Genomic DNA, 144,179 nt, shown 5'->3' with positions numbered 1-144,179 from the left:
TCCCCACCTCTAACACCGGGAGGATCTGCAGAGCCGCAGACAACTCTGCCGAAGGCATTCTCCTTTTTTGTTGATTCAGAATTGTTATTTGGCTCTTTTTGATTCTGTAATAAATACGCCCTAGTGTTTGGCTAACTCTGAACTACCTGTCTGTGCCGTGCTGTTGAGGTCGGTTTCAAACCCTAACAATGTAACACATCTCCAGTCTCTCTTCTCCCGGCTGTTACAGACTTATGCTACCTGGCTGCGTGAATATTAAAGGCAACCAACTTGTGTTCAGCTTTTCGTTCAGCGTTTCTCTGATTGGCCACACGGCCACGTGACCGCCCTAGCACACGCCCTTTTCCGCTGAGAGACGCGGCAGAAGCGCTGGTCGAACCAACGCGCTGGTCGAACCAGTTCAGACAGAGGTGTTTATTTATATTAATAAACATATCTACTAGAAACACTGGTGTTCTGTTGTGTGACTGTACTAAACTCTTCCACCACATGACCGACATTTGACATACAGTACACCTCCTATCTATGTTGGGATTATGTTTGGTCATGACAAAACAATAAAAATCGCTACTGTTAGTGCCACCACCCACTTCAATGACAGAGCTCTCATATTTGCGAATGCATAAACTATATCTTAAATTATGGCGATGTGTCTAATATGGCTGTCGCGAAGTCATTGATAAGCGACAGCCATATTAGACACATAGCCATAATTTAAGATATAGTTTATGCATTCGCAAAATATGAGAGCGCTGTTAGTGCCACCACCCACTTCAATGACAGAGCTCTCATATTTGCGAATGCATAAACTATATCTTAAATTATGGCGATGTGTCTAATATGGCTGTCGCGAAGTCATTGATAAGCGACAGCCATATTAGACACATAGCCATAATTTAAGATATAGTTTATGCATTCGCAAAATATGAGAGCGCTGTCATTGAAGGGCTTCCTACAACGGTGCTGCTGCTGGAGCTGAAGTGATGTACAGTTTATGCATTCGCAAAATATGAGAGCGCTGTAATTGAAGGGCTTCCTACAACGGAGCCCGCTGCTGCTGCTGCTGGAGCTGAAGTGATGTACAGTGACGAGTGAATCTGGTAGTTGGTTGTTAAAAACGCGAAACATAATAACGTTACGCTTTCTAGTTCAGCGCATTTCATAACTGTATGGGCTTTGTTTATACTTCAGAGGTGATGTACAGTGACGAGTGAATCTGGTAGTTGGTTGTTAAAAACGCGAAACATAATAACGTTACGCTTTCTAGTTCAGCGCATTTCATAACTGTATGGGCTTTGTTTATACACGAGTGAATCTGGTACGAGTGAATCTGGTAGTTGGTTGTTAAAAACGCGAAACATAATAACGTTACGCTTTCTAGTTCAGCGCATTTCATAGCGCTCCACTGCTACCGCAGCTGAACACAAGTTGGTTGGAACAGCAGCTCAACACAAGTTGGTTGGTACACAAGTTGGTTGCCCGCGCTGCCGCTCGCTTGCTCCTTGGATTTCATTTGGGTCGGGACGTGGGACGACTGCCGCTTTGCTTGCGCGTGGGGGTGGGGGGTCGCGGCCAATCAGAGAAAAGCCGAACACAAGTTGGTTGCCTTTAATATTCACGCTACCTGCGTGCCTGAATACTTTCGACAACAAATGTTTGTTTCCGCGTCTCTGATTGGCCACTCACGTTTCTGGTCATGTGACATGTGCGCCAATCGTGGGACCGCAAGTTTCTACACCGGTTAAGCTTAGGCGCTCTTTCGAAGTTGGTTAAGGTTAGAGTTTGTCTTAGAGCATGGCGATAGAACGCCAGGTATAGGCTGTTAGACCCGGAAAATAGGCGCAGAACTTGCTGTCCCACGATTGGCGCACATGTCCCATGACCTGGCCAATCAGAGCACAAAACTCGAATGCGGAAACAAACATTTGTTGTCGAAAGTATACACGCTACCTGCCTAGTTAGAGAGCTGCATGTTGTTCAGTGGTGTAACAGTTAATAGGGTCCCCTCTCAATACACTACACAGTGTATGTCCAGGTAAAAACAAGGGAAGATATATATTTTTTTAGACAAAGCGATATTCACATAAACTATTCAATATCTTATCATTTAACGAATATTCAAAAATCTATGCCCATCCCTAGTACTGAGGGATGTAAAATATATGGTAAATGGCTGCTTTTTTATATAGCGCTTTTATCCAAAGCTCTTTACAATTTGTGACTCACATTTTACCCATTCACTCACACACCGACGGCGGAGGAAACCATGCAAGGTGCCAACCTGCGCATCGGGAGCAATTAGGGGTTAAGTGTCTTGCTCAAGGACACATAGACACGCTGTGCGGGAGGAGCGGGAATCAAACCGGGAACCTCCGGATTGCCAGACGACTGCTCTACCTCCTGAGCCACTATCGCCCCACAATATAAGCAGAAGGAATAGAACAGGCCTACATACCTTTGGGAGTGTTTTCTCTTATATTTTCCCATGGCGGGTCATTGGTTATTACAGGGCTTGTATTAGCTGAGGAAAAAAACAAAACAGAGCTGAAATAATATAATCAATCAATGATACTATTATACTGCATATACTGTGTACATGTATCTACAACTGTTCTGTTCACATACCTGTATATATTATATATATCTGTATATATCCCATACCTTACTAGTTATACCACTGGCCAGTATGGCTTACTTTATTACTTTATTTATACCTGTATCGGTGTACATAATTATACTGTTTGATTGATTGATTGATCGATTGATTGAAAACTTTATTAACAGATTGCAGAATGGGTACAATACAGTACGGCTCAATACACACAATTGTTAAGGGGTTGCAGACCAGAGAAAGACTTTCATCTTGTTTACATCAGGGTCCCCCATTTTCAATTCATAATGACATACACGACATACAGATATATATCATGACATTTATGACATACATGACATACAGATATACAGTACTGTTACATTTGTGACATACAAGATATGCAAATATACAGTACTGTTAAACAGAGATCCTAACAGAAAATATATACATACGGGAGGAAACTGTAGGAGGGGGTGGGAGTTGGGGTTTGGACATTTACGGGGGCCAGTTTCGAATTGCAGCCTCCCGTAGGTGCTCTTTGAGAGCGGTTTTGAAGGTGGGTAGGGATAAACTGTACATACATCAGTTTAGTATATATTACTCAGTAGCTTGTATATATATATATATATATATATATATATATATATATATATATATATATATATATATATATATATATATATATATATATATATATATATATATATATATATATATATCACATTTAATCACTTGTACATTGTATATTGTTAATGCTGTTATACTTTGGTTAGTCAACTTATTTTTGCTGTACTGTACTGTAGTGCTGTATGATGACAATCCATTTTAATCGAATCTAATGTAATCTAATGTAAATGTTAAAGCTGTAGTGAAGGCATATAATAATTTTACATATCTGTAGATACTATATCTGTACATATCCCTTACCTACTCTTATTAGTTATGCTGCTGGCCAGTATGACTACTAGCATTGTGTCTTTACCTGTATAGTGTATATAATAATACTATAACACTGTACATACATCTGATTTACACTATTACTCAGTAGTACTCTTTATATGTTTTATATCCAGTTTAATCACCTGTACATTGTATATTACTATTGCACTTTACTGATACATTTGCACTCTGGTTGAATACCGAACTTCTTTTCATTTTGACTGTACTTATGCTGTATAATGACAATACATTTTAATCTAATCTAATCTAATATGCAATGACACACTGTGGAATATAATTAGGCAATGAGAATAAGATTTGAATTAGAATCTGATCTAATGTAATATAATAATAATTGAGGCAGAGTGACAGTCAGTCAGTGTAATAACTCACCGTGAGCTAAGCTCACAAGGCACAGCAGCAGTACGATGTCTGCTATTGTCCCCATGTCTGCCGTTGAGACTAAAACACAGCAAAGAAAAAAGAAAAGAAAATCCATTAATCATAAAATCCATAATTCTTCTTAATTTTGATAGGGTTCCTCGAGTTTGCTCTGAACTAGGAAAAACTGCTTTGATCTTCTCTTGCTGCATTTAAAAGTATGATCTCCGACCATGTGTGTCAAGTTGTAACAGTCTTAGCTGATTTTGTATTATTTATTGTTATTTATTGTGCCTACGTATATGTATGAAATTGCTGATAAACTGTGTCTTGTTTTGTAAGTCACTGTAAATGAGGGTAAACTCAGTGTCTCACGAGTTGAAATAAAGGTTTGAAATTCAATGAAATAATAATAATAATAATTATTATTATAATAATAATAATAATAATAATAATAATAATAATAATAATAATAATAATAATAATAATAATAATAATAATAATAATAATAATAATAATAATAATACTAATACATCAGACTTAAATAGCACTAAGACGCTTTATATGGTGGGAGTATATAAACAACAAACAACACTCTTTAATTAATAATGACTTCAATTAAATACAACTCTTTACTAAAATAGATACTTAAAATAGATTTGTGTCAACAAGGGAGAAAAACATAGGAGGGGTGACAGCAGTTTAGGTGGGAAAGCCTGTGTGAAGAGGTAGGTTTTGATTCCCATGAAAACTCTTGAGTTTCAAGCGAGGAATAATCCAACGAAATAAAACATCATCATCGTTGTTGTTTAACTCATCCAGGGATGTAGTGGAGAATATGGGCCGAACGGAATTCTTTTAACCCATGTTTTTTTTTATTTATTTGTGTGAGTAGAGTTTATACCACCTCTTTAGGCCAATATAAATATTTACCAATGAAATGTCATAGTGTACATTTTCAACCAAAGTTTCAATATTCGTTCATTATCCTTATTTTAACCGGGTTAGACCCATTGAGATTAAAATCTGTAGTTTCATTATCAAATTATAATTCAATGGGTGGTGGATAACCTGTTCAGAGGAGATGGAGAGGCAGGAAGAGAAGGGGACATATTTATAGTAACAGTCATAAGTATAGTGTCCTGAGACCGTGACGCATATTTGCCCTGTTTTCTGTTTAGCGAGACAGATACATAACAGGGGAGTCATACCCAGAATGGCTTTATGGATAAAAACAAAGGTCAACCAAACGTAAATGTAAATGACATGAAATAGGGTGTTTTTTATGGACAAAATTAAACTATTTTGGGGTAAAATGTTGATTATTGGTGTATGTGATCCTTGACTGGAGGCGACAGTATCACTGAACTCATCAATGACCTAAATATGTTTTATTAGTCTTACAGCAGCTATGCAAACTAAAATGACGCAGGGTTGACAACTAAGGCCAGAGTTATATCATAACACCTGCATGATGTGAGTCCATAGTTAACCCTTTCAGTGAGATTAGACCGTTGAGAGCCAAACATTCTAATGATGATGTCACAAGGGCTACTGGTCATCAGCAGCGAAGGACTTTCCAAGAATTCTAAAATGAATGGAGAATTTGAGACTAGTGGGATTGAGATTTTTTTTTATGTTTGCAGTGAGGAGGTTAACCAATGGTTTAACGTGTAGTTCCTCTTTCACATTAGTTATCTTGGTTGCTTTAAAGGAATAGACCAACATTATGGGAAATGCGCTCACGTCTTCTCTAGAGTCAGACAAGAAGATAGATACCAATTTCCTCTCTGCATGTTCAGTAGAAAGCTATCCGGCTGCAATCTAGCGTCGCTTAGCACAAATTAATGGAAGTGGATACGGACCACTAGCCCAGCTAAAAACGAGGTGTTTTTGTCCAACAGCTTGGCTAGCGGTCCTTATCCGTTTCCCGTAATGTTGGCCTGTTCTTTTAATCATTATTATTGTGCCCACTAAAGTAGCATGTTACTGCTTTAATAATGTATTTGCTACTTTTTCCAACCATAACATTTGACTGTTGACACACATTTGTATAGCCTAGATTTTTACTGAACATGTATTATACATTTATACTGAACATGAATGCTAGCTATAGTGAGATTATAAATATATATATATGATATATGATATGTATACATTTTGTCACACTATTTCATCTACAACAAAACCAGCTTGTTCACACTATCATCCACAAGAAAGTACAGCAAAATGCTGCACGTGTGTGTGTGTGTGGCACCCGTATGGACATTCTTATGTTCAACGTAGAGGCTATAACACACAGACTTACCAGACAATGTCCTCGTTTCCTTCCAGACAAACGATCCTCTGTGAGGGATGGATGCAAGGGATATGGAGGATCAGGAAAAGACCTTTGCCAGTTGCCGTTGCACCATGATCACCGCCTCCCCTGTTGTAAACGTGAATGATTAACACACATAAAAGTGAGACACACAGCCAGCAACACGTATAGCTGAACCTCTTCACTGTGACTGAGAGTTACTGCTGGAACAGCCAACGTCAAAGCTGATTACCGATGATGAGCATGAGATCTCTGCTCCTTGCATGCAGCCGGATGGGTGAGGAGGACTATTTACGGCTGTCTCGGCAAGTGTTCAATTGCTATGGTAACCTACATGTAACATAACACAAGTCAAGAATATCAATCAAACAGATCCCCAATAGTTATCTGATCGTTTCAATGTGTTCTCCCAGACTACAAGTATGCCATGGTTATGTCTGCCTGAGTGGTCGTGTGAGAGCCAGGCCACAAACAAGCCCAGCCCCTTCCCCCAGGGACACTGGATGGCAATGTGCCATGTTGGGACACCAATGTCCAACCAGAGGGGGGGACACATACCAGCACCAACAGGAGCGTCTGAACTGCTCTTTTTGTCCTCCTCTGTATTAATTCAACCTTGAGATAAAGAACCATATAAGTCCATATGAAGGGTCTTCAAAATATATATTTTCTAGGAGATTTCTTGTTATTTTTCGATTTTTTTCAATAACAATAATTTATATAGCCTATATATATTTCTAATTGTATTTGTTTATATATTTATGTTGTCTTTAGGGTGGGAGGGAGGGCATCTCTGGTTTTATCTGGGTGTCTATTTTATTTCTTTGTCTATTTTAATATTGTTATTGTTTGTATTGTTATAAATGTATGTTTTGTGGTGGTCTTCAAACTGAACTCAAGACAGTAAGAGCAGGGGCGGATCTAGGATTGTAGGAGATCCGGGGCTTAGCCCAGATGGGCCCCCCCCCCTTTTTTTTTTTTACATTTTTTTTTTTTTTTTTTTTTTGTGCAGGCAAGGGGTGGTTTGGAGGGGGTCAGGCACGACCCCCTTCATGACAGATTTTTTTTGAATTTAATTAACCTGTACGTGCAATTTCCTGCAATATAGAGCCTTCAATCTTGACCAATAAAGCTGCTCTTTTCACTATAAAACTCAGTTAACCATAACGTAGTTATGGTTAGATTTATATATGGGGGGGGGATATATCATATTTTTCATATGATCAAAAAGTGGTGGAGCAAGACCATACCTTTGCTCCCCCAAGTTCAATAGTGGGAGAGCAGAGATGCTCCGAATGCTCTTATGGCCAGGCGTCTATGATTTACTGATACAAAGTAAAATAGTGCAGTGCAATAAAATAGTTAGTAAAATAGAATAAAATAATGCAATAGTGCATTGCAATAAAATAGTTATCATCGTATTTTTTCGGGAGGCCGGTAAGGAGTGCATTACAGTAGTCAAGTTGGCTTGAGATAAAGGCATGGATCTGGTTTTCAGCGTCCTTTTGATTTATAAATGGCCGTACTTTAGCTATGTTTCTAAGGTGGAAGAATTACGTTTTTGTCAACTTGTTGATTGTGATTTAAAGCTTAGATCTGAGTCTACCATAACACCAAGACTTAACTCACTTAAATACAGTTAGCAGCTGGATAGACCACAGATGGAAATTAGCTTCTGCTAAATCTGGTGCAAACATATTTTCATGTAACAATGATGAATTAAAAAAAAAAAAAAAAAAAAAAAATCATTTTTTTTTTTTTTTTTTTTAAATAGATTCGGGGCTTTTCAGAATACATCCGGGGCTTGAGCCCAGGTAGCCACCCCCTAGCTCCGCCCCTGAGTAAGAGTCTTGATGTATTATGTATAGTTATCGACAGGGTGATATGTCACGTTTGACGCTCCAAAAGTGACTGCAAAATCATGAGCTGTCAGAAAAATTTAAGAATTCCAAATACATCTTTGTGTGTGAAGTGTTCCATTGGCAGCTAGGCGCCTCTCTTCCCCTGAGTGAAGTTGATATGACTGGGGCTATTCCAGGATATTACTGAGGGATATTCTCATGAGTGGACTAAGCCGCGGACCAGGGCTCTTCTCAGCGAGCGACAGACCACCTCGCTAACGAGCTCTTCCCAGTAAGCCCTCTCCCCTTCTTTGGCCTCTGCTCGTCATTACCGGGGAGCCACACAAAGGATTGTCATCTCGTCTGTAGTATCCACCAGCTAAATCCGCGGCTCAAAACAAAAGCGATTTTCCACGCTTCTTTGCTGCCACAGAAGACATACAATAAATGTGTTTTCCATACTAATGGTCCTGGAACTGGGGTCATAATAGGGGGACGATAACAACACCATTGACCCACATCCTCTGATCTGAGATGAAGATACATGACTTGATTAATCGCCAAGGGGAAATGCGGTTTAAAAAAATTATTAAATAAAGACGAAGAATGTATGACATTTCTTGAGAGTGACAGGTAAGATGGGAGAGAGGGTGTGTGTGTATTATATTACTTATGGCTATAACATAACATACAATATGTACCCTTTTCCTGTGGTCGATAAGTACTTTATTTACATATTTTAAGTGAGATCGGGGTGGTGTGTGTGTGGGGGGGGGGGGGTGCTGGACCAGAACCATATAAAACATAAGATGTTGCAAACACATGACAAGCAGCTTGGCCCTACAGCCCTACAACCTCACCTCCAGCTCCAGGACAGCCCTGCAGGGCGTGCTGAGCTGTGAAGACCACTACAGCTACACCATCAGTGTGTAACCCAAGAGAGGGTTTTTTGGAGCTATAGATCTGCAGAATAAAAAAGAGAACAGTTTTATAGGTTGTCAAACTTTAATTGTTATAGACAGAAATATTGTCAATATCCATTAGGACCATAACAAACCTCTCAAAATATCTTCCCAGCGTTAGTGAAGATCTTCAGCCAGATCTAAATCCTGACATTTCTATTCTTTATTATTATTATTATTATTATTATTATTATTATTATTATTATTATTATTATTATTATTATTATTATTATTATTATTATTATTATTATTATTATTATTATTATTATTATTATTATTATTATTATTATTATTATTATTATTATTATTATTGTTATTATTTTTTTTTTTTTTTTTTTTTTTTTTTTTTTTTTTTTTAAACATAACATACATTTAGACACACAAGCATTAACAGTAAATATCCTAAGTAAATCACAGGATTATACATTTCAAATCAATATAAATGTAGTTTACGGGATATATATACCTAATACTTGCAGTCCAATACAATACATAATGCTCCTGCTCGCTCTACCCCCCCCCCGGACCCCCACTTGGATAATCCATCCATTTTCATTCATTTCTAACCAGGAACTACAATTCATATGCTAGCTTTTATTCTCTCCACCACTTCTAACCAAATTGCAATGTTAGTTTCACTGATACCTAAAATTCTTGCTGTATAGTATCTTTTTTGTATTTTATTTTTTTATTATTTTTTAAACAAACATATAAACAAACATGACAACACACGATAAGATATACAAGCATTAATTGTCAGGGCACATCCAATGAGATTACATTTTAGTTAGTTGTCTTATATAAGATATACCCCTAATACCTGTTATCTAAAAAACCTACACACATATGCTCAGCTCGAACCCCCCCCTCCCGGACCCCACCTTGAGAAGTACCTCCACTATCCCTCGCACCTAACCAGACACTACCATTATAAGCTAGCTTTTATTCTCTCCACCACTTCTAACCACATTGACATTTTGGATTCATTGAGACCCAGAATTCTTGCTGTAGATATTTCATGGTAAATTACATCGAGATATGTAAGAAACCAAACTTTACGGCAAATTTTTTCCGGTTGAAACCAGCGTGATGCGATCAGCTTTTTGGCTACTGTGATACCCGATAAAACCAATCTCTTTAGCTGTGGATTCACTGCAAACTCAAAAACATCATTCAATAATAATACCGAGGGGTGTACAGGTATATTCCAAGATACGAGTTTTGATATTTGTTGGGTCACATCTTTCCAGAATGCCTTAACTGGTGAGCAGTCCCAATACATGTGCATAAATGTCCCTTCGTCCCCATTTGCACATTGGGTGCATTTGGAATCTTGTTTAAGCCCCATTCGGCACAGTCTTATAGGAGTCAAGTATGTCCTGTGAATATAGTTAAGATTGATTTGTTGATGATCCGGGTTCCTTGATGTAAGTCGGACATTTGCCCAGGCTCCTTGCCAATCAAAGTCATTTTCCAGGTCTGGTATATCCCTCCTCCAGACAGAGTCAAGTTGGAGGGTTTCATACGAGGACGTTAGTAATTGATGATAAAATTCTGAAACAAAACCTCTCGATGTCTCTCTTGCGTAGAAGAATTTGTGGTATCTGTGGTGTTCAATTGGTCTGTCTAATGGAACACTGTGAGACTTCAAACTTAGCTCTAACTGTTTGTGAAAAAGCCATGTGGACTTGGTGAGATTAAATTTTTTGCGTATTTCTTTATCACTACAAAAACCTTGTTTGTTAAAAACATCCCCTAATGAGTGTATGCCTTGCTCTTCCCATATAGGGAATCTTATAGGTCGTTTTCCAATTAAGAGTGCATTGTTATTGAATAAGGGAGTATGATTGTGCCATTTTTGTGGGTTAGGATTTTTTTTTTGTGATTCACGCCATATCCGGATCGCATGAGATAAATCACATCGAGATAGGTAAGAATCCATACCTTCCGGCACATTTTTTCCGGTTGAATCCATCGTGAAGCTATCAGCTTTTTAGCAGCTGTAAGACCGGATAAAACTCGTCTCTTTAGCTGTATAGGGGCTGCATACTGAAAGACATCATTCAACAGCAATACAGAGGGATGTACAGGTATATTCAGAAGTAAGAATTCTGATAATTTCAGGGTCACTTCTCCCCAGAATCTCTTAACAGGTGGGCAATCCCAATACATATGCATAAATGTACCCTCATCACCATTCTTTATTATTTGTATACTTTTCTAACTTTCTTTAAAAAATATCTTCCCTTTTCTCTTTAGACTAATTGTTTTCCTGTTGTAATCATTCTAGGGTCTACCCCTCAATATGTGTCAGAGGCTTAAATGAATAAATACATAATAATAATAATAATAATAATAATAATAATAATAATAATAATAATAATAATAATAATAATAATAATAATAATAATAATAATAATAATAATAATAATAATAATAATAATAATAATAATAATAATAATAATAATAATAATAATAATAATAATAATAATAATAATAATAATAATAATAATAATAATAATAATAATAATAATAATAATAATAATAATAATAATAATAATAATAATATTATTATTATTATTATTATTATTATTATTATTATTATTATTATTATTATTATTATTATTATTATTATTATTATTATTATTATTATTATTATTATTATTATTATTATTATTATTATTATTATTATTATTATTATTATTATTATTATTATTATTATTATTATTATTATTATTATTATCCGACTCCACTGAGGAGCAGTGTAGCAACTTTGCCACCTTCTTCAGGACCAAAGTTGACACCATCCGCTCCCTCCTCTCTAGCCCCTCTGCCCCTCCAGTCCCAACAGTTGGCCCACAGCCGTCGACTACTCAACCTCTCTGCTGCTTTTCTAACATCACACAGCGAGAGGTTGAGGGAATCGTTAGGAAAATTAACCTCTTCTTGGTACCTTCTTGAGATCACGTGTACAAGAAATCTAAGGAAATGAATAAAGGGAAGATGATTAAACAGAAGGTTTTGTAGATACAGTACTGAATTCTCCCATCCGGACCAATGCTATTTGAAATATTATTATAGAATATAGAATAGCAGGCTTATAAATTACCTTATTATAGCCAAATCTTATCTTTCAAATGGCCGAGTTCAATTTGGATTTCACCAGGCGTGCATAAGGAACAGAGAATGAAATCTACTGTATGTACAGTAGGTTTTCTATTTTTGCGACACGTCCGCCATTTTGAATCCGTTTGCAATGCGGATTGTTGCTAAATGCTCAAAATAGGGGAGACAAACTAACTGCGCTCCAATATATGCCATTATTACATGGCATTTTAACATTCGCCGAAATGCTTGATTGTGATTGGTCAATAGCGCTCGGCAGAGGTCCGTTATTACTCGATAATGGACCTCTGCTGAGCAATAATGACCGCTGTTCGCAGCTGCAGCAATCAAGCCCACTGACACACACTGCATCAGTGCAATCAGACACACCTGCCGGCTGCCGGCGATAATAATAATGACAGCGGAGCCACACAACAACTGCGTCTGCATTTGATCTCGTCTTGTCGATGGTGTAAAATGAATTAGGTATATTGTTAGTAAGTTAGCCATGTAATAAGCGGGATAATGTATAGCCTATACTCGGTCATTGTCGCAAAATAATTGACCTTCACTACGTTTAGAACACCTCGGCGAGGCGCCTCGGTATTCTAAACTCCGTGTTGGTCAATTATTTTGCGACAATGACCTCGTTACATTATCCCTTACATAACGTTCAGTTTTGTGGTATATTATCCAGAGTAATAAGATAATTAAAAATATTCATAACAGGGCGGTTAGGTGGCGTAGCGGAGATTGCGTTCGTCACCAACCCCGGAGCTGTGAATCCAGCTCACAGCTCCGGGGTTGTCACCAGCTTGGCTGGCCGTTCACACTAATACAATTGGCAGTATTAGAGGGTGGGAGAAGCTGGCGGGGTGGGTCCGGGTCGTTGTAAACAGCGACTCCTACAGTTCGGTCGGGGCGCCTGCTAAGCGCGGATGGGACCTGAGTGGGATAGTGTGATCCTTCCACACGCTACGCCCTCTCGGAGAATATCCGCGATGCCAGGTGAAAAGAAGCGGTTGATTGGCTGGACGTGTGTCGGAGGAAGCACGTGATAGCCTCCACTCTCCCAGATGATCTGACTGTGGGGGGTAAGTGCGCAGCGACCAGGAAGGGGATTGGGAATTGGCATAACGACTAACATTGGGATGGGAGAAAATCGGAGGAAAATGGAGGGGGAAAAAGATCAATAAAAAAAAAATATATATATATTCATAACAAGTCATTTGCTTGCCGGGACCTAGAGGCCTTTGGGAGGTGTATTCTTAAAAAATTCCAACGCTCATTGAAAGCTCTGGATGTCCTCTTCAAAATGGCCTCAAAATGACAACATTTCCCAAACGGCCAGTAATTCAAAATGGCCGATCCCCGCGACAAAACAACACAAAAACTAAAACTAAAATCTCACTAATAACACTTAACCTATTGGTAAACAAACATATTGATGAAAATTTACATTATAACTGCTGTTGTGACATGGTTATGATGTTTATTCTTGAATACGTTTGAAAAATAAAATGATAATTTTGTCAGACAGTCTGGAGAGCTTGATTCATGACGTGATGTCATTTGCGGTCCGCCCCCGGACGGCACGGGTGGAAGAGGTTAAGCCTTCCACCTGTATCCTGGACCCCCTTCCCTCAGGCCTGGTGAAATACAACATTGTCGCCATGAGCCCTCTGATCACCAAGGTCATAAACCACTCTCTCCAGGCTGGCCATGTCCCCTCTGCCCTTAAAACTGTGGTCAAAAAACCCTCCCTAGACCCGGATGTCTTGGCCAACTACAGACCCATCTCCAACCTCCCATTCCTGTCCAAGGTGCTGGAGAAGGTAGTTGCTGCTCAGCTTCAGGACCACCTAAACTCTAACAAACTACTCGAGAAGTTCCAGTCTGGCTTCCGCTCTGGCCACAGCACCGAAACTGCCCCGGTCACGGTCACCAACGACCTGCTGATGACGACTAATGCCAGCTCTCCTTCCCTCTTCATCCTCCTTGACCTCACTGCAGCTTTTGACACTGTCGACCATGACATCCTCCTCCACCGTCTTCACTCCACCATTGGACATTCAGACTCTGCCCTTGACTGGTTCAGATCTTACCTCACCGGGAGAACGGAGTATGTCTCCTTGGGAGAGGCAAGGTCTGATACCCACCATGTCACCTGTAGTGTCCCTCAAGGATCAGTCCTCGGCCCCACCCTGTTCACTCTCTACATGCCGGCATGGAATATCATTCTACTGCTACGCTGATGACACCCAACTCTACCTCAAAATAAACCCTACCCCATCTACAGTCCTGCCATCATCCACTCTGACCACCTGCCTGGAGGAGACAAAGGTGTGACAACTTCCTACAGTTAAATAGCTCCAAAACTGAAGCCATTCTCTTTGGCACCCCACAGCAGGTCCGCTCATCCACCATCCCCACCATCCCCACCATCACCTTTTCCGGCCAGGACATCACCCTGTCACCAACAGTCACCAACCTAGGGGTTAATATGGACCCTCACCTGACCTTTGAGGCTCAGATACAATTTCTATACAAAAGCTCCTTTTACCACCTGAGGAACATTGCCAAACTTCGCCCCACACTCACTCTGTCCGAAGCCGAAAAGCTCATCCACGCCTTTGTCTCCTCCAGGCTGGACCTAGCAACGCACTCCTCATCGGGATCCCTAGCAAGAACATCCTAAAGCTACAATGCATCCGGAATAGTGCTGCTAGAATCCTTATGGGAGTGCGGAAATACCACCACATCACACCCGTCCTCAAGTCCCTTCACTGGCTCCCTGTCTCACTCAGGATCGAGTACAAAGTCTCCCTGCTCACTCACCGTGGAATGCTCTCCCTGACCACCAGACTGTGGATGCTTTTAAAAAGGGCCTCAAAACACATCTTTTAATAGAGCATTTTGTTGATTTTTACCTAGTTTTAGCTCCACACATTTGATCTTCTTTTACTAGTTTTAGCCCTTCTTATTTTATGTTCTTTACTATTTTACTAGTTTTAGCCCTTCACATTCCATGTTCTTTTTACTCCTTACTAGTTTTAGTCTTGCTTATTTTATTTATTTATTTTTTACTCTCTTGCTCTCTCTCTTGTTCTTTTACACTGTAGTGCTTTGGGATTTGTTCCACAATTATAAAGCGCTTCTACAAATATATTATTATTATTACATACATGCATACATACATACATTATAGATACATACATACATACATACATACATACATACATACATACATACATACATACATACATACATACATACATACATACATACATACATACATACATACATACATACATACATACATACATACATACATACTGTACATACAAACATACATACTGTACATACATACATACATACATACATGCATACATGCATACATACATACATACATACATACATACATACATACATACATACATACATACATACATACATACATACATACATACATACATACATACATACATACATACATACATGCATCACACACATTCATACATACATACATGCATGCATACATACACACATTCATACATACATACATACATACATACATACATACATACATACATACATACATACATACATACATACATACATACATACATACATACATACATACATACATACATACATACATACATACATACATACATACATACATACATACATACATACATACATACAAACTTTTGTAGATAGTGTGATATTGCATTTTCTTTTCTAATACATACAGTAGGGCAGTGATTGCTGATTCTCAGCTCAATTACTCCACGGTAAACCCTATGTTAGCATATTATAATGGTAAGCCCTATGTTAGCATATTATAATGGTAATCCCTATGTTAACATATTAAAATGGTAAGCCCTACCGTTACTTACTTACTTATCCTCTTCGTCCCGGTTGGGGCATAAGGCAGCAATCATACACTGCCACTGAATCCTGTCTCGTGCTTTGGCCTGCGCTTCGTCCCAGGAAAGACCCATCTCCTTCAGCTCCATCATCACTGTCCTTCGCCAGGTGTTCTTTGGTCTACCCCTCTTTCTCTTCCCAACTAGGGTCCATCTCAAGGCAACTTTGGGTAACCTTTCATTGGGCATCCTCAATACATGACCGAGCCATCTTAACCTCCGTCTCCTTATCTCTCTACCGTTAGCATATTATAATGGTAAGCCCTATGTTATCATATTATAATGGTAAGCCCTATGTTCACATGTTATAAAGGTAAACCCTATGTTAACATATTAAAATGGTAATCAATCCCTATGTTAGCATGTTAAAATGGTAATCCCTATGTTCACAAGTTATAAAGGTAAGCCCTATGTTCACATGTTATAATGGTAAGACCTATGTTAACATATTATAATGGTAAGCCCTATGTTCACATGTTATTTACATTTAGTCATTTAGCTGACGCTTTTATCCAAAGCGACTTACAAGTTCTGTACGACAAGCCATCAGGAAGAGCACAACTCTATCAGCTGAGTAACAATGTTCATCAAAGTGTTGAGTGCTACAGTGTAGGTTAGTTTATTAGGACAAGTGCATGACAGTATGGTTAGTTAGGGTTAGATTTTTTTTTTTTTTTTTTTTTTTTTTATTCAGATAATGGTTGAAGAAGTGCGTCTTTAGTCGACGGCGAAAGATTGGACGTGTTTCGGCTGTCCTAACTGGGGTGGGTAGTTGAATGAATGAATGAATGAAAACTTTATTTAACAGATTGCAGAATGGGTACAATACAGTACGGCTCAATACATACAATTGTTAAGGGGATGCAGACCTGAGAAAGACGTTTGTCTTGTTTCCATCAGGGTCCCCCATTTTCAATTCATATAGACATATATGACATACATGACATACAGATAGTCAGTACTGCTACATCTATACATTTATGACATACCAGATTTGCAAATACAGTACTGTTTGTGATACAGAAGGAGTCAAGAAAAGGGAGTATATACATTTGACGTAGAAACTGTACATTGGAGGAGGTTGGGTGGGGGGGGTTGGGTACATTGGGTTGGGTACACAGTTCATTCCACCATTGTGGGGCAAGGACTGAGAATAGGCGACTTCTCTTTGATGACCCTCCCGGAGCTTGGATAGGAGTAGGTCTGAGGCGGCCAGAAGATGCAGAGCGTAGGGGTCTTGAGGGTGTGTAGTTAGAGACCATTGACCGGAGGTAGGCGGGAGCAGTTCCCTTTGCCGCACGGTATGCTAGGTCGAGGGCCTTGAAGCGGATTCGTGCAGCAATGGGGAGCCAGTGCAGGTCCCTAAGAAGTGGGGTGACATGGGCCGACTTCGGTAGGTTTGAGATCAGGCGGGCCGCTGCGTTCTGAATGAGTTGAAGAGGCTTAGTGGCAGTGGCCGGGAGGCCAGCGAGCAGTGCGTTGCAGTAGTCGAGGCGGGAGATGAATGTTGATTGGACGAGGAGTTGGGTGGCTTCTTTTGTCAGGAAGGGGCGTATCCTTCTGACGTTGCTCAGGAGGAATCGGCAGGTTCTGGTTGTCGCTGCGATGTGAGCAGAGAAGTTCAACTGGTCGTCGAGGACAACACCAAGGTTCTTGGCGGTCGGGGACGCGGTCACAGCTGCATTCTCGACTGTGATGGAAAGGTCGGTCAGGGGGGAGGATTTGGCCGGCAGGTGGAGCAATTCTGTTTTGCTTAGGTTCAGTTTGAGGTGGTTGGTCGTCATCCAGGCGGAGATGTCGGACAGACAGGCCGAGATCCGCTCAGAGACGTGGATATCTGAGGGAGGGAAGGAGAGGAAGAGTTGAGTATCGTCGGCATAACAGTGGTAGGAGAAGCCATGAGACGTGATAATGTTACCCAGTGATTTAGTGTAGAGGGAGAAGAGAAGGGGTCCTAAAACCGAGCCCTGGGGGACACCCGTCCGCAGGGGGCGGGTGGCCGACAGGGTCCCTCTCCATGACACTTGGTAGGAGCGGTCATTGAGGTATGATGACAACCATGTCAGCGCAGAGCCAGCCACTCCCATTCCTGCGAGGGCCGCGAGGAGGATCTGGTGGTTGACTGTGTCGAAGGCTGCAGATAGATCTAGGAGAATCAGGACAGAGGAGAGGCCTTTCGCTTTTGCTAAGTGAAGTGCCTCTGTGACCGCAATGAGGGCTGTCTCTGTGGAGTGACCAGTCCTGAAGCCTGACTGATTAGGGTCTAGGAGGTCATTCTGTAAGAGATAAGCAGTAAGTTGGTTGGATACAGCACGTTCAAGTGTTTTAGAAAGGAAGGAGAGAAGAGAGACAGGACGGTAGTTGCCTATGACGGTAGGGTTCAGGGATGGTTTTTTTATGAGGGGCGTGACTCTGGCTTGTTTTAGGGAGGTGGGGACCACCCCCGAGTTGAGTGAGGAGTTGATGGTTGCAGTTAGGAATGGGAGGATGTCTGGTGCTATGGACTGGAGGAGTGGGGAAGGTAGCCGGTCCAGCTGGCATGTAGTCGGACGGTTCGACGTTACCAGTGTCAGGGTCTCGGCTTCTGTAACGGGAGAGAAAGATGACAGAGTGAAGGATGAGGTTCTCGATTCAGCATTTGGAATGGGTGGGGGTTGGAAGAAGGAGCTGCGGATGTTCTACACTTTTTCCTCAAAGAATATCGCAAAGTCTTCGGCAGAGAAAGATGAGGGAGGGGGGGGTGGGGGGGGAGTGAGGAGGGAGGACATGGTAGCATGCAGTTTGCGAAGATTCTTGGCAGAGGCCTCGATCCTATGGTGAAAGAAAGAAGCTTTGGCATTAGTAATGGTTTTGGAGAATGTTAACAAGAGGTTGTGATATGTGTCGATGTCAGCAGTGAGGCGTGACTTTCTATACTTCCTTTCAGCTGCTCTCAGGACCTGTCTTTGTTCTCTCACTGGATCTGTCAGCCATGGACTGGGTGGGGAACGGCGGGCAGGTTTCTCAACGAGGGGACAGAGCTTGTCGAAGGAGGTTGCAAGGGCTGAGAGGAGGGTGGAGGTTGCCATCTCTGTGGAGAGAGCAGAGAAGGTGTCACTCAAAGGTAGAGTGGATAGTATGTCAGAGGAGAGGGTGGAGGGGGATAGGGAGGGCAGGTTGCGTCTGAGTGAGACGGTTTGAGTTGGGGTGAAGACCTTTCGGTTAAGCATGAGAGTTAGTGAGAAGGATATGAAGGAATGGTCAGATACATGTAGGGGAGTTACCGTGGTGTTAATGATGCTGGAGTTACGGGAAAATATGAGATCCAAGGAGTTGCCTGCTTTGTGGGTGGGAGGCATGGCAGTGGGAGTCAGGTCAAATGATTGTAGGAGGGAGACTACTATGACTGACTGAGATGAGTCAGGCAGGTTGAAGTCGCCCAATAGAAGGAGAGGGGTACCATCTTCCGGTAAGGAGCTTAGAAGCATGTCCAGCTCATCTGTGAAGTGATCGAGCGGACCTGGAGGGCGGTAGAGTGTAACAATGGTGAGATTGAAAGGATTTGAGACAGATACTGCATGATATTCAAAAGAGGAGAGTGACAGTGCTGGGAGGGGTGTTAAGTAAGCCCTATGTTCACATATTATAAAGGTAAGCCGCCCTATGTTAACATATTATAATGGTAAGCCCTATGTTCACATGTTATAATGGTAAGACCTATGTTAACATATTATAATGGTAAGCCCTATGTTCACATGTTATAAAGTTAAGCCCTAAGTTCACATATTATAAAGGTAAGCCGCCCTATGTTAACATATTATAATGGTAAGCCCTATGTTCACATGTTATAATTATTTGGTAAACCCTATGTTAACATATTAAAATCGTAAGCCCTGTGTTCACATGTTATAATGGTAATCCCTATGTTAACATATTATAATCGTAAACCCTATGTTAGCATGCTATAATGGTAATCCCTATGTTAACATATTATAATCATAAACCCTATGTTAACATATTAAAATGGTAAGCCCTATGTTAACATATTATAATGGTAAGCCCTATGTTCACTGGTTATAATGGTAAGCCCTGTGTTCACATGTTATAATGGTAAGCCCTATGTTCACATGTTATAACGGTAAGCCCTATGTTAACATATTAAAATCGTAAGCCCTGTGTTCACATGTTATAATGGTAAGCCCTATGTTCACATGTTATAACGGTAAGCCCTATGTTAGCATTATAATCGTAAGCCCTATGTTCACAAGTTATAATGGTAAGCCCTATGTTCACATGTTATAATGGTAAGCCCTATGTTCACATGTTATAATGGTAAGCCCTATGTTCACATGTTATAATTATTTGGTAAGCCCTATGTTAACATATTAAAATCGTAAGCCCTGTGTTCACATGTTATAATGGTAAGCCCTGTGTTCACATGTTATAATGGTAAGCCCTATGTTCACATGTTATAATGGTAAACCCTATGTTAACATATTAAAATCGTAAGCCCTGTGTTCACATGTTATAATGGTAAGCCCTATGTTAGCATGTTATAATGGTAAGCCCTGTGTTCACATGTTATAATGGTAAGCCCTATGTTCACATGTTATAATGGTAAGCCCTGTGTTAACATATTATAATCGTAAGCCCTATGTTCACATGTTATAATGGTAAGCCCTATGTTAACATATTATAATCGTAAGCCCTATGTTCACATGGTATAATGGTAAGCCCTATGTTAACATATTATGATCGTAAGCCCTATGTTAACACACCAAAGGGAATTTGCTTGTATTTCCACTGCACAGCAATGACTGATACAAAGTCAAGTCAAGTCAAGTCAAGAGTTTTAATTGTCACGGCATACAGGTATACAATGAAATGCGACGATGTGCAATACAGTGGTACAACATATAATAGAATCCAATAAAAATACAGTGGTACAACATATTAAAGAATCCAATAACAACAACAGTGCAATAAACAGGTACATGGTGTGCCATCTCGGTATCTATGACGAGGCAGGGCAGGCAGTATAGTTCCTCTAATCTTATCCTTTTAGACTTTGGTTTATGACATATACCAGTTCGTCACCCAAGGAAGAATGTGGAGAAATGGGTGTGAGACCTGTGATTAAAATAATATAATATTTTTTAGTGTATACTGTTTACTGTCTTGTATGCATGGTTTCTATTCAGATTCTTTTTTTTTATTGCCTATATTTATTGTAACATATATTATGACAGATGGGCATACAGACCCTCATCTGCACCATTGTGTTTACTGTGTAATTTTCTCATTTTATATTCAGATTCAACTTTAATTGCCTGTATTGTCTTCTTTTATTACCCTGCTAATACCTTTACCTCCCCCCTCCCCCATCTGAGTTCCGTCTGAATTTCCCACTGAAGGGATCAATAAAGGAATAAAATCTTTATCGTATCTCTACTGTTACCCCCTCCAGATGGTTACTGGAAAAGATTACACTCTTCCGCATACAGATTTATTTGGAATAACAAACCACCACGTATAAAAAGATCCACCGCACAGAGAAACAAAGCCGACGGAGGTATGGCATTTCCAGATTTTTTCCACTATTTTAAGCCATACACTTTAAGACCACTGACAACCTGGTTTGATCCCCAAGCATCAGTATCCTGGAGAAATTTAGAAGTAAATATAGTAGCACCACATAGACTGCAGGACATAGTATACACCAAATTATCAATTAAGCAATGCAAACTGAAATTTGGCCCCATTATTACTCATGCGATCCGGATATGGCGTGAAACACAAAAAAAATATTCTAACCCACATAAATGGCATAATCATACTCCCTTATTCAATAACAATGCACTCCTGATTGGAAAACGACCTATAAGATTCCCTAGATGGGAAAAGCAGGGCATACACACATTAGGAGATGTTTTCAACAAACAGGGTTTTTGTAGTTATGAGGAAATACACAAAAAATGTAATCTCACCAGTTCCACATATTATTTTTACGCACAGTTATTGTTATGTTTGAAGGCTCATGGTGTCCCATTAAGGATACCAATTGTACACCACAGATACCACAAATTCTTCTATGAAAGAGAGACATCGAGAGGTTTTGTATCAGATTTTTATCATCAATTACTAACGTCCTCGTATGAAATCCTCCACCTAGACTCAGTCTGGAGGAGGGATATACCAGACCTGGAAATTAATTTTGATTGGCAAGAAGCCTGGGCAAATGTTCGACTTGCGTCACGTAACCCGGACCATCAACAAATCAATCTTAACTATATTCATAGGACATACCTGACTCCTATAAGACTGAACAGAATGGGTCTTAAACAAGACTCCAGATGCACCTTATGTACAAATGGGGATGAGGGTACATTTATGCACATGTATTGGGACTGCCCACCAGTTAAGATATTCTGGAAAGAAGTGACCCAGCAATTATCAAATCTCTTAACTCTGAATATACCTGTACACCCCTCTGTATTACTGTTGAATGATGTTTTTGAGTTTGCAGTCCCTATACAGCTAAAGAGATTGGTTGTATCTGGTATCACAGCGGCTAAATAGCTGATAGCATCACGATGGTTTCAACCGGAAAAAATTTGCCGAAAGGTCTGGATTCTTACATATCTCGATGTGATTTATCTAGAAATATCCACAGCAAGAATTTTGGGTCTCAGTGAATCCAAAATTACAAAGTGTTTAGAAGTGGTGGAGAGAATAAAAGCTAGCATATGAATTGTAGTGCCTGGTTAGGAGCGAATAATAATGGATGGATTATCCAAGGGGGGGCCCGGGGGGGGGGGGAGCGAGCGAGCGAGAGCATAATGTGTATAGGGTATTAGATAGCAAGTATTAGGTGTATATCTTGTATAATACATTTATTTAAATGGTGATTGCATTGGATGTGCACTGTTAATTAATGCTTGTATATCTAATTTTATGTTGTTATGTTTATGTTTATGTGTTTGTTTAAAAAATAATAAAAAGAAAATATATTAAAAAAAAAATCTTTATCGTAAAAACATATCCAGGAAATGAAACTAAACAAAGCTTCATGTTTTGAGCTTAAACAAGTGACTAACTGAAGTCTGGATAATGAGTGTGAACTCATCTGTGTTATTCTAGTCCTGGATGCACTCAGGAGGATAACTGAGCTGTCAAATCAAAATATCTAAATTGTTGAACTGATGGGTAAACAAACCGTCTTCACATCAGAGTCGGTTGTTATGGTTACATGACAAGCTGTTAACAACAGCGAAGCCATACTTCCGAGGTCAAAGGTTTTAACAAACCAAAGAACACTATCAATGGATTTTCCCAATGACAAAATTAAAGTGGTTCTTACAGTGATTTTTACATATCTGTAGATACTATATCTATATCTGTACATATCACTTACCTATACTCTTACTAGTTACTTGCCAGTATGACTTCATCTGATTAGCGCTATTACTCAGTAGTATGCAATAACATATGCAATGACACACTGTGGAATATAATTACGCAATAGGAATAAGAATGTGATTCAAAACTGAATAAATCACCTTATAGTTAGGCATAATTATCACCTTTCTGCCTTGAGTGTTTTTCAGTAACAGTGGTGGCCATTACCTTGAGAGGAGTGTAGTTTTAATATGTTAAATAAATGTACCGTGGTTGTTTTGTGGCCTGGCTGTAGGCACAACTCGGGAGCACCTACGGGAGACTGCAATTCGAAACTGGCCCCTGTAAATGTCCAAACCCAACCCCCTCCAATGTACAATTCCCCCCCCCCCCTACCCAACCTTCTCCAATGTACAGTTTCTTCCCCCTTATATACTCTCTTTTTAGACTATTTTTGTAATCATAAACAGTACTGTATATTTGTAGATCTGGTGTGTCATAAATGTCTAGATGTAACAGTACTGTCTATCTGTATGTCATGTATGTCATATATGATGAATTGAAAATGGGGGATGTAAACAAGAGGAAAGTATTTCTCTGGTCTGCATCCCCTTAACAATTGTGTGTATTGAGCTGTACTGTATTGTACCCATTCTGCAATCTGTTAATAAAATGTTCAATCAATCAATCAATCTTCACTTGCATGAACTGCTGTTGTTCCACTAGAGGGTGACAAAGGCACAAGAATAAAGTAGCCAGGTTTCAGGTTTCAGGTTTTTATTTAGACTCCACAACATATACAGATCATTAATCCAGCATACATTGCTGTCAAGGATAGTAACGTAAAAGCCTCTTGACTTATTTCCAACGTTGTCCTTGGGTGTCAAGGATGCTAGAAACACACAACTCATTACAGAATTAATCACAATTATTATCTTTGCATAATAATAATGGCACAACCCTAAATTAAATACAAACAAAGCACATTTGTTGATACAATGTTCATTTATGTCGAAAGTCAGTGAGCTTCAGGAAGCACCCTCGGGGGAGGGAATTTGGGGGATGGGAGGGAGGGCGGAGAGTGGGGGGTGGGAGTTAAGGATAGGGTAGTGGCTTAGGGTTTGGGCTGTGAGGCAGTCGAGGGATCCACCCCTCCTTCCGTGCACGTCGCCAGTCGTGCTCGTGGGGGGGAGGTTTGCGTGAGGATGGGGAGGGGGGGGGGGGGGGGGGCCATCCATCTTATCTTCAGACAGTCAGAAACTGTCCCGTCCTTGGTTGCGATGGGTACGGACGTCATAAACCAGGTCTTATCTTGACTTCTTCTCCTCGGCCTCTTGCATTGACCTCGAACATGATGACTGTGGCACTGCTGCTGACGCCTCAGCCCTACCAAATCCTGGGGGGAAGTTTTGGCCCCACTGGGCAGCCTCGTCAGGGTCCATCTCCTCCCAGCCCTCGGCGTCGGGGAACACGTCCTCCTTCACAGACTGCTGCCAATGACGATACAAACTGAAAGTATACTGTGCCACTGTGTGTGTGTGTGTGTGTGTGTGTGTGTGTGTGTGTGTGTGTGTGTGTGTGTGTGTGTGTGTGTGTGTGTGTGTGTGTGTGTGTGCGTGCGTACGTGCGTGCGTGCGTGTGCGCGCGCGCGCGTGTGTGCACGCGTGTGCGTGTGCGTGTGCGTGTGTGTGTGCGTGCGTGTGTGTATATGTATATGTATATCGTTTTTTTACAGGACACACACAATCAATGTAAAACAATATATAAATAATCAATACATAGTCTGAAAAAAAATGTATACAAATAATAATAATAATAATAATAATAATAATAATAATAATAATAATAATAATAATAATAATAATAATAATAATAATAATAATAATAATAATAATAATAATAATAATAATACAATTCATAAGCAAGCGCAATTTGCAGAAATAAATTACATTGTGATGGTGGACAACGTCCAAAAGAAACAAGAGTGCTTTGTTCTAGGTCACAATGTAATAGATTCCATCATTCCGCTGCACTAATACAGAAAGCATGCATATATACATGTATGTATATTGTTTACTTATTTATTTATTCGTTTTTTCTTCTGAGTGTGCTCTTGGTCCCAGGGCTGGTAGGGACCAAGAGCCCCCTCCCCTTCCCTACTTTCTCTCCGTCTCCCGGTCTCCCCCCCCCTCCCCTCGGTGTCCTTACTTCCCTGACTGTTCCCCTACTGGACTACACTGGATCTGTTACTTGTTACCTGTGGTTTTATGTCCTGCGTTTTCATACTGTTGCTTATTCCCTGTGGTTCTTTGTTTCTTTGTTCATTTGTTTTGCTCATTGTCAGCGCCTTTGGGTTCCTGAAAAGCGCTTCATAAATAAAATGTATTATTATTATTATTATTATTATTATTATTAATGAGTGGTAGGGAGGGACAACAAGGAGTGGTAGGGAGGGAGTGATAATGAGTGGTAGGGAGGGATACAGGCTGGTAGGGAGGGAATCGAGGGATAATGGGTTCATATTTGTGTGTCTTTAATCTGTATATACATGTATGTTTGTTTATATAATTGCAAAATTCCTTAAATAAAGGTATTAAAGAATAGGCTCTGTCCAATTCAGAGCCAGTCCGACATGTGGGTAACAGTTCTTCTATAATTCCAAGCACTGTAGAGAGTAGTGCGAACGGCTGAAAAGATCTGCGGATGAAAACTACCCACCATAGAAAGTATATTTCCACGGGGCGACAGTGGCTCGGGAGTTAGAGCAGTCGTCTGGCAATCCGGAGGTTACCTGTTCGATTCCCACTCCTCCCAGGCAGCGTATCGAAGTGTCCTTGAGCAAGACACTTAACCCCTAACTGCTCCCGATGAGCAGGTTGGCTCCTTGCACGGTCGCCTCCGCCGTCGGTGTGTGCAGTGAATGGGTGAAAGTGAGGAACAAATTGTAAAGCGCTATATAAATGCAGCCATTTACAATTACCATTTATATTCACTGAGCAGTGCGTCAGCAAGGCACACAGGATCCGGAAAGACCCCAGCCACCCAAACCACAAACTGTCGTCTGGCAGGTGGTACCACATCCTCAGGTCCACATCCAAAAGAACACTGAACAGCTACTTCCAACAGGCAAACACTGCCTGCCTACTGACAGATAGACTCAGATAGACATGAATTATCTCATGAGCAGACACACAAAGCACCTTAAGTGACGAACACACACCCCACATAAGCACACTTATTACACGCACACACTGCTGCTAACATATACCTTGCATTGTATAGTTTGTATAGATAGAATATACATTGTGTATTATGTCTAGTTTCTAGTTTAGCTTTTATATAGTTATTTATAGCTTATTCAGTAAATAGTTATATTTATATAGTTTAAGTTATAGTTTGTATAGATCGTATAGATATTGTATACATAGAATTGTATGAATAGTATAGTATAGTGTAGTATAGTGATAGAATATATATATGTTGTGTATTGTGTTTACAAATCGATTATATTATGTTTACAAATCTACTACGGTTGAGGAGCCAGGAAAAACAAGCGTCTCACGTTTTTCTGAATGTAGGCCAGGGCCTACTGTACAAAAGCTGTGCAATACAATTATCTGAATCTGAATCTGAATGTGAATATATACCTGAATGTTCTTGATAACCGACACTTGACTTTGGGGGGGGGGGTCACACTTTATCCTGCCATTACGGTAAAGCTGGCGGACTTTAAGTGCGCTTCATGACGCGCATAAAGTAAACGGGGGGTATGACGTGGACTGCAGAAACCCTAAACAACTGCGAGGCGGCGTTGCCATTATGAAACGCCATGTGTGGTTTTTTTTGCTGGGAATAACCCATTATGACATAATGTGTATTGTAGTAGGATAATAAAAATATCATGTTATGTACCTTTTTTTTTTTGTAGTGGTGAAATCCACGGAATGTGCCGTTCATTCACAGCTGATAGGATGCCGCACTTAGCCTAATAACGAGATGTGAGGATTACAAGGGGAATATCAGTGATCCGATGCGTGCATATTAACAATCAGGTAACGATCCGTCCTCTTGTTTGTCTTCTGTGTTTTAGGAGGATGACAGGGAGGTGCGGTTTGTGCTTTGCAGGTCGGTGGTTCGGGGTGTGAGTTTTTCGGGTTTGCTCCTGTCATCCAGCTCAGCTTCCAGCCCCTCCTTGTTTTGTTGCTACAGACAGTGCGATGATGTTGTGATGTTTACATTCGGCTATATGGGTGCAAACCGCCGCTCCTCTTCCTCATACTTTGCCATTAGGTCCACACAGTGTTGGGTGTGTGTGTGTATGCGGTATACTGCTGCTCTGTAGTGAGGTGGACGAAGAAGATACTATGATTGTTTTGACTCATTTATACAGGACAAAGTGGGCCTATACAACATGTAAGGCCCTGTTTCTGACAGCCATGGTATTCTAAATGGTTATGTCTGTATGCCCAAGGCTAACCGACACACACACACACACACACACACACACACTCACACACACACACACACACACACACACACACACACACACACACACACACACACACACACACACACACACACACACACACACTATCTCTCTCTCGCACACTCTCTCTCGCACACACACACACACACTCTATCTCTCTCTCTCTCTCTCTCGCACACACACACACACACACACACACACACACACACACACACACACACACACACACACACACACACACACACACACACACACACACACATATTTGAATGGTTTATTTATGTCCACATAAATACAAGTATGTCCAGGAAACACTAATAATGCAAAAGTACCTGACTGGCTAAAGCACATTGTTGCACACAAACAGGAATAACACATGATGAGAATAACAGTGGCAGGTGAAGCGTTGTGGATACCAATAGCAGTGTCTCCTCATACTGAGCAGCTACTAATGACAGCAGATACTGAACAATGCCTTGCTAGCTGCTTGGCCCTTGTCTTAGAGAGACCAGCCACCTGGAGGCCCCTCACAACCAGCTTGTGTACATGACCTATAGGCTACCAAATATAAAAACTAGGAGTTTACACATGTAGCCCATGCAGCTGTGAAATGGTCTGCACCAGTTGTTGATATGTCATCATCTTACACGCACAGACATGAATACTTAACCAAATGTTTGTATAATAACTATGATGAAAGATATTCCAACCTTCCCAGCTGGAGACTTGATCATGCACAGGACACATTCTGCCCCCTGTACAGTAGGTTAAAGAGACTGTATAGGCTAGAGATCCACAGCCACAATGATTGTGTGTTTATTTAGGTAATTTTCAACTTATACAACTCAAGACAGTCTCTAGTTCTAGTATGGATTTAATAATAGGCTTTGTTATGACAGCCGTTGCTTGTTACACCTACCCTTTTTACATGCATTATTCTGTATACAGATCCCTTTATACACTGAAATGTATATAAATTATATTTTATACATATCAATTAATTACCCTATGGTTATAATGACTTACATGTGTGGAGTTTCATAGAATAGGCTGTTCACATATTTATCCATATACATCTGTCTGTACATAGTACCTGCATATTATCCTTTTTACATATCTGTAGATACTATATATATCTGTACATATCCCTTACCTATTACTAGTTACTCTGCTGGCCAGTGTGACTTACTTAGTGTCTTTATACCTGTATCACTGCATAATAATACTATACATCTGATTAGCACTATTACTTAGTAGTACTAATTAGTTACATTGTATACCCTGTTCAATGACCTGTACATTATATATTACTATTGCACTTTACTGTTACATTTGTACTGGTTGGATGCCAAACCTCTTTGCATTGTACTGTACTTGTACTTGTACAATGACAATCGATTTGTATCTAATCTAATAAAATAGGTTTGCTGCCCCAATCCATCATAATAACAAAGATGCTTTTGTTTATGTTTATTTTTGATACATTGTAGCCAAAATGCCCATCTGAACATATGGCCTGTGATTGGTGCGCATTTCTCCAGGAAACTATAAAAGAAGGAAGGGTCATCACATCAGTACCAAGGAAACTATAAAAGAAGGAAAGGTCATCGCCTCAGAACCAAGCAACCTATAAAAGAAAGAAGGGTCATCACGTCAGAAGGAAACTATGAAAGAAGGAAGGGTCATCACGTCACTGTCTAGCGTGTGATGCATAATTGATGCCGCATAATTGATGTTGGCATCAATTATGGCAAGTGTGGAAACTTTCAGTTCAGCCGACATTGAATTGAATGGGGCCACCATCTCCTCGTTTATGACCTGTGATTTAAACAGGTTATTACCTCCTAATAGACAGTCTCCTCCCCACCGCATGTATATATTCCCTCCCCACCGTATGTATATCTCTCTCCCACCCACCCACCCCCTCCTAATGTACAGTCCCCTCCCCATCATATGTATATACTTTGTCAGGATCTTGGGGTAACAGTACTGTATATTTGAATACCGTTTATGTCACAAATGTATCAGTACTAAATACCTATATGTCCCTATGCCATAAATGTCATGTATGTTGTGTATGTCATAAATGTCTATATGAATTGAAAATGGGGGACCCTGATGGAAACAAGACAAACGTCTTTCTCAGGTCTGCATCCCCTTAACAATTGTGTGTATTGAGCCATACTGTATTGTACCCATTCTGCAATCTGTTAAATAAAGTTTTCATTCATTCATTCATTCGGATGCCAGAATCATCAGCAATTTATTGCATTGTTACCTAGCTAACGTTTGATATATACCAGTCTGACTGGCACCAAGCGGAGCATAGAACGCTGGTATTTTGATGTGATGACCCTTCCTGTTTTTATAGTTTCCTTGTTATAGAACGCTGGTGTTCTGACGTGATGACCCTTCCTTCTTTCATAGTTTCCTTGTTATAGAACGCTGGTGTTCTGACGTGATGACCCTTCCTTCTTTTATAGTTTCCTTGTTATAGACCGCTGGTATTCTGACTTGATGACCCTTCCTTTGTTTGTAGTTTACTTTTCTTGGTTCTGACGTTATGACCCTTCCTTCTTTTATAGTTTCCTTGTTATAGAATGCTGGTGTTCTGACGTGATGACCCTTCCTTCTTTTATAGTTAAAAATGTATGAATGTTATAGAACGCTGTTCTTGTTCTTGTTATAGAACGCTGGACTACTGTAACACTTCCGGTATTTTCAGCTCATGGGAAAGGGCGGGGGGATACAATTAATGAATGTTGATGAGAGCCTGGACGTAAGTGGTTGTAGCTACGGCTGTGGGGGTGCTAGAGACATGATCCAATATATTTTTTTATACGCCTGAGTCTCCTGAACACCGAGAGACCAACCCCAAGTCAGCACTTTCTCGGCCAAGCTATATTCGCTTTTCCGCGGTCTACTCCCCAAACTAGATGCGGAAAAGTGACTATCAAATCAAATCAAATGTATTTGTAAGGCCCGACAACACAAGTTAATGTCCCCATGGGCCGGACACGTCTTCTTTGAACAAAGCAAAAACACAGTGAAGTCCAAAAAAATTTAAAATAAATGAATGCAACACTCCCAGACATACCTCACACGAAGGTAAGGAAAAACTCACTAAAACCTAGCAATAGGAAAAAATGCACCACAGGCAATGTGGAGGAGAGAAACCTTAGAAGGGCTGTTCAAGGGGGGATCTCCCTTCTTAGATGTCGGTGATAGTAGTGTTGCAATAAAACAGGCGAAACAGTTGGTAAGTATGCACACATACGTGTAATGAAACACAAATAAGTGCATGCAATAGCAACTGAACATTTTGAAAGATTGAAAATAGAGCTGATGGCGAATCCATTTGAGGTATGGGGCGGCATAGAGAGGGTCGCATCCTCCAGGTCATCACCACGAGACAGCCACTCACAGGGAGACGGGACAAGCGTTAGACAGTTTGCGTGATTGTGATGGGCGGACATAGCAATAGATACATGTGGTAAGCATATATGTGAATAGAATAGATATATGTAGTAAGCATATAATAGAATAGAAGTACTTAACCCAGCAATGAACTCAACATCTAAACCACGTTGACAGACCACGGACAGAAGACGGTATGAAGCTGATCCATGACCTCGGTGGTGCACATAACCAGTGTGGGGGTAGAACAGTCACTGCAATCTTGGCCAACACCCAGAGACATCCACCACCTTGGTCAACACTATGAGAGAGATGGGGACAGGGGTACACGATACAAGAGATACAAGAGTTTTATTTGTCACGGCATACAGGTATACAGTGAAATGCGGGGGGTCTCGCCCGCAACGATGTGCATAATACAAGTAATAATAATAATAAGAGTCCAACCAATAGAGCGACATAGTGCAATAAACAAGTAAACAAAGTAGGCATATCGGTATCTGTACATGAGTTATTTTTTTTTGTATTTTATTTTTTTATTATTTTTTAAACAAACATGACAACACACGATAAGATATACAAGCATTAATTGTCAGGGCACATCCAATGAGATCACATTTTAGTTAGTTGTCTTATATAAGATATACCCCTAATACCTGTTATCTAAAAAAACCTACACACATATGCTCAGCTCGAACCCCCCCCTCCCGGACCCCACCTTGAGAAGTACCTCCACTATCCCTCGCACCTAACCAGACACTACCATTATAAGCTAGCTTTTATTCTCTCCACCACTTCTAACCACATTGACATTTTGGATTCATTGAGACCCAGAATTCTTGCTGTAGATATTTCATGGTAAATTACATCGAGATATGTAAGAAACCAAACTTTACGGCACATTTTTTCCGGTTGAAACCAGCGTGATGCGATCAGCTTTTTGGCTACTGTGATACCCGATAAAACCAATCTCTTTAGCTGTGGATTCACTGCAAACTCAAAAACATCATTCAATAATAATACCGAGGGGTGTACAGGTATATTCCAAGATACGAGTTTTGATATTTGTTGGGTCACATCTTTCCAGAATGCCTTAACTGGTGAGCAGTCCCAATACATGTGCATAAATGTCCCTTCGTCCCCATTTGCACATTGGGTGCATTTGGAATCTTGTTTAAGCCCCATTCGGCACAGTCTTATAGGAGTCAAGTATGTCCTGTGAATATAGTTAAGATTGATTTGTTGATGATCCGGGTTCCTTGATGTAAGTCGGACATTTGCCCAGGCTCCTTGCCAATCAAAGTCATTTTCCAGGTCTGGTATATCCCTCCTCCAGACAGAGTCAAGTTGGAGGGTTTCATACGAGGACGTTAGTAATTGATGATAAAATTCTGAAACAAAACCTCTCGATGTCTCTCTTGCGTAGAAGAATTTGTGGTATCTGTGGTGTTCAATTGGTCTGTCTAATGGAACACCGTGAGACTTCAAACATAGCTCTAACTGTTTGTGAAAAAGCCATGTGGACTTGGTGAGATTAAATTTTTTGCGTATTTCTTTATCACTACAAAAACCCTGTTTGTTAAAAACATCCCCTAATGAGTGTATGCCTTGCTCTTCCCATATAGGGAATCTTATAGGTCGTTTTCCAATTAAGAGTGCATTGTTATTGAATAAGGGAGTATGATTGTGCCATTTTTGTGGGTTAGGATTTTTTTTTTGTGATTCACGCCATATCCGGATCGCATGAGTAATTATGGGGCCAAATTTTCGTTCACAGTGCTTGATTGGTCGTTTAGTGTATGCTATGTCCTTCAGTCTTTGTGGGGCTACTATGTTTTCTTCTATTTTTCTCCAGGATGCTAATGCTTGGGAGTCAAACCATGTTGTCAATGGACTTAATGTGTACGCCTTAAAATATAGGAAAAAATCTGGAAATGCCATGCCACCATCTGCTTTATTTCTCTGTGCGGTGGATCTTTTTATACGTGGTGGTTTGTTATTCCAAATAAATTTGTATGTGGAGGAGTGTAATCTTTTCCAGTAACCCTCTGGAGGGGGTAACGGTAGCATTGAACTGAAGAAGTTGATTTTAGGTAGTACATCCATCTTAACTATTGATATCCGTGCTTGTACTGTGTTTTTAAGTTTTGCCCATCTATCAAGGTCGTCTTTGATTTTGTTTTGGATTTTTGTGTAGTTGTGCTTCACCGTTTGTCTTATGGTAGGGAATATTTGTACATGTACATGAGTTATTTACAGAGCATGGTAGGACATGCTAGGTCCTGTGGTAGTGCAGTACCCTGTTAGCTACGGATGAGGCACTGGGTCTTTATGTACACTGCTATACAATGCTATATTATACAATCTCAAGCTATACTATACTCAAGGCCCTCGACCTAGCATACCGTGCGGCAAAGGGAACCGCTCCCGCCTACCTCCGGTCAATGGTCTCTAACTACACACCCTCAAGACCCCTACGCTCTGCATCTTCTGGCCGCCTCAGACCTACTCCTATCCAAGCTCCGGGAGGGTCATCAAAGAGAAGTCGCCTATTCTCAGTCCTTGCCCCACAATGGTGGAATGAACTACCCACCCCAGTTAGGACAGCCGAATCACGTCCAATCTTTCGCCGTCGACTAAAGACGCACTTCTTCAACCATTATCTGAATTAAAAAAAAAAAAAAAAAAAAAAAAAAAAAAATCTAACCCTAACTAACCGTACTGTCATGCACTTGTCCTAATAAACTAACCTACACTGTAGCACTCAACACTTTGATGAACATTGTTGCTCAGCTGATAGAGTTGTGCCCTTCCTGATGGCTTGTCGTACAGAACTTGTAAGTCGCTTTGGATAAAAGCGTCAGCTAAATGACTAAATGTAAATGTAATGTACTATTCTTAAAGTGACCTTTCCTTCTGTAAAGTGTCCATAGTGTGAGCGTGTGCAGCATGAGTGTGTGTGTGCTCATGTTAAAGTGGCTGCTAGTGTGTGAGCGTGTACAGTGTGTGTGTTGTGTGTGTGCTCATGTGTGCTTGTGCGTGGAGAGTTCAGTGTTCAAGGCTCTGATGGCCTGGGGGAAGAAGCTGAGCCTAAGTCTCTCTGTCCTCGTTACTGGTGCTCGCAGGCGTTTGCCTGACCGCAGCAGCATGAACAGGCTGTTGTTGGGGTGGTGAGGGTCTTTCATTATCCTGCAGACTCTGGATTTGCACCTCTTGTTGTATAGGACCTGCAGGGTTGGTAGTGCAATACCCGTGGTACGCTCGGCTGAGCGCACCACTCTCTGTAGGGCCTTCTTGTCCTGTGCCGTGCTGTTGCCATACCAGGCAGTGATGTTTCCAGTCAAGATGCTCTCTACAGCTCCGGAGTAGAAGGACTGGAGTATCTTCCCAGATACTCTGAACTTCCTTAACTGTCTCAGGTGGTAGAGGCGCTGCTTCGCCTTTTTTACGACTGAGTCTATGTGTGTTGTCCATGTCAGGTCCTCTGAGATGTGGACCCCCAGGTACTTGAAGCTGCTCACCCTGTCCACGGTAGCCCCGTTTATCCTCAGTGGTGTGTGTGCCTCCTGCTGTCTCCTCCTAAAAAATGTTGTCCTGGCACCAGCGTTCCAGTACCTCAACCTCCTCCCGGTAGGCCTTCTCGTCGTTGTCCGAGATCAGCCCCACCACCACTGTGTCGTCCGCAAACTTCACTATGGAGTTGGAGCTGAACTTGGCCACACAGTCGTGTGTGTATAGTGAGTACAGCAGGGGGCTCAGAACACAGCCCTGGGGGGACCCGATGCTCAGGGTGATGGTGTTGGAGGTCTGACCCCCCACCCTGACCGCCTGGGGCCTTTCGCTCAGAAAGTCCAGTATCCAGGCGCTCAGAGCGGAGCTCAGACCCAGCTCGATCAGCTTGTCCACCAGTCTGGTGGGGACTATGGTGTTGAACGCTGAGCTGTAGTCAATGAACAACAGTCTCACATAGCCCCCCTTCTGTCGGTCCAGGTGAGAGAGGGTGCTGTGCAGTACTTGGGAGACCGCATCATCAGTGGACCTGTTTGGCCTGTATGCAAATTGCATAGGGTCCATATCACTGGGGAGGGAGGCACAAATGTGATCCTTGACCAGCCTCTCGAAACATTTCATGGCCACAGAGGTGAGTGCCACCGGTCTGTAGTCATTGAGACATGTTGGGGAGGGTTTCTTTGGTACAGGGATGATGGTAGACATCTTGAAGCAGGCAGGGACCACTGACTCTGCCAGGGATCGATTAAATATGGCGGTGAACACAGGGGCTAGCTGGTTAGCACAGGACTTAAGTATGCGTCCTGTTATTCCATCTGGGCCAGCAGCTTTTCTGGTGTTTACCTGCATAAATGCTCTTCTCACACTGTGTTCCGACAACGAGAGAGCGCCCCCCCGCCCCCCCGCGGTTGCCCCCCCCCCCCCCCCCGCCAGTTAGAGGGTTCCCATGTTTGTAGTGGGTGGAGATGGAGCAATAAATACATGTAGTGAGCATATGCATACATGGTGACAGTAGAATCAAAGTATATAAGAAAATTGTGAAATTAAGTAATAGATAGAACTAAGAACTACTGCAAGCGTATGTATACAGGATGAGATACAAGACGATGGTTCAGGGGCAGGAGAAACCACTCAGAATTGGTCAGGGCAGAGCAGGTAAGGTTCAGTGCTGCAGGCCAGACAGAAGGCGGTATGAAACTGTTCCATGGGACCGGTTGAGACAGAGACAGAGGTTAAAAAATGTTCCCATGTCTGCAGAAAGACAACCTGTGCAGGTAATTAGTTCCACAGGTAGGGAGCACGGGAGACAAAGACTCTGTGGCCGGCGTATTTCTTTTTGCCTGCATATTTCTTTTTAACCCTATAATCGATAGAAGCCCTGCATTTTGTGAGCGCACAGAGCACGAGTGGGCGAGTATCATGAGATGAGATCGGATAGATAGGATGAATGAATGAAAACTTTATTTAACAGATTGCAGAATGGGTACAATACAGTATGGCTCAATACACACAATCAGGGCACGAAATTGGAGCCCGCCACCCGCCATTGGCGGGCAGATTTTCGGTTTGGCGAGTGACACTGAGAGGTCTGTCCGCCACATGCGGGTAACAAAATGAAAATAGTCATGTAAAATCATTAAAACTGCGGTGTGTTTTGGTCTTACGACAGTCGCCTTTTAGCAAATCGCAAAGCCTGCGATTTGGGATACGTTATACAGCAAGTTTGATTCAAGTTTTTTTCTTGCGTGCCAGTCATGCTTACCAATCAGAAGTGCTGTGCTCTCATTGCTCACCAATCAGAAGTAGCCCAAGGTAGCTACGTATACGCCCAACAACAACAGCTCGTGAAACGTGACAAACGTCTGTGTGTGGAGACATAAAGCATAGCTCCAGAGTGCTTTGGTCGCATTTTGTGAACTAAATCAGTCCCAGCTTTTTTCCCCATGCTGTTTCTATGTGCAGTGTAAATTCCAATGCTTCTAACAAGCTTGGCATCCTAGTCATTCATTTCTGTCTGGGGAAAATAACGTTAGCCGCTAGCTAAGCTAAACTAGCCAATCCTGTTCGCGTGTAGCCTTTTTACAACGCATCCGCGTTTCCGGCGCTCTGATTGGCCAGGTCATGTGACATGTGCGCCCAATAGCGCGTTTGCCCATTTCCGCATCGAACAGCCTGCAAACTACCTGCTGTTCTATCGCCATGCTCTAAGACAAACTCTAACCTTAACCAACTTCGAAAGAGTGCCTAAGCTTAACCGGCGAAAGAACTTGCCGTCACGCTCTAAGACAGACTCTAACCTTAACCAACTTCGAAGAGTGCCTAAGCTTAACCAGTGTAGAAACTTGCCGTTCCACGATTGGCGCTCATGTCACATGACCTGGCCAATCAGAGCGCAAAACGGGAACCCGGAAACGCGGATGCGTTGTAAAAAGGCTTCAAGCATCCTGTTCAGACAGAAAACAGCTGAGCGGGGCTCTCTCTCCATCCCTCTCTCTACTTGTTCAATTAAGGAGCCCTTTCTGTTTGTGTGTGTGTGTGTGTGTGTGTGTGTGTGTGTGTGTGTGTGTGTGTGTGTGTGTGCGCGCGCGCGTGCGGAAAAGACCAGATGACATGAGTTTGATAGTATTTACTGAGGATTGCCAGATAATGTTGATATTTAAATGTTAAAAAAATAATACAAAATAAATGTACATGATCATGCAACATAAAACATTTTTTGTAGGAACGGTTTGGGAGAGGGAGGTAGGGAGGGGTTTTAGATTGTGTGTTGTGAAGTTTAGACTTCAGAGAGAGAGAGAGAGAGAGAGTACAAATTTAACACTGGCCTCTTTAAGTGTGTATTCTTCAACGTAATGGCTTATCTACTTGAAATGTACTGAATTTTTTTTATATATGTGACACAAAAATGCGTATTTTTTTTGGCCGGTAAGAAATATTCTTGGCGGGTAGACTTTTCCCATCTACTGGCCGGTGAGTCAAAAAGTTAATTTCGTGCCCTGCACACAATTGTTAAGGGGATGCAGACCAGAGAAAGACGTTTGTCTTGTTTACATCAGGGTCCCCCATTTTCAATTCATAGTGACATTTATGACATACGCAACATACATGACATCATGACATTTATGGCATAGGGACATACATGACATACAGGTATAGTACTGTTACATTTGTGACATATACAATATGCAAATATACAGTACTGTTGTTACCCATAGATCCTAACAGAGAATATATACATATGATGGGGAGGAGACTGTACATTAGGAGGGGGCGGGTGGGTGGGAGAAAAAAATACATACGGTGGGGAGAAAATATATACATATATATGGTTTGGACATTTACGGTGGCCAGTTTCGAATTGCAGCCTCCTGTAGGTGCTCTTTAAGAGCGGTTTTGAATGTGGGTAGGGATTCACATCTTTTTATGGCTGTGGGTAGGGCGTTCCAAATGTGTTTAGTCCCTTGTTTGTGCCGAATCTGGGTTGAACATGATTTGTGGAGCTCCCTCTGGTGTTGTGGACGTGGTATTCACTGACCTTTGGGAAGTATTTCGACATGTACATGGGTACCTGTGTGTGGTGTAGTGTATCTTGTAAAGCAGGCCCATTGCAAGTTGCTGTACTTTGTCGTCTACTCTAAGCCATCCTAGGTAGTCAAAGTGGGCAGGGGTGAGGTGGGTTCTAGGAGTCAGGTCAAGTAGTAGTCTGACCAGTTTGTTTTGTGATGTTTCTAATCTTGTTTTTAGCGCCTTTGAGGTGCTTTGGTACCATGAGGTGCAAGCATAGTCGTAGTACCCTTGAATGAGTGCTCCTGCCAGAATCTTCAGGGTATTCTTGTTTACCAGAGAGCAGATCTGGTACAAGAATGTTGTTTGTTGGTTGACTTTGTTGGTGCAGATTCTGCCGAGTTCTGAGCTGAGGGTTTTTTCAACCTGTAACTTGTTCTTGTCAGAGACCAGCAGGGCAAGAACAAGAACAAGTTGCAGTCACAAGCTGACGACATGTCTTTTGCATAAATTAGGAACAGTAGCGGTCCTTGTGGAACACCACAGCTCACTGTGAGGGGGGGGGGGATAGAGTACTGTTTACCTCCACCATCTGTTCTCTCCCCTCCAGGTAGGATTGCATCCAAGTTTCAAGTTTCAAGTTCTCAAGTTTCTTTAATAGTTGTCATACAGAAGTACAGAATACTTTCATACAAAATGCTTCTTACTGTTACGCTCCAGAGACGGTGCTAGACAAGATAGTATCAAATAACATAGTATAGCATGTAATTTAGAAGAAGAAAATGAGGTCACAGTGTTCGGTATAGACATATGTACAATGTTCTGAGTTACCATATAATATACAATACTATGCAGTGTACTAATGTACAGTACTATCTAGTGCAAAGCAGAAATGGGATGAGGTACAATTTAGGTACAATTTACAGTAAGGTGTACGAGGTCGAGTTGTAGTGCAATCCTTCATCAATAAATATAAAGTGTGGGGAGTGGGTGCTACAGTGTGTTTGTTTAAAGTGGGTGTGTGCTATAAAGTGTGTGGAGTGGGTGCTACAGTGTGTTTGTTTAAGCTCACTGATAGACTATCAAAACCAATTGCTTTTAGGTTGTCAATCAGAATGGAGTGATTGACAGTTTCGAAGGCCTTTTGTAGGTCCAGCATTGATTGATTGATTGATTGAAAACTTTATTAACAGATTGCAGAATGGGCACAGTACAGTACAGCTCAATACATACAATTGTTAAGGGGATGCAGACCAGAGAAAGACTTTCATCTTGTTTACATCAGGGTCCACCATTTTCAATTCATCATAACATATATGACACACACGACATACAGATAGACAGTACTGCTACATCTATACATTTATCACATACCAGATTTGCAAATACAGTACTGTTTGTGATACAAAAAGAGTCCAGAAAAGAGAGTATATACATTTGACGTAGAAACTGTACATTGGAGGAGGTTGGGTAGGTGGGGGACGACGACACACTGTACACTGGAATATTGACAAAGCCATACTTGGTCATTTACTGTACATTGGAGGGGGTAAGCATGACCATGCCGCAGTATTTGCCCGCGTCCACCTCTTGTTTGATGTGGTCGTTCAAATAGAGAAGGCATGTGTCAGTGGAGTGGGATGTTCTGAAGCCAGATTGGAATTTGTAGATTTGATTTTTAGAGCGGTGCGAGCCCATTTACAATTTTGTAGGTGAGGACTCGGAGTAGCACTTTAAAGTCAGATCTGGCTTGAATAGAAAGCCAGTGTAAGGAGGACAAAACTGGTGTGATGTGATCAAATTTCCTAGTTTTAGTTAGTATCCGTGCAGCCGCATTTCGCACAAGTTGAATATTTTTTATGCTTGAATTGGGTAGACCTGAAAAAAAGTCTAGAATGTGATGAGGCAAATGCACGAATTAGGGTTTCAGCATCAGCCAGAGTCCAATTGGGCGAATTGTTGCAATATTACGAAGATGGAAGAAGGCAATATTGGTGATTTTTTTTTTTATATGTGCATTAAATGAGAGAACTATAGCTTGGCCGATCGACTTGGGGTTGGTCTCTCAGTGTTCAGGAGACTCAGTCGAAAAGTATAAAGTATATTGGATCATGTCTACAGCAGTAGCTACAACAACCACTTACATCAAGGCTATAATCAACATTCATTCATACATTTGTACCCCCCCCCCCCCCCCCCCCCCCCTCCCCGCGCTCTCCCATGAGCTGAAAATACCGGAAGTGTTGCGGTGGTCTATTATTCTGACGTGAGGAGCCTTTCCTTCTTTTATAGTTCCCTTGGTCTGAGGGGGAAAGGGGCGTGGCTTCACCACAACAATGCAGTTCAAGAAACTGACACGCGCCAAGCAACGGTCTCACTTAACTAAACTGAACGTGACGGTTCATCATCACAACCGCCGCCGCTCCGCTCGGTAACGGCGTCTCTCTGTGTGACGGTTTGTCAGAGTGAACACGGCTTTTCTCTCCTCCTGTTTGAAAACAAGTGGTTGGACTAAAAACAAAGCTACGCTAAACGTTAGTAACTAATGTCAGCTCGGCCTTTTATTAAAGTCGAAAGAAAATTGAGGAGAATTCCCCTCGGAAGAGACAACAACCCTGTCGACGAACAGTTAACGTTAAGAAAAGGTAACGTTACTTTGTGTACGCGACGCTAGTTTCGTTAGCCCGTTAGCTAGCCCCCCTAGCTAACTACTAGTTACTTGTCCATCATTAGCAATAATGATAACAAAACAACTCGACGGGACGTTAAACACCTGCCGTCTTCATCTCCACACTGTCGTTATGGAGCAGATATAGCATGATGATGGTTAGCGAGCTAACGTGACGCCTTTAGGTTGTGCTTTTAATAGTCATATTCAGGTGTTTATAGTCCAAGGAAACTAGCTTATATAACGTGGCTTCCAGGTTTTGTGTTTGTATTGATCCAGGATAAGTCTTAATTGAAATCAAGAGAGACCTGATCAGGGTAGCAGCACACAATAATAATGACAAACAATACAACAGTCAACAATATACACACAGACTATTCGGTGTTGGAAAAAATATGGCATATCAATCAAAACACATTACTCAGTTAACAGTAACATTCGGCTCTTCCTGCAAATTATTGATTGATTGAAAATTGTATGAACAGATTGCAGAATGGGTACAATACACAGTACGGTTCAATACATACAATTGTTAATAAGGGGATGCAGACCAGAGAAAGACTTTCGTCTTGTTTACACCAGGGACCCCCATTTCAATTAATCATATACACGACTCCATGCAGCATATAACAGGAGAAAGCTATGGTGTAATAATACTAGGTCAGCTAACGTTATTTAACGGGTAACTGAGGATCGACAGGTCGTTAACGTTGTGATCACATGAACTAATAACATCATTATGCTTGTTGTGATGCAACAATGGAACGTTACTACTAACGTTAGCAGCATGCAGCCAGGGCTACAGTTAGCTCCAGCCATGTCCGCTACAAAAGGGGGCATTGATTGAATCGGTCATGATTTTCAATTGTGACACTTCTATCTCCATTGATGTCAGAATAATGCCAGATACTTTTGCGTATTAACGTTTTATAACGACGTTGTCGGGGCCTGGACGTTCTACTCGGTGCAAAGTGGACACACCGGTCTGACTGCAGCATCCTTTGTTGTTGCTTTGTCTCCTGGAGCACATGGCTCTCTGTGTTCTCTGAGCTACAGCGACCCCTGTTTGAAAAAGAGGTTCACTTAAATTGAGACTGTTCCTGACTCAAAAGTTGTGTGTTGTCATTATATTTATATTAAACGTTAACAAATTGTTGCTCAATACTGTTTATATATAAATATATATAAGGATGTAAGGGAAGTACTTTTTAGTAAAATATCCTCCATGTATGTTGATTTTCTTGAATTGGATGAATACATGTGCACTGTGCTTCAGGAAGGGAAGATGTTATTGTACATGCTTGGGCGAGAAGGCAGAGTACTTTGTTTAAGACTGGTCTGTAATCTGTATTTATGTAATTCGTATTTAGATAATGCAATGTAATGGGATAATGAATGGAACACTGGAGCAGTATATTTGGTGTCTTATAAACCCATGAGGGCTGGGCACTTTTCAATAAAAAAAAGAAGAGGTATATATACTATATATTGTGGTGGTGGCAAACCAGGCAGCATTTGAAACAAAGAGCAGACAATATTGTGTACATGCAACACAAAACATATACATATCTGTTTTGGAAGTCTTATTTGTGCTGGCCCGCAACAAATACATGTAGGAAACCTCCTTTGATAGAGGTAGGATAGTTAGGAAACCACGTTGATAAGAGGTAGGATAGTTAGGAAACCACGTTGATAGAGGTAGGGGTAGTTAGGAAACATCCTTTGATAGAGGTAGGATAGTTAGGAAACCTGCTTTGATAGTTAGGAAACATCATTTGATAGGGGTAGGATAGTTAGGAAACCTCCTTTTGATAGGATAGTTAGGAAACCTTTGATAGAGGTAGGATAGTTAGGAAACCTCCTTTTGATAAAGGTAGGATAGTCAGGAAACCTTTTGATAAAGGTAGGATCGAGGAAACCTCCTTTTGATAAAGGTAGGATAGTTAGGAAAACTCATTTTGATAAAGGTAGGATAGTTAGGAAAACTCATTTTGATAGAGGTAGGATAGTTAGGAAACCTCCTTTGATAGAGGTAGGATAGTTAGGAAACCTGTTTGATAGAGGTAGGGTAGTTGTGTAATGAGATGTTTGTGTGTGTGATTTTTCAATGATTGTGTTTTCACAGGGTAAAGACAATCAAGAGGCAGAGAGACACAAGTGCCTACAACATAAGGTTTTCTTTCCCAGAGTGTGACTAGTCTGCACGACGTCACCAATGCGACCATGGGATATAGTTGTAAATAGGCGGCCACCAGTAGCCCCTTTGAACCAGAGGAGGTTCCCCGGAGAGCCCTGCAACACCCCGGTGCAGCTCAGGAGAAGGTGAGAAACCAGCTCTTCATTTTGAGAATTCACACATCACATTCTTCCTGTGCCCCAGGGACTGTTTAGTGAGTATTTGTGAACATGCATCACTCTCTCCTAAAGCTAGAAACCAGAGAAAGAGGGCCCTCCGATCCTATGTTAAAATCTGGGGCTGTGCCATAGACGATGAATAATAATAATACTTGTATTTATAGATCAGGATGCTCAATGAACAATAACACTATGTAACAACCATCAAATGCACTCACAGCACACACATCCACACGCACACACTCACTTTAAACATACAACTCACTGCAGCACCCACTTTAACCACTTTAGTACACCTAAGCACACTTTATATTTATCAGTAAAGAATTTGCACTACAACCCATACCTCATTACACCTTACTGTAAATTATATTGTACCTAAATTGTACCTCATCCCACTTCTGCTTTGCACTGTATAGTATATTGTATGGTAACTCAGTTACTTCTACTCTACATAGAGCTTTGTATATATGTATATACTGAAATTTTTTGTCTACGTACTTGACTTCTATTTTATACTTGCTATACTTATTTTATTATCTATTTTTGCCTAGCACAGTCTCTGGAGCGAAACAGAAAGAAGCATTTTGTATAAAAGTATTCTGTACTTCTGTATGACAACTAACTAATAAAGAAACTTGAACTTGAGATCACACTTTAAAATACAATGTAGTCTCAAGGTGCTTTAAAGGAACACGCCAACAATTTGGGAAATTAGTTTACGGTCTTCTCCAGAGAGAGACAAGAAGATGGATACCAGTTTCCTCTCTGTGCGTTCAGTAGAAGGCTATCTGGCTGCATGTTAGCCTAGCTTAGCACAATGAATGGAAGCGGACATGTACGGGTAGCCTACGCATTGTCCAACTAACACCTCTCCCGAAGGCTACTTATTATAATTTGTTCCATCTTTGACGGTGAATAACACCACAAAAGCAAAAAGGTGCCACTGAGCTCATTCAGCACCTTCTTGACATCAAGAAGACGTAAAAATCTAAGCAAATGAACAAAAGGCGGATCATTTACAAAATGTTGTCACCCAGACACATGCAATATGAATATAGAATAGCGGGCCTATAAATGGCTTTATATGGTCAAGTCATATGTCTTTTTAAAGGCCTCTGTCGGATGCCACTGTTAATCTGGATTTAGTACCACCAGGCGCCCGGTAGAGGACAGCAAAAACTGTGAATGAAAACTACTGCAAGTACCGTACTTTTCGGACTATAAGCCGCGGCTTTTCCCCCCATTTTTCGACCCTGCGGCTTATATAACGGTGCGGCTTATATGTGACTTGACGTGACCAAACCCAAAAATGTAAAAATCAAAATATTCATTGAAATGTTATTTATCTGTTCCCTTATTTGCTAAACTTAATACAACTTGTAAATGAGTTAATTCTTGTTATTTGTCCGACAGTATTGTGTCCCAATGCTAATTACATATGGTAATTAAACATTAAAACACCTGCGGCTTATAGTCCAGTGCGGCTTATATATGTACACATCATTCAATTTAGCTGCTGCGGCTTATAGTCAGGTGCGGCTTATAGTGCGAAAAGTACGGTACGTTTACTTTTGTATAATGGTGACAGCTGCGTCAGAAATCACCGGATTGAGACACGTTTTTTTTCTAGACGTTCGCGGAAAGGTAAAGAAACAATATACGTTGTATTTTATGGCAATCACGTTGAGGTTTGTTCGACCTGTGAGATATAAACAGTTAAACACGATATTCCAGTCGATGCTTGTAAGAATAATTTTTTTTACTTCCATTGTCGACGGCTGGTGTGAGCTGGGTAGTGTAGTTTTATGAAATGTAGACGTCCATCGAAAGCCCTGGTTCTCCTCTTTCTTTTGACTACAACAATTTCATGAGTGCTTTCTGTCCTCACGTATAAATTCTCCGATTTCCGATGCAATGTGCAGATATTTTTATGAGCTCATATTTAGCTAATAACACTTAAAATCATTGCTAAACAAACATAGTGGTGAAAATATACACTTGACTGCTGTTTTGATAGGGTTAGGGTCTTTACTCTTGGCTACATTTGAAAAAGAAACACAACATTACTTAATATGGACTGTATTGATCTATTTGTGCAACGTTAAATAAATCTCGGCCCGGAACTGGGTTTAAGGGGTTAAGATTATATGATTACAGTTAGGGATGCCCCGATCGATCGGCCAGCGATCGGTATCGGCCGATATTCAGTATAAATATGAGATCGGTGAATTCCGATAATGCTTTATTTTCGCCGATCGTGAAAACCGATCGAAAAACATGATCCAATTCTTAGCGAAGATCTCACTCGCTGACTTCTCTCTCAGGCACACGCAGAGCTGCAGCGCACTGCCCCTCCTCCTCCTCCTGCCCCTCCTCCTGCCCTTCCCGCACCGTGTAAACAAATGCTCCGGCAATAGTCTGCTCTAGTGCATGGATCTCTGTGAGCTAACGTTAGCTACCTAGCTATCGTTACTGTTTAAACAAAATTACCCAGTCAACTATTCACTTTTAGTTTAATGCATGAGGCATTGTCTAACGGTATCTAGCCGGCTAGCTACTGATAGCTCCTGATATCAACAAATGCTCCAGCAATAGTCTAGTAGTGCATGATACCTCCGTTAGCTCACTGTTCAAAACGAAATGTCCCATTAAAGTAAATAGTTCACTGAGGCGTTGTCTTAACGTTATCTAGCCGGCTAGCAGTAGCTACAGATAGCTCCTGATATCAATGTCTTATAACATTGATTCCATGCGTATTCGAGCCCCTGGCTTGCATCGCAGTGAGGGAGTAGGGTATATCTGCAGAGCCGCAGCCGCAGATATACCCTGCTGAGGGCATGCTGAATGTGATTTGACCAAAGCAGAGTATACACACAGACAGTGGAGATAGCGAGCATTTTGACTTGTTGCATGGTGGCGATGTCTCGCAGATAATACAACTACAAGTATAATTATATAATATATATATTTTATATAAAAAATAAAATAAAAAAAAGTATATATATAATATATATATATATATTTTTTTTTATAAAAACCAAAAACGATCGGTATCGGCCGATATGGCTCATAGACGATCGGTGATCGGTATCGGTGGCAAAAAACGTGATCGGGGCATCCCTAATTACAGTATAGGCAACAGAGTTCAATGTTTACACAGTATGGGAGAGCCTAGGGCAGTGGTGCCCAACCAGTCGATCGCGATCGACAGGTAGATCGCGGGCTGATTTCATGTAGATCTTGATTAATAAAATTTGATTTTTTTTGCTAAATCAACTCTTCCTCTCCTTGTTAACTACAACAAGCAATGCTGTTTGTTATGTAAGATGAGGTCGGACTCGGCACTGACAGATTTGTGTTCATTATGCTGCTTTTATAAAGCCTCAAATGGCGGCTTACAATATACAATTTTGGCTGGTAGCTCTCGGGCTAGGTGGTAAATAAAAAAAGTAGATCTTGGTTCAAAAAAGGTTGGCCACCCCTGGCCTAGGGTATAGGCAGTGGAGTTCAGAGTTAATTCCTTTTCAGACGAGACTGTTTTGTTTATTATTTTATCTTACTTTATTATTTTTCTTTTCACAGCAAATTATCTTTGTATTCTTTAATTGTTATTTCTTGATAATTTTTATATTGTTTTAAAAATAAACCATTCATTCAAACTGTTTGTGCTCACTGTCCTCACGCTATCCCGCAGCCCGCCAGTGAGACGCCTGTGGGGGAGACGAGAGCGCCCAGTGCTGCACAGCTCCCTGGTCCAGGATGACGCCTTCCACCACCCTGTGTTCTACCGGCTCCAGCAGCTTCCTTTAGATGAGGCCAGACAGTATAGCCACACCAGCTCTCCTCCACGCATGCTTCACCCTGCTGCTCACCTGCCCCAGCAGAGCCCCATCATGGTGGATCTACACGACCAGGTAATGAAGAACGTTTAGTCGTTTACATTTTCATTTAGCTGACTCTTTTATCCAAAGTGACTTACACATTGTCAGCAGGAGGGGTACACCTCTGGAAGCCAAGGGTAAGTAAGTGGTATTGTTGGTCTTGCAGTGTCGAACTTGAGTACTGAACTCTTTGAGTGCATAGTAGTATAGGCATAGTAGGTAATAGTATAGGCAGGGCTGTACACTGCGACGATCTCGTCGCAAATTGCCCCTTAATTTGGCCGTTGCGAGTTGAAAATATTATTTGGGAGCAACGTTGCGAGTTGTGATTTCAACCCTTCATTCGCATTTCACTCCTAAATTAATCCATACAAATTGGATACATTTTTTAAAAACATTAGCCTACAACCAAGGCTGTACAGTGCGACACAATGTCGTGGTGCTATGAAAGAATCTGTCGGCAATGAATGAACTTACTGCGATCACCGATAGCCTGAGTGAAAAAAAAGATTTGCGTGTGGAGTGAATCTGGGTCACGCTATATACTTGGTACTTGTAGTCTATCGTGCGATTAAAGACCATGTCCCTATCTGCGTAGTCTATACATCCAACACCAAATCCCATAATTCCTAGCAAAACGAAACTGAATGTGGCCTCTCTTCCTTTCAATATGGGCTATTGCATCGCCAAAGAAGCACCTCCTTTCAATACATTTAAGACGCAAATTTTGCTCTGCAAGAACAACGGAGTGGATATCAGTCCATCTTATGACAACCACGTCCGATGTGGAGAGATGATAAGATGATGATGATTGACGTGATGATGTGATGATTGATTGACGGGGACACGGACACTTCTAACGTTCAGGTTCAGCCATGCATTAGGTGAGTAGTAGTAGCCCACTATTAGGACGTGAAATACTGTCTACTTAAATTTATAAAATATCAACCTATCTATCTATCTAATAATGAGACAATATGCAAATAAGATAATACTAATAATTGTCACGGTTCCCCTATATGAAATGAAAGTGGCTTGCAACTTTACTGCTGGTAAAATCAGTTTATTTCTCGTTTAGCATAGTATTACATTCCACTTCTATAAACAATCAAAGTCCTACCGTAAGAGCCTCATACTGGTCAATTAAACCTTTTTGATTAGTCTTTCCTTCGAGCTAAGTTGGACTGATTGCTACAAAAACGTCAACAAAGAAAAACCAAGAATCTCCGGCTCTGAGAGAGGATGGACCTCAGGTAGGAAGTATGACGCAGTGTAGTGAAAGCCGGAAACATCCGGAAGCTACCCTGCCGACCACCATTCTCTCAAGCAGGGCCATTACCACCATCGGAACATGGAATGTAAGGACCATGTATGAAGCCGGAAAGACTGCGCAGGTGGCTGCCGAGATGAGGAATTACAATCTTGCCATACTCGGAATCAGTGAATCAAGGTGGATCGGATCCGGCCAGAAGAGGCTCGCCACAGGCGAGATGACACTGTACTCAGGCCATGAAGAGGACAATGCACACCATACCCAGGGAGTGGCCTTGATGCTGTCCAAGGCTGCCCAGAGAGCACTTATTGGATGGGAAGCACATGGTCCTAGGATCATTGCAGCTTCCTTTAGAACTATGAAGGCAAAAATAAACATGAACATTATCCAGTGCTATGCCCCTACAAATGACAGCAATGAAGAGAGAAAAGAAGAATACTACAGCAGACTACAGGACATCATTCAGAAATACCCAGAAAGAGACATCAACATCATAATGGGAGACTTCAATGCCAAGGTAGGAAGTGACAACAGAGGCTACGAGGAGACAATGGGAAAGCAAGGTATAGGAGAGATGAACGACAACGGGGAGAGATTCGCAAACCTATGCGCCACTAACAACCTGGTCATCGGCGGAAGCATTTTCCCCCACAAAAGGATACACAAAGCTACTTGGATCTCACCGGACCTCAACACCGAAAACCAGATAGACCATGTGTGCATCACTAAGAAGTTCAGGAGGTCCCTTCAAGATGTTTGTGTTAGGAGAGGAGCTGATGTTGCCTCAGACCACCACCTCCTGGTTGCCCGGCTGAAGCTGAAATTAAAGAAAAACTGGACGGGAGAGAATAATCGGAGACAAACATTCAACACAGCACTTCTGAGAGACCCAACCAAGTTAGAAGAATACAAACTCACACTTAGGAACAAGTTTCAAGCCCTGCAAGAGTTGATTGAAGAAGAGGAGGAAAACATCGACAAGAAGTGGAAGTCTGTGAAGGAAGCAGTAAGTACAACGTGCAAAGAAGTACTGGGCCCGAAGAAACACAACCACAAGGAGTGGATATCAGCAGAGTCATTGAGGAAGATAGAGGAGAGGAAAGGGAAGAAGGCACTAATCAACAACAGTCGAACAAGAGCCGAAAAGGTCAAAGCACAAAACCAGTACACAGAAGCCACAAAAAGGGTTAAGAAAAGCATCAAGGCAGACAAGAAGGACTATATAGAGAGTCTTGCGGCAGAGGCTGAAGAAGCAGCTAGACATGGAAATTTGAAAGACTTATATAACACCACCAAGAAGCTGTCAGGAAAGTTTAGTAAACCAGAAAGACCAGTTAAGGACAAAGATGGACAGCCAATCATCGGAGAGGAAAGACAAAAGGAAAGATGGGTAGAACATTTTGAGGAACTGCTAAACAGACCAGCACCACAGGACACACCAGACATCCACCAAGCTGACAGGGATCTGCTGATAGACTGCAGCGTGCCAACAAAAGAAGAGATCCGCAAAGCCATCAAGAAGCTGAGGAACGGCAAGACTGCAGGACCCGACGGTATTCCGGCAGAAGCACTGAAGGCCGATATAGAGACGATGGAAGAGATGCTCCATCCTCTCTTCAAGAAGATATGGGAAGAAGAACACATCCCATCAGAATGGAAGGAGGGCTACCTCGTCAAAATACCGAAGAAAGGAGATCTGAGCCAATGTGCAAACTACAGAGGGATCACACTACTCTCCATCCCAGGAAAAGTATTCAACAGGATTTTACTGGACCGGATGAAGGACGCAGTCGACCCACAGCTACGAGACCACCAGGCGGGCTTCCGCAAAAACAGATCCTGCACAGACCAGATTGCAACACTGCGGATAATACTGGAGCAGTCATTAGAGTGGAATTCACCCCTATTCATTAATTTCATTGACTATGAAAAGGCTTTCGACAGCGTAAATAGAGAGACCCTCTGGAAGCTACTCAGACACTACGGAGTGCCAGAGAAGTACAGAAATATCATCAGGAACTCCTATGAGGGGATGACCTGCAGGGTAATTCATGGCGGTCAACCCACCGACGCCTTCCAGATAAAAACTGGAGTGAGACAGGGCTGTTTGTTGTCACCATTTCTGTTCCTGCTGGCAATAGACTGGGTCATGAAGCAATCCACGGCAGAGAAACGAAATGGCATACAATGGACATTATGGACGCAGTTAGAAGACCTCGACTTTGCAGATGACCTGGCCCTTCTCTCTCACACCCAGCAGCAGATGCAGGAAAAGACCAGTACCATCGCTGACAACTCTACTCGGCTTGGGCTTAACATCCACAGAGGGAAGAGCAAGGTCATGAGAATCAACTCTGACAACACATCACCCATCATTCTGGAAGGAGAAGCGTTGGAAGAGGTAGACAACTTCACATACCTGGGCAGCATGGTTAACAAGCAAGGTGGAACAGATGCTGATGTGAGAGCCAGGATTGGCAAGGCCAGAGGAGCCTTTCTCCAACTAAAAAACATCTGGAGCTCAAGAGACATTTCCATCACAACCAAGATCAGGATATTTAACACCAACGTGAAGTCAGTCCTACTCTATGGCGCTGAGACCTGGAGGACCACTGTCACAACAACCAATAAATTACAAGTTTTCCTAAACACCTGTCTGCGCCGAATCCTCCAGATTCGCTGGCCTAACACCATCAGCAATAAAGACCTGTGGCAACGAACACAACAACAGCCAGCAGAGAAAGAGATTCTCCAACGGCGTTGGAGATGGATTGGCCATACACTCCGTAAACCATCCCTGAGCATCACAAGACAATCTCTCAGGTGGAACCCCCAAGGGAAAAGAAAGAGAGGCCGACCACGAAACACCTGGCGCAGAGACTTGGAAGACGATGCCAAGAAGATGGGACACACCTGGGGCCAGCTTGAGAGGTTGGCTCAGGATCGGGATGCTTGGAGAACCCTTGTTGACGGCCTATGCCCCAAACGGGGTAAAAGGCGTAAGTAAGTAAGTAAGTAAGTTGGACTGAACATTTCACTGTCAAAAGCGCAAATGTAAATAAGGTTGCGTCGCAACACTGTTTTCAAAATAAAGGTCACATATACAAATGACTCTCAATTCTTATTAAAAAAAGTCCCGGATATACATAAACATTAATTGGCATAGATCTCTATAAACGGCCCAACACATTGATCACTTTAGGCACACACTGAAACCAGTAACATCACAAATATGAAGCAGGTAATTACCCATACAAATAATAAACCTTTCATGGGGTTATTTACAATAATAATTCATTTGATTTCTAAAGCACTTTTCATGGTGAAACAAATGTATGCAGAGTTTCTTGTCCTCCTGATTAATGCAATGGTGTGTGTGTGTTGTGGTGATCTCATTCAAGGAGCACTACACAAGCGCGCGCACACACATTGTTTTTGTTCTATTAGTGATTTACACACTTTCTCAGTTGGTTCATTATAAAAGATACAAACCTGAAAACAAACGCACTTAAATGTTAAATAAAATGACCACAGTAATGAGGCAGGAGGAACTTTTTTTTTTAATAATGGTAAAATTGTTATTTAAAAATTTGCCCCTAAAAAATATTTAGGGGCAAGTGTGCCCCTAGTGAAAAAGCTTAGCGTACAGCCCTGATAGGCATAATAGATAGTAGATAATAGTATAGACATTAGTATAGTAGGTAGTAGTATATGCATAGTAGATGGTAGTATAGACACATTAGCACAGTAGGTAGTAGTATAGGCATTAGGGGTGTAACGGTACACAAAAACCACGGTTCAGTACGTACCTCGGTTTTGAAGTCACGGTTCGGTACGGGTTTTCGGTACAGTGGGGGAAAGTTCGGCTTTCCATGTTCCACTCAGGGGTGATGTAGTGTGCAGTAACTAATTGTACTTGTAGGGCTGTCAACGAATATTCTATATTGAAATTAATAATCAACTTGTAAAGAAAAGAAAAAATTATAATTATTATATTATATTGTGAAAAAAAACAGCCCCCGGTACACACTGAAACGGTTTGGTTCTGTACGGATACGTGTACCTTTACACCCCTAATAGGCATAGTAGCATAGTAGATAGTAGTATAGACATATTAGCATAGTAGTAGTATGGGCATATTAACATAGTAGGTAGTAGTATGCATATTAACAGTAGATAGTAGTATAGACATATTAACATAGTAGATAGTAGTATAGGCATATTAACATAGTAGATAGTAGTATAGACATTAACACATTGAGTGCCACGCCCCTTCCGGGAAGTGCATAGACTCATGCCACCCATTAACCCCATGTAATCGGTCACCTTGTTTGTAGAGCTAAACCTATATTTTATATTATAGCTATGGATCCAATATCATTGTCAATTGACAGTATGAACCTTCCGTTCAATATGCCATAAAGAAATATTTTTTCCATCGATACGTTCCCGTTTTATACCGTGGTGAATATGAGTGTTATATCGGATTGATCTGGGATAATTCCTGTGAGGCTATTTATAAGGCGCAATGCTAATAACATTAAATTAATTGCCGTTTCGTCCCTACACACGCTACAGTTAAAAATCCAAATGCATATGATCGGTATTATGTTCCATCATGAATGCGTGAAAGGGGGTGGCGGGGGGGGTCGTTTGTGATTAATTGATTTCCAATAACTGCATTTGTTATTACCACAACATACACTGAACTGGGGTATGGCTATGAAATCCTTGCACGATCAAGCTGAAATTGACGTCAAATTGCTCTTACCTTTGGCCGGTTGGATTCCAAAAAGAATTTTCCAATTATTTGATCACCATCTGGTAGATCATAAGTCCATTTGGCACACGCCATAGCGCTATACAGCATAATTAATCCGGCATCCCAAAAAGTATTCCATGTGATCTGGTGAAGCCCTCGCTTCAGGCTAACAGAAAAGTCTGCCCGAGGCGTTGTCAGTGTGACACCAGGGCCCTCATTTATCAACAATGCGTAGAAAGTGTTCTATTTCCGTTCCTACGCACGGAATTTAGAATGTGTGTACACACAGAAAAATTGGGATTTATCACACGTGCGTACACAGGTCCTATGCACACCTGCAAGTACTCTGTGTTGATAAATGCCACTTGTTCTACGCTCCGCGCTCGTGCACGATTTTAAGTATTTGCATATAGAACCGCCCGTAATTAACCATATATACGGTAATGAAACACCCCCATGAAATGTAGAATAATGGACTAAGCGGACTTGAAACTTCACTGAGAGCGAGTCCTCCATGATCAATCTCGCTGTCAGTGAAGTTTCAACAGAGGTCATCTATTCTAATCAACACATTGAAGCTAGAAAGCATTTCGTTGTGACCAATCTTATTTGGAAACATGACACACAAAATAATAGTATTTCACTTTTTATTTTAAACAACATTTAATCGTATGATTATAGATATCTTTAGAGAATAAATAAATCCAATGAAGTTGTCAAGTTCTCAGACAACTCCGCTGAGGAGGAGGGGGCGTGTAGACTATCTTCGGTGCGCCGGGAGCCAAGGATGTTGACTGACTCAGTCCTGCTACGGAACCAGCACATTGACAGAAATAAATGACAAGCTGACCCGACATTAAGCACTGTAATGACTGAAATGAAATCAATTTCAGCAGGCCAACTCTGCGCTCTACAATGCCTATTGTGTGCTCCGTGGTTTTAGTCAGTCATTATGGCTTCAGTGGATAACCCTGATCTGCATTTAAGTGGTGTTTTAATTACAGATACCCCACTAATAACATTACAATTGAATGAAATACAATTAGGCCTGAATGAGTCGTGTTCCTCCCAGCCACCGGCAACGACATTATCAGCTAAAATGCGCATTGCAGATTATCTGTACATTGACAGAGTGGAATCCTGTTCACATTACTGGATTTGTTTATTGATGGAGCTTTGAAAGCTACATGGGTACAGTCTATGTTGGGTAACCTGGCGTAAATTCATCTCTTGGCCTCCTGTTATTGATATATGGATGTTGTATGTAGTTGGGGGTTGGGGAAATTACGACATCCAACACTGCGTTTTGCTCCACGCTCCAATTTGGGTCTCAAATTGTGGTACAAATCAAGGAGAATGTGTCTCGGGTAGCGGACTCTACTTAATATTATTATGTTCTCTCTCTGCAAATAGACTGCCCTATATCTCTGAAAACATCTGAGGGCACACAGCGAGTATTCCTATAATAACGCTATGAACCAGGCTGAATTAATTCGGAAATACCTATTCCAAATGCTATTTAGGGTTTGACAATAATTACACTAATGTCGCTATTTTACAATTAACTATAATGAATTACGGGTCATACCGAACACGTCAAACTAATGCACAAAAGCTTATTTCCGCGTTGCAGTATTCATATTCTACCTCTGGGCGCCAGGTACGCACGGTCTGAGCTGTGCGTAAATATACGCACAAAGTCAAGCACAAGTTCAAATTGATAAGTCCCACACTTTGCTTAGAAATGATCGTACGCACGGGTTACGCACATATCTGTGCGTACGCACCATTGATAAATGAGGGCCCTAGTCTGCAACAGGGGTTACTGCATTCTAAAGACAGCGCCACTACCAGAATCTGGCCGGTACTGCACCTTCGGAGTCCCAATATGCCTTTTCCAGCCAAAATACAGCTCTGTGACATGAAATAGGATATTAATATAAAAAAAAAACAGAAACGAGAATCTTCGTTATCCGGCACTCAACCGCTGGGCCACAGAAACGAGAATTCTCGTGAACGGCAACCAAAGGGTTAACATAGTAGGTAGTAGTATAGGCATATTAACATAGTAGATAGTAGTATAGACATATTAACATAGTAGGTAGTAGTATAGGCATATTAACATAGTAGATGGTAGTATAGACATATTAACTCATTCTGCGCCATCGCTTAAGTGCGCGAGAGGGCGCTAGAACGCCACCGCTTTAATCAATGGGGGGATTGCGAGATTTGTGAGTGCTTAAAATATATCTTAAATTATAGCTATGGGTCTAATACACCCGTCAATTATCAGTGAGTTGCTTCCAGTCAACATTATACCGTTTTGAATATGAGTATAGTTTTGGTGATTCTTAGTAATTCCAGGAAAAGACGCAATAATAGCCCTTTAGTGGAATACACTAAACATGTTGTAATTTTTCGCCTGATTATCGAATCTTCCTGAAATCAACGCTAGATCATCATTATTATCCTTCCTCGTGCAAGAATGAAAAGAGCCCTGGACCGCGGCGCCCCCCCCCCCCCCCCCCCCCCCCACCTCCTGCACCCAACGGCACACAGCCACACACACACACACAGACACACACACACACACACACACAGAGAGACAGCATCGATCGGGGTAGAAATCAGATCAACGATCACATTTATATATAGTGTTCTTACCTTGTATCTGATGTAATGCAAAAGAAATAATCCAATGATCTGATTGCCATTCCAAATACTGCTTGTGGAGGTCCGTATTACGACTGTTACATATGGGCGGGCGGGCGGGGTTACTGTTCCATGCCATCGTTGTATAGAACTACCTCGCCTGAGTATTTAAACCCCGCCCGCACGGCTCGGATCGTCCCAGAAAAGAAACTACACCATTCCAAGGCGTAGGCGGCGGTATTTACCCTTTTGCGAGCTCAGGTCCCAACGATAACATCAGGCTGGATGGATGAAAATGAATGGATATCGCTAATAAAATAAATAACGATTAAAACCCGACTATACTCGTGATTGGCGCTGAACGGTCGGCGAGTTAACACGACTATCATCGGGTCTGGTGTTGAATGAGTTAACATAGTAGGTACTGGTAGTAGTATAATATTAACATGGATAGTAGTATAGACATATTAACATAGTAGGTAGTAGTATATCTAGACTTAAAGCACCTAGAGTTTGTACTGAAATCTGCTTTTAGCTTCTGTGCTCCTGACATGTGGAACATCATACAACAAACTGTAAAACTCAATACTTTTAATTGATTGTACAACTTCTATTATGAATGCACTTATTGTATTGTTTATTGTATTTATCATGTGTTTATTATTATGTCTGTACGCTCAATGACATTAGAAATGAGGGCTTGCCCTCCATGAATTTTCTAGTTGAAATAAAGATTGAATGAATGAATAAATCTGTTCCAGGTGTAAGGATACACATGTTTTTAGGTCATATCAATGTATGGACAGTACTAAAGATGATAATACAATAGAGTGCATGCAGTGTTTCCATTACAATTTATAATGTTACTGTGAAATCTTTTAAATTTACAACACAACTTTTCAAATGCTTCCTGACAGTGAGAATGAATCACACTAAATAAGCTGCTGGCCTATTGACCTATTGTAACATTATGCACTGTTATCATTATACACAAATGATCAGAAATTGTATTTCCAAGCAATAGACAGGGTGGCTACTAGGGATGGACAAAACTCCTTTAACATGATTTTGTTTTGACTTAACCCCTTAATAATCGGTACCGGGCCGAGATTTATTTAGATCAATACAGTCTGTATTAAGTGATGTTGTGTTTCTTTTTCAAATGTAGCCAAGAGTAAAGACCCTAACCCTATCTGTAGGAGCATCATGGTCCTCTATTAATTAGGGCACAGCTGTGTGTTGAAACATGCCAGAAGACTGAGGCCCCGTTTAGACGGAAACGCTAGCAGGTGAATCCGCAAAAATATTTTTACGGATGTGCCTTTCGTTTATACGGAAACGGCGTTTTTACGGGGTGAAACCGCAAAAAAGTGAGACTACCTTCCAGGGTGGAATTCCTAGAAACGCAAAAGCTTTGCGCTTTCGTCTAAACTGTCAAACCGTATAAATCTGTTAAAACGATGACGAAAGGTTTGTCACGGCTCTGGTCGCGCGTACTGCTTACGTCACAGGTAGCAGGTATGCGCCAGTAGCCGAGACGTAAACAAAGCAAGTATGTCTGACTTATATCAACGGAGATCACCTGAAGGCTACATTGGCAGTACTTTTAACCCTTTCACTGCCACACGACAGAAGGTTACCCCTTTACTATCACACAACCGGCTGTCGTGTGGCAGTGAAAGGGTTAAATACACAAGAATCTGTCCCGCGGCGTGAGTGGACCCACTGTCTGTGAGTGACTCTGCTTTGGTGCAATCACATTCCCCATCCACAGTCTGCGAATCAGAGGCAGAGTAGGGCGGGTCTTCACAGCACGTCATGTGACATATGCGCCAATCGTGTGACAGCGGGTCTCCGTCGTTACAGCGTCGTCTGTACGGAGAATTCCACTCCAAAACGCTTGTCTAAACGTAAAATTAAAAGTGAAACCGCAAGATGACTTTTGCGGTTTCTGTTCACAAAACGCTCGTCTAAACGGGGCCTGAGATACAGATGTCCAACCGCTCGCTCGCTCGCTCCACACACACACAGCGCAGATTGAACAAAAGATTGAATGAAAGACTTTGTTTAGAATAAATGTGAGTTTATTTGAACCCCTTTGCTGCGCCTGTTTGTTTTGAAACCTTTTAGTTCAAGTCTGGAGCCTGTTATTGTTTCGTTGTTTGCCCCCATTATTATTTGAAACTTTTACACAAGTCAAAGTGTTGTGAGCGTGTTCAAGACGTATCCTGGCGTATACTATCAAAACAGTCAAAGTGAACAGTGAAATATCGTGTTTATCTCACGGGTCAAACAAACCTCAATGTTATTGCCATAAAATACAACACATTTCTTACCTTTCTGTGAACGTCTAGGAAAAAAACACACGTCTCAATCCAGTGACTTATGACACGGCTATCACCATTATACAAAGGTAACTGTATTTACAATAGATTTCATTGACGGTCTTTGCTGCCCTCTATCGGGCACTGGTGGTACTAAATCGAGATTTAACAGTGCCACCTGGCAGAGGAGACGGAGGCCTTTCAAATGATGACTCACTTGACCCTATAAAGCCATTTATAGGCCTGGCATTCTATATTCTACATTCATATTTCATATTGCATGTGTCTGGATGGAAAAATTCAGTACTGTATCTGCAAAAAAAAAAACTAGATATTTGGTAGTAGCAGCAGGCTAACGTTATTTCCAGGAACAAAAGCATTAATTTAGAAATTTACATTGTTGATGCTTGACATGTCTGAGCTTCCACATTAACGTATGGTTTTCTTTTTACTTAATAGCGAACGTGAGATAATCAAGCGAGCTAGCTGGCTGCTGTCATTGCCAACGGCTAACCGATGGAACTAGTGTATTTCGGGAACAAAAACATTCATTCTGAATGTTACATCACTGATGCATGAAATGGGAGAGCTTAGTGAAACAACATGGCAAACATACAAAATGTTGCTACCATGTAACATCTCCAGTCTCTCTTTCTTCATCTTTATTTTCTGTTCTCCCAGCTGTTAAGACGGTCTAACCTGGCTAGTTAGCGAACTGTACCCAGCATGCCGTTCAGTGGTGTACCAGTTAATAGGGTCCTCTCTCAAACACTACACATTGTGTAGGTGCTGGTAAAACAAGGGGAAATATATTTAATAGATATTTTCTTTATAATTTAACGAATATTTGAAAATCAATGCCCATCCCTTATAACCACACTTATTCTGCATAATGACGTATTATGAATATATCCATAATATTTCATAGATGTAAGTTAACTATGTGTAAAGCGCTACCATGTATTCTTTACAAAGACCTGAAATTGAAATTCACGGAAAATCTTTTAGTGAAATCTGAGGGCCTCATTCTGATGGATCACTCCCTTCCAGATGCACCAGGGATCCGTTCCGATGTCGTACACAGTTACAACGGTGACGACCCACGGATTCCCCCTCCACGCCGGGCAGCCCCTCCCCGGGTGCAACGCTCAGCAGCTGCCAGCATGCTCGGTAATGTTCAGCGGACAGCTCTCTCTGGTCTGCTGCCTTCCTCCTCCTGTGAGTCTGAAAAGGAAGAGCCTGAATGTCACAGTGGCATCCATGTAGCGCATCCATGTAGTGCATCCACCCATACCCACTACCCAGTATTACCCACTACCCTGTACCCGGCCACTACCCAGTACCTAGTACCCATTACACAGTACCTACTACCCAGTACCCACCACCCGCTATCCAGTACCTACTACCCAGTACCGATCACCCACTACCCAGTACCTAGTACCCATTACTCAGTACCTACTACCCAGTACCCACCACCCACTATCCAGTACCCACTACCCAGTACCTACTACCCACTACCCAATACCTACTACCCAGTACCTATTACCCAATACCTATTACCCACCCACCACCCACTATCCAGTACCCACCACCCAGTACTGATCACCCACTACCCAATACCCACTACCCAGTACCTACTACCCGGCCACGCACCACATCACTGTCCATGACTACTAGCTTAACACGCTGCTACTGCTGCTGCTGTTGCTGTTGCTGCTACTGCTGCTGTTGTGTGTAAATGATTAGCGGTTCCTAAGTGATATAAGCACAATGGAATTATTCAGCCTTGTTTAATTAAATAAAATGTTGCCGTCACAAGGGAGCGGCCAAATTAATCTGTCGCAGAGTAGACATAATGATTTATTTTTGTCTTGTTTGTCTTGTTTGTTTTGAAAGTTTGCTAAACGAACGGCGACGTCTGATCCCAAAACATTCAGTCTGAATGTTTGTCAAAGTGGATTAAAATCAACTCTGTCCAAAACGACACTCCTTATTGAAAAACTGTTAAAAATGGACACGGATGGATGCAGACATAATGTGGCCGCTCCCTTTGTTGTCTTCCTTAGAAAGTAGGTGTCAATATGATCTATTATGTAGCTTGATCACTTGATGATTTATAGCCAGGCATTGTTTGTCGATGTCATCGTCTGTGCTTTGGACATAATGTGCTGTAATTCTGTATAACTGGCATTGCTTTGATGTACACATGCTTAAAACAATTTGGCATTTTTGAGCCAAAGAGTGTCCTTTTTGTTTCTTGTTTGGGAAAAAAAGGTTGAACATGACAATTCATTACATTTTAGATATTGACCAAGTGTTTCCCTCGACTACTTTGTGTTGTCATAAGTTGATATGTCTGTCTCTCTCTTTCTCTTTCTCTTTCTCTTTCTCTCTCTCTCTCTCTCTCTCTCTCCACAGCTCATCCAAGCATGTACCATGCAGCATGTACCAGTGTCTTACCAAGCCTTTCCACCCTTGATCTCCAGCGAGCATTTTATACTCCACCCAACGCCCTCTGTCCCCCCCCACCAGCCACCGCACCTTACTCCTCTGAGCCAGTTTGTTCCTTTACCACCTCAGCACCCACGCATGGTGAGTAGCCGCCCAGTACAGGCTGGTACAACTCCGTCCAACACTGACTAGTGACTGCTATCCAAGGAAAACGCCGCCAAGAGTATGCTCTTGATTGCGACACGTTCAAAAGAATCCATTATGACGTCCAGAAGCATTTATGGTGTTTATTGATGGAAACAAAAATAGCAATTGTACAGAAATGATCAAAGAAAAACTAAATTATACTGTGACGTGAGGTGAAGTGATGCCGATGACGACGGTCAACCGAAAACATTGGAGCCCTACTAACCGTCTGTGTTCCTCCTCTCCGGCATGCGAGTGACCAGTGTGCAGTCAAAACAAATAAACAACACAGATTCATATACATTTTGGCTCCTACATTGACAGTTTGAAAAATAATTATTTGACATAACGCTTCACCAACAGGGGACTGTATTAACCTCTTAACACATCCTGCACCATAAACGTTGTACAACGTGTTTCAAGGTCATGCTAATTCTGCCATTCCACGGCGTACGACGTTATTGAGATCACATTTCATTGTTTCGCCATGGTAATCAGAATGCCCTCACGGAGCCTGGTCTGATGCAGTGGGAGCCTGCACAACTCTGCAACGCTTCAATACTGCCGCCTGGTGGATGATCGGCGAGTTACAACCGGAAATGGATCTCTGGTGATCTCGGTGCACCGGGCAAATGCGTCCGGCACTCACATATTGTTGCGGGACTCTAGACACACATCGTGTATATGGATCGCTGCCATAACTCAATAATCGATATGATTTGGCGTTCATTATTATTATACAAACCGGAAATGGATCGAGTAGATCACCGTCAAATAAGTGGGATCTTTTTCCTCCAGTCTCATCGGCGAACGGTAAGAGGATGCTGACGTCATTTTTAGCGTGAGTGTTCATTATTAATAATGCAAACTGCTCTGATCAATATATCACCCATACTACATAAAGCATTTACTGACTATCACAGAATTATAAACGACCCCCCCCCGTTCATCCGCGCATGATCAGTCATAACGTTTAGGATCATGTACAGTTGAAATTTTTTATATAACGTGTATCGGCAACAAACGGCAGTTGATAATCTATATATGCGTTTATGCCTATAACTCACGTTCTAGGAATTACTGCAGAAAACGATAAAAACATATTTATATTCTAGACTGTATTTTCGTATGAATCTATGAATGAAAAAGTATAACGTTCCTACATCCTGAACGATAGATAATCGATGTTGAATGGGCCATAGTAATGTCAATTTAGCAATACAATTTAAAAAGTTATAGCCCTGCAAAGAAGGTGAACATCTCCATAGGCTTAGACTGGTGGCAGTGATCATACATTGATGGATAGAAGCGTGGCAGTTAATGTGTTAAGCCCGAACGGCCCGGTACCGATACGAGATTTATTTCACGTCATAAATAGATTTATACAGTCCGTATTAAGTAATGTTGCGTTTATTTTTCAGATGTAGCCAAGAGTAAAGACCCTGACCCTGTCGAAGTGTATATTCTCAGCACTACGTTTGTTTACTAATGATTTTAAGTGTTATTAGCTAAATAAGAGCTTATAAAAACCTCGGACCGGAAAACTGATTATTTAGACGCGAGAAGTAGAAGCACTCATGAAATCGTTGTAGTCCTAAGTAAGAGGAGACCCAGGGCTTTCGATGGATTTAGAAATTTCATAAAACTACACTACCCAGCTCACACCAGCCGGAAGTCCAACCATTTTTCATGTCAGATTTTCGTGATTATATCTCACAGGTCGAACAAACCTGAGCGTTATTGCCATAAAATACAACGTATATTTTGGCAATATATATTGAACGTCTGTGAACGTCTAGGAAAAAAAACACATCGCAACCCGGTCAAAAATGGCGGAGCTATGGACATTATACAAAAGTAACTGTACTTGCAGTAGATTTCATTAATGGGTCAAAGATGGGGGGGGAAACGAATAATAATTGATATTCTCCTATGGTTCATGACCATTTACTAGTAACAGACACAATATAATGGACCTTGTAGAAGTGGAGCAATCTTCCATTTACTTGGGTATGTATTTTTAGGCACATTTTCTGAAAATATGGCTAGGGCTTAAGAGGTTAAGCATAGCCGCCCCCGTTATATAACTCAGTCCCCCTGATCTACAGAGTGTGACATGTGCGTGAAGAGTCCAACATGTCTTTTTTGGCCGTTAGTTAGGGTTAAGTCCAACGCACACGGCGGGCTATTTTTGCCAGCCGACCGACTTTTTAAGCCAGGCGACGGACAGAATTGTATCGCTTCCATTGTTATGAATGAGACAACCCACATGGCAGGAGATTTTCGAGCGACGACGCGCAGCAACTTCTGTCGCCTGGCTAAATATCACCTCAAACCTATTTTTGGAGGCAACGGCAGGCGACACAGCAAGGACAATGAGGGAATAATACTAATACTATAATTCTACTGGTGTATCATTTGTAATATAAATTAATCTATCAATACATTCATTGATCAATAACCTACGTATTATTACCATGCTACTTATGTTAATTATTAATTAACAGGAACAATTTAAATAAATAACGTTAGTTGGAGAACTTAAGCCGGTTTAGTGGCCGCTTGTCATTAACTAATAAATTGACAATGCGCCACGATGCACCTACTAGATGTTTTATACTCTGTAACAAAAGAAGTTGTGGATGTTGACAGCGTTTATGCCCAGGCTGCAGCTGATGTAGTTTGTCCAAAGAAAATTATGGTTGAGAACAGAACAGTTAGCGTCTTCCGTGAAAAAACATTCTCTCTCAGCTGCATAACAATACTTGTCCAATCGGTGGTAATGAACGTATTGTAGCGATCAGTCATGCAGTAATGTCAGGAAGAATGAGGAGAGGTTGTATTCGTATATGGTGGTTTAATTCCAGCTCAATATGGGTTTTACAGGTTAATACTTCCCTCGTAATGCACAACACAGCTACCTGCAAATACGCTCGCTTCACGACAACCTAACGTCCGGTCCGTCCTCCCATATCTCCCGGGGGGAAACGACACTAAACAGAGCGACACGTATGGTCGGGTGTGGGGTGCTAAGCGATTGTCGTTGAGCGACAGACATTATTTTTTCTTTTAACTGTTGCTTTCAAATTCAAAATCCCCTGTCATAGTAGAGAGAGAAAGCAATATTAGAAGACCTGGTTGTAGATAAAGAGCCTGTGTGAACCACACACAGAGCTAGTTTAAGAACCCATTAATTTCCCCATGCCGAAGAACCCACCCTCTCTAATTTGGGTAGAAAAATGTAGACACACGTGAGAAGTCCATGTCAGCTACTGAATGTTGTAGAACATGTTTGATACTGTGTTAGCCGTAACATGTTGTCACTTGTCACTGACATAACAGCCCTAATGCTGCAACTGCTCCCAGCCAAAGAGGATGCTAGACACTTTGCATTGTGGGATAGATGGGACAGTTTATGATGACTTGAAACATGGGGGCAGCTAGTGTAACGGATCGTAGTTGATCCATGATCCATACGGGTTGCATGTCCGTTACCAGCATACGAGATCCGAGAAGGCAAAAGCAACTCATTCTCCCCAAAGTATTTACACAATTAATCATTTATTAATGAGTAACTGAGAATGAGTCCTGTATTGTTAGCAAATTAATTGAATTGCAGTTTATTTTTACATATTGCAATTAAAAGTGATTTCAGCACAACCCTTGTACTGTACTGTACATACACTCTCTCTCTCTCTCTCTCTCTCTCTCTCTCTCTCTCTCTCTCTCTCTCCCTCTCTCTCTCTCTCCACAGCAGCATTTTCCTAGTGTCTCTCTTCACAGCAGCATTTTCCTAGTGTCTCTCTTCACAGTAGCTTTTTCTTAGTGTGTGTGTCTCCTCAGCCTCTGCAGAAGGTAGAGAATGAAATGAAGTTAGTGGACCTTTTCTTAGTCTCTCTCTCTCTGTCTCTCTGTCTCTCTCTCTCTCTCTCTATCTCTCTCTCTCTGTCCTCAGCCTCTGCAGAGGGTAGAGAATGAAGTGGACCTCAGAGGGGACCAGCACCCACTAGGGACGTTCTCTTACCCTCCCTCTCATCACCCACCAGCGATGCCTCCCTCCCTCTCCCTACAGTACCTTCCACAAGAGTCTCTTCATCAGGAGCTGCCCTTTGGAGTGGTAAGACCACCACTAACAGTCTCTAGTTACAGAGTGGTAAGACCACCACTAACAGTCTCTAGTGACAGAGTGGTAAGACCACCACTAACAGTCTCTAGTGACAGAGTGGTAAGACCACCACTAACAGTCTCTAGTTACAGAGTGGTAAGACCACCACTAACAGTCTCTAGTTACAGAGTGGTAAGACCACCACTAACAGTCTCTAGTAGGGATGTTAACAATTAATCGAAGATCTATTGATTGATCGTTAATGATTTACTCGAACACATGACATTTACTCGATCTACTATCAAACAATGATATGTTACAATGTTGTCGGCCTCTTATTACATTGTAGCCATCAGTAGAATGGTGTATTTTCAAAGCATGTTTCAATTAACAGATAGAGGGCGCAATATAACTATGACAAGGAAGCAACTACCTCTGTCTGGAAAATTCTCATTCTGCAAACCCATTCTGCAATCTGTTAATAAAGTTTTCAATCAATCAATCCCGCACAGTGCAATACTCCAATTCAGCCATTGGCAATTCAGCCATTGGGTGGGTGGCGCTGCTGAGTGGGCCTGTGACGGTCTCGTGACCCAAATTCCTGAGGGGCCTGACAGCGCGGGGGCCTGACGGTGTGGGGACAGAGTGCTGGGCTGACGTTCTGCAGATGGATGCTTCTCAGCGTTACCGGTGCTTGCAAGGTTGCATTGGTGACAGGCAGCTGGACTGCCCTAACGACTGAAAGCTATATGTTACCGTTCGCTTATTGCCTCGTTTGGTCTGTGTTTGTTATGGCTGGACTACGAAAAGGCCTTTACAGTCAAGCTGTTCTGCCAGTCACTGACATTATACATCACAGGGAACTAAAATAACACGTCTGTGTGTTTTAATCATGACTTCTATGTGTCTCATTCTGTCTTTACGTGTCTCATTCTGTCTGGGATGCCCCGATCACGTTTTTTGCCACCGATACCGATCACCGATCGTCTATGAGTCATATCGGCCGATACACTGCCGATACCGATCGTTTTTGGTTTTCTTATAGCAGCTGGCAGTATTATACTGTAGGTCTAACACAGGCATTCTCAAAGTCCGGTCTAAATTATCTAATCTAATCTTAGAAATTAAGTAAAGTGAATAGTACTGGGTGTTAAGCATAACAGTATCTAAGTTAATTTACTTCTGACCTTCTGACCATTATAGTCAAAGTATTTTCCTATGAACTGAAACTTATAAGATCTTCTCAGTGTTCAGTTACACCTATGAAGCACGATAGCTAATTAGCCAACAGCTGCAAAAACAAATGATGTCAATTATGTTATAAGACATTGATATCAGGAGCTATCTGTAGCTACTGCTAGCCGGCTAGATAACGTTAGACAACGCCTCATGTATTAAACTAACGTGAATAGTTGGGTCATTTTGTTTAAACAGTAATGTTAGCTAGGTAGCTAACATTAGCTCACGGAACAACAATAGCTAGTTAGCCAACAACTGCGAAAACAAATGCCAAAATGATGATATCAGACGTTGATATCAGTAGCTAGCCAGCTAGATAACGTTAGACAATGCCTCATGTATTAAACTAAAGTGAATAGTTTACTGGGTCATTTAAGCGATCTGGGTGTCATGAAGAGCGCTATATAAATCCAAGCCATTATTATTATTATTATTTAGTTGAAACAGTAACGTTAGCTAGGTAGCTAACGTTAGCTCACGGAACAATGATGGCTAGTTAGCCAACGCTAGCCAACAACTGCTAAAACGAATGCCAAAATGATGATATCAGACGTTGATATCAGGAGCTATCAGTAGCTAGCCAGCTAGATAACATTAGACAACGCCTCATGCATTAAACTAAAGTGAATAGTTGACTGGGCCATTTTGTTGAATGCTTCAGTTATGTTGAAAGAGGTGCTCATGCACTCGACTCTTGCCGGAGCATTTGTTGACATGGGTCTGTGAGGGGGAGGGGGGTGTGCACTGCAGCAGCAGCAGCTGTGTGTGCCTGAGAGAGAAGACGGCGAGTGAGAACTCCGCTGAGAATTGGATCATGTTTTTCACGCGCGTCATCGATCGTTTTTCACGATCGGTGAAAATAAAGCATTATCGGAATTCACGATCTCATATTTATACTGAATGAGGGGGAGGGGGGTGTGCACTGCAGCAGCAGCAGCTGTGTGTGCCTGAGAGAGAAGACGGCGAGTGAGAACTCCGCTGAGAATTGGATCATGTTTTTCACGCGCGTCATCGATCGGTTTTCACGATCGGTGAAAATAAAGCATTATCGGAATTCACAATCTCATATTTATACTGAATATCGGCCGATGCCGATCGATCGGGGCATCCCGTGTCTCATTCTGTGTGTTTATTGTTGTTTCTTTCAGCCATATCCTCACATGCTGCCCAGGCGAGTGAGTGGACAGAGGTACCGGTTACAGCAGCCTCTGCCCCCTCCCCCTCCCCCTCCATCCTACTACCCAGGCTTCCTCCCTTATTTCCTGTGAGTAACTATGATCACACCATGATTCTGTGGAACACACACAACATCAACACAATTCTCATAATTTTTGCTCTTTACACCACCACACTAGATTTTAAATGAAACAATCAATATGAGCATTAAGTGAAGACATTCAGCTTTAATTTTAGGGTATTTACATGCTAATCGAGTGAACAGTGTAGGAATTACAACAATTCCCCCGTTTTAAGTGACCAAAAGTAATTGGATAGTTTGCTGCTGAGCTGTTCCAGGCCAGGTGTGTGTTATTTCCTCATTATTAAATTTACAAGGAGCAGATAAAAGGTCTAGAGTTCATTTCAAATGCATTTTGAATCTGTTACTGTCAACTCTCAATATGAGGTCCAATGAGCTGTTACTATCGGTGAAGCAAGCCATCATTAGGCTGGAAAATCAAAATAAACCCATCAGAGAGATAGCAAAAACATTAGGTGTAGCCAAATCAACTGTTTGGTACATTCTTAAGAAATAACGCACTGGTGAGCTCAGCAACACCAAAGGACCCGGAAGACCACGGAAAACAACTATGGTGGATGACTTTCCCTGTTGAAGAAAAGACCCTTCACAACAGTTGGTCAGATCAAGAACACTCTCCAGGAGTTATGTGTATCTGTGTCAAAGTCAACAATCAAGAGAAGACATCACCAGAGTGAATACAGAGGTTTCACCACAATATGTAAACCATTGGTGAGCCTTAAATACAGGAAGACCAGATTAGAGTTTGCCAAAAAACCAAAGAGCCAAAATTGTGTCAATGTCCAAATATTTATGGCCATTTAGCTCTTTGCCAAAATATTAAATTCAACGTAATGCATAAGTGCAGTGATGTTGTGCTATGCTGTCTCACTGCACTCTTTTCTACTACTATCCAAAAAACCAAAACAGTAATACTATAGGACAGAATGGACAATCCATTCTCGCTAAAGGGAAAAACGTAGCGTGATGAACCCATTTCTCTCTCTCTCTCTCTCTCTCTCTCTCTCTCTCTGCTTAGGTCAATGCTTCCGGTCCCTCCAACAGCGGTGGGCCCAGCCATCAGCCTCGACGTGGATGATGTAGAGATGGAGAACTATGAGGTGAATATGCCGGTTCGCCACAGTGAGCACACCTGTCTGAACAAGGGTGTTGTCACATGTGTATATATATATTTGTGTTAGATATGGAGCTCAGCTTACACTGACTTCTCTCTCGTTGTGCAGGCATTATTAAACCTGGCTGAGAGGTTGGGTGAAGCGAAACCACGTGGACTCACTAAAGCCGATATAGAGCAACTTCCGTCCTATAGGTTCAACTCAGAGAATCATCTATCTGAGCAAACGCTGTAAGCCTCTCTGCTTTATGCAATGCCCGTTTACATTCAGTCCATATGGGACTAAACATCCAACATTGTCTCTTGCATCCTGTAACCTCCTATTCTTCTCTGCAGGTGTGTTGTGTGCTTTAGTGATTTTGAGTGTAGGCAGCTACTTCGGGTATTACCCTGTAACCACGAATTCCACGCCAAGTGTGTGGATAAATGGTTAAAGGTGAGTCACCTTACATCCACTGTTCCATCGCCTGTAATCGGGGTTCCCGCAGGGCCTCAACAAGTCTTAAAAAGGTCTTAAATATGTGTTGGATTAGGAAGTTACTTTTATGTTGCGATCACTTCTCTGTATCATGTTTAAATGTGTTTGGGAAATGTCTGGGCTGCAAAGTAAGCAGTAAGGTAAGACTATGTCTCCCTCCCCCCCCAACAATTCATATGGAATTACTTCTTTCATAGTCATTTTCTTTGATACTTCTTTTGTCAGTATAGCCATGAAATATGTATTAGATTCTATTCAAAGTGGTCTTAAAAAGTCTTAAATTGAACTTGTTGACACCTGCAGGAACCCTATGTAATAGTTCTCACTACTACTTCTTCAAGACCTTCATTACTTTATTATGTTTATTAAGTTCTTAACACTCAAACCCGGTTCCCTCTCGACTTCCAGACCAATCGCACTTGTCCAATATGCCGCGCGGACGCGTCGGATGTCCACCGGGAGGCGCAGTGAGTGCTCGGGTGGAAGAAGCTGCGCACGCCAGTCTGTCCCGAATGCTGGGGACACCTGACATATGTCGTCCAGTAGATATAGCTCACCCAACCCCCACCACTCCTAGTCCCACCTCAATAATAAGCTCCATGTCCGGAGCCTGTTGTACCTCTGCTGTGCTTCACTGTCCAGAGTCTCATGATACCCACTGCCCACTGCAGCCTATAGCCAGAGTTCTGGGTTTGCCAGCCACTCCGATCTCTGCCCCCGTGTCGCAGATTCCAAAGATTTTACCTACAATGCATTGTGTTGCTGCTTTTGTTTACACGGTTTATTTTATCTCTTAAGTGGTTTTGATTGTGGTTTTCATGACTAGTGGGAGACCTGCATTGGGAGAGGATGGAGGGAGATGTGGGCCTAGAGCGGCAATAGGCTTGGACACCTTGTGCAATTAGCATAAATAGGAATAATAGGAACACTTCAACATGGGTATTGCAAACAAAGGCCATTGCCTGCGTTCGGAGGCGACACCTGGCCATCATAGATGCATGTTTGTGTAGGTGTTGGGCAAAGTGACTTGTTAATAATGTATGTTTGCAATAATGTATTGATGATTTCAACAGTTCTACCCCCTTTTTTCTTTTTAGATTTACAAATGCTATTGTGAAAGTATGACTTGCTGTGGTTCTAAAGTACCAATTCTCTTAAGCCTGGGGTTGTGCACTGCACACGATGGAACATGCACCCGTGAGGGGCGTGTCCTAGTCCTACCCTTCATACTCCACACAGATCGCCGTGGGTTAACGGAGGAAGAGATGAGGTGACGAGACGTCTTTGAGGAGGGCGCTTTGCTTGGCGGAGTAAGAGTGGAGGGAACCGCTTCTTCTCATGGTCGCCCGGCGTAACTGCACAAGTGATACGTCCGTCCTCCGCATCAGCGTTTGTCCCTCTGGCAAGTGTGTGTGTGCATATTTGTGTGTATGTGTCCTGTTGACAGAGCTGATGCATTGTGTAACCACTGGATACAGGGCAGCATGCTGGGATTTGCATGGACTGTTGATTCAGACTAGCAATATTTTAATCAAGCATTTGCCACCAAATCTCTCAAATACAAGAAAAAGGAACCGAAAAGAAGCAAACTTAAAAGGACTGCTTGCTTATTCAGAGAGAAGCGCCAAGAGGGAAGCATAGCATGTAATTCCACCTTGACCTTTTCCTCATCCCAAAAGGCCACGCTGATGACCGAACGTTGTGGAGGTCTGTGCGGAAAGCAATATGTGCAATGAGTGGCGAGTTTGAATGAGCGTTTTCTTCCCGTTTTTTTGGAAGACCAGGCTTTTATTTCTTTGTTTGTGAGCCAAATATCCAATATACAGAATATAGCCTACTCTTCAAGATTTCAGATCTGCCTTTTCACAACCTTGACAAGCACAAACCTATTATTACTAATCTAAAAAAAAAAAAAAACTCCTGTAATTTCCACTTGTTTTAAACGTATACTGTTAAAAAAGAAAAGAAAAAGGGGTTTATTTATTATCAGTTTAACAGATTGAAGGAAACACTAACATTGTGTCCGGTATGTGTTCAGAATCCGGCAACTTGGCTCGGGTCACGGTCTCTGTCCGTGGCCACGGTGTTGTAAGATATACATGGTAGCTTAGCTTCAGTGTGAATGGTTTTAGATAAAACTTCTTTGTTTTGAAGACAGAAGAATGTTGAAACCCTTGTAGAAGTCACTGGTCATAACTCCCGCTTAATGCCCAGCCAACGTATTTCACGCTGATCAGGAAGGGGTTGACAATGCTGTGACTCTGGAGAGGTCGGCAGTGTAGAAACTGCTCCGACTTCTAGCTCCCTACTCCTGTTCACACTTTCTAGCGGGAGATATTAGGGCAAAAAAAAAAGAGACATTAAAAATTAAACGTTCTACGGTTGCCCCGGTGAGCACTGGTAGGCAGTCGTTACCCTTATGATTGCTTTCTTGTGTAAAGGGATCTTTGCCATGTTTTTTAGTGAATGTGAGTCTTTTGACGTGTGCCACCTTCAAGAAAAAAAAGCCATTTTAATAAGTTAAAACCCACAGCTTTGAGAATTAACCTACATGTACATATCTACTCGCTGGCATATATTGTGAGTTTGAAGAAGAGAAGAAAAAAAAACACTCAGGGCCTCATAAGAAATAAAGGAAAACAGTCCATTTGTAACGGAGACGCCATGAAAGGGGTATATTTGAATTTTCTTGGTAGTTTTCCTCAGACCATAAATAATTTTAATATAATCAATTCTGATATTGTTTTTTGTCGGGATTAGTAGATATATCATTTAAAGACAGGCATGCAAGAAGAAAAAAATTAAGACCAATAGACGTGATGAATATTGACATAAGAGGTGATGTATACACTGCAACTCATTACAAGTGTATTCATACCTGTTAAACTTTTGTTGTGATCCCATTTTAACTGTGCCATGGTGCACGCTATCCTACCTAAATCACTTCAAAAACTACTTCAAAAAGGTGTTTGCATGATTTTAAAAAACTAAATAAAATAAAATGGAAAAAAAAATAAAGTAAACAAGCGTGTATCTAGGAATCTGGTGGGGGGTGGCTATTTACCGGTGCACAATATGCATGCTTGTCGACCAGATCCCAACTGATCTTTAGCTCTAGTTGGCTTTGGGCTCTGGAAGTTTGGATTAATGCTCAGCTGATAACTGCCATGCATTGTACTGCACACATTTGTAATAGAACCGAATGACTACAAGATTTTATTGCGCTAAGTTCATTTTATAAGCGGAAGAGAAGAAGAAAAACAGGAGGAAAAAAGAGGGGGGGAATAATCAGAATTCTTGAATACATTGTGTTAATGTTATTTGCCCTAAAGACTGAAAATTACACTCCCGAAACTACTGTAGTTATCAAAAAGCCATAGTGGAAAGAAAGGTGCTAGATGTTCTGCTTTAGGTATGATACTGTCACTCGCGTGAATGCAATAGTTTGTCATGGATCTCATGTATTCTTAAAGCATGTTATACTAATACCCCTAAACATCGTCAGTGAAAATCAATATAGTTTTAAGGAAATAAAAAATATATATCGTCATACTTAGTTCAGTGTAGTAATGTACCTGCCTCTTGCTCATAGTGTATCAATATCTTAAATGTATTATTCACATCTAGATACCTTATCTCACTGAAAGTGTAGCACCATCATTTTGGGAGGTAAGTATTTAATTGACAATATCCAACTAACCTATTAAAATAAAAAATAAAAAGATGACCCCCCATTATGGCCTAAATTATTACAGATTTTACGACAACTGAAAAGTCTTGTAGTCTTTCTGTTTGACAGTTATTGAATAATCTCACAGCTTGTGTGGTGCAAAGATGTGTTCCAATAAGCAGCTAAAACGTATTTAGGACTTGTGATTTATTGATTGCTCTGTAGATGCCATTTATTGTTTACCAATGATTTTTGCTGTGGTGGGATATTGGTTTGTTTACTGTTCTTACTCCCCCTGGCGTCTAGGGCCCCTCCCCTGAACACCAGACCACCCACCCGCCAGCAGAGACAGGGGCATGTGTTCTGTGTTCGGCAGATATTTTGCTTTGATACTTTGCACATTTACAGTTACCTCATTTTTGCCATGTTTGTATTTGGGGGGGAAAAGAAGACTACTAATATATATTATATATAGGAAATGGTTCTTATTAATGTTATAATTTTTCATTCCATTGGAATCATTTTGTTTGTAGCATTTAACAACTAGTTATAGTGTATTATATATACATTGTATACGGTTTGAAATTTTTAAGATTTGTACTTTTTTTAAATGAAAGTTGCTAGTTCTGCTTTACCGAGTAGTGCAATCATATTTTTTTTTATTGTTGTGGCTGATTTGAGAGGGTTGTTCACTAATAAATGTATGATGTATACCAATATCACATTTGGCTTATGTCTTACTTGTCATTAATTAAACACAGGCTCACTCTGGTTGTAGGGCTGTCCTCATCTAATTGACTTAATCAACAGATTTGTAAAATTGTTTCCCACACGCAATCATGCAGAGGGACTCCTGTAAATTGTGTGCTTACCAAAGCTGTGCATGACTTGGAATGGGAAAACACAGGATTCATCAACAAAATCAACCAAGACTAGGAGGGCAGCCCTATATTCCAGTGACACCCCATTCCAACCACCATCTCATTTAGTCACAGCCCTCAAGAGCCCTGGTCACAATAAAAGGTTGGTTGACTGATAAGGTCAGACACAACAGGTTTACGATATCTTATAGCCACACTTCAATGTTTGGAAGAAATGCAATCGGGTACTCTGAACTGATGCTTATATATACCCCCAGGAGATTTAATACAAGTACTATACATTCTCAATGAACTGACGTCACTTTTAAAATGTTTAATTTATAGTTGGAAAATTACATCTTTACATGACCAGCCCATTCAGATGTTAGACAGGCAAAATAGGCATCTATGAAGAACCACAGGCACACTATGGGCAGACTGGTACTACACTAGAGACGAAGCCACATAGAAAAGCTGTGGCCTCTTTTCAATATCCTTTTTAAACTTGTATGAACTTCAGGCAGTCCCCAACTCTACCCACCAACCCACATTTGGTCATTTCATGACAATTACATAGTCAATATGATTGCATTAAAAAACAAAAACAATAAATGTTAAGTGTGTTTCATGTTTGTTTCATGTTTGTTCTTAAATATCTAACCTATGTACAGGGCATGGCTCATTTCTTTTTAACAGGGTTCCCACGTTTTCTAAATGTCCAAATCCCCCCTCAACCTACTCCCTTAAGCATTACACTTGTACTCTCCATGATGAACAAACGGCACTGACGAACCCAACTTGTAACCACTCATCTTGCTTCTGTGTCCAGAGAGCACATGTGCAAACTCCAGGCAAAACAAGGGTGTGGAATTCAGGGAAAGAAAAACACAAAAATCAAATTTCCATTCATATATTAAAAAAAGAGTTGAGCAGGCGTTCATACTATAGGAAGAATCCATACACGTCCATCCTTGTGTCCTACATGAGACGTGAGTACCGTGCAACACACCTCCCTCGCCTAGTCACTAGCTGTGAGTGAATATGGAATATGATGATCGTGGCTGGTTTAGCACACAGATTAAGCTCGTTTCAGTAAATTAATGGTCAACCCAATGCTGAATCGCCACTACACAATATTATCAATGAATACACTCTCCAGACGGGTGGATAATGGGAGTTAATCGTTTTGTGATACAGCGATGCAGGGGAAGGAAAGACAACTGGCCTCAAGGACAAAAAAGAAAATGTAGCTACAGCTAATGGGATACAGAGAATCCTTCAGCCGATACAAAGATGATGAGTTGAAGAAAGGACTTGAGACCGGTGGTATTTATTTGATAAAAGTCAAGACTTTCCAGGTTATTGGGAACCCTGTAAACAACCAAATCTGGACCTGCTGCGGGGCGTTGACACAATGGTGTTCTCTCAATGATATCCCTTGTGCGCGATGGCTGTTCAACAGAAGAAGGGCGAGTGGGTGGGAGGAGAGTGGAGAGAAATACATCTTCCATGTAGAGGAGGCGTGTTACGCATTAATCGTCTGTGAGGTCCTGAACAAAAAGGACTTCGGATCGGCTAAGTCCCGCCTCTTTCAGTGTTGGTGGGTTGGGCTGCACCTCGGTCGGAAGGCAGGGCAAGACTTTGCGGGGGAAGTTTGTAACTATCTGGAACTTCTCCGGGGTTTCTTTCAAAGAGAAGAGGAAGTCGTATATAACCTGGAGGAGAGACAAGGACATTAAGTGGTTGTGTTGATACAGGTTTCACTTTAGTAAAACGACAAGCTACGAGGCAAACAGCAAAACGTGGTGGTCTGGATGGTTTGTGGTGGTCTGGGTGGTTTGTGGTGGTTAGTTGTGGTAGTCTGGGTGATTAGTTGTGGTAGTGTGGGTGGTTAGTTGTGGTAGTCTGGGTTAGGCTTGGGCGGTATGACGGTATACCAGGATATTTCAAAATCCCGCCGGTATGATTCTCAATACCGTGACGTCACAGACTCAGTGTAATAGAAGGAAACCCATTTGTGATTTGGCGCACAGAGTTGATTGTAGTGCACAGCACGCGCCAGCAGAGGGCAGGGCAGTCCGTCTTTCCCTCTCTCAGTCAGAGCTCAGCAGAGCAGGATGACGCAATGCGCGTATTCCTTTGGGTCTGCATGAGTGGACTCTGGGACACGTTGTTTAGGTACCGGTAAGTTATGTTATGGTTAAGCGATTGGAAGATGAACGTATGAGATATGAATGCTGGTAGTTATGTTTGGTAAAGCGTTCCAGTTCGACTGTGTGCGTATTGGCTTCGCGATTCACTACATTGGTTTAACGGCTTAAGCTGGGTTTTGATCATCACATAATCAATGCAGAATGCATTTTGTGCGTCTGTATGTGTAGTTGTGTACTACTGTCGTGAGTTTGTGAGTCATATTGCTCTAATTTCAGCCTCCGTTATACGTTATTTGTTCCGTATGACTCGTTTCATATCGGTGTGTCTCGACTGTGCGCGCTGATTTGTTTACATCGGCAACACGGGTCGCTAAGGAGGTTGAAGAAAGTGCACTTTTAGGTTGAAAGAACGGCCCCAATGTCAACGTGTTTCAATATAAGCGTTATGTATGGTGATAACGAGTATATTGTCAACTTAGCTCCGCTCCCCCCTCCCCCCGCTGATGAAAATAAAAGTCATGGGTGCTCCAGTAGCACACCATGTTACCGCGCTGCGTCGCGGGACTCCGTGCTGCGTCACGGATCTGGTTGACTCCGAGTTCGATTCCCGGACTCGCCGTCATTTGCCGAATGTCTCCCCCTGCTCTCTCTCCCATTTCACCCTACAACTGTCGGTCATGCTTGACCAGAAAAGCGATAAACGCTAAAAAATAAAGTTTTAAAAAAGAAAATAAAAGTCATACATGTCAGCATGGTATGACGGTATGAAAAAAAATTATACCGCCCAAGCCTAGTCTGGGTGGTTAGTTGTGGTGGTCTGGGTGGTTAGTGGTGGTCTGGGTGGTTAGTGGTCTGGAAGGCTCACCGTCAGAGACTGTCCGAACAAGAAGCGTCTCTCTACTCGGGTGTCGTTAGGCAGCTTGAACACTATTTTGACACTTTCTGGGTCGTCTGCAGGAGGCTCCACAGGAAGACACTCTGACTTCCTCTCCTTCTCCTCCTCCAACGTCTGCAGCCACAGGAAGCACAAACATATTATTTATTATATTATTAATTAATTAACACTATCAGTGCCGACCTTGTTTACCCCGTTGAATGCCATCATCCACTTCAATGTTAGCGTTAATTAAATTATGGCTATGTGTCTAATCTGCCCATCGCTTATCAATGACTTGTTTGCAGTCAATTTTTTTTTTTTTTTTTTTACTAATCGGTTCATATCCTTTTTATAGCATTTCGAAAAGCTATCGTTCTATCGAAAATGTTCGGAAAATTGAGAGATTCCCCCCATAAACGCCATTTATTGGAATATTCTCGAATACACTAGACACGTTGTCATTTGTCGGCCTATTTATGAATAGTTTTCAAATAAACGCTAGATTATCGATAGTATATGTGTACTTATGCACGCTATAGAGGCGGGCTGAAAAATCTATTCTCTCGTTTCCTCAAGATCACACACACACACACGCTGTTATCTCAGTGAATACAGCTCCGATTACCCCAAGACTGGTAACATAGACTCCTTACCTTAGATCAGATGTTCTCCAAAAAGATTATTCCAATTCCTGATCGCCATTCCAAATATCGATCGCGTTTATTGATTGATTATTGGCTGCTGTAAATATATATTCCAGGCTGCTTTCCGTCTCGCGATCAGATCCCTCATCAGATCCATCGCCAGCATAATGGAGCCAGTTGGCTCCACCTCTACAGATCCCACAGGGATCCAGCAGTATAATCGACTGACCTGCAGTTACACAGGAAAAAACCGCCCCCTATCGTCTATCCCTATCTGAGCTCCTACAGGGGCTGCTGTACCAACAGAGACTCGGTTGATGAAATATGAATTCAGATCGCTATTAAAAAATAAAAACGGCATTTCTCGTCGTCGGCACTCAACGGGGGGTCTGATAAAACGAGAATATTCGTCTTCGGCATTCAAAGTGTTAATGAAGTTTATTTAAAACAATAAAATAAAAAAACAGAGTTTTTTTTTGCTGTGGAATTTTTTATTTTTTTATTAAGCAAGATAAAATAATTAATCTTTCCATTTATTACAAGTTTAGAAAGAACCCCACACTATGTCAGCATGATATCATTCCTAACATCAAATCTTGGTCGTGTGTAGATGAGTAAATATGAGGAGCAGGGTTCATATACTTTTCTTCATCAAATTCCATGACTTTTCCATGATATATATAGTGTGATTTCCATGTGAGATGACCAAGCTGTGTTAATGTAAAAGAAAACTGCTTCTTTGAATGTCCCAGGTCTTGTTTTGTGAAGAAGATACCACCATGACTAGACCAGGCTTGCCAAGTGTGTTATCAATACTTATAAACAGAAAGTGTCTGCGCGGACAGCAGAGATATTTTTAGGTCTGTGCAGCAGAGTTGCAGTACAGAGTAGCTTAAGTTTAACTTTCACTTTGAGAGTAGGTTTAACTTCATGTGAAGGAGGGATAGAAGGCTCTAGAGGTGACAAGACAGGTTACACAACGATGGCGGAGGATTTGGCAATATTTTGGATTAAACCCCACAGCAGCTTCACTTGAGGAGCTCAGAGGACCAGTCCGGACCAGTCCAGACCAGCAACAGTATGTTTGCGCTAAATAAGGCTACAGCTACATTGATCCGTCAATGAACGGATAGAAAAATTATGGAAGGTATTACTGTCTGTTGGTTTATTTTTTAATTAGAACCTAATGTCAACTTGTCTGTCCAATAGGAGTGTAACGATGCAACCTCACAACGATTCGATTACGATTCTTCAGGCAACGATTCAATGCATCATGAAATCTCTTCATTTGACCACGATTCGATTATTCATTTTCTATCAGTTAATTCCCCAAGAAATGTTGAATACACAAATGTGGCTGGGGGAACTGATTCACTCAGCATGAATAGACTATAGGTCAATAAAAAAAAACACAAAAAAAAACATTGATTCTAACATTCAAATCGATGCATCGAATCGAACACATTAGAATTAGGGATGCACGATAATTATCGGGCTGATATCAGCAATTATGACGTCATCCCGATAAAATTATTGATAGCTCTTGTACACTTGATTCAACAACAAAGCAGTCGAAAGCCGAAAACGGTCGAAAATGTGGTTAGTTGGAGTTTGGATTTTTATTTTTACAACCGAGGTAGGTAGATTACATTTTTAGAGACTAAATTACCGAAAAAAGGTACCGTTGGGTACCGGTATCGATTCACAGGTACCGGTACCGTATCGGTTCAAATGTGAACGGTACCCATCCCTACTGACAAAGCACAATACCGGTTGGTTTTTAGTTCACTCATTGTTCAGGGAAACACATTGTTAACACTTTGGGTGCCGGGAAACGCTTAAACACATCATTCCCGGCCATGCTCAAGTTGCCGAAGACGCTTTACAGCGTCTTTAATATCAATATTTCAAAAATCTGGGATCGGATTCATATGTCCCCTCCGCTGGCCTGAGATCCACCAGGAGGACCCACTAAGCTCTCTGGCGGTTCAGGAGCGCCATCTGGTGGCCGATCGGCGCAATCGCTTAACAGGAAGTGCCATAGAGGTTGTGCTGGACGGCCGTATTACTTCCGGGCACTCGCTATAGGTCCCGGCATTCTAGCTCGTCACAATACACAGCGATCGATTGCCAATAACTCGATAAACAACATGATTTGGACGTATATACCATTATACAAGCTGGAGATGGACCGGGTAAATCTACATCCCATAATGATAAAATTTCTACTCTACGATGATCGCCCAACGGCGCGCGGAGACTGGGGTGAGTTTTAGCGTGTAAAGTTACCGTCTTCGATACTAACTGCTAGGGGTGGACGGTATAAACGGTATACGGTATAAACGGTATGAATTTGCTCTACGGTATGGATTTTGAGTATACCGTGTAACCGGTAGTGCAGCTCTAAAATAGCAATGACGTCATGTAACCACAGCGCGACTATTTCACTGGCATTTGCCCCTAAAAATAGATAGAATTAGTCATAGATAATAGATATGTGCGAACTGGAAAAAGTTATTTAGGAGGCTTCGCGCAGTGGGCGTGCCAGCCCCTACCGCACGCATGTAAACACGGGTCTAGTAGTCTAGTGGGACGGGACACGGGAGCTGTCGGCGTCTCCCTGAGCTAACGTTAGCTTAGCTACCGTTACAAAATGACCCAGTCAACTATTCACTTTTAGTTTAATACATGATGGGGCATTGTCTAACCGAACGGTATCTAGTCGGCCAGCTACCGATAGCTCCTGACATCAACAAACGCCCCACAAAGTCTAGTACTAGAGACGTGTATGCTACCTGTTAGCTCACGTTAACACAAGTTAGTTCACCGTTCAAAACGAAATGTCCCATTGAACTAAATAATTCACTGAGGCGTTGTATTAACGTTATATATGCAGTAGCTACAGATAGCTCATGATATCAATGTCTTATAACACTGATTCGATGCGTATTCGAGCTGAGGGCTTGCTAACGTTATAATACCAATACAATAGGGTCCAGGTGCAGCGCCGGAGAATCCTGGCCGTAGCTCTGCTCGAGGCTACTCGAGTATAGGTCCAGGTGCAGCTCCGGAGAATTCTGGCCGTAGCTGGAGGCTACTAGAGTACACACAGACAGTGGAGCTTGTTGCGTGGTGGCGATGTCTCGCAGATAATACCAGTACAAGTCTAATTATATAATATATATATTTTATAAAAAAAAAAAAATTATATAAAATAAAAAAAATTTTTTTATCAAAAACGATGATACCGTGATATATACCGTTACCGTCTATGCTTCAAATTATACCGTGATATAAATTTTAGACCATACCGTCCACCCCTACTAACTGCTATTATCAACATTTGACCCACATTAGATGATTGGTATAACGCTGCCCACGGAATTATAAACGCCCCCTAGCCCATCCGGTCAACATCAGATGACGTGTAGTAACTTCTAGAAGTACGTCTAGTTGGAATTTTTTATATCGCGCTGATTGCCATAAAACTGTATTGCATCATCAATATAATGTATTTGGGGCTATAGATCACGTTCTGGAGAAAGCTGCAGAAAGAGATGAAAACATACTTATACATTAGACCATACTTTACTATGAATATGTGAATGAAAAAGTTTAACGTTGCTACACAATGAACAATACATATAGGACTTTGAATGGGCCCTAATAATGGCAATGTAGCAATAGAATTTAAAAAGTTATAGACCTGCAAAGAAGGGGACTTTCTCTATAGATAAAACGATAACTATCGCGATAAATTATTTCCTCGAAATAAACATGAAACGTGGTCACAAAGTTTCGATATATCGATTTTCCAAGCTTGGATATGAGCACACGCACTAACAACCAATCAGTGAAGGAGATGGCCGACAGCGGAAGGAGACGTAGAGCTCAAGTAGCAAACGAGGCTGGCTAGGATAATTAGCTTGCACGGCGCTATTTTATAGTTTACCTGCCGAGTTGGTGTGTGTTTTGAATTCTGAGGGTAACCGTTATAGTAGTGTGGGGTATACGGTGGACGTCGTTGCAATGTATTGGGGCGGAACAGAGTATTTTATGGTCATATTTAGTACATCGTCATGGAATACACCGCTTGGAAACGAGGCTGGCTAGGATAATTAGCTTGCACAGCGCTATTTTACAGTTTACCTGCCGAGTTGGTGTGTGTTTTGAATTCTGAGGGTAACTGTTATAGTAGTGTGGGGTATACGGTGGACGTCGTTGCAATGTATTGGGGCGGAACAGAGTATTTTATGGTCATATTTAGTACATTGTCATGGAATACACCGCTTGGAAACGAGGCTGGCTAGGATAATTAGCTTGCACGGCGCTATTTTACAGTTTACCTGCCGAGTTGGTGTGTGTTTTGAATTCTGAGGGTAACCGTTATAGTAGTGTGGGGTATACGGTGGACGTCGTTGCAATGTATTGGGGCGGAACAGAGTTTTAGAGTCATATTTAGTACATTGTCATGAGATACTCCGCTTGCTCTGGCTAACTGCTAACGTGCGCGGACTGATGACGACATCAACTCGACTCTCGAGACATTCGCAGCAGCAAAACAAGTCTATTAATAGCCCGTCCATCGGCGCCGGGCATAAGAAGTTAATTAAACTTGACAGACATTATATCGACGATAATTATCGATATCGAGTTATATGAAAATAATTTTATAATTTTATCGCGATAACGTTTTTGGCCATATCGCCCCTGCCCTAAATGTACCTGACATTCCCAAAACCTTTTGAACACATATCATCGTCCATTCACTTTTCCAGGCTTGGAAAAAGTATTATTCAAGGACTATTCCAGGTTTTCCACAGCCATATGGACCGTGGAGAGAAACGTGTCTCACCCTCTGTCTCCTCTCCTCGGCCAATACGCCCTGCAGGACCTTCTCCTCCTCCTGCCTCTTCAGATCTTGCTCCTCTCTCTTCTTGCGGTCTTTCTCCTGGTCAGCATGGAGGGAGGCCAGATAGGCCTCATCCTGCTGCTGCCTCAACACCTGCGTCTGGTTTCTCTCCTCCCTGGAACAAAAGCACAAGACAGTTAAGGCGAGACACCCCAGGTGAATAGGCAAATATACTTTTTTTTTGTTGATTTTGAGATTGTTATATTTTGCCTCCTAAACATGTCTTCTATGAAACTAGTGACAATAAAACGTCATCAACACACATTTAGTTGGTTTATTTTACTTAATTTTGCCTTATTGCATCGATAAATGTGCACATATTTAATGGAGAAGTGCCTCATTTGCATATATGAACATAAAATTCAGAAAACTAGCAATATATTTTTGTATGTATGTACATAACAAACTGGGAAAGTTTCATAGTGATGTCTATTCAAATATGTTTTGCCTATTAGGGGGTACTACACTGTACTAGGGATGGGTACCTTTCACATTTGAACCAATACCGGTACCTGTGAATCGATACCGGTACCCAACGGTACCTTTTTTCGGTACTTTAGTCTCAAGAAATTTAATTTACCTACCTCAGTCGTAAAAAAAAAATCCAAACTTCAAATAACTACAATTTCGACAGTTTTCGGCTCGTCATTGCTCGGACTGCTTTGTTGTTGAATCAAGTCAAATCCTAGGTAAGCATATATTGTGCGTGTGAACGTTGACATGAAAAGTATATAAAAAAATAAATAAAAAAATCGGTTTCTCACTTGATTCGATACTCTGTAGTACCGACGTGTTTCGGTTCGGTACCTCAAAAGTAGGGCTGGGCGATATGGAAAAAATTCATATCGCGATAACGATATGATAATTTTATTTTATTTCTCGATATCGATAATTATCGAATTGTTATAAGTATAAAAAAAATAAAAATAAAAATTTAATTTTAACAACAGATGTATGTTTATTTTGCAGCAATTCTTTGTCATTGCCGCCATCTTTAGTGTTACATCCCCTCACACTCCAGTTCTCAGGCTGTAGCTGGTTTAAAAGCTAAAGTAAACCGGCTTCTCTGCTGGCTGTGGCTCCAGAGGAGTTGAACAGTTCTGGCTCTGCTAGTTTATTTTCGATCTTTTGGCGCTTTTTTGGTGGACAAACCACCGCACATGTGCACTGTGTACTGTATATTTGAATACCGTTATGTCACAAATGTATCAGTACTAAATACCTATATGTCCCTATGCCATAAATGTCATGTATGTTGTGTATGTCATAAATGTCTATATGAATTGAAAATGGGGGACCCTGATGGAAACAAGACAAACGTCTTTCTCAGGTCTGCATCCCCTTAACAATTGTATGTATTGAGCCGTACTGTATTGTACCCATTCTGCAATCTGTTAAATAAAGTTTTCATTCATTCATTCATTCACTCGTGACTGGAGTCTAGTTCTGCTAGCACACATAGCCTACTGTGTACAGACGGTTTCAAAATGTATTTTAAATTAGAAAGCAAACAAAATAAATGGACAAGAGAAAAAGAAATCTGAATTTGGTCAGTATTGTCATTTGGACAAGCAAAGCCATTACTTTAAGTTGCAGGCAAGAAAGACAAGTCTGTCCACTGTCTCTGGTTTTAAAACTGCCCTGTTGCAGGTAAAAAAAAAAGAAAAAAAAAAAAAAAAAAAAAAAAGATTTTTTTTTTTTTTTTTCCGATATTCGATATCGATTATTCAAATATATCGCGATATTTATCGTTATCGTTATATCGCCCAGCCCTACTCAAAAGTACCGAATTCGGTACCCATCCCTACACTGTACTACACTGTTTGTAGCCTGTGTGTAGTTCTGTTCAGTTCAATAACATTATTGCCGTATTCAGTTATCAGGCATGTGTTTAGGTTGTCAATTACTAATGGTTTGATTAGGTGTTGTGTTTGTAAATAGCTGTTTCAAAAAAAATGTATGGCATTTTACAATACAGAACTATGAAGTTTTCCCAAAAATGAGTTTTAATGAGTTTTTCCTCATACTCTGAGCCAGAAATCTCCACTTCAGTAGCACTCACATACACCAAACCTTCCAGTTCTATTCAAATCTATGTTATGAAGGTATTTACAGAAGGGTTTGTTGATATCGCATTCATACCCTGATTTAAATCACATTTTATTCCTAAAAACATGGCGAAATATGGAATTTTACCATAAAAATTGACTGAATGAAGTATTTTCTGATTTATGGAGTGATAAAGAGATATCAAAAAACCCCTCTGTAATAACCATTGGCTCTAATATGTCAACAAAATGAAACTATAATTTTGAAAATGGCTTTATCCAATGTTCAGATTCCTGTCCTGGAATTATATGCAAATTAGTGCATATTTAAGTAGACCATGCCTCATTTGCATATTTAAACATACAATTTCAGAAAACTTGTAATACAAAAAAGTCTCGTCTTAACACTTTGAGTGCCGGGACACGTCTTTTCACGTCTTTGCTGGCCATGCTAAAGTTGCCGGGGGACGCTGTACAGCGTCCTTATATCAATATTTCAAAAATCTGCGATCGGATTCATAATGTCCCTCCGCTGGCCTGAGATCCACCAGCAGGACCCACTGAGCTCTCTGGCGGTTCAGGAGCGCCATCTGGTGGCCGATCGGCGCAATCGCCAAAACAGGATGTTGAATAGAGGTTGTCATGACGACCGTAGTACTTCCGGGCGCTCGCTATGGTTCATGTGACTCTGGCTCGTCATGCTACACGGTGATCGATTGCCAATAACTCGATAAACAACATGATTTGGACGTATATACCATTATACAAGCTGGAGATGGACCGGGTAAAAATATATCCCATAATGATAAAATTTCTACTCGACGATGATCGCCCAACGGCGCGCGGAGACTGGGGTGAGTTTCAGCGTGTAACGTTACCTTCTTCGATAATAACTGATATTATCAACATTTGACCCACATTAGATGATTGGTATAACGCTGCCCACGGAATTATAAACGCCCCCTCGCCCATCCGGTCAACATCAGATGACGTGTAGTAACTTCTAGAAGTACGTCTAGTTGGAATTTTTTATATCGCGCTGATTGCCATCAAACTGTATTTCATCATCAATATAATGCATTTGGGGCTATATATCACGTTCTGGAGAAAGCTGCAGAAAGAGATGAAAACATACTTATACATTAGACCATACTTTACTATGAATATGTGAATGAAAAAGTTTAACGTTGCTACACAATGAACAATACATATAGGACTTTGAATGGGCCCTAATAATGGCAATGTAGCAATAGAATTTAAAAAGTTATAGCCCTGCAAAGAAGGGGACTTTCTCCATAGACAAATAGCGCTGGCAATCTATGGTATATCATTAATTTAACCTTAGGCAACCAAAGTGTTAATATAAGTAATCAACTGGGGAAGTTTCATTGTGATATCTATTAGTTAAATTTTTTACCCTAGTCACCTGTAGTGTCTCGCCTTAAGGCCTGAATATACTTCCCGTGTCCGCAGATGCGCGTTGGTACACGTGACGTAATTTTCGTCAACGCTCTTGTCTGCGCGGATGTCACATCCGTGTCCGTGTGCAAGCCAGATTTTTTAACCGTGCGGTTACCTCCGTGAATATGCGCGCAGACTGTGCATGTGCCCAGCTGTCATAACAAAAGCACTCGATGCGACACTTCCGGACACCAAACACGGACTATAATCAGAGCCTCATGCGCAGCGTGTCTGCACGTGTGCGACGTGTCAGTTTTCGAGTATGTTGGGGCCTTTAGGTTGCTGCACTGGTTTCACACCCCTTCTCTGACAAAGCCCCAGCTGCTTGAGTGATGGCTGGCCTGTTCACCTGGTTCTTACCAAACTTGCTGTGTAGCATCTGGGTACCAACCAGGGTACAAAATAAGTACACGACCCAGCGCCATTGGCTTGTAGATTTATTGTTTGGCGATTAGAATTTAAGGTCTGCCCGCCACCTGGCGGCTAACAAAATACACTGCATCTACGTAATGGGTCGGCTGTGCTCGGCGTCAATATGATGCGGCGGTGTGTGTGTGTGTGTGTCACATGTCCGTTCTAATGTTTACAAACAATGAACCTTTAAATGTAAATGAGATGCGCTCTGCTCACGAGGTCAAGTTTGTAAAATGAGACGCACATGAGGTCTTACATCACCTGTTCTTTAGCCTACAAGAAAACCCTGCAATCGCGTTTTTGATTGTGCTCTGATATTTTACTATTTCGCATTTGATTTGACCAAATATGTGGAGGCATATTCCCTGCAACAGGTTCAAAGATAACTTCACATTTATTGGCAATTCGTTTCCTTATATCGCTTCCTCCAGGGTTCCAACTTGTGTTGACAAAATGCAACCCTGCTCAGCTACGGAGAATCAGCGCTCTCTCTCTAGACTAGAAAGGTGCACTCTTTGTTCACTGGGATCCCAAAGTGCTACCCTACATGGTTAAAACAGTTAAAAAAATGTAAATAAAATTGTTATTAGTAAAAAATTAAATAAAATACAGAATAAAAAGATAAAAATAGAACATAGTTTAACTGACAATTTAAAAACAAGCGCAATAAAATTAAAAAGCTAACAGTCGAAGGCCTTTTTGAACAGGTAGGTTTTCAGGCCTGCTTTCTCTCTCTATCCATCCATCCATCCATCCATCCATCCATCCATCCATCTATCTACCTCTCTCTCTCTCTCTCTCTGTTCAATGATTTAAAGTGGCCAAACGTTACAATATAAAAATACTAATTGGATTTTTGGCTGGTAAAAAATCTGCCCGGCTGGTAGTTTTTAAAATCTACCGGTAAGTCAAAAAGTTAAGTTTGTTCCCTGGTACCAACATCTTTAAATATGTCATTTAGATCAGTGTTTCTCAACTGGTGGGTCGCAGGGCCATTTTGAGTGGGTCGCGGATGTGCGTGTATATATATTAAAAAAAAAATTATACTTTTTTCTCATTTATAATTTTTCTTTTGCACTACCTATCTTTGTGAAAGTGGCTTCTCAGCTCTGGTCCAGCTGAAGACAAAGCGGAGGAACAGATTGGACATTGAGCATGACCTCAGAGTTGCTTTGTCTACCATCACCCCAGACTTTGAGACTCTTGTCAGGAGCAAACAACATCCCCAGTTATCCCATTAGTTCCCTGGGATGTTAAGCTAAGAAGTCTGCTAAGAAGGATATATTATTTATTATTATTATTATTATTGTATTTCACTGTGTTTTTAGCCTTTAGTTGCACTTTTGTTGCAACCCGAGTTATCCCATTAGTTCCCCCAAACTTAGGTATGTTATGTGAAGCTAAGAAATCTGCTAAGCATAATATTTATTATTATTTTATTTCATTGGGTTTTTAGCCCTACTTGCACTTTTGTTGCAACCCCAGTTATCCCATTAGTTCCCCCAAATGTAGGTCTGTTATGTTAAGCTAAGAAATCTGCTAAGAAGCATATATTATTTATTATTTTATTTCATTGCGTTTTTAGCAATAGTTGCACTTTTGTTGCACTTTTTTGTGTTTACTTCATGTTTTTGAAAGATTGCGTATTACTGCAAATAATATATTTTTTTAACATAAATCATAGTGGTTAAAAATGTTGGGTCGCGACTTAATGACTAAGGAAAAAGTTGGGTCCCGAGGCTAGAGCAGTTGAGAACCACTGATTTAGATCATTGATAGGCCAAACCACATGACCATCCAATTTAACTTGCGAATGCATTGTCCGATTTGCACCAACGTTGACACATATAGCAGGAAGACCTGTGAAGTGTTGAGTAATTTGGCCTCATGGTGGCGCTATTCCCACAAAATAAATGATAACTGCAGCCGGGTAGCGCAGCGGACTAAGCATCCGTCTATCACCGCAGAGACACTGGTATCGAATCCGGCTGTCAGCGGTGCCTCCGGCTTGGCCGGTCGTCATACTGACACAATTGGCAGTGTCAGCAAGTGGGAAGCCGGCGGGGGGTATCCTGGTCGTTGTAAACAGCGACTCCTACAGGTCGGTCAGGGCGCCTGCACAGCAAGGGAAGGAACTGGTGACGGTAGTGTGATCCTCCCACGCGTTACACTTCACCAATGAGAGTCCGCGCTGTCAGGTGAAAAGAGGCTGCTGGCTGTCTCCTATGTATCGGAGGAAGCATCTGATAGACTTCAGGGCTCCCTAGACCGGCAAGTAGGGGGCAAATGCACGCAACGACCAGGAAGGGGAGGGGGGAATTGGCATAACGACTAAATTGGGATGGGAGAAAGTTAAAAAAAATATATACAAAAATAAATGATAACATAACAGCTTGCCCGATCACGACGATATTAGAAATGTATTGTTACTATGTGATATCCTAGCGTTGTGAGACGTAAAACAGCATATGACTGGTTCTTTATGCAATTGGTCTCTGAACTATAAAACAGGGCTCCTGCCAATTTCAACAAGTTAAATTTAAGACTTTGAGACCTAAACCTAACATTCTTAAGACCGTTTCAAGACCCTGCGGGAACCTTGTGTGAAGTGAAGCAACGCGCCGAGTTCCCATACCTTTCAAGGCGTTCTGACATTAGATATGTTTGGTTGGCCTCCATGATGAAGGTAAGTTGGTTGATGAGATCCTCTGGCTGGATGAGGCCCTCCAGCCTGCCAACCACGGTCATCTTACGGTCCTTCAGCATGATCATGGCCAGGAAGGGATAGGTGTTCTCCCGCAGCGCCTGGGACACTGAAACCAACCCACAAAAGACCAATTCAACGCGTCAAGCAGGTCCTGGTGCTCCTCACATCACAGAGTGCACAGATGAATTATGATGAGTTTGACCTAATCCATCCACTGTTGCATTATGGGGATGTCCCTTTCACTCGCCGGGTATATATCTACACACATTTTGACAAATAAAGGCCGGTCTGAATTAATTATTTCTGCCGTTACCACAGGTGCAGTTGTTTTTCTTTTCAACATAATTTGCAAACATAAGCAAAACTTGGGAAATGCAGCAGCAAGACATGTCTCCATTCTTTCTCCCTCTCCCAGGCAATTTAGATTGACGCACAACTTAGTAGTCTCTCAACACAATACAAATCCATCTACCAGCCATCTGCACAACACAGGCTACACACAGAGATCATCCATGATGTAACACTGGTCCTCATCACAACAATGCTCACTAGTACATAATTTGAATTAACTCCAAAAATACAGCATGCCTGCATGACAACTGTAATTTACTCGCCATTAGTAGCAACACTTGTGAAACTTCATAAGAACAACGTTGCACTATTCCTCTCAACTGCTCTCTCGGTGTGTGAGGTTGGTGCAAGCAGAGACATTTATTACCAGAGTTTGGCCTGGTTGGAAAGCCTCTGAAACTCTAGAACGTTTTGACTTGCTGTCCCAACTCTGGTAATACATTTGAGATTAGAGTATCCATTGCACAAGTACAGAGTACAATGAAATTAAGTTGGAATCGATGCAGAGTGCCAGGGGGGCAATAGTAGTGCATTGCAGTATAACATGTGAATATGTGGAGTATATATGAGAAAGCTACAGAGTAAATAAGCTAAGCTAATGTATGTACAGTATTATTATATACGGTGGTATAAGTATGAATACACTATGGCAATAAACCAGTCTAGCCAGTGTTTTACATATTATGAGCAGGTATAGCTTTATATATAGTGTGTACAGTGTTATTATACAGTGTTATATGAATAAACTATAGGTAGTATAATGAAGGTAGGTATGAGTACAGTGTAAGACAGATGTAGGCAGTAGATACGTGGGGAATTGAGACTTTCATTAGTTGATCTCTCACTCTCTCTCTTAGCGTTCAGCCACATATACTTCGAGAAGAGTTGTGTAAATACAATCCATTTATAAATCATAAACAGCATATGTTCCAGTAGTGTTGTATAGCAGTGAGAACTACCTCTGTAGCCCTCCGGCCTGCTGGTGGAGCACGCCCAGAAAAGCATTCTTGTGTTGAGGAAGTTTATGACCTCTTCTGTACATAACGTGGAACTAGACAAAGAAAGAGAACTTTTAACAACAGAGTACCACGTTTTCATTTATGCATGCAATCATTTTCCACTGTAATAGCGCATTTTAACTATGCATGTCTCACACACACGTGGACCAGAGACCACTCGGAGACCCATTTAAGTAATAAAAACTCTAATCAGGCCAATGTGGAAGACTGACAGACATATTGGAGATGTCCAGCTGGCTCAATCAGGTAGCTATAAAATATTACACAGCCTTAAAATGGAAATACACTTATTTGCCAGCTAGGCTGCTCCCCACTACCTCCAGTAAGTTAAACCACCTTCATTTCACTATATGTCTTGTGATGAATAAACCTCTTGAATCTTAAATTTAAGACCTTTATTGTCACAGATGTATTACATTTAACGCCAATTCTTCTCTTCCGAGTAAATATGTATGTTGTCCGTTCAAAATGATCAAGAAGGCATAATTACAGCAACTGGTTGATTTAAATAACATTCGTCTAAATATGTTTATTAACCTCTTGAGCCCTAGCCCTATTTTAAAAAAATCCGCCAAAAAATACATACCTAAGTAAATGGAAGATTGCTCCACTTCTACAAGGTCCATTTGCATGTTCTTGGTTCTAGGGACATCTATGGACCTCAGGGAAAGTATTCCCAGTGTCAGAAATATTGTGTCTATTACTAGGCTTGCTTAAATTGTGATGAAACAAAGGAGAATATGAATTATGATTTGACTTTGACAGTGAATAACACCATGCTAAAAATGACCAGACATAAAAAAGCTTGTTCAGTACCTTCTTGAGATCACGTGTACAACAAATCGAAGGAAATGAATAAAGGGAAGATGATTAAACAGAAGGTTTTGTAGATACAGTACTGAATTCTGCCATCCGGATTCATGCAATTTGAAATATTATTATAGAATAGCAGGCCTATAAATGACCTTATTATAGCGATGTTGCGACGTTTTTGGATCGTTTGATCTTTTTACTTTGATCCCTGCTCTACAGACTTGCTGGGAGCGATCTGCATCATTTTGGCACATCCCCACACACTAGAACTGCAATGCTGATCGACTATCACCAGGTGGCAGTATCGTCCGTGTCTGAACTGCAATGGCTTGGGGTTGATACACTTTAATTTCTCCTTGGTTAGTGGCCCTCCTCCTGCTGGAACAGAAATTCACATTGCTTGCCTCGAAATTCCGTTGCCCAAGCGTATTTGACCATATACACTGGTAATCGCGATGGCGATGCGATCACTTGGAATTATTCTTCTTGGAATACCTTCTGGCTAAGGTAAGGTACATTCTATGTCTATTTTACCGAATCTGAAAAGTTTTCTAACGATCACAGTTCTGCGTTTCACCGGACGAAAAACATGGTCGGCAAACACGACAGAGTTTTGAGTTAAAACTTGATGATTTTGTGAAGGTACATACATGTCATATACCTTTGATTTGGGAGTATTTGGGGTTTTGGAGAGTATAACACGTTTATCTCACAATCTATGAAAAAAGACTGGATTATCTTGGAAATGCGATGTTTAGTATGTAATAAACTACAAACTACAGCGTGTGGAAACAAACTTATTCCCATCTTGCACTACAAGTAATGTTTGTCAAAATGAGCCACACCACCACACAGCTATAATACAGAACACACACAGCTTCGCAAACATAGTGAAACGACAGCGGAAAAACTACTATAAAGCTGGCATTCTAGGGGTAAAGATAAGCAATACACGTGGCACTAAAAGTGTTAATAACACTTTAACCTATTGGTAAACAAACATATTGCTGAAAATTAGGGATGCACCGAATATTCGGCCACCGAAACATATCGGCCGAAAATGGTTAAAAAAGGCCCTTTCGGCTTTCGGCTTAGGACCGAAAAATATCACAGAATGTCAAAGTACAGGGTTACGTTCGTAACCTAACGTGTTGTTGTGATGACGTAATCAAAACGCTTTTCATTAGACACAGACCAGCTCGGACCTTCAATTTAATTGAATTGACACAAGCCGCTAAGCTAACTAAGTTAGCCGCCTAGCTCAAAACTCAAACCTAATTTTGTCCGGTAAGAAAAGAGATATTATTATCTACTGGCCTAGATCTTTATGCAGTTTTAAAGCACCTTGGCTTTGTTCTGAATGCACTTTGTTGTAGTTATCCTACAGAGAAAAGAAAATGCACTCGACTTTAATGCACATTTTGTTGTATGCAAAGAGACATTTTTTTAATTGTACAATCATTCAGCAGTCAGTCTGGAATTAATGTATGCATTCAAAAGTGCTGAATAAACATTTTATGGACCCATAGTGATTATTAATATTATTTAAGTTACGTTTTGCATAATCATGTCTTTTGCCATAATCAGGTAGCTGAACAACATTGGTAAAAAAGAAATACATTATATATATTTATATTAATCATATTCGGCATTCTGCCAACTTTTTCCTATTTTCGGTATTCGGTTTCAGCCAAGAATTTCCCATTTGGTGCATCCCTATGAAAATATACACTATGACTGCTGTTGTGACATGGTTAGGATGTTTACTCTTGGATACATTTGGGGGGGAAAAACACAACATTATGTCATACAGTCTAGACAGATTGATTTATGACGTGATGTTATCTGCGGACCGCACGGGTGGAAGAAGTTAAGACTATGTAATGTTTTTTGTCAATTTAAGACATTAAAAAAAAATTAGACCCATGGCCTCCCTGCAGTCATTAAGCTACGCTAGCATGTACTTCTCTCTGGGGCTACTGGGCACACTCAGATCAAACTGATGATCTTCTTGTCCTTCTCTGGGGAAGATGGCAAATAAGTGTATTTTCCGAAATGTTGGGAGTGTTCCTTATTGTGATATTTCAGACATGCAATGACTCACAAATATTTTTAACAAAGGGTAATAACTAATAATGCATACTTCCAATATATCTCATTAACCAAAACAAAGATATTTTTAAATAATGTATCCATGTATTTTTTTATGGATTGAAGAAACTACCAGTTTGTAACAAATCACATATACTTAGAAAATGGGTGGTGTATCCCTCAAGCGTCACTTAACAAATGCACAGTAGTTGTTAGGACGGGACATTCAGATATTCAAACTACATACCGGCAGAACACGTCTGTGTCTTGGTGGTCCTCTCCGTGAAGGTACACTAATAAGTACCGGAGCTCGCGCTTGGCATCATTCAGTGCCTACATGTTGCAGGGCAAACAAAATCAACATCAAGCAACAGATGACGACATGATTTACACTCATCCACCGGCTGAATTAATCTCAAACATGAAAACAATTCTATTCGCAGGGATGCCACTGCGCTCAGACCTGCCAGTGCATTACTCGGATACTACAGATACATGCATCCATCTTCTGGAACTGGTCGCACTCAAGTCATATAAGTTCGAACACATTAGACATTACAGTCCATGAACAGAATAGTGACCAATTTACTTTCAGAATGCAAGCGACAGGTGTTTTATGCAAGATTTAAGAGGCTAACTACTAGGTATATTCGAAAGATACATATTGGTTTAATTTGTATTCTATTATCCTATCGTGCTAGCCGATAAAGGAGCCCATATTTTCAGCATAGTCAAGTCAAGTCAAGTCAAGTCAAGAGTTTTAATTGTCACGGCATACAAGTATACAATGAAATGCGGGTGGTCTTGCCCGCAACGATGTGCAATACAGTGGTACAACATATAATAGAATCCAATAAAAAAACAACATTGTGCAATAAACAGGTAACAGGTAACATGGTGTGACATCTCGGTATCTGTACATAGTTATTTACAGAGCATATAGGACATGTCATAGTCACACCTTGTCCGCTTCATTCTTTCATATCTCCCCTTTACAGGAACGTAACACACAAGAATGGCTGGGAAGAAATATGCAGTGAAACGAAAATATGAAGACGAACACCAGACATCTTTTCCTGAGTGAGAGAGCCCATTTCTTTGTCGACCGTAATGGTGAGGCATTCTGTCTGATATGCCAGACGACATCGGGACATTTCAAAGCTTCAAATCTCTAGTGCCACTTCACCACAACACATGCCAACATTGACAAGGACCAAAAGATAATGACCTTCAACCAGCACAAGTTAAATAACTTGACGATTCAGACACAGAAACAGACCAAGCAGGCAGAGACGGCGACACTTGCCTCTTATCAAGTGGCATGGAACATTGCTTGTGCTAAAAAGCCATACAACGAAGGAGAGTTTGTGAAGAAATGCATCACTGAGGTTAAGGGTGGACGGTATAAACGGTATACGGTATAAACGGTATGAATTGGCTCTACGGTATGGATTTTGACTATACCGTGTAACCGGTAGGGCAGCTCTAAAATAGCAATGACGTCATGTAACCACAGCGCGACTATTTCACTCACATTTGCCCCTAAAAATAGATAGAATTAGTCATAGATAATAGATATGTGCGAACTGGAAAAAGTTATTTAGGAGGCTTCACGCAGTGGGCGTGCCAGCCCCTACCGCACGCATGTAAACACGGGTCTAGTAGTCTAGTGGGAGGACGGCGGCGTCTCCCTGAGCTAACGTTAGCTTAGCTACCGTTACAAAATGACCCAGTCAACTATTCACTTTTAGTTTAATACATTATGAGGCATTGTCTAACCGAACGGTATCTAGTCGGCCAGCTACCGATAGCTCCCGACATCAACAAACGCTCCACAAAGTCTAGTAGAGAGTAGACGTGTATGCTACCTGTTAGCAGAAAATAAGCACTCGTTCACTCAGTGGAAATTTCTAGCTCAATGCGAGGTCTGCTGCTGCTGGCTAATAATACGGTCAATATACATGGGGAGATCTTTGACAAGGCAACACACATGTCATCCTCAAGGCTCAACTTGGCCCTATATTTTGTTTTCAGAGCCGTCATGGATGAAAAGCCAGCTTCACACAGATATGTGGTGCTGAATGGTATCAACACCTTAACTGCTGCATCATGAGATACTTGGTACTCGGCACCACACTCTGACACTAGCTCTCCAGGTGGTATCAGATGAGATTTCAATTAGTTCTTCCAAGAGTTTGGATGGAGATGTGTCAGGAAGCTTTGTCTCAATGTTGTCTGTAAAGTATTTTTTTTTTATCCAGAGTAACTTGGTGATCCTTTTCTGTGTTTTATTAACACCAAGTTTCATAATGATTTTCAGATTTTGAGAAATGGTCAAACTTATCCAAATATGGTATTTTCATGGAAAACAGTGCAGCTGCAACAGATTGCACTTTAGTGATAATTTTCTGTAATCCAAAAAGAATTATAAAAAAAATGATCTCAAGGCACCCCTGTTGAGAACCGCTGATCTGGACAGACTCAACCTGGGCCTGCAGGGGAAGTTAAAGATGCTGCCTGACCTGGTGCAAAGTGTGTTTGCGTTTGTCAGCAAACTCAAGCCGTTTAAGGTGCAACTTTAAGAGGTGCAAGTGTAAGCCCAAGACAAATTTCCCAGCTGATGGGACAATAAAGTGACTCTTGAACGCACTTCTCCTCTCTGTAAAAAGCATGTGAACATGCTGCATCAGCCTCGCTGAGACAGCAGACAGCCCAATATGCAACACAGATGGAAAAACTCCAGGGAGAGTTGTGACCAGATTCCAGGACCTACAGCTGAAAAGGCCACAGATTTACGCTCCTCGTCGATCCTTTCGGTGCGGAGACAGACTGTTTAAAAGCCCCGCTTGTCACAGATGAAGCAGCGTCGGAGATGGAGATGATCGAACCGTCGAAGGATGACAGACTGAAGTGCGTTCTGAAGGATGGAACTATTGAGTTTTGGAAAGCAGTGCCAATGGAAAAACATCCCCAAACAGACTGCACTCAAGCTACTCTCAATGTTCACATATGTTTGAGCCTGTGTTTTCTACCCTGAAACTCATGAAATCCAAGCACAGATCTCTTTTGACTGACACGCATGTGAAGGAACTGCATCGAGTGGCCACAACGGAATACAAGCCAAATCTGAAGAGGATTGTGGCAAGCAAGGAGTACCAGAAGTCCCACTGAGGAGAAAAGCACTTGTCACATACGGTTACTGTGCTGTAGGCTATTGTAAATTGTAATATTTTCATGTGTGTGAGAGTGAGAGACAGACAGACGTGGGTAGAGTGAGTGAGTGAATGAATGAGTGCTAGCCTTGACAAGAAATAACAAACTGCCCCGTCTCCCATCTGCTCTCCGCTCAGTCCAGCCAAGCCTATTTTTTTTTTAAGTTTGCATTTTTGTACCACATTGTCTGCATTTTTACTTCGTTGTACTTTAGTTTGTATATTATTGTATATTTGTATAGTGTTGGGACTTTATTCCTCTTTTACTTACTTTATTTTTTACTGTATGAAGCACATTCTCAGAGGCTCATACAGAACCAAGCATTTCACTGTAATGTACATGTACTTTTATACGTGACAAATAAAAGCAAACTTGAAACTTCTTATTTTAGACGGAGTGCCTTGGGATTTTAACCCTGTGAGTCCCAAATAAAAAAGCAACTTCAGAGGCCAGGATCTATAAACACATGTACTATCAAATAGCATTGTGAGGCTGAACAACAGGACCCATTGACTATGTAAATGTGCTGAAGAAATCTAATAAACATTTACAGACTTTTGGTCTCACAGGGTACTTATGAAGGGTGCCGTGACTGAAAAAAAGGTTGAGAAACGCTGGTATATATGGTGTGGCTCTTTGTGGTACCACAGTAATTTTTGTGGCTCTTAGTCTGACTGGTTGGCCACCCCTGCTCTAGAACCTTCTCTCTCCTTCACGTTAAGTTCAAACTAAGTGAAACCTAAGAATAGCTGCTGTCCGCAATGTTGTCTGATTTACACACTTGATAACACGTTTAGCACCCTTTGTTACGCTAAAACAGTAAAGGAAATAGGGAAAAAAGCAAGGCTCATGACGTATTTAGAAAGAACAGAAGGGAGCGGAGAATGTGTGGCATGTGTGCATGTTTGTATGTGCGCTGCCCGCACTCCGTGTCGGAGCCACTCCGAAGAATATGTGGTGTGTGCAAATGTGTTCAGTACTGCATAGCCAGGGGTGATTATAAACTTACTTCCAAGATATTATAATGTGATTTAGTACTACATATTGTACGACAGCATGGCAGAGACAAGAGATAGGCATTATGTCAGGGTGTACCATTTCCCCACTAGCATTCACAATGGAAGTAATTATTAGAGCCTCAGAATGGGTGGTAAGTGGGGAGACAGCAGGGCGGGCTGCACCTCCCACCAGGGCTCCAGACTAACTTTTTTCACCACCGTCCCAGAACCGTCCCGAAATACAATTTGAACCGTCCCAAAGTGAATGTAACCGTCCCAAAAATCAAATGTCGTTTCTTTACTTTGGTTTTGTCGTCTATAGTTGTTATTGCCATAAGAAACACCATTCAGAGAAGGGGAGAATAAATTGATTTAGTCAAAAGGCTCCCAGGTGGAAAGATTTCACAAGAATAATTATGATTAAAAATAAATAAATATATATATAAAAAAAAGTGTTTAACAAGGTGCTAGTATAGGGATATTTGGTCACGGTGCTGTTATAGTCAACCAATTGGAGCCATGTTGATTATTCCTTCCATAGGAATATATATTTAAATGTAATTTATTTCGTTTTAGTTTTTTTTGTTATTACAAATGTGTGCGTTTATGGTTGAAAATGTTAGAGATAAATAAAGATCAAATCAAATCTAACTGAATAAGTTATCGCTCTTCTAACAAGAAAGAAAAACGTAGTTTAGCTTTAAACTATATAATGTCATTGCGTCCAGAGATTCCACCTTTGATAACTAAAGTAATGACACTTGACTAGTAATGAAACATGTCCCTTAGATCGCGCTGTCCTCCTGGTCGATATTGATAACTGCTGCTAAAATAAAATAAAATAAGTCCTGAGTCGAGACTCTGTGCTGCTTCCAACGAATCCCAATAGTATGCAACTGCAGAGCCGCAGAGCCAGGGGCGCTTTCAGGTCCGGTCACAGGCCCGCTCAACAGCGCCCCCCACCCAACGGGTGAATTGCCAATGGCTGAATTGGAGTATTGCCCGCTGCAGCCGTCGTTATCAGAACGCTACACACATAATGTTTACAGCAAACTGTAGTTGATCACCAGGTATGTTTTATTAACGTAGAATAATTCATTCATATATATATGCGCGCACTGACAGTCGGCTAATTGACATTTCATGTGAAAAAAATTAAATCCTCTCGTCCCGTTTGCGTCCCAAAAAAGATTTCTGTTCGTCCCAAATCAATATTTGATCGTCCCCGGGACGACGGGACATCGTTAGTCTCGAGCCCTGCCTCCCACAATTAGGGCTTACATGAATGACATGCCATTAGTGACGGTGCCTTGTGCAAAAAAAGTTACTCAAGTGAAATGATAATCTCAAGTGGGCTAGGATGAATCAATGTTTTATTTTTAATTTTTTTTAAGTAACATTGTATGTTACTATTGCACTTTACTGTTACATTTGTACTCTGGGCACTCATTTATCAACAATGCTTAGAAAGTGTTCTATTTTCGTTCCTACGCACAGAATTTAGAATGTCTCTACGCACAGAAAAATCGCGATGTATCAAACGTGCGTGCACAGGTCCTACACACACTCCGTGTTGATAAATACCATTTGTTCTTAACGGCTATGCTCGTGCACGATTATCCATATATGGTCATGAAACACCCCCATGGGATGTGAAATAATGGTCTAACCCAAGCGAACTCTGAGAAACTTCACGAGCGAGATTGATCACCGAGGTCTAACCAACTAAGTCAACGTATACAGCATTTCCCGTTGTGAATAATCTTATTTGGAAACATGACACACAGAATAATAGTATTTAGCGTTTTATTTTAAACAATATTTAATCATATGATTATAGATATTTTTTGAGAATAAATAAATCCAATGAAGTTGCCAAGTTCACAGATAACTCCGCTGAGGAGGAGGGAGCGTGCAGACTATCTTCGGTGCGCCGGCCCGGGAGCCAAGGATGTTGACTGACCCAGTCCTCCAGAACCAGCACATTGACAGAAATAAATGACAAGCTGACCCGACATTAAGCACTGTAATGACTGAAATGAAATCAATTTCAGCAGGCCAACTCTGCGCTCTACAATGCATATTGTGCGCTCCGTGGTCTTGGTCCGAATTATTATGGCTTCAGTGGATAACCCTGATCTGCATTTAAGTGATGTTTTAATTATAGATACCCCAGTAATAACATTACAATTGAATTAAATACAATTAGGCCTGAATGAGACTCCGGCCACCGGCACATTATCAGCCAAAATGCGCATCGCAGATGATCTGTACATTGACCGAGTGGAATCCCGTTCACATTACTGGATTTGTTTATTGATGGAGCTTTGAAAGCTACATGGGTACAGTCTATATATTGCTCCGATGATGTTGGGTAACCTGGCGTAAAATCCTCTCTTGGCCTCCTGTTATTGATATATGGATATTGTATGTAGTTGGGGGGGTTGGGGAAATTAGACATCCAACACTGTGTTTTGCTCCAATGTGGGTCTCAAATTGCAGTACAAATCAAGGAGAATGTGTCTCGGGTAGCGAACTCTACTTAATATTATTATGTTCTCTCTCTGCAAATAGACATGCCCTATATCTCTGAAAACATCCGAGCGCACACCGCGAGAAGTATTCCTATAATAACGCTATGAACCGGGCTGAATTCATTTGGAAATACCTATTCGACATGCTATTTAGGGTTTGACAATAATTACACTAATGTCGCTATTTTAGAATGAACTATAGTGAATTACGGGTCATACAAAACACGTCATTGTTTAAACTAATGCATGAAACTAATGAAAGCATAATGCCGTCCGTCTGCAGTCTTCATATTCTACCGCTGGGCGCCAGGTACGCATGGTCAGAGCTGTGCGTATATATACGCACAAAGTCAAGCACAAGTTCAAATTGATAAATCCCACACTTTGCTTAGAAATGATCGTACGCACGGGTTACGCACATATCTGTTCGTACGCACCATTGATAAATGAGGGCCCTGGTTTTGATCAGTCGCAAATTGCTTTCGCATTACCTATTGAATATTTCCCCCCACTACCAGAAATTATGCAATCGAGATTGTGGGGAATTCACAGGGGTCAGCACCTGTGCACAACCGGAGTGCAATGCTTAGCCTCTCCCTTATAAAAGGAGCTGGCAGGGCTTTTCTGTATGCAAATTCAGGTGTATTTAAGTTTAAGAATGAGTGACGTTCTTCATTCAGGGGATCGCAGCCATTTACAAACTCCTTTTCACGTGTTCAGGTATCCAGAGATCTATCGCAAGTTTCCTCTTACAAACTTCTTACAAGGTTATTTGTGAGAATGTTGGAGAATGAGGTCCATTCCATTGTAGGTACGGCACAACAAGGCCGGGGCAGCCTAGGGCTCAGCTCAGGGAAGCCTGCATGGATGGAGTAAAGCAGGTCCCACAGAAAGGAGGAAGTTGGTAGTGGAGCAGGTACGGCGACAAGAGGAAGTAGTGAGGTGTACAAAGGCTGTGGCCCAGGATAAGCAGGGACAGAGGATGGACTGGGAGAGTGTAGAGAAGAGAAAGATTAGCTGGAAGGACCTGCGAGTATGGAGGAAAATCATATACAATTCCTAATGGGAGCTACTTATGATGTGCTGCCATCACCACAGAACCTAAAACACTGGGTACATGGGGACCTGTCATGGTCACCGTGTTCAGAGACGGCAACTTTGAGGCATATTATGTCAGGCTGCAAGACTAGTCATATGACTTGAGTGTAACCCATTTTCCAGAAAATAAACCTCAAAGCAAAATCACATTTGTGCTGTTGGCATGAAGACTAACCTGGCTATATGTTCCCTGGTAAAATACTGGGTGTGATCGACCGTACTTCTCCTCAAAGCTATGAATAAAGGACACAACGTCCCCGACGGGGTCCGTCACACGACCACGAGGATCTGGCCTGACGAACCGCAGGGCAAATCTAGGAGAAGGAAACAAGACGACTCAGTAACGCTCACCTGATCCAGAAGAACAAAACATCTCACGACAGGTTCTAAAGGTGATAGATAGGGATGCCCCGATCGATCGGCCACCGATCGTTATCGGCCGATAATCAGTATAAATATGCGATCGGTGATCGGTGATAATGCTTTATTTTCGCAGATCGTCAAAACCGATCTGTTCTGTCTCAGACACCGGGTGGTGCGGCGTCTGCTCATCCCTCCAGCCCCTCCCGCACGCATGTAAACACGGGTCTAGTGGGACGGGACACGGGAGGACGGCGTCTCCCTGAGCTAACGTTAACTTAGCTACCGTTACAAAATGACCCAGTCAACTATTAACTTTTAGTTTAATACATGATGAGGCATTGTCTAACCAAACGGTATCTAGCCGGCCAGCTACCGATAGGGATGGGTACCGAATTCGGTACTTTTGAGGTACCGAACCGAAACACGTCGGTACTACCGAGTATCGAATTAAGTGAAAAACTGGGGAATTTTTTTTTTTTTTTTTTTAACTTTTTTTTCATGTCAACGTTCACACGCACAATATATGCTTACCTAGGATTTGACTTGATTCAACAACAAAGCAGTCGGAGCAATGACAAGCCGAAAACTGTCGAAATTGTAGTTATTTGAAGTTTGGATTTTTTTTTTGACTGAGGTAGGTAAATTAAATTTCTTGAGACTAAAGTACCGAAAAAAGGTACCGTTGGGTACCGGTATCGATTCACAGGTACCGGTACCGGTATCGGTTCAAATGTGAAAGGTACCCATCCCTAGCTACCGATAGCTCCTGACATCAACAAACGGTCCATCAAGTCTAGTAGAGACGTGTATGATACCTGTTAGCTGTTAGCTCACGTTAGCGCAAGTTAGTTCACTGTTCAAAACTAAATGTCCCATTGAACTAAATAATTCACTGAGGCGTTGTATTAACATTATATATCCGGCTAGCAGTAGCTACAGATAGCTCCTGATATCAATGTCTTATAACACTGATTCGATGCGTATTCGAGCTGAGGGCATGTTGAATGTGATATGACCACAGTAACGTTATACCAATAGGGTCCATCTGCAGCGCAGGAGAATCCTTGCCGTAGCTCGAGGCTACTCGAGTATAGGGTCCAGGTGCAGCTCCGGAGAATCCTGGCCGTAGCTGGAGGCTACTAGAGTACACACAGACAGTGGAGCTTGTTGCGTGGTGGCGATGTCTCGCAGATAATACAAGTACAAGTCTAATTATATAATATATATATTTTATAAAAAGAAAAAAAAGATATAAAATTTAATTAAATTTTTTTTAATCAAAAACGATCGGTATCGGATGGGTATCGGCCGATATGGCTCACGACGATCGGTGGCAAAAAACGTGATCGGGGCATCCCTAGTGATCGATTCCCGTTCATCTTACCTGAATATGTCCAGAAGTGTGTAATATGTAAACCTGAAGGGTAGCATTATCAAGTAGTAACTCCATCCCATTAATCCCTGCAAAAAAATAAAATAGCAACATGGTCAACGAAAACACTTGGTAGAGTTTAGGATGAACATTTCCATTCATTTTGTTGGGTGAGACTGTATCACTATTGCCCAATTCCCATATATAAAAAAATTGTAAAATTAACCTCTATAATACTACAGTTGATTTGTAACTAGATTTTGTCTTAGCTACCGTTTATTTTAATTTGTTGTTTTTGCAAAGTCATGTGGTCACAGAGTATCATATATTTTTTATATAATACATCCTCAGAGCTTTTAGAAAAGGTGTGGAATTTAAGTATTGCTTTTCCCACAAAAAACATATTGATTAATGAATTTATCATTAAATAAATGTTTGCAGATCCAAAATGAATGCTGTTTACATGTTGCATGCATGTATCCCCTCGCGACTTCCCATTTCCCCACATGGAATGCACCCGATTGGATAAATGACATGCTGGTGCGACATGTAGTGGCTGAATGTTATCTATAGCACCTTTAATGTTCATGGACAGAGGGGGAAGTTGTGATTTAAGGGGGAAACCTAACTCAAAATAGCCCTACTGTTGTGCATTTCAGTTTGTGGGGTAGCTTTATGGAATGTACAAGTGGAAATGAAACGGTTCCAAAATAGATGCAAAAAGCACCGATAAGACAAATACAGAAGTGAGGAACTATAGATAGTTGCTCTCTGGGAATGTTTTGATTTCCTCAAAACAAAATGTTATGATATTGTAAGAAAGGGGCAGGACTAGATAAGCTGCGTTTCCTTCTGCCCCTTCTACAACTCATCTTTGTTTGTTTTACTATGGATGAAGACAGATAATTTGTTTATGTTTACATTTTGTCCTTACTGTGCTTTGTATGTTTGTTGTGTTTGAGATAAATAAAGATCAATCAATGAAATGAAGACAGACATAGAAACCTACCCTGGGCTGTGGCCTTGAGACAATGTAACTATACACTCTGTGATCTGCTGTGTTGACCTGTAAGGGTCTGGAGGGAGGCGGGTTGAACACACTGGGAACTCCTTCCTGTTCGTTGAGTCTGTCCTGTACTGCTGCCTGAAACACAACAGCATAGGGCATGTTATATGATTAATCCAATTTCAATACGATTTTGGCTTTCCATCATCACGAAAACAAGATAAGAGACAAAAACAATTATTGTGCTGCATGCAGTGTTGTTATGATTGTGTAATGCATCGCACCCTTCCTTCACAGCAGTGTGCTCCACCCCCTCCCCCAAGCACGAACAGTAGTTTCAGCTCATGTTGAGGGAGGAGGGAGCCACAGAGCATTTCTCCAGTTATTTTGAAACGTCTTTGGTAACTTGTAGAAGATGACAGAAAAGCAGCCTTTTGTCGAGAAGAGAGGTAAAACAAGTCATTGTCATATGATGTTCTCAAATCAATTAGTAATTGTGATTTCAATATCAACCATTGCCCTAATGGAGCAGCCCTACAACAGCATGATGGTGGGCTATTAAACGGCACAAGCGGTAAATCAAACAAATCAATGGAGTTTCTTGTACCCTGGTTTAAGACGAACCAACACAAGAAGCTTCGCCATCCATTATTGCCACAGAGATATTAACCCCAGATCTAAACACAGATACGTGACTCCGGAGGAAGTATCATGGTTTCTAGGGATGGGAATCGAAACGGGTTCCCGTTGGGAGCCGGCTCCTAATTGTCCGATTCCTGGAATCGCATGCCTCCGTGACTATCGATTCCTCTTATCGCTGCCAGGTTTTTCCAACAGTTGCGCATTTTAAAACAATAACGTTAGCGCCAGCATGCAGCCATAGAGCAGACTATTTGATTCCTTAACCCTTTAATCGCCAAGGACGACTTTAGACGTCATTGCTCGCCATGATTAATGTGCCAATGACGTCGTACAGCGTCTTTGAGATCAATATTTCAAAAATCTGTCATGGCAATTAGGCTTGGGCGGTATCCTTATTTTCAAACCGGCAAACCTTTATGTTATAATACCCCGGTGCACGGTATTTGACGGTATGACTTTCATTTTCATCAGCGGGGGGGGTTTACGTGTTACCAAGTAAACAAATCATCGTCAGCTCTCAGAATGGTAGTCCCGTCCCGCACCGGTAGAAGCCTGCACCGTTTTAGCGTTAGCATCTAGCCTATAGCCATGGCAGACTATTTGATTCCTTAAGGGCTAGAAATTGCCTGGGTTTTGGTGATATGCTCCCGAAATGCTCCCGTTGTTTGGCTACTTCTATGTGCAGTGAAAACTACTCGAATGCTTTATAACCTAGTCATTGATTGAGTTCAGGGTAATCTAAGATTAGCCGCAGAGCTAACGCTACTTAAACGTGAGCTAACGCTAGTTATTCAAGCTCAGTAGCTCACAGAGAGAGATAAACAGCTGACAGCGGATAGTACAGGACGGTACAAATACAATAAAAAGGCGGGTGGGGGCTGTTGTGTAAACCTTGTACTCTTTAGTTCACATAATTATAATAAGAGACGGATTGCCCCACAACAACACTGCTCTCGTCACAACGCTTTACGGTATTTTCACAGCACTGTCGTAACATTACCGTAAAACGTGAACACCGCTGTGACCCACTCGCTCCACTAGAGCGGTCTCGCCCTCTGCTGGCGCGTGTGTGCACTACACTCAGTGTGTGCACTACACTCAAAACTCCGTTTCACTGTTATAGAAACTGAAGCGCATCTGTGATTTTGACGGTGACGGACGGTATTGAAAATCAATACCGTAGGTATTTCTAAATACCCTGGTATACCTTAATACCGTCATACCGCCCAAGCCTAATGGCAATCATATTTCACCCACGGAGACTTGAGACTTGCTGTTGGATCTCCTCTCAACTCTCCAACGGTTCAAGACCGCCATCTGGCAGAAGTCAGAGGAATAACGACCTGTTGAATGCAACTACGGTTCAATAGATTGAACTGTAGTTGCATTCAACAGCTCGTTATTCAATAGATTACATTTGTTTAAGAATAAAAAATAAATTAATTCGTTTAAGAGAATCTCAAATACATAATTTTATTTAAGTGTATAGTTAATTGATTTTTTTTTACAGTTTTTGTATTTTTCTGACATGGGGGCTCGACAATAAATGACAATCAGAAATGTCAAGTTGCATGTTGTTATTCTAACCAGCTTAGTTCTGTTGCATTTCCAATTTATTTATTAAAATTATAAATTTATCAGGGATCGATAAGGGAATCTATAAAGAAACGTATCGATAAGCAGAATCGATAATGGAATCGTATCGATAAAATCTTAATTCCCATTCCTAATGGTTTCACAAGTATTATACATTTTTTAAGATTATAAAAAAGTATATAAGTATGGGGTTAGTTTAACTGTTTAAACTGGTCCAGAGGACTGCTCCGATATGAGCTGCTCCAGGGTTGGTTTAACTGTTTAAACTGGTCCAGAGGACTGCTCCGATATGAGCTGCTCCAGGGTTAGTTTAACTGTTTAAACTGGTCCAGAGGACTGCTCCGATATGAGCTGCTCCAGGGTTAGTTTAACTGTTTAAACTGGTCCAGAGGACTGCTCCGATATGAGCTGCTCCAGGGTTGGTTTAACTGTTTAAACTGGTCCAGAGGACTGCTCCGATATGAGCTGCTCCAGGGTTGGTTTAACTGTTTTGGGGCCAACTTAACTTAGGCCATGGTTAGACTAGTGTATTCCTGGCGTTTTTTTATACGTTTTTGAATACGTTTCATGTCCCTATTACACAGAAATGCGTTTTTTGGCGTTTTTTTGTGGATACGGCTGAAACGCTAAATTGTGTTTGCGTTTTGGAGATACGCTAAAAAACGCGCCGACAACAGCGTGTAGTCTGCACGGAGCCGTTGTTGCGAAAACGCCCATGCGCAGTAGATACCATCTGCGTGCCCTTCCGGTGACAACAGTGTGTGTGTGTGTGTTTGTGTTTGGGACATAGCTCCGTGTCCCAAATAGCTTCAGCTACCATGTGTTGTCAAGTTATTGTTATAAGGACCCCAGTCCAAGCTACAACAGTCTGCATTCCCTTAACAATTGTTTGTATTGAGCCGTATTGTACCCATATGCAATATGTTAAATAAAGTTTACATCCATTCATTCTGCTAGCATTACCGATTGCATGAGCAGCTGGCTAACGTGAGCTATCAGGATTCAGACCCGGTTAGCTCAGAGCTCCTCTTTCAACTTAACAAGCATTAAACAAAATGGCCCAGTCATCTATTCACCTTTGTTTAATACACACAGCGTTGTCTCTAATGTTATCTAACTACTGATAGCTCACGATATCATCAGTTTGGTGCTGGCTAAGTAGCGTGAGCTAACGTTAGCTTCTAGCCACAATGCTATATTGTTATAATGGCATACTCCATTGACGTTAGCATGCAGCTAACAATGCTACCGATCTTTTTTTAGACTAAACTATCCGCTCTTGGTGGTCACTTGTGTTGATGTTAGTTTTGTTTCATCAACAAATGACAGGCAGAACACACAGTGAATGTATCCGTTTTGTTTATTGCACTTTTATTAGGCTTTGCTGAAAAAGAATTGCTGCATTGGGTAACTAGGAAAAAGATGGTGGCCGCCTTGTTGACATTTGCTTTGCAGGCACATTCAAGTTCTGATTGGTTGAAATTGCCTTCATGTTTGCCACCTACTGCCACCTACTGCTTTGGCAGTGTACTACATCAGTGTGCTCGGGTGACAAAAACGGAAAAAAAACGAAAGTGTGACTCGAGGCGCACGACGTCGCGGCAAAACGCATATGACAACAATACGAAGATGAAACGAAAGGTGTAACCGCACCCTTAGGCCATGGTTAAACTAGGTGTTTTTGTTTTCGTTTTGTTGCTGAATGAATACGTTTGCTGTCCCAGTTAAATAGAAATGCCGTTTAGGCAGGAAAACGCGTTGCCCTACTGACAACGCTGAAAAGGTGTTTTCGTTTTGGATACACGCCAAAACTCGTTGACAACGTGTCATGTAATCTGTGTGGAGCCGTTGTTGCTCAACGCCCATGCGCAGTAGATACCGACATCTGCATCCCCTCACCAATGTCTGGTGACGACAGAGCTGTCCCAAATAGCTGCAGCTACCATGTGTTGTCAAGTTATTGTTATAAGGACCCCAGTCCAAGCTACAACAGTCTGCATTCCCTTAACAATTGTTTGTATTGAGCCGTATTGTACCCATTCTGCAATATGTTAAATAAAGTTTACATCCATTCATTCTGCTAGCATTAACGATTGCATGAGCAGCTGGCTAACGTGAGCTAACGTTAGCTATCAGACCCTGTTAGCTCAGAGCTCCTCTTTCAATCTTAACAAGCATTAAACAAAATGGCCCAGTCATCTATTCACCTTTGTTTAATACATGAGGCGTTGTCTAATGTTATCTAGCTACTGATAGCTCCTGATATCATCAGTTTGGTGCTGGTTGGCTAACGTGAGCTAACGTTAGCTGCTAGCCACAATGCTATACTGTTGTACTGGCATATTCCATTCACGTTAGCATGTAGCTAACAACATCGGAGATCTTTTTGTGAGACTAAACTATCCGCTCTTGGTGGTCAATTGTGTTGATGTTAGTTTTGTTTCATCAACAAATGAGGCAGAACACAGTGAATGTATCCGTTTTGTTTATTGCACTTTTATTGCACTTTCTTTGCTGAAGAATAAGTGCTACATTGGCTAAATAGCTCACGGAGGCATTTAAAGATGGTGGCTTGTTGATTTTTTGCAGGAAGTGTATTGGCACATCCAAGGTAACTACCTCCCCGCACATGCTCAGTGCTGAATTCGAGACGCGATCGTTGCAGTCTGACCACGCCTCGTTCTGACAAAACGAAAGTGCTCGGATCGCAAAAACAAATGTCTAACTTGGCTGTCACTACGTTGCGCTCTGGAAAGCGAAACTCATCTTGAAAACAAAACGAAAACACACGTGTGTAACCGACGCCTTAGTTAACGTTAGCAGCTACAGTAAATGTAGGTTTCCACTGCATACAGGGATGGTGACGATGCAAAGCTCGTAAGACGCATTGAATGCATTGGACCCGTGATGAGCGTGTAATAAGCGGTGTGCACCGATATATCGGTCGGGTATCGGTATCGGCCGATAAGTGCCTGGTTGACAAGCTCAAATGTGCCGATGGCAGTAGCCGATAAATATCCATCAATTTGTGTCGCGTCAATCTGGCCCACACATTCAAACTTTGAAAAAAGTTTCAGTCAAGCAACCTGCACAACGCCGCCCCCCCACACACACGCTACTGCATCAAAGTTACTACTTATGATTATACAACGGCATGCAAATTTCTCGATTCTGATTGGCCATTTACACGTCTTTATTGGCAACAATCCACGGTCCTGGGCTCAGGACCCGCCCACAACCGAATCACATAATCACTCCGCCGGCTCACTCCGGGAGAATGTTGATAGCGCCAGAATGTTGATAGCGCCATAAGCCCATAACGACTAAATATGAAGCGATTCTGTCAAGGGGAATGTGTTAGTCCTTTAAACAATGTTGGATGATGTAATTGATGGGTCTTGAGTCAATCTAGAACAAAAGAAAAATCGCGGATTGATTGATAGATTAATTGATTGATTTAAATTTCTACTTCCTTCCCACTGACTGCAGCGTTCACTCTCACACTGTCCGACGCTGGCGTACCCACAAACACACACACACACACACACACACACACACACACTCCTGTCTGCAACAGCGGGGGAGTCAGAGAGAGAAGCAGCGCTGTTTTAAGTGAGCATGGTCTATTGAATTGATTGATTGGTTGATTGCTAATTTTATTACTGTACCCCTGGTTTCCAACTGGTTAAGTTTAGGCTAAAAGAAATAAATAAAAAAATAGGGCGAAGAAAAAGTTTTTTTTCCTATAGGGCAAAGAAAACCTTTTAATTTGTTTTACCTACTTTATATAGAAGCATCTAAGAATGAAGTTCTATGGAAAGTAGGTCTGCATTCCCTTAACAATTGTGTGTATTGAGCCGTACTGTATTGTACCCATTCTGCATCTGGTAATAAAATTTTCAATCAATCATTCCAATAATACACAGTTGGATGTGTTAGTTGGTTGGATGCACTTCAAGCTGCTTCCACACGAGGCAACTTCTCTCAATCATTCCAATAATACACAGTTGGATGTGTTAGTTTGGTTGGATGCACTTCAAGCTGCTTCCACATGGTTGTGGGAACTACTTTTTCTGGCGGATGGTTTTTTCAATAAATCTTCGATTAATGTGTGTTTATTGTATAGAAATAAGGTTGGATGAATCTGGCAGTTGTATAAAAGCTTTACACCACGTGCAGTCGTGATTTGTGACCAATAAACCATGCCTAGGGGGGTCTAACGACCCTCGGCTGCGCCTCGGGCCTAACGACCACCCCTAGGCATGGTTTATTGGTCACAAACCACTCCTGCGTGTGATGTAATGCTTAATTAACAAAGGCATTCGTTGTGTGGCATTAACGTTATATAGTTACACGTTCAATAACATCAGCGTATTTACCCAGAGAGCGCGTACTGAATTGTACCCATTCTGCAATCTGTTAATAAAGTTATCAGACAAATAGAAAAGCTTTTATTATAACATTCGTTGCAGTAAAATCATTATGCCTCGTTTAGTACTCCTGCTGAGCGCTGGTAGTCTACTCGTGGGCTGCGGGGAGCTAACTTTATTAGCTTTGTTGTTGAGCTCTCCTGAAAATCAATGACTGACTTCCCGGAAGTAAAAAACAAATAAGCGCTTGCCGATTGGTGGTAAGAACAGCAGAGGCGGGTGCAAGCGGTGTGACGTAATTAAGCATTACATCACGCGGAAGGAGTGGTTTGTGAACAATAAACCATGCCTAGGGGTGGTCGTTAGACCCCCCCTAGGCATGGTTTATTGTTCACAAATCACGACTGCAAGTGGTGTAATGCTTTTATACAACTGCCACATTCATCCAACCTTATTGCTATACAATAAACACATTAATCGAAGATTTATTGAAAAAACCATCCGCCAGAAAAAGTAGTTCCCACAACTACAAAAAAGACAAGTTGCCTCCATGTGGAAGCAGCTTGAAGTGCATTCAACCAACTAACACATCCAACTGTGTATTATTGGAATGATTGAGAGAAGTTGCCTCCATGTGGAAGCAGCTTGAAGTGCATCCAACCAACTAACACATCCAACTGTGTGTTATTGGCAAACTAACACATCCAACTGCCTTTCAACTAAGGCATCCAACCAACTAACACATCCAACTGCCTTTCAACTAAGACATCGAACCAACTAACACATCCAACTGCCTTTCAACTAAGACATCCAACCAACTAACACATCCAACTTTTCTTTAGTTTTTAATTATGAAGTTAGTGGTTGTTATTGGAATGATTGAAAATTGTATTACCAGATGCAGAATGGGTACAATACAGTACGGCTCAATACACACAATTGTTAAGGGGATGCAGACCTACTTTCTATAGAACTTCATTCTTAGATGCTTCTATAGAAAGTAGGTAAAACAAATTAAAACGTTTTCTTTGCCCTATAGGAAAAAAAGGTTTTCGCCCTATTTTTTATTTATTTTTTTAGCCTAAACTTAACGGTTCCCGGTCGCGGCGACGTGATGAAGTGACGTCATCAGTTTGTGCCTCTCTGTATCGAAAACTTAGTCCATTTCCGGGTTTTTTTTCGGCGTGGCATTATGACGTGTCCTTGAAACTACACGCTACTTTTTATTTTGTCTTGATAAACCAATAAATGAATGAACCAGGATAATTTCAATTCGATGCTAAATAAACTTTTACGCACGCGTAAAATGTGCCAGATATAATTTTACATGCGGTACATTTTTATCAATATCTTGGTCATTTTTTGAGCTAGAATGAAACGGAAACATTTGGGAGGAAGTGACGAAGGAGGCGGAAGTTTACTGCCAGAAAGGAACAGTAGAAGAAGTCTCCATGTGCGCAAAAAGTTTGTCTAAAAGATCATTTCTGTGGGACAACACCGTTTTTTCAGTAGTTGTAGTTTATAGTTAGTAGTTCGACTTGTATAGCAGTAGTAGTAGTTGTAGTAGTAGCAGTAATAGTAGTAGTACGACGTTGATGATCCATCGTTTGTTGGTGACGAAAGGTCCACTGATCATGACGACAATGAAAGGTAAAGACACTTATTTTGGACTTTGATTGCTTTTGTTTTTGTCAAACTTGTTGGGAAAGGCAAAGAAAGGCTTTCACATGATAAGTGCACATGATGAATGCACAAGTACATGATGAATGCACATGATAAGTGTACATGACAAGTGTACATGATAAGTGTACATGATGAATGTACATGACAAGTGTACATGCTAAGTGTACATGATAAATGTACATGATAAGTGTACATGATGAATGTACATGACAAGTGTAAATGCTAAGTGTACATGATAAATGTACATGATAAGTGTACATGATGAATGTACATGACAAGTGTAAATGCTAAGTGTACCAGCGTTTCCGTTAGCCGGTAATTACCGGTATTTGACCGGCAAAATCTGTTGAAGTCCGACATATTTAATCTCTCCGGTCATAGTGTCCGGTGAAAATAGTTCCCTCTGGGCACAGTTTGATTATTTGAATTGTATTTGGATGGGCTGGAGTTGGGTGGCCTATGCGATGAACGAAACAATCATTGCGTTTGTTGTCGTTGCTTCGCTCAGCGAGAGCTTGCTGCTGGATTTGCGGAAGGCATGCAGCTGCAGACCCACAGAACCCACCAGCTTTGCTGGCACAGTGCGGTCCCCAGACCTGGAAAGCTGCTCTGCGGGTCTGCAGCTGGATGCTTCTTGCAAACTAACTGCGGCCGGCTCGCGCTGATAACAGCTTTCATTGTTGGACCGGCTGCTTGGTGGAGCAACGATGAAACGAATGTAATGAATCGTTCGTCGCATGGGCTATTTAATTTTGGCCTGTTTTGGTACGGTTCGGGTGGTCAAGTTGTGCTTGGAGGGAGTTGTTTTCACCGGACATTATGACCAGCACCAAGTCGTTGGGAGGTGGAGATATACATCACGCAAACCCACGATAATGTTGCCGTCTCTCTCTGCAAAATTTCTCAGTTCTTCGCTTGATATAATTAATACAAATGTCCAATATAACGGAATTCGTTAGCTCATAAAAATGTGATTATAACAGACTGCTGTTTAGTGTCGGACCGACTGCCCACATACGCGGTCTATTTTATTTCAAGTCAGCAGCAGCACGGAGTATCGAGGGACTTATTTTATTTGGAATATATTAATGACTGTATACGCAAAAGTAGCCTAGTTTTAAGTAATAATATTATAAATATACATGCCTTGAGGATGACATTCTTTATATAGCCTGCCTATCAATTGTTTTAAAGCTCAATAAACTATGACCGGAATTAATCTCATTTGTCCGGTAGATTGAAATCTTGCAGGTCACAGAGACCGGCAACAATTTTTTTTAACGGAAACCCTGAAGTGTACATGATAAATGTACATGATAAGTGTACATGATGAATGTACATTACAAGTGTACATGATGAATGTAAATGACAAGTGTACATTATAAATGTACATGATGAATGTACATGACAAGTGTACATGATGAATGTAAATGACAAGTGTACATTATAAATGTACATGATAAGTGTACATGGTGAATGTACATAAGTGTACATGGTAAGTGTGCATCAAGAGATTCCTTGTTGAATGTTGAAAATAATGTGCTTTTTTGTTGTATGAGCAGTGTCTTATATGTACAATGTGTGTGCCATTTATGTGCAGACATGATGAGCAGCCTGCTCCAGTCCGACGCAGGACAACCCAGGCCAGGCCAAGACGTCCAGCCCAGGCAGGAGATCAGGCAGGAGATCAGACGCCCTGGAAGACCGACAGTGATCCTGATCCAGCCCCTCAGCCCCTCCGGTTCATGCCGTGCAGACCCCCAGGACCGCAGCTAGACCCCCATGCCACGTATACACAGGTAACACCTGTCAAAAGGCGTTACAGTTTGACAGGTGCAATTTTTTCTTTGGATACGCCTCAGGCATCCTGCACTCTATATGACTGCACTCTAGTCATATGTGTACTGTATATATGTATATTGAATATCCCACAATTTAATTATTTAGTAATTTTTTACTGTAAAACATTTTTTTTACTTTTTTTTGTAAAAAGAATTACATTTACTGACTTTTTGTAAAAAAAAAAAAAAAAAAAAAGCATGCTGGTGATCATTTCCAGTTGAGAATCAAAATTTCGTCTGTGTTTATTACCTGTGTATGGAGAAAATAATGCTTTGTAAATTGAATTCTGATCTGTTCTCTTTTGTTTATGTAAATATGCTACCTGAGGGTGCATTTCCACTGTTTTATATCCTTGATTTGATGTTTGCATTGGTTCATACTAAAAATAACACATTTTCTCAATCCGATTTTGTGTTGTACATTATGCAGTATACAGTATATACAGTATTATACAATATGAAAACTAACTGTCAGGTCATATATGTGAGGCTGTGCTGAAAAAAAAGATACCAAACATACCATGGTAAAACATTTTAAAATGGGAATTATACAATTTAAATCAAAATTAGCCAAAACATATGAAATATCCCAAGACCCAGAAGGGTTTTAATTAACCAGTTGGAAACCAGGCGTACAGTAATAAAATTAGCAATCAACCAATCAATCAATTCAATAGACCATGCTCACTTAAAACAGCGCAGCACTCAGCTGCTCCTCTCTCAGTCTGACTTTCCCCCGCTGTTGCAGACAGGTGTGTGTGTGTGTGTGTGTGTGTGTGTGTGTGTGTGTGTGTGTGTGTGTGTGTGTGTGTACGTGTGTGTGTGTGAATGTGTACGTGTGTGTGTGTGTGTGTGTGGGGGTGGGTGGAGACTAGAGCCAGCGTCGGACAGTGTGAGAGTGAGCGCTCAGCGCTGCAGTCAGAGGGAAAGAAAACGAAATTGAAAAAAAAAATTTAAAATGAATCAATCAATCAATCCGCGATTTTTCTTTTGTTACACAATGATTCATGACCCATAGATTACACAATCCAACATTGTGTAAGAGACTAAGACATTCGCCGTGACAGAATCGCTTGATATTTAGTCGTTATGACGCTATCAACATATCTGTCTATCACATTTGTTAAAGATTATTGTCCGCCATCTTGTGATCCGGCGGAGTGATGTGATTCGGTTGTGGGCGGGTCCTAGGACCAGCAGCGTGGAGTGTTCCCAATACATACGTGTAAATGGACTGTTTCAGCCAATCAGAATCGCGAAATTTGCATGCCGTTGTATAATTGGCAGAATTGACTGTCAATCAAAATTGTTCTGTTGCATTGCTTTGGTTGAGAGATAGTGCTCTCTTATTAAAACTAATAGACAAGTCTTGAGCAAGACAAGTTAGTCTGTTATGAAAGCCAGTGAGTATTGTATGACTCAGACTTCAGCAATAATCATGACTCATGAGCATTATAAAATAAAAACACACATGGCATGGTGGAATTAATACCATAAACATATTTCTTGATGTTTCCTTTTTTAAGAAAGTAAAGAGGCCTATGTTCATATCGGTGAGCACAATTTGTAACACAAAAAGAGAGACGTGTAGCCTATTTATTTATTTAATATTTTATTTATTCATTTTATTATTATTATTTTATTTGTTGCCATGCCTAAAATAATAGTCAAGCATAGGGCTAAAACATTTTCATAAATATAATTTTTTGTTATATGGTTATAATAAAAGCTTTTCTATACATTTGTCTGATTGATTGAAAACTTTATTAACAGATTGCAGAATGGGTACAGTACAGCTCAGTGGACTGGAGGATGAAGACCAGAAAAATACTTTCGGCTTTTTTACATAAGGGTCCTCCATTTTCAATTCATCAAAACATATAGAGACATACAAATACACAGTAGTTTCATAAAATTAAAAAATTAAATTAAATTAAAAAAATATATATTTTATCGGTATCGGCCGATTGTGTTAGTTGAACAATCGGTATCTGTGGCAAATTTTCATATCGGTGCATCCCTAGCCAACACATGAACGTTAACAAACGCTGCATGGTTCATCGCGGCTGGCTACATTAAAGGGGAACTATCTTATAAATGGCCTTTTTGAGTGTTTAGCATTGTTTCCTAGCTATGTGAACTTATATTAATATGATCTATGTCTCAAAATTCTCATATTGGCGCATTCTTCCAATTCTCCTCTCACAATATTCACCCTCACTGAACTGAGTCATCTGAAAATGTGCGCGATATGTGATGTCATAAAGACACCGCTGCATGTTAATGTTCAGGCGAAGACGACGCTGCGCAGTGGTTTAGGAGCCCAGGCTCAAAACAGCTCGAGATCTTGAGGTAGAAAAATGCTGTTTTTGAGGACTTGATTAGAAATACAAAACAATTTATAAAAAATATATATATATTACAGAGGTGTTCCATAGACTCACAGGAATTGTGTAAAAGTGCCCAAATAGTGAAAGAAATAGTAAAATAGTTCCCCTTTAAAGAGTACTTTTGGAAGAGGATTATAGCAGGGAAAGCAGGACAGATGTATGGGAGCAAATACCAACAGTAATTATTGCTACTATTCAGTAATAAACAACATAATACTCTAACATAACCATATGTGCCTAAAAGAACATACCCAAGTAAATGAAGAATTGCTACAAGGTCCATTTGCATGTTCTTGGTATCTCGGGACATCTATGGACCTCAGGGAATGTATTCCCATTTCCCAGTGTCAGATATATTGTGTCTGTTACTATGCTTGAGTAAATTGTAATGAACCAAAGTAAAATATAAATTATTATTCTGTTTTTTTTTTTTCATCTTTGACTGTGAATAGCACCATGCTAACAATGATCAAAAGCCACTGAGTCTGAGCTCATTCAGCACCTTCTTGAGATCAAGTGTACTAAAACTAGGGGTGCACCGATATATCGGTCGGGTATCGGTATCGGCCGATAAGTGCCTTGTTGACTGCTATCGGCCTATAAGCTCAAATGTGCCGATAGCAGTCGCCGATAAATAACCCATCAATTTGTGTAGCGTCAAAAGGCAAAAAAAAATAATTCACTTGCGACCTACCTGCACAACGCCCGCCGTCCCCCACACACACACACAAGCTACTGCATCAAAGTAACTACTTATGATTAACAAGGCATTCGTTTTGTGGCATTAACGTTATATAGTTAGTGTTACACGGACAATAACATCAGCATATTATTATTACCCATAGCAGCAAGGCATTACTCCGAGTCCGTTCATAGCTCAGTTCCATCCCGTTGCTCATTCCGTACCCAACTAGCCACTACTAGTTAGTTAGCACCATCCAGGCATCAACGTGAGCTCCCGGTACGGTAGCTAGTTAGTTAGCACCATCCAGGCATCAACGTGAGCTCCCGATACGGTAGCTAGTTAGTTAGCACCATCCAGGCATCAACGTGAGCTCCCGGTACGGTAGCTAGTTAGTTAATAACGTTATATAGTTAGTGTTACACGTTCAATATAACATCAGCATATTATTTACCCGAACACAGCAAGTAAGCAAGGCCAGTTCCATTCCGTTGCTCATTCCGTACCAAACTACCCATTCTGCAATCTGTTAATAAAGTTTTCAACCAGACAAATGTATAGAAAGGCTTTGTTTTATTATAACATTTGTTGCAGTAAAATCATTATGTCTCATTTGGTCATGCTGTGGAGCGCTGGTCGGCGGGCCGGGCAGCTAAGGTATTAGCTACGTTAAGTTTGTTGTGATGTGCTCTCGAGTGAGTCGCAAGCAGATCAATGGCGGCATGCCCGAAAGTAGAAAATGAATAAACGCTTGCCGATTGGTGGTAAGAACAGCAGGAGGTGGGTGCTAGCGGTGTGGCGTAATTGGCCGAATCGACTGTCAATCAAAATGGTTCCATTGCATTGGTTGAAAGCTCTGGTTGAGAGAATAGTATCCCGCTGCAGGCCGCCAGAATGGTTCCATTGCATTGGTTGAAAGCTCTGGTTGAGAAAATAGTATCCCTCTGCAGGCCGCCAGACGATACTGGGAGAGAGATAGTGATACCATAAACATATTTCTTGATGTTTCCTTTTTTAAGTAAGTAAAGAGGCCTACAAATGCAAACATACACATACAAATATACAGTAGTTTCATAAAAAAAAATTTTTTTTAAATTTAAAAAAAAATATTTTTTTTTACAAATACTTATATACAAATATACAAATATCGGTATCGGTATCGGCCGATAGTGTTAGTTGAACAATCGGTATCGGTATCGGTGGCCAATTTTCATATCGGTGCATCCCTAACTAAAACTCTAAGCAAATGAACAAAGGGCAGGTGACTTCGTTTTTTTTTGTAGATACAGTGCTGAATTTTGCCATCCGGACACATGCAATTTGAAATATAGATTATCAGGCCTATAAATGACCTTACTATGGCCAGGTCATACATCTATGGATCAGGCTAAATCTCCTCTTTCCAATGGCAGAGTAAAATCTGGATTTAGTACCATCAGACGCCCATTACAGGGCAGCAAAGACTGAATGAAATCTACTTTAAGTACAGTTACTTTTGTTTATTACATGGCGTTTTAACATTTGCCGAAATGCTTGATTGTGATTGGTCAATAGCCCCCGACAGCGGTGAATTATTTTTCCATAACCACCGGTGATTATTGTTTTTCGCAGCTGGAGCAATCAAGCCCACTGACACTGTTTCAGTGCGATCAGACACACCTGCCGGCGATACATTTTTGACCAGATTTTTTTTCTCTAAACGTTCACAGAAAGGTAGATAATAACAATATGCGTTGTATTTTATGGCAATAACGTTCAGGTTTGTTCGATCTGTGAGATATAATCACGATTTTCGCATTAATGTTTTTTTTTTTTTCATGTCAAGCGGCTGTAGCTTTGACTGGGGCTGGTGTGAGCTGGTTAGAGTAAGCCCTGGGTCTCCTCTTTCTTAGGACTAAAACAATGTCATGAGTAGGGATGCTCGATATTGGCTTTTTTACCGATACCGATATACCGATATTGTCCAACTCTTAATTTCCGATACCGATATCAACCGATATCACATCTTAATGCCGATAATATCGGTAGGCTGATAATATCGGACATCATTTCTATAGAAATGTAAAAAAAAAATAAAAAATACAGATATTTTCCGATATCACATTTTAATGCCGATATCGGCTGATAATATTGGTAGACCGATAATATCGGACATCCCTAGTCATGAGTGATTCTTCTTCCCGTGTTCAAATCGTCCATTTTCCGGTACAATGTGCAGAGATTTTTATAAGCTCATATTCAGCTAATAACACTTAAAATCATTGGTAAATAAACGTAGTGCTGGAAATATACACTTTGACTGTTTGATACAGACTGTATTGATCTATTTATGACGTAAAACAAAACTTGTACCGGAACGATCGGGCTTAAGAGGTTAATACCCAATGAGGGTGACTGGAATGGAAGCTAAAAATCATGATGTAGGTTCAAAGTTGTCCCTATTTTATTTAGGCCATTCACTCTATTAATATATATTTGTTTTCAGGGATATGGATTGAAGACCATTTTGAATACCTTTATTTAGGCTATTTTATCAAGTTAACGATGTACTGACTAGGCTACAACAACTGGGTCAAGAAAGGGCCAGGAGAAGGCACGCATGCACAAATGCTGTTTAAAAACAATGTGGTACTGATTTTGAGCCTGCATGCACCAAAGCGGTACACCAAAGAAGAGGGACGGTGAGACCTTTCAAAACATTCAGTTTCCACTAAATGTTGTAAGGTTGATGGCTCATAGCCTCTGTTCCCCCAGTTTGATATGTTGCCTTTTAGAAGCTATAGGGTGCCATGGGCTACAAAGATAGCCTATAAATATAAGAGGTTGTTTATTCCAAGTGCAATAAGCCTTGTAAATTGCATATGAATTATTGATCTGTACAGTGTGTATGCTTTTAAATGTTTCTTAAATGCTTTTTGTTTCATGTTCACTGTGGCCAAAGACAAATTGCTAGGGGTGGGAATCACCAGAGGCCTCACGATACTATCACGATACTTGAGTCACGATACGATAGTATTGCGATACTAAATATATTGCAATATGCTGAGTATTGCGATATTAATATTGCGATATATTGCGATTTATTACCTTTTTTCAACTGCAAAGTAAAACTTTGTCAACATGTTTTATCTAATAAAATAAAGTTCAGTCTGTTCATCTCACTTCAATAATTTGTATTGCAGAACATGGTTTTTTCTCAAGCAGACAGATGTAAACACTGTAATCTGTGTTGCATGTACCTGACAAACTTAACTGTTTGTATTAGTCATATTCCAACTTAACTGAATGCACATGTGTGCGTGTGGACTACTGTACTATTACAGGTATTGAAATGAACAACTCCTTATACAAAAAAACAAAAAAATTTATTTTTTTATAAATGATTAAATATCGATACTTGGCATCCCTGTATCGATACAGTATCGCCACGCAAAGTATCGCGATACTACTACGTATCAATATTTCCCCCCACCCCTACAAATTGCCACCATGGTGGGTAACAGAGTTGTATAAGAAACAAAGCAGTTTCCACAATAAAATGTTTTCCCAGGGAGCAAATGTGCTGCTAAACAGAGATAAAGGGATATTTAGGAGTATTGTTTTGTCTTCCTTTTTCAAACTTGTGTAACAGACATGTAACTTTCTCTTTTCTAGGTTATATTTGTACGATTGATATTGCATCACTGTAGACCCTAACTGGTATACCCAACCTCTACTATGCTCAACCACATGGTACAGTATGAGCAGTGTTTCCCCTGAAAAAAATTCAGCAGCAGTGCTGTTCCTCTAGGGGGGTCTGGGGGTTAGTTAGCACCATCCAGGTATCAACGTGAGCTCCCGGAACGGTAGCTAGTTAGTTAGCACCATCCAGGTATCAACGTGCGCTCCCGGGACCGTAGCTAGTTAGTTAGCACCATCCAGGTATCAACGTGAGCTCCAGGAACAGTAGCTAGTTAGTTAACACCATCCAGGTATCAACGTTAGCTCCCGGGACGGTAGCTAGTTAGTTAGCACCATCCAGGTATCAACGTGAGCTCCAGGAACGGTAGCTAGTTAGTTAACACCATCCAGGTAGGGGTGGACGGTATAAACGGTATACGGTATAAACGGTATTAATTTGCTCTACGGTATGGATTTTGACTATACCGTGTAACCGGTAGAGCAGCTCTAAAATAGCAATGACGTCATGTAACCACAGCGCGACTATTTCAATCGCATTTGCCCCTAAAAATAGATAGAATTAGTCATAGATAATAGATATGTGCAAACTGGAAAAAGTTATTTAGGAGTCAACACGCAATTGTCATTTCATAGTAAACACATATCACCGAGGCGCACAGCAAGTTTCAATTTCAGTTCCTGGCATTTTTAACCAGAGGAGAAAGGTAAGAGATGTCCCTATCGTTTTTCTTATATGAATTATTCTACGTTAATAAAACATACCTGGTGATCAACTACAGTTTGCTGTAAACATTATGATATGCGTGTAGTGTTATGATAACGACGGCTGCAGCGGGAGGACGGCTGCAGCAGTGGATTTGCGAATAGCATGCAGCGCTTTCAGGTCTGGTCACAGGCCCGCTCAACAGCGCCCCCCCACCCAACGGCTGAAAGCTGTGACCAGACCTGAAAGCGCCGCTGGCTCTGCGGCTCTGCAGCTACATATGCTTCTAGCCAAATACAGCATCCAGCCCTGCTGTTTGCAATGGGAGCAGCACGGACTCGGGACTTATTTTATTTGGAATATAATGACTTTATACGCAAAAGTAGCCTAGTTTTAAGTTAAAATATAAATCTACATGCCTTGAGGATGTCATTCTTTATATAGCCTGCCTATCAGGCAAAAAAAATTATTCTAACGGAAACACTGATACCGTGATATATACCGTTACCGTCTATGCTTCAAATTATACCGTGATATACATTTTAGACCATACCGTCCACCCCTACATCCAGGTATCAACGTTAGCTCCCGGGACGGTAGCTAGTTACCCCGCACCATCCAGGTATCAACGTGAGCTCCTGTAACGGTAGCCAGTTACCCCCACACCATCCAGGTACTACTATAACGTTAGCCATATCACGATACACGATATATATCGCGATATTTTGACATTTCCTCTAAAGCACTTAAAAATGCTTGATTTAACCCTTTGATGCATACAGTCACGCCAATATGATGATTATAATAAGTCCCTGCAAAATATGTTTCCATTATTAAACCATGAAGATGCTTTAAAAAATAATTAAATGAAAATGTACAAAGAGTAGTCTACTGACACACTAATAAAAAAAGATTTACATCTAAGACAATTTATATAAAAACAGAGATTGGGTGCCTAAGACTTTTGCACAGTACTGTGTTTTCTATCCACTTTAGCCAAACACACACACACATATATTAGGGATGCACCGATATGAAAATTTGCCACCGATACCGATTGTTCAACTAACACAATCGGCCGATACCGATTCCGATATTTGTGGCAACAATTTTTTTTTTTAATAAAAAAAAAGAAAAAAAAATTGTAATATATAATATATATTTTTTTTATGAAACTACTGTATATTTGTGTTACAAATTGTGCTCACCGATATGAACATAGGCCTCTTTACTTACAAAAAGGAAACATCAAGAAATAGCACTATCTCTCTCCCAGTAAGTTCTGCAGGGCTGCACCTAGATACTAGTTCTCCCAGCATGGTCTACCTGCTGGGCTGCAGCTAGAAACTATTGTCTCAACCAATGAAATTTTGATTGACAGTCGATTCTGCCAATTACGTCACACACCGCTTGCACCCGCCTCTGCTGTTACGACCAATCGGCAAGCGGTATACATTTTTTACTTCGGCTTTTGTCCACCATTGATTTTGAGTTGACGAGGTTTTCTACAACAACAACAACACGGCTGACGTTTAGCTTTTAGCTCCGCAGGATGACTTAAATAAGGCATAATGATTTTACTGCAACTAATGTTATAATAAAACAAAGCCTTTCTATACATGTGTCTGATTGAAAACGTTATTAACAGATTGCAGAATGGGTAAAACTCAGGGCTCTGTGAGCAACGGAAGGAACTGAGCTAGTATGAACGCTTGCTACGTTCGGGTAAATAATATGCTGATGTTATTGAACGTGTAACACTAACTATATAACGTTAATGCCACAAAACGAATGCCTTGTTAATCATAAGTAGTAACTTTGATGCAGTAGCTTGTGTGTGTGTGTGTGTGGGGGGGACTGGGGACAGCGTTGTGCAGGTCGCAAGTGAACTTTTTTGCGTCTTGACGCTACACAAATTGATGGATATTTATCGGCTACTGCCATCGGCACATTCGAGCTTATCGGCCGATTTCAGTCAACAAGGCACTTATCGGCCGATACCGATACCCGACCGATACATCGGTGCACCCCTAATATATGTATATATATATATTACACACTACTGTGAGAAAATAATAATCACACACAAAGCCTTACAAAGGGATAATGGCTTATAGCAGACTTAATGATTTTAGAATATTTCAGATAATGAAATGTTTATATCATCAACTAGTATTTATACTGTAACGTTTGGCCACTAAAAAAAAAGAGAGGAGAGAGAGAGAGAGAGAGAGAGAGAGAGAGAGAACTTGGTTATTTCACACACGCAGCTGTTTACACAGTGCTCCGTGTATCTCTCTCTCTCTGTCTGAGAGAGAGAGAGCGTAGGGCTGGGCGATATAACGATAACGATAAATATCGCGATATATTTTAATAATCGATATCGAATATCGAAATAAATAAAATCGAAAAACCGTTTTTTTTTTTTTTTACCTGCAACAGGGCAGTTTTAAAACCAGAGACAGTGGACAGACTTGTCTTTCTTGCCTGCAACTTAAAGTAATGGCTTTGCTTGTCCAAATGACAATACTGACCAAATTCAGATTTCTTTTTCTCTTGTCCATTTATTTTGTTTGCTTTCTAATTTAAAATACATTTTGAAACCGTCTGTACACAGTAGGCTATGTGTGCTAGCAGAACTAGACTCCAGTCACGAGTCACAGTGCACATGTGTGGTGGTTTGTCCACCAAAAAAGCGCCAAAAGATCGAAAATAAACTAGCAGAGCCAGAACTGTTCAACTCCTCTGGAGCCACAGCCAGCAGAGAAGCCGGTTTACTTTAGCTTTTAAACAAGCTGCAGCCTGAGAACTGGAGTGTGAGGGGATGTAACACTAAAGATGGCGGCAATGACAAAGAATTGCTGCAAAATAAACATACATCTGTTGTTAAAACATTTTTTTTTTTTTTTTAATACTTATAACAATTCGATAATTATCGATATCGAGAAATAAAATAAAATTATCATATCGTTATCGCGATATGATTTTTTTCCATATCGCCCAGCCCTAAGAGAGCGCGTTTGCGTTTTGAGCGTATAAGCTGCCGTAGGCGATGATGTCACACTCGAATGTAAACACAGGAAGTTGAACACACGGCGATTGAAACTGGATGCAAGATACGAATAACTAATAAATATGAAGTTATCTTTAAACCTCTGTTGTCAAGCGTCGTCACTATAACGCACCCCCTTTTCCCACGAATGGAACTAGTGTCGTGGAGTCCGCTTTGCTTAGCCTATTATGGTTTAACTTAGCAGCTAACGTTAGCCCATTGCATGTCATTGAAGGTCCGCGCTGGTCTGTGTAATGAAATTACAATTGCATGTAATTTAAGGTCCGCGCTGGTCTGTCTATAATGAAATGAGAGGAACGCTCTGCACTAAAGCAAGTCTCATATCAGCCACGACAACATATACTCGATGTTCACGATATAGTAATTTACTACATCTCACGTAGAACAAGCCGCGATACATCGACCAAACTTGATATGCATGACATTGGTGGGCTCTAGGTCAACTCCTGAAAAGGGGGTCAATGTCAGACTTTGCAATCAAAAGTTAGGGGGCTAATAACCCTTGCCATAATTTCAGTGCGCCCCCTAACTTTTGATTGCAAGGTCTGACATTAACCCCCTTTTCAGGAGTTGACCTAGAACCCACCAAGGTCATGCATATCAAGTTTGGTCAATGTCAGACCTTGCAATACACTGTAAGGCACTGTAAGGCTACTGTCCTGCCTCACTTCCAGTGATGAAGCTAAGCTATGCTAACGGAGCGTCTATTCCCAAAGCTAAAATGCACGCACAGAGACAAAAAAGGTATGTATCTTCTTGTCTAACTCCAGGGAAGATGTTAAATAAGCTAATTTCCCAAAATGTTGGAGTTCCCCTTTAAGGGCTAGAAATTGCCTGGGTTTTGGTGATATGCTCCCGAAATGCTCCCGTTGTTTGGCTACTTCTATGTGCAGTGAAAACTACTCGAATGCTTTATAACCTAGTCATTGATTTAGTTCAGGGTAATCTAAGATTAGCCGCAGAGCTAACGCTACTTAACGTGAGCTAACGCTAGTTATTCAAGCTCGGTAGCTCACAGAGAGAGATAAACAGCTGACAGCGGATAGTACAGGACGGTACAAATACAATAAAAAGGCGGGTGGGGGTAGGGCTGGGCGATATGACGATATTATATAAATATCGGGTACAGTTCATTAACGATACACTTTAACGTATCGTGGATATCGTGATGTTTTGACCAAGAGGATTGTGTCGCGTCAATCTGGTCCACACGTTCAAACTTTTGAACAACACCGCCCCCACACACACACACTACTGCATCAAAGTTACTACTTATGATTAACAAAGGCATTCGTTTTGTGGCATTGACGTTATATAGTTACACGTTCAATAACATCAGCGTATTTACCCGAACATAGCAACGTCCGAGGACGACATAGATAGCAAGCATTACTCGTTCATATCTCAGCCCGTGCTGAGTTGTGCCCATTCTGCTGTCTGTTAATAAAGTTTTCAATTAGACAGATGTATGGAAAGGCTTTTATTATCACATTCGTTGCAGTAAAACCATTGTCTCGTTTAGTCATGCTGCGGTGCGCTGGTAATCTAACTCGTCGGCCGCGGCGAGCTAACGTTGTTGCTGTTGTTGAGCTCTCGTCAAAATCACATTCTGGAAAGTAAAAAACGAATAGCGCTTGCCGATTGGTGCTAAGAACAGCAGGGCGGGACGTTATTGGCAGACTCGACTGTCAATCAAAATTATTCTGTTGCCGGCTGAATGATTGAATGAATGAGAACTTTATTAACAGATTGCAGAATGGGTAATACAGTACAGCTCAATACAACAACAGTGGACTGGAGGATGAAGACCAGAAAAAGACTTTCGGCTTTTTTACATAAGGGTCCTCCATTTTCAATTCATCAAAACATTTAGAGACATACAAATATACAGTAGTTTCATAAAAATGCTAAAATGTTATTGATTGATTGATTGATTTAAAACTGTATTAACATATTGCAGAATGGGTACAGTACAGTCAATACATACAATTGTTAAGGGGATCCAGACCAGAGAAAGACTTTTGTCTTGTTTACATCAGGGTCCCCCATTTTCAATTAATCATATTTCATATCTAAATCATATAATATCTCATTGCTAAATATATGCAATATATAATCTAATAATCCAATAATCTAAATCTAATATATAATATAAAAATACTAAATGCATGGGTATTTTATTTTGTCTTTAATGTTAGCTTGCAAACTCAAATACTATCTTGGTAAGCCTCATAATGAATTGTTTGGGAAAAAAAGAAAAACATTGTGATGTGTATCGCCGAAAGGTCAGAAAATATCGTGATATCATATTTAGGCCATATCGCCCAGCCCTAGGTGGGGGCTGTTGTGTAAACCTTGTAGTCGTTAGTTCACATATAATAAGAGACGGATTATTTGCTTGCTCCACAACAACACTGCTCTCGTCACAACGCTTTACGGTATTTTCACAGCACTGTCGCAACATTACCGTAAAACGTGAACACCGTTGTGACCCACTCGCTCCACTAGAGCGGTCACGCCCTCTGCTGGCGCGTGTGTGCACTACACTCAAAACTCTGTTTCACTGTTATAGAAACTGTATTTCTAAATACCCCGGTATACCTTAATACCGTCATACCGCCCAAGCCTATAGCTTATGCTAACGTAACGTTAATTTCGGACTTTAACACGACGTGGTCATAAAGGAATGGCGAGGAATGCAAAGCATGTTATATGCATTTGACCCGTTGTGGAATAAAACAGCAGGGATTTGTTTTGAGTCGCATCCGTGCTCTGTTTCAATGTCCGCGTTCCAGACGCTACTGCTGTGTGCTGTAGAGCGGATATGAGTCACGACACAGGATTTTCAAAATAAGAGTATCGAAACGAACTGAGCGTTGCTAGCTGTCGGAGCCATAGATATTATAGCTGGAGCTGCGCTTGGGCAGAAATGAGACCCACGACAGGATTTTAAAAATAAGAGTATCTATATGAACCGAATGCCTATCGCACCAGTGCTACTGAAGTAAATCCATTCATCGCACAGACGGATGTTGCTGTAGCACGTGCGATATATATCTCGCACTGTACAGCCCTGCTCTGCTGGCGCGTGCTGTGCACTACAATCAACTCAGTGTCAGTGTAATAGCAGTCTGTGACATCACGGTATTGAGAATCATACCGGCGGGATCTCGAAATACCCTGGTATACCGTCCAAGCCTACCCCCGAGCATTTCCCCGTTATCGATCGCCATCTGGTAGATCGATATGTCCATTGGCTGATGATAAATCCCTTATTGCATAGTGAAATCCAAAATGTATTCCAAGCTACAGGCTGCACATCCAGAATCCAGCTAACTGAAAACTCCATTGAAAGTAGGGCTGGGCGATATGACCAAAAACGTTATCGCGATAAAATTATAAAATTATTTTCATATAATTCGATATCGATAATTATCGTCGATATAATGTCTGTCAAGTTTAATTAACTTCTTATGCTGCTGCGAATGTCTCGAGTCGAGTTGATGTCGTCATCAGTCCGCGCACGTTAGCAGTTAGCCGACAAGCGGAATATCTCATGACAATGTAATAAATATGACACTAAAATACTCTCTTCCGCCACAATATATTGAAACGACGTCCACTGTATACCCACACTACTATAAACGTGGCCTCAGAATTCACGCCACACACATACTCGCCACGTAAATATATAAAACATCGCTGTGCAAGCTAGTTATCCGAGCCAGCCGGTTGCTTCTAAGCGGTGTATTCCATGACAATGTGCTAAATATGACACTAAAATACTCTCTTCCGCCACAATACATTGCAACGACGTCCACTGTATACCCACACTACTATAAACGTGGCCTCAGAATTCACGCCACACACATACTCGGCACATAAATATATAAAACATCGCCGTGCAAGCTAATTAGCCTAGCAAGCCTTGTTGTTGAGTGAGTCCTACCTCCTTCCGGGTCTACTTCGCTCTCTGCCATCTCCTTCACTGATTGGTTGTTAGCTGTTGTTAGCTGTTGTGCGTAAACACGTCATCACGTAACGTTGGTTGTTGTTAGTGAGTGTGCTGAGCCGAGGCTGAACGGAGCCAAGCTTGGAAAATCGATATATCAAAACTTTGCGACCACGTTTCATGTTTATTTCGAGGAAATAATTTATCGCGATAGTTATCGTTATCGTTTTATCGCCCAGCCCTAATTGAAAGTCAAAAAAAATAATGCACCGTTCAGCCACAGGGCACACTGCATTATCGCGACAGCACCCCTAAGAGGATCTGGCCGGTAATGCACTTTGGCGAATTCAAAGAGTAGGGTACATCTGCAGTGCAGCTCGGCGACCTTGAATAAGTTATTAAAATGGAATAAAAGCCAAAACAACTTGGCACGGATATATCCGTCCTTCTGTCCTTTAAGCATGGATTCGAAAGCCGGATATATCCGTGCTTGGGCGGGATTGTGTTAAGCACCCCAGCCCAAATGAAATGATAAAAAAAAAAAAAAATTTAATAGTCTAGTTCATAGCAGCGGCGGTCCTAAACCCAGATTCGGCTCAAACAAGGGACTAAACACGTTTCACAATTATGCCACATCAATGTGGAACGCCCTACCCAAAGCTGTAAAGGACTTTCAAAAACACTCAAACACCTACGGGAGACTGCAATTCAAAACTGGCCCCTGCAAATGTCCTAACCCAACCCCCTCCAATGTACAGTAAATGACCAAGTATGGCTTTGTCAATATTCTAATGTACAGTGTACAGTGTGCTGTACTGTACCCATTCTGCAATCTGTTAATAAAGTTTTCAATCAATCAATCAATATAGGTATATAGTTACATTTGTGACATATACGATATGCAAATATACAGTACTGTTACCCATAAATCTTAACATAAAACATAAATATGATGGGGAGGAGACTGTACATTAGGAGGAGAGAATCCCCTCTTTATCATCAATGTACATAGATACACACTACTGCACTATGAACTGCCAGCCAGCTAGCTGGCTACCTAGCCCCTTTTGTGACTGATGCACCGAGTGGATTCACTCGGTGCATCACAGTCACGAAAGTGGCTACTGGCTACCTACCCGAATCCACAACAGCCACCTGTACAAAATACAGTCTGAGCCAATCACATCGATTTGTACAGTTAGTTAGCTCCACTCCATTGCGAATTAAAAGGTAGTCAGTATTAGCTAGCTACAGTTGCTAACGTTAGCTAGCTAGCTAGCCAACAGCTGCAAAAACGAATGCGCATTCGATGATCCTTGATGAATTGAAAATGGGGGACCCTGATGTAAACAAGACGAAAGTCTCTCTCTGGTCTGCATCCCCTTAACAATTGTATGTATTGAGCTGTACTGTACCAATTCTGCAATCTGTTAATAAAGTTTTCAATCAATCAATCAGCCGTTGACACGAGCGCCTATCAGTAGCTAGCCAGCTACATAACGTTAGACAACGCCTTGTGCATTAAGTGAATAGTTTACTGGGTAATTTTGTTAAGTGATGTTGAAAGAGGAGCTGCACTCTTGCTCTCTTCAGAGCGAATGAGAGATGTGACTACACGGGTCTGGGAGGGGGAGGGGCATGGGCATGGGCAATGCAAGCACTGGGAGCAGTGTGTGTGAACGTGTGTGTGCGTCAACAACTTGCTGTAGGTCAGGATGAGAGAAGACAGCGAGGCTTGAAGGCTAATCTTAACCAATCTAAAATCAGCATTAAATGTAAGAACGTCAAGCTCATGTTTGATTGGTTATAATGGTCACTGTCAACTCACAAGGCACATACTGAGTGACAAACTAGCTAATGGACAGAGAGGGGGGGGGGGGGGGGGGGTCGCAGGAGAAAAATTATTTGCACTCGCACGAATGCTCCCAATTATATTTTGAGGTTGCACCGATACAATTTCGGTCGCAATTTCTAGTCCTGCATTATTTTACATGATATAGTTATATGGGTTATATGCAGGTGTATAAGTAGGTATATAGAAGAAGGATTATATTTATAAGCATGTATATTCAAACAGATATATATATATATATATATATATATATATATGAGGCAAACCAGTCATGTATATAATATATTATACGAATACGTACTGTACCGCCTCAATGTGGTCCTCCGGTACAGTACGCACTGTGCACCGAACGATTGCAATGGTGCGGAACCTTTTTTTGCGTAACTTAAATCCCCCCGTCCCAAATATAACGTGCAAAACTAACCGGATGTTGTTTGTTCATCCCACGCAACTACACTGAGCGATAGCTGTAATTCGGCATAGCATATTAGCCTTAGTATGGCAAGTGCAAAACTAACTGACCAGCCAGAGCTAGAAGATGCTCCCACAACATTCAAGTCTCCCGTTTGGGATAATTTCGGATTCCCAGTTAACGACAGTAATGGACAAAGACTGGTGGATCGCACTAAAGCTACGTGCCGGCTAGCCCCTTTCGTGACTGATGCAAGCCTTGCATCACAGTCACGAAAGGGGCTACGTGCCGGCATTGTTCAACTTTATTGCAAACTTTATCACGCATTTGAAACGGCATCACCCGAATGTGAATATCACTGGTACAAGGAAGAAACAGACCCTAGTCCAAACCCAGCTCCCCGTGGCAATCAAGCAGCATCTCGCTATTAATTCAGACCGGGCCAAAGCAATAACAAACGCCATAGGTGTTTTTATAGCAGCAGATCTGCGACCATACTCCGTTGTCGAGAACACAGGGTTTAAGCAGATTTACTGTACCGAAAATCATACAGAACCATGACTTCAAAACCGAGGTACGTACCGAACCGTGGATTTTGTGTACCGTTACACCCCTATAATATATTCAGTCATGTATCAGATTGTATAGTTCCGTTTGAGATAAAGAAAAAATAGGGAAACAAGTGAGGACATTTCTGTTTGAGGAAATGCTGCATACAAACAGTGCTGGAATTATATTTTTTATTTTACCTTTATTTTACCAGGTAGTCACTTGAGATCAAAGATCTCTTTTCAAGCAAGATCGGGCCAAAATGGCAGCAAAAACAAAAACAAACAAAACAAACAAAAATACAAAAAACACAGACAGACATAAAAATATATATATATAGACTGAATATAATTTGTATCAGTGACTTCATGCGTCTTTACATGTTACATGGTTGCATGTTTTCTGACCTATGGTCTAGTCTCCCAACATCATACTACACGGTTGAGCAGGCAGCTATGTAGAACTATGCACAGGCCCCTAGGAGCTTGGATAATTAATTCAATGCTCTCACCTCTATGTTCCAATTATGTTGCTCTAATGTGCGACGACATTGGTCCATGGACTCCAAACCAGTCAGGTCCTGTCAGAAAGAATCACGTCAACAAATCAGACAGTAGGCCTAACTCCGACCTAGAGCATTAAAAACAAGTTTATTATTAGTGAGCATGTTAAATCTAGCCTCTTGTGGGCTGACAAGATAGATTGCATTGGTATGTTCTTTAGGGTTCAAGGTTAAAGGATTTTTATGTTGAGTAATCCTTTATAAAAAAAAATTATAAAATAAATGTAAAATAATATATAATAAAGAATACATCCAGAGATTTTAGAAAGGTGCTGAAATGTTGCCTTTCCTCCCAAAGAATGATTGATTAATGAAAGTATAATTTAAAAAAAAATGTGTGGGTCCAAAATGAATGTTGTTGTTTACATGTATCCCATCCCCACTTCCCATTTCCCCACGGGGAATGCACCCGATTGGATAAATGAGATGATGTTGCTCTAGTGCGACATCTAGCGGCTGAATGTTATCTATAGCAGCTTTAACATTAGGTTAGGTGACAGCTATTGTGTTTTGTTATTTTAATTCAGTTAAAAAACGATTGATGCTAAATATGAACCATTTCAGCAGCTGCAAGATATAAAACCCAGTAATAGCTTTAAATGACCAGTCCACTGTGACATAGTCAACATAATAAGGTCCAGTTATCTCAATCCTAACCCCGACCGTAACGTTACACGTGAAGTAGTTCATTAAAATACCATCACTTTAGCCAAGTTGGATAGCCAACTAACTAACGTTAACTCAACTAATCTGTGATTCGCCAACGGTTCGTTAACTTAGTGCGGTGGGGCACGGATGGGAGGCTAACAGTTATATTGTAGTCAACACACATAGGTCACACAAATTAGAAAACGAAAGTCATTGCTAACAATTACACGGCATCACGTTAACGTTGGCGATCTGGAGTTAGCTACCAGCATAGCTCGCGTTAGCGATTCTGTCCGCGATTCCTATTAAATGTTCCATAGCAAGCCAACACGTTTGGGGTTAGCAAACTCATTTTGTTATCAAACTTTAGGTGACTATTGATCAGCAAGTTATAGAGCACCTAGTATCTAACGTACCCGTTCATTAGCTGGCTTAGCTAACGTTAGCTTAGCTAGCTAGCCCGGCTAACTTCAGGTTAGCTAGACTGTGACAGCGCGAGCTAACGACGTTCAGGACTAAAGCTATCGAAGTTGACTCCGCAAAAAAGGCGTTTCAACACCCTCGTCTTCGGTTATAAACAATGGGTTTTGCATCCACGGTGACCAGGTGACGCGTGGGGAATCACATAGAAGCGTGTTTGTGCCGAATGGAGGCTGTCTAACCTGAAATTGAAGGAGTTTTTCCGTCTGCGCCTGAGATAATTCTTGCTCCTCTGGCGCCGCCATCTTACCTCGCCAATCACCCAGCGAGGCGCGCGCCGACGTAAATGTTCTCCGCTGGTGCGTGTCGTCAACTCGCTGCTGCTGTCGCGAGCGTTCGCTACCGCCGCCTATCTGTCGGAGGGAGAATAATATCCAGCTAGCTAGCTAAATAGTGACTGGCACAGTCATTGACAATAGCAAATATGATTGACTGGTCAATAACATTCTTATTCTTGGAAAATGTTATGTACACAAGTCAAAGTATATGAAGGTGGGACCTAGGTTCAGTGTATTTCATAGAGAGTTTCTTTTAAATATAAAACCCCTTAAAGTCATGAAAAATAAAAATGCAATGGAGCCTTTAGCAGAATAGAAGAATATGATATTACAAACATGGGAACTCTATAACCCCTGCCCCCATCTCTCTGAGTGGTTGTCTCGTAGTGTTGACCAAGGTGGCGGATGTCTCGGGGTGATGGCCAAGATTGCAGTGACTATAGAAGTATGGGCAGTGGGCACCTGTTAGACGGGTGTAACTGGGTTTACTAAATTCTCAAAATGTGTAAAAAAAAAAAAAAAAAAAAAATGAATTTGTTGAGGTCCTAGTCTGGGGGAGGGGAGGGGGGTCTGGCCTAGAGGTTTTCTTTTTGTTTATATTGATTTTTTTATTTTTATTTCAGGGGGGGGGGGGTATTTTGTGTCTATTTTTCTGTAACTCGGGGAGGGGGGAGGGGGCAGTTGGCAGCATTTCCTTTTGTATGGTTGTTGAACTGTTGAACTGATGCTGTAAAACTGACAATTTTTTTTTAAATACCAATAAACATATTGTTTAAAAAAAAAAGATTGCAGTGACTGTTCTACCCCCACATTGGTTATGTGCACCATTGAGGTCATGGATCACCGTCTTCTGTCCGACCTACAACGTCTAAACCATGTCTGTTCTAGACTAGTTCATTGCTAGGTTACAGTATGTACTTCTATTCTATTCACATATCATGTATCTATTGCTATGTCCACCCATCACAAATACGCAAACTGTCTAACGCCTGTCCCTGTCTCCCTGTCTCCCTGTCTCCCTGTCTCCCTGTCTCCCTGTGAGTGATCGTGTCTCGTGGTGATGACCGGAGTGGTGGACGTCCCGTGGTGATGGTCGGAAGGATGCGATCCTCTCTACACCGCCCCGTACCCCAAATGGATCCGTCATCAGCTCTATTTTCAATCTTTCAAAATGTTCTTATGTACCCCAGTCGCTATTGCATGTACTTATTTGTGTTTCATTACACATATATACATGCTTACCAACTGTTCTGCCTGTTATATGGCAACACTACTATCACCGACATCTAAGAAGGGAGATCCCGCCTTGTGTTTATTGAGCCGTACTGTATTGTACCCATTCTGCAATCTGTTAATAAAATGTTCAATCAATTAATCAATCAATCAAAAGGCCCTTCTATAAGGTTTCTCTCCTCCACATTGCCTGTGGTACTTTTTTCCTATTGCTAGGTTTTTAGTGAGTTTTTCCTTACCTTCGCGTGGGATATGTCTGGCAGTGTTGCATTCATTCATTTATTTATTTTACATTTTATTTTTGGATTTCATGGTGTTTTTGTTTTGTTCTTGATTTATTGTGATGTTTCTTCTTGCCTTGTTTAAAGAAGACGTGTCCGGCCCATGGGGACATTAATGTGTGTTGTCGGGCCTTACAAATACATTTTATTTGATTTGATTTACAAAAAGAAACTTAGCCCTTGACATCTTGAAATTGTATTTCATATTTAATTGTATTACTATAAGCACCATGCTTTAATGGGTCCTCAGTGCTGTCACAGTGGGCTTACCGACTGATAATACACTGTACTGTATACCCATGTTGTCTGATCAGGCTGTTCAGGCCTATGTCTACTGTTCAATTTGTCTGATCAATGTAGCCCTTGATCAGTCTGCAGTTAGCCATGCAAACAGAGTAATTGTAGGAGGTTTAATTGCCAAGGTTGTCTCTTATATAAAAGTCAGGAACAAAATTATTTTTATGAAGTACAGACCTTTATTCTGAGTTCTAAAAAACATTATTTGTATAGCACCTTTCCTACAAGAATGGCAGCCCAAAGTGCTTCACAGCTGTAAAATAAGCTGTAAAATAGCCATACAATAGACATAAGCATAAAATTAGCATCAAATTGGCAGAATAAGAGCAATGCATGAAGTGCAGACATAAAAAATAGACATAAAATGAGCATAGTGAGAGATGTCTTACCGTATACAGTATAATCTTCTCCTAGTAGGCCTATTATGACTTATACACCAGGACAGCAGAGGGTAAAGGGTAGGCTATTTGCCATCATTTAGGCACCTACAGTATGTTATTTTGGCAATTCATGAACATATATCAAGGTACAGATGTTTTCATTATTAGATTAGAAGTGAAACTGGTTTCAGTATAGGCTAACTAATGTGAATGTTGGACCGATAATACCGCATAATACCATCAGAGGGCAGCACTGTCTTGTGCTGTGCCAGTGGTTTTTAACCTCTTTGGTGTCAAGGACCCCCAAATGAATACATATCAGGCCGTGGACCCCTGTTTTATAAGGCGTTGTCTCAGGGACCCCCGTCTGAGAAGAGTTAGTTATTCCATAACTGTCTATACTGTAGGAGGGCAGGTAACAGTGAAGGGTGTGAGACCTATATGAACAGAATAGTCAGTATCACATTCTCTCATTGAGCAAGTTTCTAGGGAAATGGTGAAGTAAAAAAAAATCAACAGTCTGATTTCGATTTAGGCAGTGACTGAAAAGGTACAGGCTGAAGCATAATGCGTATATGTGCCTGTCCTAATTGCAAAATAAAAAGCATTCACATGTGTAACCCTCGAAAATAGCTATACAAACCATTAAAAAAAATTAAAAGCTTTAGAAAGATTTAGAACAGCATTGTTCCACAAGTTAACCCCAATAATATAAATAATTACAGGACAATAGCCATAATGTCACTTGCAAAAATCCTTCCATTCTCAGTTAGTAGGGCTAGCTTGTAATTATGTTTGTAGAACAACTCAAATGACTGTTGACGGTTAAAACAAACTTGGACGTCATCTAAAATGTCTGTTAATGTCAGATTCACTTCATACTGTTTCTATTTATAATGTTTTGTTTGAACTTCTGTATCCGACTTTAAACATTGGGCTCACTGAGGCTTTGTAAATAAGCAGTATTTGTCTGGTCCTTGCTCAGTGTAACACCACAGATCATGAGTGGCTATACCTAACCCCCCAAAGAACCACTGATTGTAAGCTTAACCCATATAGACTTCTGCAGGGGGGCTCTCTTTAATTTTTTATACAATTTCTATTTTCCATTTTCCATTTTTACATTTTTACAAAACACAACACAATACAGCAACAACAACAATACACAAGACATCACAGGACAGTACTTCAACAATAATAACCACAATAACGACAAGACAACTAGAAATAACAAAAACAACAAACACAGAATACAAAAACCAAATTATATTATTACAGACACCACAGACACTTCCTCCCCCCTTTTGCTGTTCATTGACTATACAGTAGTTCAGCTTTCAACACCATAGTCCCCACCAGACTGGTTGACAAGCTGATTGATCTGGGTCTGAACTCTGCCCTGAGCGCCTGGATCCTGGACTTTCTTACCGACAGGCCACATGCGGTCAGGGTGGGTGGACACACCTCCAACTCAATCACCCTAAGCATCGGGTCCCACCAAGGCTGTGTTCTCAGCCCCCTGCTGTATTCACATGACTGTGTGGCCAGGTTTAGCTCTGACTCCATAGTGAAGTTTGCGAACGACATGGTGGTGATGGGGCTGATCTCTAACAATGACGAGAAGGCCTACCGGGAGGAGGTTGAGGTACTGGAACGCTGGTGCCAGGACAACAGCCTGCTCCTTAACATTGGTAAAACCAAGGAGCTGATCGTGGATTTTAGGAGAATACAGCAGGGGACACACAAGCCACTGTGGATAAATGGGGCTATCGTAGATAGGGTGAGCAGTTTTAAGTACCTGGGAGTCCACATCACAGAGGACCTGACATGGACAACTCACATAGACACTGTGGTAAAAAAGGCGAAACAGCGCCTCTACCACCTGAGACAATTAAGGAAGTTCAGAGTAGCAGGGAAGATACTCCACTCCTTCTATTCCGGGGGTGTAGAGAGCATTCTGACTGGGAACATCACTGCCTGGTTTGGAAACAGCACGGCCCAGGAAAGGAAGGCAGAGAGTGGTGCGCTCAGCAGAGCGTACAGGGATTGCACTACCACCCCTGCAGGACTTATATATAACAGGAGGTGCAAATCAAGAGCCTGCAGAATAATGAAGGACCCTCACCACCCCAACAACAGCCTGTTCAAGCTGCTGCGGTCGGGCAAGCGCCTCCGTATATAAGCAGCAAGAACAGAGAGACTAAGGCTCAGCTTCTTCCGTCAGGCCATCAGAACACTGAACACTGATCTCTTCACACACAAGCACACATGAACACACACATACACACACAACACAACATTCTGCACGCGCTCACACACAAACGCACCATAGATCACTTTAAACACACAAGAAAAGGACACTTTAAAGGAAGGGGAAAAGGACACTTGTTGTGATTATTGCATAGTATAGCTAGTAACAGAAAGTATAGCATAGGGACATAGAAGTAAAACTGTATATTGTATAGGAGTGTACATAGGACCCAGTGCCTTGAAGTGATTTATTAACATGTCTATTTTATCATATCTATTCTACTTATTTTTATTACTATTTACTATTATTACTATTGTATTCGTGCACAATCGTAGCGGGCATGGCCAACCGCATTTCACTGTATGCCCTGGTATGTATGTGATAAATAAACTCTTGAATCTTGAATCTTGAATCTACTGGGCAGCTCCTAGTGGTCAACAGTGTCAGACTGTGGTTGTACTGGGCAGCTCCTATTGGTCAACAGTGTCAGACTGTGGTTGTACTGGGCAGCTCCTAGTGGTCGACAGTGTCAGACTGTGGTTGTACTGGGCAGCTCCTAGTGGTCAACAGTGTCAGACTGTGGTTGTACTGGGCAGCTCCTAGTGGTCGACAGTGTCAGACTGTGGTTGTACTGGGCAGCTCCTAGTGGTCGACAGTGTCAGACTGTGGTTGTACTGGGCAGCTCCTAGTGGCCAGCAGTGTCAGACAGTGGTTGTACTGGGCAGCTCCTAGTGGTCGACAGTGTCAGACTGTGGTTGTACTGGGCAGCTCCTAGTGGTCGACAGTGTCAGACTGTGGTTGTACTGGGCAGCTCCTAGTGGCCAGCAGTGTCAGACAGTGGTTGTACTGGGCAGCTCCTAGTGACCAGCAGTGTCAGACTGAGGTTGTACTGGGCAGCCCCTAGTGGTCAAAAGTGTCAGACAGTGGTTGTACTGGGCAGCTCCTAGTGGCCAGCAGTGTCAGACAGTGGTTGTACTGGGTGTGAATGAAACTGTGTGAATGTTAAGCAGAGCGTTGCTGAAAAATTGCATCTATGCTCCACCCTGGGTAAATAAAGGTTTAAAAAAATTTAATAAAGATCCATGGAAATCTGGATCTTTCACATCACTCTGACATTTCATCGAGGATGTGGGTGAAGGTATGCATGCATCGTTCTCTTTCTATTTTTATAACAATGTCAGAAATCTCTCTATCTTTCTCTCTGACACAGCCACTGGTGGTTGAGGAGGAGAGTGGGATGATTCAGGACCTTGCTGCCTGGGGGCTCTTTAACCATGGCCGAGTCTTCATCCCTTCCTATCTCCCTTCCCCTCCCCTCCTCCCCCTCTTCCTCCTCCAGCTCTCACCTGTGCTGACAGACGAGGTGATAGCCAAGAACAATGTGTATGTGTGTTATTATAAGCAGAGGGGACGATCAACCAGACCAGTATATCTGCATGCTTTCTCTTCTCCTCTCTCTCCATGTACAGTATATCTGATTGGTCGGTTGCCTAATAAAACCTGGCAATGATCGCCGCAAAAGAAAGCTCAAGAGTCTCAATGTCTATTGCACATTGTTCCCTGATATACAGGGTGAAAATAGACACACACACACAGGGACGTGCACAGGACTTTAGAGGGGCAGGTGCTCAAAGGCTGAAAAGGGCACTATACCTGTGTGTGTTTTAACCGAGCGCACGTAGCGCGCAAGTCCGATTTTTAAGGGCCCTTTTTGGGGGGTTTTGGTGATCAAATATTGAATAATAATAATCAGTGCAGGAGCTCACTTATCCTTGAAAGACACTTTTATCACTGACTTAAAATGCCCATACATCTCCATAAATGTCCAGGGGGGAGGGAATAAGTGCTTACCCTACAGACCCCAAGAAGTGCTGTATATTCTGTATTGTTTAATATAAATGCATTTTTTATTCCAATCCCGATTTGTATTTGAGATGCCCAAATCCCATCGGACTTGACTTCTTCGTGTCCCTCAATGAGTGTAATACCAGCATTCAACTGTATGCGCCACAGCGGTTTCTATCATCATCCCTACCACCCACGCTATGCATAAAATATATAGGTCCGCGGAGAGGCACGCTGAGGAGGCCGTGCAAACTGCAATGGAATATGGGGCATCTCTCTCTCTCTTTACCTAATATTTTGATTCTATCCTGGCATTTTTCAGTTGGAAGGGCAGTCTATATGCGTAACGGTAAAAAAATAAAAAGGGGCACTTTTTTTACGAGGCTCAAAAAGGCAGGTGCTCAAGCACCCCTTGGGCTCTATCTGTGCACGTGCCTGCACGCACGCACGCACACACGCACGCACGCACGCACGCACGCACGCACGCACACACACACACACACACACACACACACACACACACACACACACACACACACACACACACGCTATTCTAGGGTGCTGTTGGACTGAGGTATAGTCAATAAGTAGGGGGATTCAGCACACTATTATTATACTCCAACAGATACAAACCTTATTCCAGAGTTTGATACACAGAGTGGTATCGGTGGAAAGTAACTAAAGTAAGTATTTTTAGTTTTTACTTTAAGTACTGTACTTACATTTAGTAATTTAGCTGAACGCTTTTATTCAAGATTCAAGAGGTTTATTTGTCACATACATACCAGGGCATACAGTGAAATGCGGGTGGTCATGCCCGCATAGATTGCGCAATAATACTAATAATAAAATAGACATAAAAAAACAGGTAACAAGAAGACATAAGATGTGCATGATAAAAATAGACATGCTAAATTCATGAGAAGGCACTGGGTCCTATGTACTATACGATATACAGTTTTAACTATGTCATTATGCTATACTTGCTATATCTAAACTTAACTATACAAGAACCACATCGGTTCTTTCCTTAAAGTGACCTTTATATTCCTCATTCCTTTAAAGTTTCAAGTTTCAAGTGTCTTTAATAGTTGTCATACAGAAGTACAGAATACTTTTATACAAAATGTTTCTTACTGTTACGCTCCAGAGACTGTGCTAGACAAGATAAGTGTGAAATAAAATAGTATAGCATGTAAAAATAGAAGTAAAAATAGAAGTAAAAATAGAAGTCACAGTGTTCAGTATATACATATGTACAATGTTCGATGCAGAATAGAAGTAACTGAGTTACCATACAATATACAATATTGTATATTTGGGCTGGTGACAGGCAACATGGAAGAACACAAGATGGCAAGATACAACGTCAGGAGAGCAGTAATAGAGGCAAAACGGCGTTACAGGGATAAAGTTGAACTTCAGTTTGAACAGGCTGACTCTAGTCTAGAGGCATGTGGCAGGGCCTCAGAACAATGACAGATTACAAAGGCACCTCCCTCAAACTGAACAGTGACATCTCCTTAGCAAATTATCTCAATTCCTTCTATGCGAGGTTTGAGGCTGTGAATAAAAACACCAGCCTACAAACCACGGCAATGGGGGGGGGGGGGGGGGGGGTCTGCTGATGGAGACTCAGTGTTCAGGGTAACAGAGCATGAGGTGAGACGGATCTTTAAAAAAGTGAATATCAGGAAGGCAGCAGGACCGGACGGCATCCCCGGCCGCGTCCTAAAAGTCTGTGCCGACCAACTGGCCCCGGTATTCACTGACATCTTCAACCTGTCCTTGGAACAGGCTGTCATCCCCACATGTCTGAAGAAGTCCACCATCATCCCTGTACCCAAAAAATCTACGCCCGCTTGCCTCAACGACTACCGCCCTGTAGCCCTCACCTCCATAGCCATGAAGTGCTTTGAGAAGCTAGTGAAGGGCTACATCTGTTCCTCCCTCCCCATCAACCTGGACCCTCTGCAATTTGCATATCGCCCCAACAGGTCCACGGAGGACGCCATAGCCCATGTGCTGCACACAGCAGCATCACACCTGGACAAGAGGCAGGGGAACTATGTGAGAATGCTGTTCATCGACTACAGCTCAGCATTCAATACCATAGTCCCCTCCAAACTCATAGCCAAGCTCAGGGACCTGGGCTTGCACTATGACCTCTGCCAGTGGGTCTTGGACTTCCTGACGGGCAGACCCCAGGTGGTAAGAGCAGGCAACTGCACCTCCTCATCCATCACGCTCAACATAGGGGCCCCCCAGGGCTGTGTTCTGAGCCCCATCCTCTACTCCCTGTACACACATGACTGCGTAGCACAGCGGAACAACAACACCATCATCAAATTTGCTGATGACACAGTAGTGGTGGGCCTGATCTCTGCCAACGACGAAAGGGCCTACCTTATCACAGTGGTGTCAGGAGAACTGCCTCTCCCTGAACGTCAGCAAAACAAAAGAGATGATTGTGGACTTCAGGAGGTCGGGGGTCAAGGACTACAGCCCCCTCAGCATCGACGGGGCACCGGTTGAGAGAGTGAACAGTTTCAAGTACTTCGGAGCCCACATATCCGAGGATTTGACATGGACCACACACATTGACAGTGTTGTGAAGAAGGCACGACAACGCCTCTACTTCCTCAGGCGCCTAAGGAAGTTCCAAGTCAGTCAGAAGATCCTTAGGAACTTCTACTCATGTACAATAGAGAGCATCCTGACTGGCAACATCACCTCCTGGTTTGGGAATAGCACTGCACAAGACCGTAGCAGACTACAAAGAGTGACACGTTCAGCCGAACGCACAATTGGAGGGGGGCTTCCCACCCTCCAGAACATTTACAACAAGCGGTGCAAGGGGAAGGCTAAGAGAATTATTAAGGACTCGAGCCACCCGAACAACTGCCTCTTTGAACTGCTGCGGTCAGGCAAGCGATACCGGAGTCTTAAGGCGAGCACAGAAAGACTCAGAAGAAGCTTCTATCCCCAGGCCATCAGGCTGCTAAACGAACAATAAACACAACAACAACCATCAAATGCACACAGCACACACACCCACACGCACACACTCACTTAAACAAACAACACACTGCAGCACCCACTCTCCACACTTTAGATCACACAAACACACTTTATATTTATTGATAAAGGATTTGCACTACAACTCGTACACCCACTGTAAATTGTACCTAAATTGCACCTCATCCCATTTCTGCCTTGCACTATATAGTATTGTATAGTACACTGCACAGTATTGTATATTATATGGTAACTCAGTTACGTCTATTCTGCATCGAACATTGTACATATGTCTATACTGAACACTGTGACCTCATTTTTTTTACTTCTAATTTACATGCTATACTATGTTATTTTATTTCATACTTATCTTGTCTTGCACAGTCTCTGGAGCGTAACAGTAAGAAGCATTTTGTATAAAAGTATTCTGTACTTCTGTATGACAACTATTAAAGAAACTTGAAACTTGAAACTTGATATACAATATACTATGCAATGTACTAATATACAATACTATATAGTGCAAAGCAGAAATGCGATGAGGTACAATTTAGGTACAATTTACAGTAAGGTGTACGGGTTGTAGTGCAAATCCTTTACCAATAAATATAAAGTGTGTTTAGGTGTTCTAAAGTGTGGAGAGTGGGTGCTGCAGTGTGTTGTTTGTTTAAAGTGAGTGTGTGCGTGTGGATGTGTGTACTGTGTGCATTTGATTGTTGTTGCATAGTGTTTATTGTTCGTTGAGCAGCCTGATGGCCTGGGGATAGAAGCTTCTTCTGAGTCTTTCTGTGCTTGCCATGAGACTCCGGTATCGCTTGCCTGACCGCAGCAGTTCAAAGAGGCAGTTGTTTGGGTGGCTGGAGTCCTTGATGATTCTCTTAGCCTTACCCCTGCACCGCTTGTTGTAAATGTTCTGGAGGGTGGGAAGCCCCCCTCCAATTGTGCGTTCGGCTGAACGTGTCACTCTCTGTAGTCTGCTTCGGTCTTGTGCGGTGCTATTCCCAAACCAGGAGGTGATATTGCTAGTCAGGATGCTCTCTATTGTACATGAGTAGAAGTTCTTAAGGATCTTCTGACTGACTTGGAACTTCCTTAGGCGCCTGAGGAAGTAGAGGCGTTGTCGTGCCTTCTTCACAACACTGTCAATGTGTGTGGTCCATGTCAAGTCCTCAGATATGTGGGCTCCGAGGTTCTTAAAACTGTTCACTCTCTCAACCGGTGCCCCGTCGATGCTGAAGGGGCTGTGTGTAAAGTGACCTTTCCATTTAGTTTAAAGTGACATTTTTTAAAACGATTGCAGCATGTGTGTTGTGTGTGTGTATGTGTGTGCTCATGTGTACTTGTGTGTGGAGAGTTCAGTGTTCAGTGTTATGATGGCCTGGGGGAAGAAGCTGAGCCGTAGTCTCTCTGTTCTTGTTGCGTGTGTACGTAGGCGCTTGCCTGACCGCAGAAGCTTGAACAGGCTGTTGTTGGGTGGTGGGGGACTTTCATTATTCTGCAGGCTCTGGATTTTCACCTCCTGTTATATAAGTCCTACAGGGGTGGTAGTGCAATATCCGTAGTACGCTCAGCTGAGTGCACCACTCTCTGGAGGGCCTCTTTCTTCTGTGCCGTGCTGTTTCCAGACAAGGCAGTGATGTTTCCAGTCAGAATTCTCTCTACAGCCCCGGAGTAGAAGGAGTGGAGTATCTTCCCCGATACTCTGAACTTCCTTAACTGTCTCAGGTGATAGAGGCGCTGTTTCACCTTTTTTTTTATTA

General features: G+C 41.4%; 2 protein-coding genes across 5 annotated transcripts; one reads left to right on the top strand and one right to left on the bottom strand.

Annotated features, from left to right (window-relative positions):
• Positions 1 to 27,382: 27,382 nt before the first annotated feature.
• On the top strand, positions 27,383 to 73,419 carry rnf44 (ring finger protein 44). 4 transcript variants are annotated; one of them, XR_014620624.1, is made up of 12 exons: positions 40,851 to 41,012; positions 43,161 to 43,357; positions 47,088 to 47,307; positions 59,336 to 59,503; positions 60,704 to 60,877; positions 64,878 to 65,039; positions 67,415 to 67,530; positions 68,543 to 68,624; positions 68,748 to 68,869; positions 68,975 to 69,074; positions 69,525 to 70,522; positions 73,093 to 73,419. XR_014620624.1 is itself a non-coding variant. In XM_084331591.1 (11 exons), exons 2-11 carry the CDS (start codon positions 43,251 to 43,253, stop codon positions 69,585 to 69,587), a joined length of 1,314 nt encoding a protein of 437 aa, XP_084187717.1. In that variant the 5' UTR covers positions 27,383 to 27,502; positions 43,161 to 43,250; the 3' UTR covers positions 69,588 to 73,419. The 4 variants fall into 4 exon arrangements, 3 of the variants coding, with proteins under 3 accessions (XP_084187717.1, XP_084187718.1, XP_084187716.1); XM_084331591.1 differs by lacking the exon at positions 40,851 to 41,012 and adding an exon at positions 27,383 to 27,502 and having other exon boundaries at positions 69,525 to 73,419; XM_084331592.1 differs by having other exon boundaries at positions 59,336 to 59,455; positions 69,525 to 73,419.
• A 546-nt stretch (positions 73,420 to 73,965) lies between these two features.
• Positions 73,966 to 133,098, bottom strand: faf2 (Fas associated factor family member 2). The gene is made up of 11 exons (XM_084332381.1): positions 133,019 to 133,098; positions 131,658 to 131,726; positions 103,724 to 103,858; positions 102,727 to 102,803; positions 101,155 to 101,293; positions 93,384 to 93,469; positions 90,173 to 90,264; positions 88,791 to 88,968; positions 82,176 to 82,347; positions 76,665 to 76,808; positions 73,966 to 75,361 (listed from the first exon to the last, which is right to left on the bottom strand). The coding sequence occupies exons 1-11, from the start codon at positions 133,079 to 133,081 to the stop codon at positions 75,179 to 75,181; spliced, it is 1,338 nt and encodes a 445-aa protein (XP_084188507.1). The 5' UTR covers positions 133,082 to 133,098; the 3' UTR covers positions 73,966 to 75,178.
• Between the last annotated feature and the right edge of the window lie 11,081 nt (positions 133,099 to 144,179).

This window comes from Notolepis coatsorum (genome assembly GCF_963971535.1).
Source record: "Notolepis coatsorum genome assembly, chromosome: 16".
Lineage (NCBI taxonomy): Eukaryota > Metazoa > Chordata > Actinopteri > Aulopiformes > Paralepididae > Notolepis > Notolepis coatsorum.
This window is presented reverse-complemented; position numbering and strand designations above follow the sequence as displayed.

Bases quoted from the DNA above. Each gene is read 5' to 3' on its own strand.
- rnf44 (XM_084331591.1), top strand. From the start codon at position 43,251: ATGCGACCATGGGATATAGTTGTAAATAGGCGGCCACCAGTAGCCCCT. The intron at 67,531-68,542 runs GTGAGTAACTAT...CTCTCTGCTTAG, and splicing joins GGCTTCCTCCCTTATTTCCT to GTCAATGCTTCCGGTCCCTC. The intron at 68,870-68,974 runs GTAAGCCTCTCT...TCTTCTCTGCAG, and splicing joins CATCTATCTGAGCAAACGCT to GTGTGTTGTGTGCTTTAGTG.
- faf2 (XM_084332381.1), bottom strand. From the start codon at position 133,081: ATGGCGGCGCCAGAGGAGCAAGAATTATCTCAGGCGCAGACGGAAAAA. The intron at 131,727-133,018 runs GTTAGACAGCCT...TCTTTCTGACAG, and splicing joins AAAAACTCCTTCAATTTCAG to GACCTGACTGGTTTGGAGTC. The intron at 82,348-88,790 runs GTATGGGAACTC...CTTTTGTTCCAG, and splicing joins ATGTCAGAACGCCTTGAAAG to GGAGGAGAGAAACCAGACGC.